This window comes from Homalodisca vitripennis, chromosome 7 (assembly GCF_021130785.1).
Source record: "Homalodisca vitripennis isolate AUS2020 chromosome 7, UT_GWSS_2.1, whole genome shotgun sequence".
Taxonomy (NCBI): domain Eukaryota; kingdom Metazoa; phylum Arthropoda; class Insecta; order Hemiptera; family Cicadellidae; genus Homalodisca; species Homalodisca vitripennis.
In genome coordinates, this window is record NC_060213.1 from 46,601,670 (window position 1) to 46,717,500 (window position 115,831).

At 34.5% G+C, this 115,831-nt stretch overlaps 2 protein-coding genes across 2 annotated transcripts; both read left to right on the top strand.

The window, feature by feature from the left end:
• The first annotated feature begins 8,987 nt into the window (after positions 1–8,987).
• LOC124365810 (tyrosine decarboxylase) lies at positions 8,988–65,172 on the top strand. The gene is made up of 11 exons (XM_046821843.1): positions 8,988–9,200; positions 16,409–16,574; positions 17,498–17,568; positions 22,311–22,547; positions 28,225–28,423; positions 30,978–31,318; positions 49,575–49,740; positions 50,457–50,527; positions 51,824–52,044; positions 52,963–53,037; positions 64,008–65,172. Exons 1-11 carry the CDS (start codon positions 9,000–9,002, stop codon positions 64,168–64,170), a joined length of 1,911 nt encoding a protein of 636 aa, XP_046677799.1. The 5' UTR covers positions 8,988–8,999; the 3' UTR covers positions 64,171–65,172.
• A 26,557-nt stretch (positions 65,173–91,729) lies between these two features.
• Positions 91,730–112,338, top strand: LOC124365811 (aromatic-L-amino-acid decarboxylase-like). The gene is made up of 9 exons (XM_046821844.1): positions 91,730–91,849; positions 92,766–92,974; positions 101,109–101,274; positions 102,049–102,110; positions 102,261–102,497; positions 103,212–103,520; positions 108,716–108,943; positions 109,054–109,222; positions 111,894–112,338. Exons 2-9 carry the CDS (start codon positions 92,774–92,776, stop codon positions 112,169–112,171), a joined length of 1,650 nt encoding a protein of 549 aa, XP_046677800.1. The 5' UTR covers positions 91,730–91,849; positions 92,766–92,773; the 3' UTR covers positions 112,172–112,338.
• Positions 112,339–115,831: the final 3,493 nt, after the last annotated feature.

Sequence of the window (115,831 nt, forward strand, 5' to 3'; positions counted from 1 at the left end):
CACGATATCCGTTGAAAGTCATAAAATCTATGGTTTATCTACTGTATTCTGAATGACTTTCCTTTTGTAGACCACAAAGTCTTTGTTCTAAACAAAAATTATCTCAGTTCCAGACAATGAAATTTATTGAAAACCCTAAAATCGATGGATAATAATTGTCTTACCTAAGGATCAACGAAACATTAAGGAAAGTTCCATTCATATCATCTTCGTTTATTTTGCTTTAAAATGAAATGTTCAACATCTCTGGCTTCTATTGACAAAGAAACCAAAATAAAACGAAATGTTTATAATGTTTGTATGTTACTATTTACAGTTTTATACTGTATAAGGTAGAAGTACGCCACACCACGTGTTGCTTAACAGGCTTTGTTGAGGTTCAATGTAAAATGTAAATCTATAGGTGATTTCATCATTGATAGATGAAGCAACAGACGCAAAATATGATTAAAACCGCTTGAAAACAAAAAAGAAATTTCGTCAGCCTACTGAGACAGGCTTCGACGCCAATTCAAATTGCATGTTTAAAACATGTCTACAAATAAGAAAAAAAATTATTCTCAAGATTACTTATCTTTTATATTATTATATTTTATTTTTATTTTATTTTATATATATGCAATCTTACCACATGATACCTTCACATTTTTGTTCATCAAATTGGGTTTCGTATCAATGTTTGAATAATAAAACTCACAAGTCACCACACAATGATGTTGTTTGTGTTGGGATGGTTAGTTAATATGTGATATGTTAAAATCTGTTATTTGTGTACTGAGTTTGCTTTCAAGTGTATTTATTCTGCCATTTTCACCTTGTCTTGGGTACACATTAGAACAATGTAAAAATATAAACTAACGCTCAGCCAAATCCCACGGAGTAACATGAACCATCATCTAACTCAGTGTTCATCATATAGAAATGAAGATGTGTCTATTGGTCTGTTCGTTTTCGAGATATCGTGCTGGCAGACAGGCAGACAGAAACGAAATGTCTCCAACCCCTCGAATGATAGGCTTTGTTAACGCTCAGTCATAAAAAGGCTTATTTATTTCCGTAAAATCTTCACACTCATTCCCTTTGGTTGTGATTAGCAGAGCAATTGGAACAATGGACATTAGGAATAGGTTATAATACTCCTAGCACGTAAATACTAATCCTAAACATAATACAAATATTTAGAAATTTGTGGTTCTGATTGACGAAAGAAACGTGAAATAAACCGATGAAATCTTATCAATACACAGTCCATCCTGCTGTGTTGTAATATAAGGTAACCCAAACGCACACAAACAAACACCTTCACCACGCTTCACCGATTAGGTTATTTTTAAATTCCATAAAGAAGAAGCAATTAACTTAGACATTGTCCTATCTTGGACTGTGTTTGCCTTTTGCTCTATGAAACTTTTACTACAAAATCACCAGTGGTGTAATACATAGACTGCAGTGACACACATTACTACTATTCCGGCTGTCCTAAATTCGGTACATGGCTCGTGCCACAGTGAATGTGTTAACAAGGTCCTCTGTAGGCAGAGAAGTATCTTAGTTTTACAGCATATAATGTAACTACAGAGGTATAGCTAAGGACATATAATATATTCGCAGAGCTATCATGATAGTTCAACCACATATAACATAGATGCAGAGGTATCATAGTTTAACAAAATATATTATAGATACTGACATTCTTAAAATGCACACACACACACATGCGCGCGCGCGCGCGTGTGTGTGTATCATTCACAGATTGATTTTGATTCTTCAATATTATACTATTACTGACTAGTCGTAAGGATCTAATAAGAGTTTTCATTCAAAGTTTTGTGGTAAATAAACTTTGAAAAATATATTTTTGTTTGTATTGACAACATAAAAGCATGTTAAATAGTTTGATCATTAAAGTTTCATTTTGATGTAATTTTCTCACCCAACTTTTGGGGCGTACTCTTATTACATAGATGGTCTTAACGTTACAAGAGCAAGCTAAAATTTGTACACCAAATAGAAACCTACATGTGTTATCAAAATACCACCAGGTATAACAGAGCTGTGCTTCACACATAAGAGGTCATTTATAGATGCTTGGCCTGCCCGTTGGACAGGAACGGCTATAAACTATAAAATTTTAACATTAACAAGAAACTCACATAAAGTCATCATCATATCACCAGGTTATGTCCCTGCATCGACCTTAACTGTCCCATAAAATGCTACGATTTTATAATGTATATTTTATGGCATTACGTGATTTTTATCATATTAAAGTTGTTACCTCACGCAACTGCAAACAACACAAATGTAAACCGGTGTGAATTTAAAGGTCTAAGCAAACTTAGTCACTTAGTTTAAACCAAACATGTTATTAAGTCATAAAAATAATTATAAATTGCAATATGTGGATGGCAATAAACCAAAAAATATATTAATAGTTTTAAAACTGTTATTGTGTATCAATCTAACTAATATAAAGGATAACGCAACATAGAAGAAAAAGAAGAACTAATTCAAAACCTATATATACAAATAGTAAAAGCAATCTTATTAAACAGTTGAATGTGATTTTTTCAAACTGAACAAATGGATTACATTATATACTCTGCAACTTGTCTTAATACAATGGAAAGATATTTGATCATATTAATACAATATACTAGATTCACACTATTCTTATTGCACAAAGTTAGGCTTTCAAAATATTTTAAATGTCATAACTTCCTTCTTATTCATGTAGAGCTTTAAACATAATTGTATGGCAATACCAATGTTTCATTAAGTCTTCTGCTAGTTGAGCCACAAAAATGGGAAATGCCTGAAGAGTACAGTATTGTATGTTTAAGGATTTCTTTCCTCTACATGTTAACTAGGAGTATTATAGTGAAACGCTCTTTCAGGGCTTTTGCGTTAGAAAATGTGCCTAACCGACCATGTTTCAGTCGCTCGTCGTTTCGATTGGTTGTCTTTTCAGTCGGTCATCGTTTCAATCGGCTGTCGTTTCAATTCTTCGTCGTTTTAATCGGTTGTCGTTCCAATCTGTCGTAGTTTCAATCGGTTATTGGATCGGTCAACATTTCAGTCAGTCGTCCATGCAATCTGTTGTCTTTTTAATCGCTTGGCGTTTCAATCGGTCGTGGTTTCAGTCGGCCGCATTATAAACTTTGTACTCTTTTTGAAAGGATCATTTTCTTTGTCCAAGCTGGTTTTTTTATTACAGATTTGCTTTAACCTACTGAGTTTGGCACAATATGGACGACGGTAATCGTTCACCTGTTCTTGATAACTCACAAGAAGCGTGTATATTTTAGTTTTACTCACTTGTAGAAATTTGTATTTTTAAGCTGAAACATGCAAACCTGAAAGTTAAGAGTTGAAATAACCAGATACTCATCCACCATAACTTACGTACTATGATATGGCCTTCAATAATTTTTACCTTTATAACCACAAACTTCTGCTGATAAAGAGTACGGTTACAGACGTCCACCAATCCGCCTTCCTACAACTCCTTAGGAAGAAAACGGCCTTCATAAAAAAATTATAACTTACTTACTCAGCAATTGTAATAGTTTAAAAAATAGCGATTCGCAAAACTGTGTCGCTAATTTTTGAATGCTTATAGTATGTATTACCCCAGAATTTAAACGTAACAAATACGAAAGAAATACACATGAGTTAATACATAAATTAATGTTAAATTTATATTTGGTGCGAACAACCTGGCAAGTAGAGAATGTGTATTGAAGGGCACTTTGATTACATATCAATTTCAAGATGAATCCATCTATTTTAGTTTTAGTCCACAGCACCTTAAAATAAATTTCTAAAAGACAGATAAATATAAGAGGGTTTTCTTTGGTATCCAAAAAGTTATAGATGTTTAAAATAATATTCTTATTAGCTTTAATGTTGTAAAATTCTACTTAAGAAGTTTACACGCATTAATATAAACATTTTCATTCCTTTAAGTCCTGTTTTATATACGTACATGCCTACCCTTATGTTTAGCCGATTTCCCGTGGATATAATTTTAAGATCTACAGTACCTCGTAAAGTGATCACATTTTTTGTATTTTGTTCTCTTTACTGGAAACATTTTAAAGGACTATGCCTAAGAAATGAAAAAATTCTAACCGTAAGTAATCATAAAACCTATCAAAGTGAATGTCTGTAACTACTTTACAATTTTCGGAAAAAGTTATGATTTTATTATGAAATTAAAGCAGCTTTAGTGATCTTGTGAATTCATATATGTTGACTTTTATATTTGATATGTATTTGAAATAGTTAATACTTTACAATACAGTAATTTGACTCAATTGTGAATTTGCCAGGTATGAATTATATTGAGTGTACTTTACCCTTTTCAATATTAAAGTTAGATTTAATTTCTACATTTCGGTAACATGTTCGGTCTGCAAGCCCCATAACGTTGACTCATCATAGATTAAGTAAACGAAAAGATCGGCCTAATAATAACACAAATAAATAAGACAAATATTATTGTACTATAACATTTTTGTTCATGAATATAACACATCAAAATCAGCTATGTTTGTAGGAATAAAACCTTTTCAGTAATACTACTTTTATGTATAATTTTATTTTTGGTTTTCTGGTGTTTATACAGTTTTTTTTTTTAGTTTTTACCAGCTAAAAATAAGGAAGACAAGTAGAAAGTCCTAATAACAAACAGCTTTAACAAAATACATACCTCAAAAATACTGTGTCCTAATTTATTTTCAACTTCACAAAACCTTTACGAAGCAATGCGTTGCTGGCAGTGGCGCGGGGTGGCGAGGGAATTGTATTCTGATTGAGAGAAGCGGGACTTTTGACACCGCCAAAAGTCGATAATTACATGTCAGTCGACAATAATGAAAGCATTCCTAGCTGAATAGTTATTTAATTGGTTCTTATTCTTCTCCACTCTCGATCGAACTTCGAGAGCCATTCAAGTAAATTGGTCTCTGGTACCCTCGCCATGAATTTTCTGGTACTTCCCTCAGAAACTTAAGCGCTTGGGCTGGAACGTTTCCTGATACAGCACTTGTAGTACTTATTGAAAAATTCTATTTCACTTTTAACTTTTTTAAGCAAATATCGGAAGTAAATGTAGATTTTAATTACCTTCCTGTGAATTTAATTTAATGACATAATGCAAATTTACTTTTCATAATTAATGTGTTTAAATATTAAACAATAGATTTTATTTAAATTTTAATTTAGATTCCATTTCATTCCACCGTTACGGAAGTAAATTATTATTTGCTTTAAAAACAAGTATTTAGATACTTTAAATTAAATTTTCATAACGTAATCTATAACTTGTGTCATAACAAGCCTTTTTTTATTTAATCAGGTTTATTCAAAACAAATTTTTAGAAATTATATTGTAAAGATTTAAGAAAAAATATGACATTTTTATATTAGGTACATTTTTAAAGTTTATTTGAAATATTTCATAATGTTGCATGTATTGTATATTCAGAATATCATGTTAATATAAGTGGAAAAAGCTGCCTTCTGTGGAGCTAATGTTTGTTTTCATGTTATTAACGAAGCTTATTTCCAAACTCGACAATTTCTATTATTAAGAAAAAATGTTATGTATACTGATATAGTATAATATAAGAATTTCATAATATTGTACAGCTTTTTACTACAGTTATTAAATATTTATACATCCACACTTCTATAGAGGACTAATACTTTCATTATTGGCTTGGGATATTGACCACGCACTTAAAATTTCAGTTTAAATTTAAAATAAAATTTCCTCTTCCAATTTCTCTTTTCGTTAAAAAATTCTACGTATTGTATTTTTATATCATCCTATGTGGGCTGTAAATGAATAGAATCGTTCTAGAATTTCGATGGCTTTCCTTAGCAAAAATGTGTACAAATAAATGTCGATACCGTTACGGTTCTAAAGTATTTAAATTCAAAATAATTGTTTTTACTTCGGAAAAAAACTATTAACTTCAGATTAGTTAAAAAAAAAATACTGCAAAAGTTTAGTAATTATTAATTGCATTTTTTTAAATAATCCTCTAATAGTTGAGGTTTTTACATGTATTTATGCATTAAAACTGCACTAAAAATATGGTGCTGTAATTTTTTTAACTATACGCTAAATTTTAGAGAATCAGACGTTATAATGGCGAATAGCAAATCTCTTTGTAGCTTGTTTTGAATGTTTTACCAAAACTGTTACGATTCTGGAAAGATAAAATTCGGAGAAATCGGTTTATGTAATAATCGTCGAAAATACAGTAAAAGACAAAATCTTAATCATTTTGATCACCTTTTTACTTGTTAATAAAACATTGATTTGGGTAAACACGCCTTTATAAAAAAATTAAAATGGTATATAGGTAAGACTAAAATACCGTGCCAAATATTATATTTCCTCATAATATTTAATAGGAGGGTATAAAAGAGAAAAATATTATTTTAGCACCATCAAATGTGATTTAGTCCTCCAATTTCATGAAGGCAATTTAAATTGACAATTTGTAGAGTTAGCGACAACCATGCAATTGGCGATATCGCGTGTAGGTGGTTCTGAGGCGAAGGCAGTTCAATTATGTAGGATCAATTGAATTGGGCTGATTTGACATGATGACAGGTAAGACGCCTTCAATTAGAGAATGACGTCATATATAAGATCTGCTCGCGCATACATGCTCTGCAAAATATGATATTTCCAAGTTATTTTTACGCTCACATACATTTACAAAATAACAACTATTTGACTTATCTCAACCAGTATACCGAGTGAAGTAGTTTGGTGTAAATGACGTTTAAAACGCTTTGACGGCTAAGCTGCTTTCTTTGGTTGCAAAAAACGACTGTACAGTAATTATTTGTTTTGTTAAACTGGTTGTTTTTATTTAAGCTATAGGTTTTAACTTTTATGTATATTTATCTGTTATGTCAATAGTGTATTATGACACGAGTTGTCCTGGAAAGCACTTTTACTGAGAAACGCTTGCGATATTCAGTATAGCCCCATTTCACCTTTCGCTTAGTGCCTTCCGTCTGATATCTGGCGCTGTTACAGACTTGACTCTTGCAAACAAAACCACCAGAGCCCATTTAAAAGGATTCATCAGGACCAAAACGGTAGTATACCTTAACAATACATCTTAGTATTTGTTATTTTCAGTACTCAAAACGTCCTCTTGACTACACGATCAGTTCTTAGTTGTTATCGTCATTAGAAACACTTAGGCTAAAAAAACTTCGAACTGAAATCCATTGTAGATGAATAAGTATTCTCATTGTTTCTTCAGGCACACACAATTGAGTGCACTATGATGTTTTAGACACGATCCCAAATCATGGTGGAATAACCGAGTCTTCTATGAGTAACTCACCTATGGTGGAAAGGATTCATTCAATGTGGATGTTGAGTTTAGTTCCATTTCTGGTGTCAGTTTTAACAAATTCCAGGTCTCAGAGGCTGCAATAAGTGGAATGTGAAATGGATAACTAAGTTGTCATTGGATTTACATTAAAATATAATTATTAATTTATAAACAAAGAACAATAATGCATTTCAGGAAGGTTTAGATATAAGACAATAACAATTGTTTTCTTTTGTGTGAAAAATAAAATATTCACATATTTGTTTTGTTGTTTGTGCCATCATCGGATCTTTTAAACCTGTGGAGACAAAGCAAACGAAATAAGGGACTTTACCTACTTTTCTTCGTAACAGGATTCGCTAAGGTTGCATGCAGATTTACAACTCATTTAAATCTTGAAATGATCTGTGGACAGACAGAAAATCATTCATAGAGAAATTCTTCATAGATTTTGCAGATAAAAGAAAAAATTGTGCCCCTCTATTGAGTTATAGGCCTCAATAAAGGACAACCAATCTTACTTTTTGGACATGCGGCAATATAAAATTTATTCTTTTCTATGTAGAAGTAAACGTTTGCGCAACATTTAAAGATTAATCATTTATATATTAGACTATACTTTCATATGATAGCCAAATGATACTTTCATAATTTTGTAATGTTTTGCTATAATATTATATGATTGAACTTAACCTTGTTAACAAATTTATTTATTCCCCAATTTTCTTGTTTCCATCTTGGTTATCCATAATACCAATGTAAAAATGTTTCAAATGCTCAGCCAAATTCCGTGGAACAAAATGCATAATTATGGAACTTAGTGGTACCAGTACTGACATGAACGTTTATGAAATATTTCATGTCTATAGGTAAGTTCGTTCTCGAGATATCGTGTGGACAGATATAGATAGACAGTCATAAATATTTTTTCAGAACCTCGAATCATAGGCTTCGCTAACGCTCAGCCATAAAGTATGTATTTAAAAATTTTCAAGATAGGCATACTTTTTCATTGTGGCCTTCAGTTTAATATCATATTATCTGTTTGTACTATGAACAGAACTGATGTACGAGGCGTAAGTATGATTAATAACTGGAACTTCTTGTTTTCCATTTCTGGAATTATCTGTGACGTCAGAACCACACATATTTCTTTTTTGATTGAATTAATAAAATGAAAAATTATTTATAAAGGCAAAGTTAGGGCCGCATGGCCCTTCCTTATACTTAACCTACAACAATGTCAAAAATGAATTAAATATTACACTATGATTAAAAGTTAAAGAAATAATCACATTGAAACAATGTGGACAAATTAATAAAATATTTTAAAACGTGACAATGAAAATTTAATAAAACTTCTGTAACTCTTAAAAAAAATAAAATTATACTTTTAATATACAAATAAAACTAAAGAAAATATTACAACTAGTTATTGCTAATAAGTCCTAACTTTTATTACACACAATCTAACATTTATCCCTCTGCCAGTGTCATGCCCCAGCATCTCAGACCGAAACCGAAATTGACCGAATTGGTATGCTGCTCAAATGTGTCCAATGCTGAAGTCCATCTATTTATCGGATGATAAACGTATGTCTGATATAATCTTTTCCATATTCCAGGATGGACACTCAGGGGTTCCGGGTGCACGGGAAGGCGATGGTGGAGTACATGTGTGAGTACATGGAGAGCTTGTCGAGCCGGAGGGTGACGCCGAGTGTGGAGCCAGGGTACCTCAGGAAACTGCTGCCCAAGGAAGCCCCTGACCAGCCGGAGCCCTGGGAGAGAATCATGGAGGATGTCAACTCACAGATCATGCCGGGGGTGAGTTTTGAGGGAGCCGTGGGAAACAATGGAGGAGTGAGACCATTAGTACGCCACATGAAGATCTATGCTTGCAGGGAGACTCCAGATTTAAATTCCAAGCAAAATGCATGCCTGCTTTTAATTGTTTCCCGTTGGTTGGCCTGTCTATTTTTCAGCTTGGATTTTGGATTACGTTCCGATTTGGAAGTAGACTCAATAATTTTCCTTTCCAGTAATTAAAAGATCATAAAATTAAAGTCGTATTAAAATTACTATAGACATAAATATCCTCAGAAACTAGAGATTATCCTTTGAAAGATTTTCACGAAATTCACCTCCTCAAGCACCTTCATGTTTTCAAGCACCTGGATACTGTAATAAAGTACCTTTCTGATAGCTTTAAGCTTTGAATTTTAAGAGAATGGAGGCACATTCACATGGGGATTATGTAGCAGATATGTTGTTCGGCAAAGTTACTTCATTTACTTACTAGTTGCTTTTAAAAATCGACACTACATTAGACTATAGCAATGCTTTATATGTCTATACCGGGTGCCTTAAAAGTCCCCTCGCCCCCATTAACTTTCTTATGAATAGAAATGAAGTGATTTACTTTGGGGGGTGTTAAATAACCAACCGAGGAGTTTTCTATATATTCATATTTTTAACCCTCCTCCAAAATGGGTTATTTTTAGGGTAAGTCAACATTTTTAAACAGGAAACCATGCAAATCAGCGGTATCGCGGTGGGACTTTTAAGACACTCGGTATAAACATAATATATTATATGTTCTAAGTGTTTCCACTTCTATTATTTTAAGAGTATTGTCAAGTTGAATAAACTAAATAGGTTAGAGTAGAAAAATACATACAAAGAAACTTAAAAACGCAAAAATTCTAACAGTTCGGTAATGATCTCTTAACCTATCAAGTTTAGCAAAACGAGTTACGCGATTTTATTTGCAGATTATTTAATAAGGGAAATAAATCTTGAAAGACAATATTTAAACAGTGAATATTAACAAAGGTATGGACTAAAAACCAAAAACCTGAGAACGCGAACTATATGGGTGGGTACAGAGGAGCAAAGGGTAGGGGTGGGAACCTTTATATCCATACACTTGTCTACATGGAAGTAGACGATAGGAGAATGTAGCTTTATAATGATGATTTCCTTCATCACCTGTTTTGAGGAACATATTGACGTTTAAATATTCATCAAGAAAGAAACATTTTGGCTAAAACTCTAACATATTTCATATTTGTACTTTATATTACCTCAACTTCGATTAAATTCTCACTGGACTATTCAAACATCATCCTGTAGCCATATCTAATTTTTCATATTGTCTGAAATTTTTCAAAAACCTTTGTATTTGCATATTTACATCATATGGTATTTTAATTGTAATAAAAATTAAGTAAATTTTATTTGTGGAGTCGCCTGATGATGAAACCTTTGGTTTCGAAGGGCCTCGTCCGAAAAATAAATAAATTGGAAATTTATTGTATTCCTTACATTTAGTATTTATAAGTTTTTTCCAATTGCTCCAATAGTCTTCAAAGACTCCGTAGTTTTTTATGTCAGTTGTCACAGATCTAGAGTATCTGGAAGATACCGAATATGAATGACGAAATGCTATTCAGATTTTGGGCTTTGTTTTACGATAGCAATCAGATACACAAAGTGTTCCCTCTAAATCTTCTTGGACATCAGTAACACCCTAAGGCACCTACAATTGCGAACTTATCCTATGACCTTGGCCCGGTTTGACGTGGACATTGTCACATCCGCAGTCCTGCCATGCCCGCCTTACCCATATTCTCGGTCAACAAGGTTTGGCCGCGATCGTAGTTCAATGTCGACCGCGGGCCTAACTCGCTTTCAAAACAGCCTGCAATTAATTAAGAGTAATTATTAACCAATTATCCTTCAGGCGTCGACACTGCGCCACAGTAGATAAACTGTGCAATTTAAATTTATGTGCACGGTATGTTTATTCGCCACGTACACCTATAATTTTGTGTTGCATAACTCTCTGAATACAACTGAATTTGCATGTCGAGCGAGTATGGAAAAAGAAACCGCCATTATTTACCGTATTTAAATGGAAATTTCATATTGGAAAATAAAAAATTCAACAATTTGTCTATTATTTGTTAAATGGATATTGATAGTAATTGCTTTAACAGTCAGTGTATACGAAACATTCAAAACGTGCATGGAAACAATTTTAATGAAGTAATACTATGAAATACTCAACTTCACATGATTATCCATATGCACGATGCATATAAGTCTATCAACGAGCACTGGAAGTGAGAAATTGTGATTTATTATTTTACAAAATGCGTACTTCACTATAATCTGCAAATTAGACACAATGTTGTATAATGTGATACGGTAAAAATATAATTAATTTCAAAATGACAATATACGGTTTAATAGAAGAAATATCGAGAGAAATCCATTCTAAGATTATTTAAATACACCGTAAGCCTTGGTCAGGTTTTTAAGCAAGCTTTAATCGCAAGGAAGAATATTTGAAAATTCTATATGAATTTATAATTTACAGTTTTTTTTTTTTTTTATATTTTTTAGTAAGTTGGGTTTTAGATCAGTATACAAAAGTGAAATATTTAGACTGTTATTTAGGTGATTTTTACATAACTTACAGCCATACGTCTAATTTATAGCGTATCACTTGTTTATGTGATTCCTTTATAACTTAAATTTTAATTTTTGAATTACAGTATGGAACGTAACATTATTGTTACCCCTAAAACAACAACAGTAGTATATATTTATTGGGAGTCACTCTTTACATAATGTCTGAATATTTAGTTACTTAGTTAAATTACTTAGTCTTATTTGTTAGTGTTTTTCTTTGATAGGAAGTACCTCACTACGTGTCCCATAGCAGGCTTCGCTGAGGTGGAATCCAAAATTTCAAGTATGTAGTTACATGCGTTACTATGTCACGTGTTAAAATTCCATATTATTTTCCTCGCTTTGTTAAAAAATTTATTTACTGTACTATTTTTCCGATTAAATCATAGTTACCCATAAGGCCAATGTAAAAGTAGTCGCTTACGCTCTGCCAAATATCATGAATACAAATTGACTACAAGTTATTATGACATAAATTAAGATATTAGTACTTTTGAGATCATTGAATACTTCTAAATAAATGAAAAAATTATCACTCGTTGATATGGCGACATTATTATGAATAACAAATAAAGAAATAATTTTAACTGTGATTTTACGGTAATTAATGCTGGAATAGCTAATTTTCCCATCATTTCATATATTATTTTACTAGACATTAAGTTTTATGTACTTTTAACGTTTTTATATCAACTTTAATGTTTTCCGCTATAAAACTTATGTTACGTCCTTTAATATACATATGGACGAGTAAAGGCTTTATTTTTCTGTTAGGTTTTATAAGCTTTTCTAATTTATAACTGGCGAGTAAAAATGTACATAAAATTAAAATCAATTCAATTTTTCCTTCTTTAAGTTTCAGAATGATTTTGATATTATTCTAGATAATTAGAAACTGTGCACGTGGAATTGTTTTGTATTGTGTACATGATTGCTTATTGACTTAAAATTGTAATAAATACGACGATGATTTCGATTATAATTTGTTTTAACTTAATGCATGCTAAAAAGCCATGTTTTGAAAATATTACTTTTATTTGTGTATATGTGTTTTTGTTTTGTTTTTAATTTACTTATAATTCATGAATAGGTCTTATACTGTTTGTTTTTAAGTGTTTATAGGGCTATAATTTATCTATCGTCTAAAATATATCACTTATCTAAAACCTTTAAAAAATATATTAATTTTTATCAAACGTTGGTTGCTTAAAAATTACATATTAAGACAATATCACGGAGAAATATTAAAAAAATTAATATCACAGACATAAATTACTGTTAACTAATTTGTTTGAATTCTGTGCCAAACAAAGATTTTAATACTCATTAGACAATATATTATAAATTATTTAGATATTATTAAATTATGAAAATAAATTATTCTGTTGTTTTGATAAAAGTAAAAGTAAAAATATTTTGTAATTTTTATAAAAATAATTAATAACTTAATAACCATGCCAAATTTAATTCAATCTAAACAATCTCTGAACCTTTTCAAAGTGTTTTGACGTGTTCTTATATCGTAATTCATATTTTGAATAGTACGTCTCAAATTATCAATGGGAGTTCAAAAGCATTCTGTAAATATAAAGTAGTACTACGCAATAAAACCGAGAGTTCCTACTTGCCCTCTGACGTAGGAGCAATAACAAAATAGGAAGTGAGAGTCCAACCTTGAGTTGTATACATTTGAATATATTCAGCTGCAAATAGTGACAACATTAAAACTGCATCCGCCCAGTATAAGAGAACATGACCTAGGGTTGGTGTAAGTAAGGCAAGCACTATTGTAGGTTTTAAAGTCTGTGGATCTATGATGCAAAATTTCAATATGTAGGTCTTTGAATTTACGTACCATATAAGGTGTATGGAATGGGCGGTAAAGTACAGTATTTTTTTGAGCGAATATCTACATCTACCTTTCTCCAAAGATAATCTCAAAGACGCAAAGACTTTCCACGTCCATTCTTATATTAGAAATGGTAGGTATTGTTTTTTTTTTATATATAAATTGTGTGGTAGGAGCTCGCCACACCATGTGTCGCCTAGTGGTTTGGCAAATTTCAAGCCTAGAGCTCATATAATTCTTGAAATGTTCAGTGCTCAGACAGATAACCAATCATACAGAAAATAAACTTTAGAACCCCTGACAGAGAAAACTGAAATTGTGTCAGCCTACTGGGTGATAGGTTTCAATGACAATGAAATGAATCCCATGGATGGATAAGCACTATCATAGAAATCAAATTTTCTTATGTACGAGGATGCAAAATAGAAATAAAAATCTGCTATGAAACCTTTCTCAATATATCTTGTAACTTGATACATTTACATTTTGTATCACTAACTTTGGCTTTATAACAGTTTTTAAATAATAAAAGTCCACATACCAAGTTACCATGTGATGATGTTGAAGTTTTGGGATAGTTAAGCTACATCACTTAAGATTTCACATATTAAAATGTCGTATGGTTGTACTCAGTTTATAAATTTACTCTGCGATTTTCTCGTTGTGACCATGGTTTCCACTAAGATCATTGAATGACATGCACCATCGCCGATTTGGTATTGCGTATGCAGAAATGAACGTTCATGGAAATGTTGAAGTGTATATGTCAAGACATCGCACGGAAAGACAGAAATTATATTTCTTTCAACACCAATAAGACATTTGAGACACAGCATCCTACTATTTTTTCTCTGATAAATCCTGTATGTCTTCTAACATTTCAGGTGGCAACGAAACAACAGTCTTGATTCCAAAAATAGGTGGTGGGCTAGAATCAGGGACTTCCTCTAGATGAACCAGTTAGATGCTTTCGCATCTATTCCATGTTCACACTGGTTTTGGCTCTATCCGCAGTCATTTCTAGGTTACTTTTAAACATTAGCATGTGATCAGGTGTGACTCATAGGTGATTAGGATATTCTCTGTGATTAAGTTTAACATCTCCAAAATGGACATTGATTTTGGAATTTGCCGACTTGTTGTCAATATGAAAGCCGGATACTTCAGTGATTGAGCGATAGGATTTAGTTTTATTTTCTTAGGATATTATTAGATGATGGTGAGATTTTGAGGTACAGTAGCGTCAGTTTTATCGAAGTCATTGTGCTGCTAAACCTTTATCATCTGCTTAGAAGAATTGTCTGGTCTGTTCTATGGAAGAGGAGATCAGCAGTGTATACATTAAAAAGCAGCAGAGCAAGAACTAACCCATTAGGCAGACCATCCTTGAGTGTTCTCAAAGGGCTGTCACTTTCAAAAAGGAAGATCCTAACTTTTTTCCGCTCGACATAGAATTTAGGAGCCGCAAAAGAGCAAGGCACGGGACAAGATTACAAAATTGATAAAGAAGGCCGTTCCTACAGACAGTTTTACAAGCCACTTGAACATCCAAAAAAGATGACAGATGTCTTGGATTTCCTCTCATATTCTCCTCAATAAAAGCTGTTTGGGCAAGAACCTAGTCTCTGCAATTACGACAGGTGGAACCCAGATTTTTGAACAGAGACAATGAGATTGAGAATAGTAGATAGTCGAGTGTACAGCAGTTTTTCAAGCAAATTATAACACAAACTTAGAAATGCTGTTAGGTGGTAATTTTCAGAATGCTCTGGCTCAACGCTTGGCTTCAACACAATTATCTTAGATACTTTAAAAGATTTTATTAGCCTACCGCTTGCTAAGGTTATGTTGCAGATAGTCAATAGCCAACTTCCTACCTATACACCAGTGTTCTTCAAACATTCTGGAAAGGCACTATCCATTACGCCTTCCCTCCTAATAGCTTTACCTCCTAAAAGTGTGATTCCTTTCGTTTTGAGATCGTATTTTATTGAATTATCATCATGTTCTAAGGCAAGACACGCATCTTACTGCATGCCTACTTTTAAAGGATAAGACGTTTTCCAGTGCCTTTATGTCATTCTGCCTGGTGATGTTGCCAGACCTTATATTTACAGACAGTCTTCTTAGTTTCTCTAAAATATTTAGCCGAATTCCAGAGCGTGGGTTTGGCACAAAAAGGAAGCCTCGTTTTAAGAACATATCGGTACTTTCTCATTAAACAGAGGCCACCTAATCAAAGCACGCTGCGGCTGATGTGGTTACGTGTTGTAGGTTTAGGTTTACTAACATCCAACCTAACCTAGTCTTAGATAACCTCTAACCTAATCCATAACATAACCCCTACACTAACCTAACCCCTAACCTACCACCTAACCCCCTACCTAGCCTAACACCTAACTTACATAACACCGAATCCAACACAGCATCTAATCTAACACTTATCCTAGGCTAGCCTAAACTAACCCCAAACCCAACCCAATCCAACCGTTACATTGTGTAACTGCCCACTCAAAATTGATAAATCCCGTTTATTATCAGTGGCCTCTGTTTAATCAGAAAGTACCAACATATCTACAAGAAAAGGTACACCGTAAAGTTAACGGTAAACTGAATAATTATTTTAGATTTTTATCACAAATATTTTGCATTTTTCTTGATATCCTCCATTCCCAAATTCTCAGGACACTTTCTGACTCTTTTACAGGTGACCCACTGGCAGCATCCACGGTTCCACGCGTACTTCCCTTCTGGAAACTCCTATCCGGCCATCCTCGGTGATATGCTTTCGGACATAATAGGCTGCATCGGATTCTCCTGGGCGGCGAGTCCCGCCCTCACGGAGTTGGAGACCATCGTCCTGGACTGGCTTGGTAAGTATTAGAGAGTTAAAATTTGGATCAACTCGTTGCTTTTCATACAATCATGAGGTACATTGAGATCGTGTTTCAACTTCCAGTTTGAATTATATCACTTTTTTAGCCAAATGATCGTCTAGTATATATCTGAGTAAACTCTCTTTTTGTAACGAAAAAAGGCTAAATTTACAAAAGAAGTGTGTTACTGACACACCGAGGGTGCGCCAGGTAACTCCGTCTCTGCCTAGAGGCTGCAACACAGTCACATCACTATGTTAGTTCCACTAAAAGGCTTTTGAGTATGAAATCAAAGTCACTGAAAAATGTAACTTTGCAGTGCATGATATCATTGTATAAATACTAAAAGACTTCCATGAAGATATGATATTAGAGTGAAGAATTCAAAAATGTTTCTGATAATACTGTTACTTTCTGATATGTTACTTCCACTAAAAAGCTTTTGAGTATGAATTCAAAGTCACTGAAAAATGGAACTTTACAATGCAGGATATAATCGTACAAATACTAAAAGGCTGCGATGAAGAGTTGTTATTAGAGCGAGAAGCAATTCCAACGTGTCTCTGATAATGACATGTTTTCGAGTTGGATGAAAGGGAAGAAAACTACCATGATTATTTTCAATAGCAATAGCAGCAAGAGATGCCACCTTATCTAACGCAGTCTTACACGATTACGTGAAAGGCAAAGTGGTATTTTAATGTAAAAGCGTGACGAGTTCAACAAAAATTTAAATTTATAATCGAGCACCGCGTTCGTACGTAATGATGTATCACATTGTGAGCTCCAAACAAATATCCTCTTGGCTATTATTAATGACTACGTACGTATGCAATAAAATATATTCTTGCATAGGCAATAGTATTTCTTATTTACCACTTTCTTCACGTCTTTGACATTTCATTTACTTTCGTTTTCAGGTAAGGCCATCGGACTACCAAATGAGTTTTTGGCTTTCGCCGAGGGCAGTACAGGCGGAGGTGTGATTCAGGTGGGTAAAATGAAAAATGTCTTCATTTAACAAGTGGAGCTAGGGCTGTAAAGTCTGTACCTAACTGTATGTAACTTTTCTGTACTTTGATCTTTTGACTCCAAAACCAATAGAGTACTTCCTTGGCCCAACTCTGTACCAAGTTTCATTTCTCTAGAACCTTTCTACCAAGAGTACCTCACAAAGGGACCGCCAAACAGATAAAAACACGATTTTATCAAGGGTCTGTCAGATTCTTAATAAATAATAGTGACTGTTAACTTTGCATATATATTTTTAACCCAAAGTTCTCACAAATTCAGTTCAAAAAGTGTTTATAAAAGAAATTACCCTATTTGTCTTACTGATAGAGTTCTGATTTGACGGTTTTTGCGTAAATAATTTTGAGCAGGAAAAACAACTGCAATGTTTATTATAACTTATTTATAAAACTGAATATTCCAATTTAAAGTGAACTTAAAGAACATTACATGTACCTACTATTAAGTTTCATTTGGTTTACTTATTGAACTCACTTTAACAATTTTTCATCATTTAAAAAATTTTTTGATGGCTTTAAAAACAACTGCTATATTCCTAAACTGGCGATTTATTACTTATTCCGATTTAAAACAGAAGACTCCGAGTTAAAGTAAAATTCAAGTTCTATCGAGTTCCTTATGGTTTACATAAAAAAACTCTTATAACACATGTTTTCACCATTTTTCTTCTTTTATGATGGCTTCTAAAAGCAGCTGTTACACGACAGGATTACAATTGAAAATCTTTACTTGCCCCTACCAACCTAAATTTTGAAGGATAACATATTAAATATACCAAATTACGTTTTTTGAGATACATAAACATTCACTGAAATAAATCTGTTCAATTTCGTTTGATACAAATATAAAAGGACGATGAGACTGTTGGTGGTGTTGAATTTTGTCACGTGAGATCAGCATCCATCGATTCGCTATCTTCACGATAGTATGAACTTCGGTAATAATAAGTTTGAATTTAGATAATAAAATTTTACTAAAAAGTCGTTTTCTTTCTCAAAATCCAAATCAAGCCGACTGACTTCAGCACACAAAATGTGCTGAAGGTCGCAATCCTTGTAATCTTATGTACTTGGTATGTTCATTCTCTTGATCACATATTCAGTAGGGATCCTTGAGCCAGAATTCAAGTGTGGGAACTCTATATTTTTCTTTCACTTCACAAATTATTTAAAAAAAACTTAAAAAAGGTGAATATAAATGCCAGGATCTTTAGTTTGGAACATTTTAATGTCAGCGCATTTGAATTTCAAATAACATTGTCTAAAAAACCTTTAAATACTGCGAGCATTTTACACTAGATTTTAAAAATCATTAAAGGTCCAAAATTCTTAAATTGTATGCCAAACCCGAACGCTGATCATTATACACAGGAAGAAGGCACTACAGACTTTACATCGTGCACAGGAATTACCTGAAACAACGCTGTAATTCCCCATCACAGTCAGAGGTACAATACAGTCCGGCCATCAACTTGCTAACTACGTTAAGTGTCGCAGTAAAACATTAAGTACGTGTTAAACATCATCGCAAACCTCGTAGTTTCCTCCCTATCTGAATCGTTCTTTTTCCTTATTTCCTTCCATAAACCCGAAATGCCAAGTCACAATGTCATTCAAATCAAATTTATGATTCGTGAAATTCAATATTAGTAAATATTTTCCTTGCTGTTAGTTTTACATTCAGTGTCTAATTTCGTGGGAAAATACTATTTACGTATTCTGAATCAGGTATGAATACTGACTGTTTATGTCTTTGAAGTGTTTTCTAAAATGCACACCTGTTCTTACGAGTGATTTATGATTTCGGGGAATTTTCAGCTGATCATTTCTAGTCTCGACAAGTGTCACTAAAGCCCTCGGCCTTTTATTTTCTCGTACTAATATAGTCCTTCATAGAATTACTTGTTGCTTTATTATTATTTCCTGATGAGACAGAAGTGATGAGCAAAATAAAGAATATTTTACATAAAATCATACGTTTTAGATTGATTATAGGCTGTAATAATATATGAAGGGTTAAAGTAAATGAGTAATTCATAAGTTCAACGTTGTCCATGTTGTTTCATGTTATATAAATATATATACAGGGTGTTTGAAAAGTATGGGTACGGCTTAATATTTTAAAAACCACAGGAGATAACATCTATAAACTTTGCACAGTGTCATATGGCTATGTAAAACTATTTTTCCTTGCTATTACCATGACATGCCAACCATGGGGGGACGGCCCACAGAGGAAAACATGGAAATCTTAAATTGAAGCATGGGTCGAGTGATACCTCATTTGAAAGAGCTCACTTAGTAGAGTTGAATGCCGCAAACCGCATCTCAAAAGGTTTATCCAATCAGAAATGGCGGGTTGTTTTAGGTACACATTGTGAAGTACATTATGCGCTGCCATTTCTGACTGGATCGTCGTATTCTGATGCGGTAGGCGGCGTTTCACTCTACTAACCAATGTGTTTTCACTAACTTTTTTCAATTAGCAAATTATGTCATAAATTTATAACACAATAAATAAAACACAATAAATACCGATGTTTTTTAGTTTTATTTATTGTGTTATAAATTTATGTACTTCACAATGTGTACCTAAAACAACCCGCCATTTCTGATTGGATAAACCTTTTGAGATGCGGTTTGCGGCATTCAACTCTACTAAGTGAGTTCTTTCAAATGAGGTATCACTCGACCCATGCTTCAATTTAAGATTTCCATGTTTTCCTCTGTGGGCCGTCCCCCCATGGTTGGCATGTCATGGTAATAGCAAGAAAAAATAATTTACAGTCATATGACACTGTGCAAAGTTTATAGATGTTATCTCCTATGGTTTTTAAAATATTAAGCCGTACCCATACTTTTCAAACACCCTGTATATATATTTATATAACATGAAACAACCTGGACAACGTTGAACTTATGAATTACTCATTTACTTTAACCCTTCATATATATAAATTTCACAGAATATTTGAATTCAGACCAGTTTTATTTTGGTTTAGACTGTATTACAAATTTAAATTAAATCCTTAATAACTTCTCGACGACGAGGCTGAAAGCACACAGTCTGAGCCACTTTATTGAGCATTTATTAAGCTACAAGTATAAAAATCTAATACACATGAACAGAACCAATAAAAACCCTTTTTTAAATAAAAATACTATTTTAAATGAATGGTAAAATAATTTTTAATTTAAATTAAAAGTATTATCAAGATTGTATTATCCACCTTTTTAGGCAGGCAACGCCGACGTACTCGTACGGACAGACGTAGACGTTCAAACATTGTACGCGACTAGTCTTTCTAACCCAGGGAAGCACAAAATTTATATTTTTACAAAACTACAAAGCCAAATTTTCACAATACTAGCGTAATATCTCTTGCCTTATGTGTCAAAATTAAATGTCAATTAAATGTGATGGTCTTTTTAGCGGGGTGTGAATCTGTTTATGATTAAGTGACATAACTAACACAACATAAACACAATACCATCATAAAGACTACATTTGTGGATTATCTATCAAATTTGGATAAATATTAGATCAGCTATGAAATACAAGGTCTAATTCTATTGTATAACCATATATTTCAGAAAGTATTCATTCATCAAATTATTACATCAAAATCCGTACTATGAAATACATTTTCTTTTATTTTCCTAACGATCCTGAAATGAGTCACTAAATTTCTTGTCTTTCAGTAACTTCAATGTCTTTATTATATTTCACTATTTATATTCCTCTTGGTGACATGTACGCAAAAATTGAAAACAAACCGCAGCCATTTCAAAGGCAAAGTTTTGTTAGTTCTAGCAAAGTAAACAATAACACCAAATAAAATTAATTTCAAATAATATAATTTTAATGGATATTTCAAGAATTATTCTAGATAATATCGTCATATAACCTAAGGAATGCTTGATATGCCATTCGATAAAGGTTTCCTTTGAAACCCCTGTCACACTGAGGATATATTAGTGTGAGGCAGGGGGTAGTTAGATTCTAATATAGTGCGCTATGCCTAACGTATTAGAGCTAGACTTGATGTTTTGATCTAAATATATTTCACTATACTAAACACTGACCACCCTACTCTTACTTTTGTCATCACAAGAGGAGTACATCAGACCAAGTGTTGTAAACAGGCTTCACTAAGTTACGAGGCTATGTGTTTTATTTCAACGAAGTGCTCTTTAGACATAGCTCATGCTAATGTCCAAAGAGCCGCTTGATCCAACTACCACCAAAACTCAATAAAATACTCGTATACCTGTAATTATGCTGTGAGGGTACTTATTTGGAGTTACAAATAGCATAGGAACAATCATGTATGTGACCATTACAGTTTTATCTGTACAGTAAACCTTGTACCGACTCTCCTGTTTATTCTGTTTGAAAAGATCCTCACACAGACCAGTGTAAGAGTAAGGCTGAAATAGGGAACGGAGTATCCTTAAAACTGCTGTAGGTTTTAAGAAGAATTTCATAATGAAACCTAAAGTCTACACCATTTTTAAATGATGATTAAAAATATATTTTTACATTACACAATGAATTACTAAGAGCTTGTACTATGTTATGAATTTCATTTCCAAAAGGTTCTTGAAGATTTACAAAAACACATAAAACATGAAAGTGTTAAAAATATGTATAAGTGATATTGTATGTATTCAATAACGTCCTGTATCTACCTTTGTCTAGACTTCAGCTAGCGAGTGTGTTCTGGTGACCATGTTGGCGGCGAGAGCTCAGGCGCTGAAACGCCTCAAGAAACAGCATCCATTCGTGGAGGAAGGAGTGCTGCTCAGCAAGCTGATGGCGTATTGCAGCAAGGAGGCACACTCGTGTGTCGAGAAGGCGGCAATGATCAGCTTTGTCAAGCTAAGGATTTTAGAGCCGGACGACAAGTGTAGTCTTCGTGGCGCCACTCTGAGACAGGTAAGCGGTAGAATTGGCCATTGTTACATAGAAATTCTACTGAAAACCTCTGATGCATACTGCAACAAAAATATTTACTGGTGCTTCTAGAAGACAGCTCTAACGAGATCTTCGAGTCCCAACTCGAATGGTAGCGCACTTACCCGGCAAGTGAGATATCCGGGTTCGAGTCTCGTACTTTTTCGAGCAATGGTGATTCAATAGTTATTGAAATTAAATTCGGCTATTGCCATTCATACAATTTTGATGGCTGTAAATAAAAGTCGTTGGAAGGTACTTGTCTTCCGATCATATGTTAGTTTGGTTATTTAAAAACGCGTATTCGTCAGAACCGGCCAAGTACAATATAATTGAACCGTAAAAAGTAAGGGCTCTGTGGTGTAATGGTAGCACATTCACCCGGCAAGTGAGAGATCCGGGTTCGAGTCCCGGCGGAGCAAGTACTTTTTGTTATTCAATGTTTATTGAAATTAAATTCGGCTATTGCCATTTATACATATTTTAGATATATATTATTTATATTAAAAACATATATTTATGCTTTTATAGTGCATTATCGGTAATATTCATTAGCACGAAGCGATTTACAGAGCGATATACTGAGTTACATACAACCTATGTCTTACTCTTGATGAATATTATATGCTTATTTAAACATTTAATATGTAAAAAGATGTGCAATTATCTTTCTCCCCATATGCATTATAGTAGTACATAATGTATCAATATATAAGTTTAGTAGTTATATTATAACTCTTTTATAATATGTCCATTGTCAAGTATCATTATTTAGATATTGAATATATCAATCCCTGGCGACCAATGAATGTTAACGAATAAAGTTTTAACAGAAAGAACAGTTTAGACTGTTTTGCCGTACAGTAATCCCTAATCACAACAAGGAACTTTTTAAATGGAGATTTCAACTAATAATACAATGTTCCAATAACTTTAGATATGGCCTAGTTTAATTAAGTCTAAGTTGAATCCCTACATTACAATAAAAATTTTAAAGATCTTAAGTCCAGTAAATAAAATGTTAAAAAGTTCAGACTGAAATTGTTAAAGATTTATCAAAACAACAGTTCTGTATAAAGTTATTATATATAAATATACTGTCTATGTAAATACATATATGAACAATATAATGTTAAATCATAATAGTATACGCGAAATAATTTATAATGCGGTTTTTACTGAAAATGTTAATTCCGTTCTCAAAGGTACTAAAACCAGATATAAGTACGGTATATTTTTTTCTTCACATATCAAATGAAATGTTTGATGCAACATCCACAGAGATTTCACTTTGAATAAATCATTGTTACAATACATTATGCCCTCAATTACAGAGGATCTCGTACAAATTTAGTCAAATAACAATTATGTGCAATGTAATATAAAGTACATGTTTAAGAGTGATCCTCCAGATAACATTCAATGTTTAAAACAAATGTAAAAGACTAGTCAAAAACAGAATGAAGTTGAAGTTATAGCTAAGAATGTACAAGAAATATAATGGTAGACTTGAACTTTGGAGTCCAATGAGAGAATTCTATGGACAGAAAGTAGACTGGCAAGAAGGCTCGCATTTTAAAGTGTAACACTTTTTAGGTGCAGGCTAGAAATAAATAAAACTATTGAAAAGTGGATTTAAAAAATATTTAGTTTGTTATTGAGGTTATTGCACATACTTCATGAACAGTAACTAATTTAATTTTAACCCTCCAGAAGAACATAATAATTTATATACATTATATTTCTTGAAAATAATAATCACTGGGTTTAGCAGTGAAGTTGTAAAAATCTAAAAACTAGTGATCATAGATCATACATTTTATATTTGATTAAGATTTCAATTATCCAATTCACTGTTAATTCTGCCTCAGCGTTGAGTCCAGGAAATGATGGCATTCGCCAATGCATCGTGATTAAAATTTCAAAACGAGCCAAGCCCATTCCATGAAGAACAAAACGTAATGGTGTTCTCCAGAAATCCCCGATGTACAAAGAGTGCGTTGATGTCTTCATTTACAACAATAAGCCATCCGTCAATAGTCAATCAATTACGGTTGACGTGCCTATCAGCGATGAATGTCGTCATGTGATTCATTAGTTCCCTTATTCCCTCTCTCTCTCTCCAACACTGTTGCCTTCCATTGCCTTGTAACATTACTATGTGTGTAGCCTTGGAATGTCGCAGTGTAAAATTTATAATAGTGAAATTCTTTATTCAAATTAAAACTCGTCATAAACTATACAATAGCCAGTCAAATATTCATTAATTAATTGAAAATTACTGTATACACTCTTTATTTAACATTTTCTGTCCAAATGAGTTCATATACTAGTACCTGCCCTGTATATATCTGCTGACTTAGCCGAATTAACCAACTCCTACCATTACGAACTAACATGTAATAAACTTCACTTCAGATCCAGAACAAACTGATCGATTTCGACCCAGTTGTCCATTTCATACTAAGAGCTAACTTTTTGTCTAAAAGGGCGGATTCCTCTACCAGAAGGACATTTTTGGAGTTTCATGTCATCAATGCACCCCAAACATTGCATGTGCATTAACGGTTATTGCATGCAGATAGTTTGATATTTTAATTGATAACGGTACCGACATGAAATAATTTTTAAAACATGACTAAACCCTGATTTTTATTAAAGTTATAACTTTTTAGAGTACGTAAACATGATTGTACTCAACATAGTAAAACAGTACAGTTAGATGTAGGACAATGTGCACTCAATTCCTCTCTTTTAAAATTAACATATATTTGAAATTTGTATTACACAAATTATAATTAATTGCTAGTTCCCATTCAGTCCCTTCGCCATTCTGACTTTGAAAGTATTTACATTGAGCATAAATTTAACAATAGTAGAAGAAAAAGGAATGCAAACATTGTGCTGGCACCCCAAATTAATTCACGTATTTTACTTATAAAAGTGTGCCCATTTTAAAATACACTTCCCTTATCGAGTTTCAATGACGCCCAGCCATTCCCCTGGACGGACGACAACTATTATACAATTCATTCTTGCCTATAGAGAAATGAAGTTTCGAGTTCACAGATAAAATATTTGTAGATAAAACTTGCGAACAGTTATGCTACATATCGTACTATATAACATTTTTAAAATTTATTCTGTATTTATTCTGCGAATTTCTTGTTACCGTCATGGTTACCCATTAGACCGAAGTAACAAATGTTTGCTTATTCTTAGCCAAATCCCATGGAGTGGATTTTAGTGAAATGCACTGTTATCGAACTATATACTGACAATATAGAAGTGAAGAGTCATTCAATATTTGAAGTCTATTGGCCAGTCCGTTCACGAGATATCGAGCGGACAGATATACAGAGAGAAATTACATTTTCATATCCCTGGAGTGATAGGCTTCGCTGACGCTCAGCCAATTATATTACTGAGGTTGAATATCATTTTATTACCTCTCCATTATTTCCTTAGCTATTATAAGTAACTGGTGCTTTATCTAATCAAAACTATCAGCTAGATAAACATACACGATTTTTGTACGGATATGGAATAAGAGGAAACAAATATGTAGCATACTAATGACTTAGTTCATTACTCTATGATCATTAAAAGCAGACAAGTTCCATCCTAGTATCTGTAATGAGCTAATGCGGATATAGTAGCTTTGTTTGCGTTTGGATGGCTGAGCTGATTAATCGGTTTACAAGCACTTCCTATATCCACAAACAGTCTATTTTCGGTTTGGCACACGTTACAGGTTCGGCTGGTCAATTCGGTTGGACCAACAATTGACGCTTATATCGACGTTCTGTAAATATTTGCGAGTGGAAATGGCTTCTGGTAATGATATCTTGGTAACAGAACGGCAATCAATCAACTGTTTCTTAGAAATTGCTATTAATAGTGCTCCAACAACCAATATGACATTCAAGGGAACCCACCAGTTTTTCATGATGCTTGCATCATGGGATTCCGGTCTTGGTTATTTTAGTAAGCGGCTAAAATTGAGTTTTCAGTGATAAATTTCATCTCTTTACTACCATAAAGTGGCCTTACAATATTCGTATCATCGAAGCGTATGACCTCATACGCCTTAGTACATTCAATTTCCTTTAATCCAAACCTTAAAATCCAGTTTTTAGGAAGCACTTGATTGTATCTCACTTACCTTTAAATATTCCTTTCACTTATTTAGAAGAAATTTAGAGCTCATCTGGAAATAACGAACTGAAGACGTATTATTAGGTCAGAAGTTTAATTGGTAAGCTACTAATTGTATGGCAGCTCTAAAGTTTAATTTGCTCAACACGTTTATGAAATCTACTCAAGTGTAATTATTTGGCATTAAAAAGACTCTTAAGATCAGTTGTTGTTGTTATGAGAAATCACGAAATACTCAAACACACTATACTTACTGTAACAAGACTGCCATTCCATAGTATGCAAAACAGTCTCGTTGAGCACCGTAGTATGTGGGCAATGTTAGTAGTCCTCAAGCATTTCTGCGGTCACGTAACCCTATCTCGACCTATCTCGTCTAAATCTTCTTCAATCCGTTCCACAGTCTATAATATTAAAAGGCTCGAAACCATGTGGGTGACCCTAAGCACAACTGACTAGAAATTTCCTATGTCTGTACTTTATCCTAGTTTGATAAAATATATCTAAAAGGTTAGACCTTCATCAGGGGCTTTACTGGGCATCATTATCTGCACGACAAGATATTTTCAAGAACCCTTGAGGTTATTTACGAACATTTGGAGCAATTTTTTTACTTGTTACACACGCCCTTTTGACGAATCAGTCATTTTTAATCTTCCAATGTGTCAACTTTCATTACAGTGCTAATGCAATTACCGCCGGTTTCAGTTTCAAGGGTGCTTTAAAACATATAGACCTATAAAGTATTGTACATGTCTATAGCGCCTCTTTAAACAGACCTAAATAGAAAACCCGACGTCATCAAGTGCAAATCTCTCTATTAATAAATACAGGTTAAAGTCCCAACGTCATTATCACGAAGTAGTATGAGTGAAGATATGACTTTTATCGTTCTCTTAGGAGAAGAAGATTAGGAATTGCACCTAGTCCTATAAGAACCTTTGTGCTGCTTACGGAGTGACAGGATATTCTGGATGGGGAAGGTTGGGGGCAGGGAGTTTAGGGGGAGATCCATGAGGAAGAAATTAGGGCAATGACCTCAAGTCATGTCCCATCGAAAGGAGGGGAGGCCAGCTTTGAACCAGTATCTCCAGTCAAAGCAGGCAGGAGGTGACAGATTCTTATGTTGAGGCTAGCAAAAACCTTTGACACTTAGGGAACAAACCCTACCAACTACAAAAGTCATCTCCCGCAATAGTCTATATTTATAGAATTACCCTTGCACCCCAGAATCTCGATATTTGCGGTTAGTGATGTGCCACTTCTGGACATCCTTAAGGTTGCCCAGATTGAAGTGACACATCGGTATTTGCCCAGTTCAGGTTCAACTGGAAAGTTTAAATCAGGCAGAAGTGATCTCTGCTGGCTTAAAATTTTGAATTTTCAGCACAATTTAAAAATAATGAAATTCAATTGGAATGAGTAACTATCTTGATACTACTCAGTCTTTTCAAGGCACTTTACTTCTTACTCCATTCTCATCACGGTTGGCATGCTCTAGGCAATGGAAGAAGACGAAGCGATGGGACTGATCCCCTTCTTCGTGTCCACTACTCTAGGCACCACTTCTTGCTGCTCATTTGACAACCTTCCGGAGATCGGCGCCGTCTGCGAGAGGTTCCCCTCAGTTTGGTTGCACGTGGACGGGGCCTATGCAGGCAACGCCTTCATCTGTCCTGAGCTGAAACCTCTTCTAGCAGGTATGTTCTTTGTTTTGGTTAAAGCTACTGCAATACTTCTTGGCGTGTATATTTACATCATTAAGATTCTTACAAGTAGGAGTATGAGAATCCTGATGGCCTTACTACAAAGGTTGTTCCAGTACACGTCAGATACTGACTCAAACAATTTAAAGCAAAAGGAACCACCACCTGTGAATTGAAGAGTCTGTAAGTTCTCCAGTCAGTACCGGATTTGACGAATTAAAGTTTCAGTCAACACATACGACTGAAAATAACCCTTGACAGGGAGGCTAGAGGACATAGTAACATATTATATAATGTATTACTCTATGGTTGAAGTATACCAACATTTTAATACATACAATATTTTGTCATGGTGAGAGCCGTGATAGTCATTACATCACCCTCTATGGTTAAGAACAAATATTTTAATAAATGGTAATTCCATTGTTCATTTTAAAGTCGTATTAGTCTAAAACATTATAACCAAACTTTTGCTGGTATTATTTATTTCAGTTATGTGGGCCTGATGATGTTTTCTTTCTATGAAAGGCCATATTTATTTGTTCAGTATCGTGACGATGAAAACTTTGATTTCGAAAGGCCTCGTCCAAAAAATAAATAGTATTAGAAAAGTTTTGTTTTACTAAATACTAACTTTAATCTTTATTATCTTCAACAGCTCGCCATTAAAGCGATAAGCAGACTTATCAGTGTCACAATTGAAACACTACAAATAACGCATTAGTACACTTATATATGTATGTATGTATTATTTTACGAAATTAGTTAAAAAATTATGATTGCTTAAAATAATCCAGATAAGAAAACCAGTAATGAGATTTACATAATTCAAGTTTCCCTAACAATGGCTTGAAAATTTCCTCCCAACTTTGAGAAGCATGTTTAGCCTTATTCTATTTATATTCATGAGCCACTGCCATACTTTAAGATCTTAATGAATGGAATAAGAGCGAGAGTCTGTACAATACAAGGTCAACAGTACTGATAACAGGTTTAAAGGTCACAGACGGAATTTGAACCTGCGTTATCACAAATTCAGATCAGAGTCTGACAGACCAGGTCACCAACTCTTGCAATGTAGAATAACTAAGATCGGTATGAACAGTAAGTCAAGTTTAACAAGCTTTACCATATCTAATTACATAATATATTGTTGCGTGTTTTTTTTTGTTTTTTTTTTTTCATTTTCTGGCCCCAACTGGCCGTAAAACCTTTATTATACTCCAATACTGATACCGTGGAAACACCAGTTGCACTGTTCAAACCTGGCTTTGAAACAACACAGATAACTAACCAAGGTCATACACATACGCAGGTTCTGTCACGCATGGTATTATGGCAAGTCAAGTCAAATCGTTTATTGCGAAAACTTGGCATATATAGCTAACGTCTAGGAATTTAAATTAAAATAATTTATTCTTTTATACCACAATACTCATTCAGACATGCAGTGGATGCATTCCTGCATTCATTCAGTGTCAAAAGTATGCCAATTCTACCCACTTCCAAGGTCCGGGTCACTCTTTTAAATGCTCAGTCTTCCAGTTATGTGCTATAAATTCTCCAATAAGTCAATAACGTGCTATGGCTATTTATAATAGCGTAAGTAGCAAATTCTGGCACGTGCCACACAAATACGCTCTGTTTGCGATAAACAACTTTAGAGGGTAGTTACTTCGAAAATGAATGAACTCAACATCAATCATGACCCGTTGTATCAAAACATCAGAAGTAGAATCAACTCAAATTGGGAATTTGGACTCTTCCTGAGTAAAAAAAAACTTTAAGACAACTATGTATTTTCATTGTTTAGCTTTTCAAAACTCTCAAGATTTAAGGATTATATTCTTCTATGCTATAAACGTGACACGCATACTCGCATTCCTGAAATCTTGTTTCATACATTTGATACTTTAATTCTATAAGGATGCTTTGCTATATATCATCACATTGTACCATATAAAGCAGCTATGGTGGGAAGGGTTGATTCAATGTGCGTGTTGAGTTTGCACCAGCTCACCTTCCTCTTAGTCCAGAGTCTGGAATCTGACGCTGTCACATACTATACTACTGGAATTTGGAGCCATGTTGGATTTCTATTCCAGGAGCCAAAAATGTTTTAGGTTTTTTACTTATTTACTGATAAGACATGTGAATACTTCTTCCTCACGTTTTGTACTGACTACCGACGAAGAAGGAGGTATTCTAATTGTCTCATCAGGTGCACAATTAAGTGTACTACGATATTTTAAACGCGTTCTCTAATACCGGAGGAGCAGGTGAGTTTTTCTACACGTAACGCAAAAAATATATTCTTGTGGGAAGAGTTGATTATTCAGTGTAATGTTGAGTTTAGCTGCATGTCACCTTCCAGTGTTTGGAATCTGACGCTGTCACATACTTGCCTTCTGGAATCTGGAGTCTTGTACGTCTGAATATCGCCTGAAGAGATCAGATTCTAGACGCTGCATTAATAGGAAGGTGAAATGTAGCTAAACTCAACGTTCTCATTATCCAGTTTTCTCACTATCATCTCTCTGTTGGGCAGGTATCGAGTATGCCGACTCCTTCAACACTAATCCCAACAAGTGGCTTCTGACCTGCTTCGACTGCTCCACTCTCTGGGTTCGGGACAGAATCAGGTTGACTTCCGCCCTCGTGGTGGATCCACTGTACCTCCAACATGGCTACTCCAACAGCACCATCGACTACCGCCACTGGGGCGTTCCACTTAGCCGTCGCTTCCGCAGTCTCAAACTATGGTTTGTCATGAGGAGCTACGGTATTTCCGGTCTTCAGGCGTACATCCGGCTGCACATCCGGCTCGCCAAGCAGTTCGAGCAGCTCGTTAGGCAGGATGGAAGGTTCGAGGTTTGCAACGAGGTCAAGGTCAGTGTCATCAATCTTAAAATACCGTATACGATACCATTTTACATGATTAACATACGGCGGGTGCCACTATAGATTTGAATTTGGCGCGTAATCTATCAGTAGCCGCGAACACGATAGCCAGCTGCGCCGACCTTTAGGTCATAGCTTTAACAATGGGAGCCTCCTACTATCTGGAATTCTGCTGGACAGGTTCTGGTAGGATCATTCCTGTCTAGGATAGCAAGCGGAGAGCAGAGGTTGTATCGCAGTCGTTGTGCGGCTATCGGGTAGAGTAGGCCGGATAGAAGTGTTTGTAGATCGTCTACGCTTAAGTGTTTTAGTTAGGGAACTTTCGGAACCATATCTAAATTATTAGTTTATTTTCCTCATCAAAGCTGGTTAGGTTTGGATGAAGGAAATCTAGTGGCGGATCCACGGTAAAGAATTAGTCCTCTGGAAAGGTGCCCTGTTCCGGTCGCGACGACACGAGGTCGCAAACGGTATTACTTCATTACTTTTGCTCGTAGAAGATTGGTAGCAGTGGAAAATAATTACTACCACAATATATTTAAATTTCAATTACTCATAAAAAATTAGTATTTTTTATTTCCCAACAACTGTTTTCAGACTAAAACTGAGATGTTTTAAAATAAAACAATACCAAAATTGAAATGACATCAGCTCTTCGTGTCAACATTTTCTTTTAAATCGATGTTAACAGTTTAAAAAGCGAGGTAAGTTTAGTTTTATTTTAATAGGTATTTACTAAACTATAACAATAAGGTGATGTCCTGACTTAGTGGTTCATCGACGCCCAGCAAAAAGCAGATTCGATAATGTTTAAATCGTTTTATAAATTCTATAATAAATTTATCTCGCATGTCCCAAAATCCCTTAAAGATCCTAAAGCCCTAACTGGTCATCGAAACTCTCAGTTCATGTTCTTCTATTCTATTAGCGGAACAAGTCATTCATCTTTAGCTAACTTATTATTGTTAAGTCTAAAACAAGAGCCATAAATTCTGGTGGCAAAACAGCCAGTGGGAAGAACATCGCGGCTGATTCACCCACAAGAATCTAGCGTAGTGTCCATTCAGCTTAACGACGAACGCTATTGCCGAAGATAAACAGTGGGGGAGTGGTGACCGCTGGTATTCTTGCAACGGCTTTCCATTCTGTGTGGGCTTTTGTTTCTGGTACCGCAAGTCCTGGGCGTAAACATATACGAGTTCCGGTCACAAATAGATCAGTAAGAGAAACAGTTATAAATATAATTTTACTGTCTGTTCAAGTTTTATTTCAATAACAAATCGCTTCGATAAATACAATCAGAATTCCACCACTCCTACTCTTGAACTGTCATGCACCAACGTATAACTGGTATTCTCTCGCAGTAAGAGTATTATTATTATCAATTCTATTTTTAGTAACATATTTCATTAAAATAATGTCTAAAAAGTAAACCTGAAGTTTTAGTTGTTGAATACAGCATCTAGCTACTACTTCTTAATGAATAGCTATCCAAAATATACTTCAATAGACTAAACAAATCTTTAATTGTATTGTTCACACTACAAAAAATTGAATAAAGATCTATCTACGATATATCTCATTAAATAGAAAGATGGCCTTCAGTTAACGGCAATCTTTGAAGCTCCTTACAGTTCGTTTAAGTTAAATGAGATCCTATTGTACATCCGATCTCAGATCTCAGATTACAAAATAGGATTAAAGTCTGCTATTAAGTTTTTCAGTCAATTGTCCAACCATCAATCTATTTATTTTAATAGGGTTTAGGTCCATCTACAAACTAAAATTCAAGATGGATTGATTAGATGTTGCCCCACTCAGATTTCAGGTTGTCAAGTAGGGCTCAAGTCTGTCGGCCAACTGGGCAGCGATGATGGTGTACATTAGACTAGTGGATAATATGCTCAACACTGTTGACATATCCACATTGTACAGATCCAGAACTGTCACCCTCGGTGGTCTTACCATCAACTGACTCGAAAACAGCTCTATCTGCTCTTTACACTCCAAAGAAAACTCAGACAGAGATATTAGGTTCAATCCGTCGAGTATATCTTCATTCTTCTCAGTCAACTGGGAGGCACAGAAGCATACTGAAGAGATGAGGACGACTTGTTGGGCCACCCCTTGGACCACCGATGGCAAGACACAGCCGTTGCCGAAGAAACAAGGGAAGCAGTAGAATGTAACCATGTGGATACCCATCATCAAAAAATGGACGCACAGCCTCAGACCGAAGCAATCGCAGAATATTTCACTCGAACGTAACAGAGCTGCGTGACCAATTCTGCACCCTTCCAGAAATCGAGGATTGTTCCAACTCGAAGAGTTTTCTTCCAGGATTGACTTCAATAACTGGAACCTTTTTCTCAATTCCCAACTGAGAGTGCAGAACAAGCACACCATGGAATGGAATGGCACGTGTAGGTAGATGAGTGAGAGTATGTTCTTGGGAAGGAAACAATTCTCGAATTTCCATTCGCAGGTCTGATCAAAGTATAAGTATACCTGATAAGTTAAAATAAAAATCAACCACCAATTTCTTTGCTTAAGCAGGAAATTGTATCTTGGATAAATACTTCTCATGAGAGTGTCAACCCGGTCTACTTGACGTAGCAGGTCCAGAAGACGTTTGTCTGAGTAAGTGCACACTGCAAAATAAAGAATGTTCAAGAAAGACTGAACTACAGGTAAACTTATTCTTTCTTTGTGTCTCATGGATTTCACTCCTCCTTCAATGAAAAGTTCACTAAGTAGAACGAACACTACGGCGTAGGCTACTTCAGGAGACAACATGTTCCATTTCATTGCGTGGGAGTAACTTTGTCTAACAACACCTGATACAGTACATATTCCGAAACACTTGCACAGAATTAAATTTGTTTTAACTGACACTAGGAATGGAGAATGGTTGTCGTTTATTTCCCGTTCAAACACCATTATGTAGGACGTCGAAGTATAAAACCACACTATTTCTATTTATAGTTTTACAAAATAGAGCGCAGCAATGCTAATGTCCTTCTGTCTGCGCTGAAGCAATCAAATTAAATTAGCCATTAAGATAACTAATTGATTGGATTTTCAATAATAAAACAGTTTTAGAAGATAAGAACACCCTTAGGTAAAACTGTAATAATATATTGATTACTTAGCCTAAGTGACCTGTAGACAACCGACACCCTTGTGAATATCATGATAATTAAAATACATAATTAACCCTGTATGCCTACTCAAGATTAATGAAAATAAATTACTAAATCATAGATTAGTGTAACAGATAAATTGTTTTGGTGAAATGCCAGTGAATATTTTAAACACGTTTAGATAACAGTATATCGCTTGAAACTCTTTATACTTATTCTTATTCTCTTATTCTTGGAAGAGGCATTGTTTATTTTCGTACCCAGGGGGTTTAAAGACACACAATACCACGTGGTCTACGAATGACTTATTATTGGTCTAAATTTATACTGATAAGTAATACATTCAACTTTTGAACTCAATGTCTGAAAGATATTTTTCTGGGAGCCGTTAAGATTATCACTGTGCGTTTATCACAATTCAAAATTATTCTATGCGTGACTTACCTGGACTACCCGGAATACACTCACAGTAGTTCTGGGATTCATTAACTAATTTTCTCTCATGTCTTTTCTCAAAAAAGTACTTACTGCTCTTATTTTGAAGACGCGGGTAGCTGTGTAGGTGTTTGCGAATTGTTTCCTGGGACATATAGCCATATTAACAGCTTGTTTAAGGAGAGTTATGTTTTCTCTTTTCCTGTTGTGCCTCTAATAGACGGGATTTTTGGCCTCGAGAGTCTGTACAAGGATCTTATCAGTCAGGATAAGATGGATTGTCAATACAGGAAATACTGATAAATACGAGTAATACTAATGTCACAGGCAGGTTTGAAATTATGTTATCTATAGCACAGCTCCAAAATCAGACCCCAAATCCGACACCTATGACCGTCTGCGATTATCACTTCAATTATCAGAATACAACTACATGTCTATCTTATGTAGTAGTCATAACATTAAAATTGATATGCGTTTCACAATATAATAGTTTGCACTAAAACAAAGATATCATGGGAAGGGTTGATTCAATGTCAATGTTGAGTTCACCTACATTTCACCTTAACCTTAATACAGCGTCTGGAACCTGACGCTGTCACTAACTTGACTCTTGAAATCTAGAGTCATTCCTCTGAACGGTTCAAAAAGAGTTGGCAACAAATAAGTTTAAAATGAACTATGTGCATCGTTTCGACATCAATGACATCTAGAGTACAAAATATAGAGTAATCTAGGTGAGGTAGTCTTTTCATCATGTGCACAATTTAGTTCACTACGATGTTTTAGACACGAACTCTAACCACGGTGGAGTAACCGAATTTTCTGGTTCGGGAAATGTAGGTCGTTCTCTCAGAAAACTATTAAGTTTAAGTTACGGAAAATTATTAAGCAGCCTTTTAAGTTGAATCGTCTTAAACCGACTAACACGTTAGTAAAAGATAAATTAACACGAAAGGGCGATTTTAGCATACCATACGCACAAGCCATCTCTCAAGTATGTTACATACACTCAGTCCTTCTCTCGTAAAAATATACAACGCTGTCATAACTGATGCTTGGGGACAATAAATGGTTGGCTTTAAATTTAAATTCCGAAATAGGTGGATTTTTCCAATTTATTAATAAGGTCACTATACCGTTGTGTATGTGTTGGGATAGATGTAGCCTATGTGTTAATATGTCACAAGTTAGAATCTCTTATATGTATACTGAGTTTGTTTCTTATCAGCGCTAAATAACAACATTCTAAAACACAAAGTCACTATAACGTTGTGTATGTGTTGGGATAGATGTAGCCTATGTGTTAATATGTCACAAGTTAGAATCTCTTATATGTATACTGAGAGTTTGTTTCTTATCAGCGCTAAATAACAACATTCTACATACAAAGTCACTATACCGTTGTGTATGTGTTGGGATAGATGTAGTCTATGTGTTAATATGTCACAAGTTAGAATCTCTTATATGTATACTGAGTTTTGTTTCTTATCAGCGCTAAATAACAACATTCTAAACACAAAGTCACTATAACGTTGTGTATGTGTTGGGGATAGATGTAGCCTATGTGTTTAATATGTCACATGTTAGAATCTCTTATATGTATACTGAGTTTGTTTCTTATCAGCGCTAAATAACAACATTCTAAACACAAAGTCACTATAAACGTTGTGTAGTGTTGGGATAGATGTAGCCTATGTGTTAATATGTCACATGTTAGAATCTCTTATATGTATACTGAGTTTGTTTCTTATCAGCGCTTAATAACAACATTCTAAACACAAAGTCACTATAACGTTGTGTATGTGTTGGGATAGATGTAGCCTATGTGTTAATATGTCACATGTTAGAATCTCTTATATGTATACTGAGTTTGTTTCTTATCAGCGCTAAATAACAACATTCTACATACAAAGTCACTATAACGTTGTGTATGTGTTGGGATAGATGTAGCCTATGTGTTAATATGTCACATGTTAGAATCTCTTATATGTATACTGAGTTTGTTTGTTATCAGCGCTAAATAACAACATTCTAAACACAAAGTCACTATAAACGTTGTGTATGTGTTGGGATAGATGTAGCCTATGTGTTAATATGTCACAAGTTAGAATCTTTTATATGTATACTGAGTTTGTTTGTTATCAGCGCTAAATAACAAACATTCTAAACACAAAGTCACTATAACGTTGTGTATGTGTTTGGGATAGATGTAGCCTATGTGTTAATATGTCACAAGTTAGAATCTCTTATATGTATACTGAGTTTGTTTGTTTGTTATCAGCGCTAAATAACAACATTCTAAACACAAAGTCACTATAACGTTGTGTATGTGTTGGGATAGATGTAGCCTATGTGTTTAATATGTCACAAGTTAGAATCTCTTATATGTATACTGAGTTTGTTTCTTATCAGCGCTAAATAACAACATTCTAACATACAAAGTCACTATTACGTTGTGTATGTGTTGGGATAGATGTAGCCTATGTGTTAATATGTCACATGTTAGAATCTCTTATATGTATACTGAGTTTGTTTGTTATCAGCGCTAAATAACAACATTCTAAACACAAAGTCACTATAACGTTGTGTATGTGTTGGGATAGATGTAGCCTATGTGTTAATATGTCCACAAGTTAGAATCTTTTATATGTATACTGAGTTTGTTTCTTATCAGCGCTAAATAACAAACATTCTAAACACAAAGTCACTATAACGTTGTGTATGTGTTAGGATAGATGTAGCCTATGTGTTAATATGTCACATGTTAGAATCTCTTATATGTATATTGAGTTTGTTTCTTATCAGCGCTTAATAACAACATTCTAAACACAAAGTCACTATAACGTTGTGTATGTGTTGGGATAGATGTAGCTATGTGTTTAATATGTCACATGTTAGAATCTCTTATATGTATACTGAGTTTGTTTCTTATCAGCGCTAAATAACAAAAGTCTACATACAAAGTCACTATAAAGTTGTGTATGTGTTGGGATAGATGTAGCCTATGTGTTAATATGTCACATGTTTAGAATCTCTTATGTATGTACTGAGTTTTGTTTACAAATTTATTTTTTATAGTATTGTCTCGTTGGCATGATGGTTACACATTAAAACGAATGTCAAAATATGTTCGCTAATGCATTTTGTAATACATTTTGTATTAAACTTCATTTCTACATATACAAAAATGATGGAATTTGTCTGAACTTCATTAGTCAGTAGGTTGGCTCAATATTTCCCTTTTATCTGTGGGAGGATGTACAAATTTCTTTTCTATATGATTGTCTGTCTGTCTGTTCGCCGGACTTTTGGAGATTGAAAGAGGAAGAGACTTTTCCATGCAACCCCAGCGAAGCCTGTTAAGCAACCCGTGGTGCTTCCTACATCTACCTTGTAGTAAATATAAGAACAAAAATAGCTTTTTCTTAAAGCCTGTATACTGTGGAGCGTATCCAGAGAATTGGAGTGTCCACCAAAAAAACAAATATTATTGTTAGTTTACGTTGTAGGTTAGCAATGTCCTCGGAAACGTAAAGCCTTTGAACATATTGCATATTTAATTCGACCTGGATGTTCACATGGGCTCAAACGTAGATGCGCCACCTAAAAAAATAAAGCTTCTTTTAAATCTACGTGTTAAACAAACAGAACTAGTTTGACCATTTTTAAATGTTTTTGATTACATAATTGAATTATAGGTCTTTATCGACAACGTTAGTTTTAGTGCGAACTTAAGTCCTTGCATTTTCAATGATCTAGGATCAAACTTAAATTTTTATTTATGGCAAAAATGAATTTAGAAACAATTTTTCAACCTTTATGGTGAAATTTATAAATGACTTAAACTACATTCTGTACGAAAGTTTATGACATAACTTTCAGTGAGGAACATAAAATGGCTTAAATTAAAATATTTGGCACGCACTAAATTGGCTGCAATGGGATGAAAATAATTTAAATACATCTTACTGATCAGCTAACAATTAAAAATATATTTTAATTTTCATTTAATGAATGCATTTGTAGTAAGAGACATGTCACTGCAAATAATGTCACTTGGCGTTATTATTTATTAATAATCTAAAGAGATTTTAACTAATAATGTTCGCACTAGTGTTGTCAGAAGAAATGAATATTCTACTCGTATACTCATGCAACTGTTAAACAAAATTTCTCTGACCTAATAGCATTAAACGATAAATTGATTGCCACAACCTACGATTGCAAAGATATGTCTCGTACTATAACGCTGGTTTCAAGCCGAGAGACTTCAAAAATACAAACGGTCACCATTAAAAGACTGTTAATTATTTTTATTACGATAGTTTATTAGATTATTTACTGGAGAGACAATGACTACAATTACAATATTTGTATTTTTATGATTTCAGGTAGAGTACCTAGTTATCCTAATTTTGTTTTAAAGATCTTTAAAATCCCGGCAGCTTGAAAATTTTTGAATGGAGGAGCACAGAATTATAATGGATATAATCGGTGAAGATATAAAAAATGTTTCACAGATATTTCCTGAGGATATTTGAAATAACCAGATTCCAATTAGATCGACCTAAAACGTTCATCATGGATTGTTTGTTCTGTATCAATTGAACCAGACCAGTCATAACCTTTTTTTTACACTTTGTATGACTACAACCAGACACTCCCAATGCTCTATCCATAGAATCAGAATCTAAATTGCCTTCTTAGATTAGTTATCGGCCCATTTATGATCCTAATCCTGACATGATATGATAAGTACGATGTAACGTCTATATCGAACTTTCATGAACTGATAGGAAATGTGGCTCGACACTTCTACGAATAGCGTTTTTCATTTACAACTTTTGGAGTACGGTTACAAAAATACTGGTGATTTTCAGCCACACCGAGAATTAAAAGGGTTCGAGTTCATGTACAGGCTTTTGTATGGTGTTCTAACAATACCTATTTTAGGGTACCTTGAATCATACATTGACATTCAATTACTAATGGACTGAACCACGATGAGCACCATCGTGTGAGTGTAACTATCCGTGCATATTTACATCTACTACTGTAAGCCCCACAAAAGTAGTCCAATGGCACAGTGGCGGTGTTGCCATGTCGCCGCTGTCACCAGCTATTCCCGCTATGACGTGGCTTAGTGGTTATCCTATAAACTGACCCCTTAAGTGACATGCTGTTCGAAAAACAGATTAATTTAATGAAAGTTACCTATATACATTTACAGCAAGAGCTATTGATGTTTGTTTATCCAACAGATGTTGAAATGGATGTTCAATTTTCCATAAACGAAAAACTACATGGACTATTTTCGTGCAGGCTCCTCTAGTAGTTTCATATTCATATTCCCACTGGGATCTCGATGGTATTTAGTATGGTTAGCGCATACCCAAAATGTATTAAAGTATTTTTAATTGCTGGCAGCATATTGAAATGTTAAAAGGAAGAGAACGGGAAGTACACATGTTATCGTAAAAGACTTCCCGCTAGGAGCTGCAGTTCAAAATATATGTTGAGATGGATGTCTAACTTTCCATAAACAAAACGTTCCTACGTGGACTATTTGTTGGACTATTTTCGTGCAGGGTGCTCTAGTAGTTTCACATTCATATTCCCACTGGGATGTCGATGTTATTTAGTATAGTTAGAACATACCTAAAACACATAAAAGTATTTTTAGTTGTTGGCGGTGTATTGAAATGTGAAAAGGAAGAGAACGGGAAGTACACCTGTTATCGTAAAAGACTTTCCGCTAGCAGCTAGTTCAACATCTGAAGTTACACACACGCTAAGTGCTTCACCCCACACACTCTCGTCTCATTAACATACAATACTCAGACACTTGCTAATAGTACTAGAGAAAAGATTAACTGTTAGTTGAAAAGTCTTGTAGCATTGTCTATCAACAAAACTGTATTGTAATAGCTGTCAGTAACTGTCAGGTTATGATGGAAGATTCGTGTTTGTCCGTGGCTCCGTTCCTCTCGAAACGTTAAGTTTAATTATGAAGAAATATACGCTATTTAGTGAAAAATAAACAAATATAAACATGATATGCCTGAGAAAACTATTCCAATTATATATTGCTGTAATTTAAATAAGTGTTGAACCTAATTCGAAACCTGCAATTTCTGGAAATTACAAGTGCTCTATGATATAAAACATTGAAAAGTAAGAGTACAGCACGTTTTAAAAGACTCTCTTCAGCAATCAGGTCTTTCCATTCTCCACACGATTTTCAGAGGACTCTCCTGAAGAACAAAGATCCTACTAATTAAACCTATGGATCCTATAATTGGTGCCGCTTAAACCCCAAAATACTATTCCAGCGATCAACCATGATTAATCTAATGACAGGATTTATTTAAAAGCAAAATTGGAACGGAATCTGCGAATAAAAATGTACTTGTTGAGTTCTCTATGGTAGTGCCATTTCAGATCTAATTCTCTCAGATATGCTGTAAACAGCTTACTATTTAGAATATTGCAACTAAGAGAGAAGACACGTATTTTTATATCTTGGAAGAGAATTTGAATTAAGAGATTATGATAGTAAAAAGAGCTTATTATCATGAAGCTATTTTATAAATATATTAGATTGATAAAGAGTTCATAAAAAGAATCATACTGTTGTTGGATGAACATGTCATTAATATCACCGAAAAAGTTAACTAATTAATATTATTTAGGTTTGAGTGGACAAGATTCTGATTAGGTATGCAGGAAAAAGATTAGGGGTACGAGGACGGATACTTTGAGTATGCCAGTAATGGCATAGTTCACAACAAATTTTGATTTGAATGCATTGAGGGGGAAGATGTAGATAGGAATGAAACCATGGAAAAATTCCCAATATTCCATCAATTTTGAAAAAGAGATTTTGTGAAGAAAAATGTGATGTATCGACTAACGATGAAGAAATATTTACTTTTATCTCAAAACAGCTAAAATAAGGTTACCCGAACCGAAGGAGGTTATATGGTTTAATACGAATTACACTGATAAAAATTTGGTTTTAACCGCACTGAAATATGAATAATACACTGTTAGATCCAAACAACTGAATGACTTTTAAGAGCAAAAATTCAGGAAGAGATATTACATCACTTGTACAAGTAGCGCCAACTAAGGTATCTCCCACTCTTCCACCTGTTTCCAAACTATTAATTAAGACGCGTAGTAAGTATGTGTCAAAATGCTCTTTGCCTGACAGATATCACTAAATCCAATCAACCGATTATGCGAATAATTACACGCTTCGATTGCCGCTTGGAACCGGCCGTGTAACTCATTCAGCTCGGAGATACAACGAGTTTATAATGACAGCAGTGGTGAAATCATCTTCCGGTTAACGGTAATGACCTTGAGATCGTGATTGTCATAATTGCTAATGACAGGTTGCGAGAATATTGTAACTTTTTTCCTCGAATTACCGTGTTCGCCTGTCTGAAAGACTAATGTCCCGTTGCAAATAGCACCACGAAAGGGTCAGAAGATTTGTTTCTTTTGTTCTTTGCCTTATTTGGGTGCCCACTGTAGACAATGGTTCTTATTGAAGTACTCAAGGAAATGCAAGATGATTACATAGGTTGATTATTTGCAGATTTGTAAAGTATTGCCCTATCCGTGCAATGGTTTACGAAAATGGGTTCTTGAAATGAATTGAACATAGTCCGAATTCCAGATCACTGTGGTGTTCCTAATAAACCTTTACAATTCGATTGAAAATTCATATTACCATAAATGACTCAACATCTAAGTTAACACCAGTGCAGTATATACTAGGGTTATTACCTTTGAATTAACTGCATGCACCACATTTAAATTTAAATTGGTCTCACATTTCAAGAGTAAATTCCAATTGTTTTCTTTTGTAGTTTTTTTTTCCTGCTAAACGCACCTTGATAAATGATGTAATAAAATTAAGTAATTTAAAATTTTTATCATTATTAGTATGTATGATACGGACAGGAAATGGCAATCCCCACCAGTAATAAAAAATGAAATGATTGTGTAATTCAATTCCTGCAACAATATTTACCTCTATATATTTGCCAATCTTTGTCAATTTTATAATAAATAAATTACACTCATATTAAAGAGTTTTTACACAAATCTGTAACAAACCACTCTGGAGTTCAGTTCTGTAATGAAACTAAGAAAACCTTTTTACAAACTAAGGCTTTAAAACCCTCCAAGTGATACTCATATTACTCTACAGTGATAGGCCTTTTTATGATGATGCGCAGTGTTTTTTGTTTTAATTCATAAAACATATCAAATATATCGAAATATAACATATTATATATTTAAATGTTCACTATAATATGTACTAAATGGTAATGATAAAGAAAAACTTATCAAAAAAATGTTTTATTGTATTATTTTACTAATAACCTTGAAAAAAAAAACTTTTTCCAACAAAAATTATATTTTTGAGGCTATTTTTCACAATTTCCATAGCCTAATATTTGAAATTTATTATATACAAAAGATTCACAATTTAAGTTTGAACACAAAGATGTATAACACTTGTAATTTATATTTACATGAAAATTGATTTTGAATATGTTTTTCACCAGCATAAACAAATAAAAAACTGCCAAAAAATGTACTTTTCATCATCATGTTCCATATAATGTTTATTTGTATCTGCTTGAAAATATACGACATAGAGTACCAAGTAAAGGAACTCTTTCTAAACCGTTTATTATAAAATATAGCTGAATTCCGATACTAGTTATTATTTTACGTCGTTTTTCACAAACGGCTCGGACTGAGCCGTTATCGATTCAGACGCGGTCCCTAACGGCTCGGTCCGAGCCGCTATCACTTGGAGGGTTCCAACAAAATTCAACTAGATAACCTTAAATATTCAATCAGAATGTATAAACAATTACTTAATATCTTCTTTAAAAATAACAGATGATCTAGTTATGTTTACATGGAGTAAATTATATAACAAGTTCACCTTAGTACAGCGTCTGAAATCTGAAACTGTCACAAAATCAAAATCAAATCAAAAATCGTTTATTCTCCAGAAAAAATTACAAATGATATAATTATATTAATATATTCATTGTCTAAAAATATACAATTACCATAAATATTTGGGTTTTAACGTATATTGTGTAAAAATAAATTTATATTTTTCTAATTTAATTATTTGAGAAATATTCTCACATGGGCTACTAAAGCCTGTGCGTGAGAACGAGTCACCACAAAGTACTTGATTGGTATTTCAAACCAAATGTTGTTATATCTTATTAAGTAAAAAAAGTTAAATAAAATAAAGTAAAAAATAATGTTTCATAGAATGAAAAATAAAACTAAAGTGAGAATGTATCTAGATGAAGTAAGTGAATGGAAATAATTATTAGATGGACAAACGACCAACTGTTGGAGATCAAGACCACGGACAGGCCACAGACTTGACCCTTGGATCCATCCATGTTTTTAACTTCAATGAGATGCCATTTTGTACTTTTAAGTGAGAAAATTTAATGGGTATTTACATTTAAATATTTTGAGCTGTTCCCCAAAATCCGAAATGAGAAAAGTTGTAACAGTGACTAAAATTTTCAATTTTATTTCCTAGAAAGGTGTCCCGAGTTCCATTCATCTATCTTTATCCATTAAAAACTAAACAGAATGAATTCATACTTTTAACTCACACTTTATATATATATATATATATATATATATATATATATATATATATATATATATATATAATGTATAACTATCCTTGTAATGAAATAAATGTATAACCGGATTCTGTATGATTTTTTTTATTATTGATTGACGTAGTCTCTTTTAATAACGGTCTATACGTCCCATTCACTATTCTAGAAATTTATAATTTTCACGCTCGTATTTGTATATTATGAACAGTACCTTTATTGAATTTGCAAGAAGTCAAAGAAAACTACCATAGTGATCGTGAAACAAAAGAGATTATTTCATTCCTGTAAGCTTCCCAAATTGGCGCGATGTCTACCACTACACAATAAGAAGCTGCTGGACCGCTGAGAGGGAACTCGCCAGACAAGTTGATCGGGGTGATAATTTATCCCACGGTCATTATCTGTCCGTCCGTGATGATGTGCTGGCCAGATCCTCGTAATGAAGCGCACACGGAGAGGATTCGACGTATGTGTGCGTGAATACGTGAGTTGTCCAAGGTCGTACATGTTGCTGAACATGTATTTGCATGCACATAATTATAGAAGATGGGACAGGATAACTTGACTAAACAGAGGGAATGATAGAAAACTCTGCAGATAAGAGTCTGACAACTCAATGATAAGTAGTATGCCGTGTTTAATGGTCTTCCTTTGTTGTGTAATCAAGGAATTCTCTTTGATAGAGATCATTTATTTTGTTTGTTTATTCATTGAAAATCCAAAGGGTCAAAAATGAGTTTTTTATATAAAAATAATTTATTGGACTCAGTTTCATATTGTGCAGCAAACACATATTCATTAAATATTTGGTAATTTAAATATACACATATTCACTCCTATAAATGTCCCATCCTTCAGATCCAGCGTCTTTCAAAATTTCCAGCGGCTCATTATGAACTCATCAACCGAATAAAACACTTTAATATCTCAAGGCATTTTATCCTGGAATTATCCAACGAGCAAAATTCATGTAGAAGTTACATCCTCATCCATGCCCTATAATTCTTATGTAACATAGACAATTTCGGTCATTATGAAGATCAATTAGTGTCGGGTATCTAACAATCCACAATGACGATCTACTTGTTCTTAAACTACGTTAGTTTTGGATTTAACATTATATCAAATGCTACTTAGCCTTCATATAAGAAAACCTTTTTACGGGAAATTGTATATAGCGGCTTTGGATAAACCTTTTTATTGGGATAGAGGATTTCAGGAACTTTGCCCAAACTATAGATTTTGAGCGAGATAACTTTATCACTATATTTTAGCATTCAATACTTCAATACCAATTAATATCTGAGTCAATAAGCAGCTCTTTGATTTTAAAACCATTATTTTGTCTTTTGTAAACAGTGTTTGATCTCAGCTAAATAATAGTATCTACGACAGCCATAATAATTTTTTTTTATTTATTCAAACCTGCCGCTATATTATTTTCCCGACTCCCAGTACCAAGTTTGAATGTATATATGTATATATTAACGCGAATACACACACGCGCAAGCATATATTCATTTTGTGTTCTCGTGACATTGAGCCAAACTTCAGGAGGTGCTTCCATACACCAAAATGAATAAACCCAACATTTTCTATAATTTTGGATTCTAAAGTGGTGTTCGTCTATATTTCTGTATATTAGAACTAGTTCATAAACGCTCTGACAGTATTATTGCTTGGTATGGTTATTTGTCTCATAATACAACCTCACTTAAAACTAAAAGTAAAGGATATAATTTATCTAGTTTCAAAATTCCAGGTTTTAAAAAACACTAACACTGAAACGACAAGAGAGTTTTGTATTGTAAAAAAGTAAGCAAAAAAACTATGAGTTTGGTACCTAATTTTCGTTAATGTCGAATAAAAGTTAACAAAGAAAATACTACAATATTATCGACCTCATGTTTTATACATAACAAAATATATTTGCACAATACTTATATTTAAGCAATAAACAATATTTTTTATAGTAGGACGATTTTACTACATAGATTAAATTTGTAGTGTATGAAGAAACATAAATTACTGGATGACATGGATGTTTTATTACAAATATCATTTGTTCAACTTATATTACGTGATTTACGAATTTAGAACACTCAATTCATTATTAAACCATTAAAAACTATTTGTTATGTTGGTTTGTTCAACTTATTCTGTAAAAGTAACTAATTGTATTAACTCCAAATATATCCACAACTAACCAAGTCTAGGAGAAAAAATTTAAGATAATTACAAACATTACTGGTTGCGTACTTGATCAACTGAGTTACAATAAACTTGCATTTGACTTAACGTCATATTAGTGTACACGCCTAAGGACATGAACGGGATACTGGGGGAATGCCACATTGAAATGACTCAGAGACAGAGTAATTCTCAGAGAAAGAGTAGACTCTACGAACAGTAATTCGGAGCAAAGATAACCAAAAGAAGTGCTCAGGAACTGTGTATATTGGCGAGCTTAAAATCTTATAAAACTTGGCATAAGCAATTTAAAATGTTGACGGACTTCCTTACAAGTCAAGTGCATCTGGAGAGGCTTGGTTTAAAATATTATGGAACTCGCCAGGGTTGCGAGAAACACGTATTAATCTTTTTCTAGAATGTGATCCATCAGTAAGGAGAAGTCATAGTGGCATCAAGTTGAAGTAGAAGAGTTATCCACTTGACCCCATTCAAGAGTCCAGACCCCTTGAAGAGGCAAGCTGGCAGAACTACTGAGCGGGAATCCCCAACAAATAAAGCGTAGGAAAGAACAATTGAGCTCTAAGGTCACGCTGCGCTCCTTTCTCCTAGTACATTTTTTAGTGATTTAATGTACTAAAAAAATGACTTTTATATGCCACTAGTGATGAAACAATTTGTTTCAAACGCTTAGAAATCAATCTCTTGAAAATGTAGGATTTATTGATTTCTTACCCAATACAAGAAACAAGATCACAAAAATCTTTTTCTAATAACTTGTTTCTTCATTCGCTTCGTAGCGTGTATACGTTTCATGTATAAAAATGAAATGTTACTTCTTTAATCTTATTTATTTAAATTCATACTTAAATGCTCACATACTACTGGCCACAGTGTTTACTCTTCGTTCCATTTTGACTCCTCTTATATCGTTCGTTGATAATGTTCTATTTTTATTTTACATTTGTATTCTTTCTCTTCGTATAGTAATCCTTCTTGTTTTTATCTCTGGTTCCACATCTATTAAATCATCAGGATCATTACCTACATCACATTATCACAACTTTTCTGATCCTCCTAACTTTTCTATTCTTTAGGTAGATTGTTTAAACAGTTAGTATATTGCAATTGTTTTTATAGTGGCAGTTGCTAGCAATTTCTGCATTAATCCACTAGTTATGACTCCCAGAGATTAAAACTACCTTCCGTTTCAAAATTTATATATAAATAATTATATATAAAACTACTTGTGAAAATGATAACGGTTCTAAAAAAGCCCAAAAAGGTGAAAATTGATTCAAAAATGTATCTTATAAATGTATGTGTTAAGTTCGTTGGCCTGTTTGTTACGTCATATCGTTTCAATATTACGGGCGAATAAACTTAAAAACAATTTAAACCTCTTTTATGTATGGGTCTAGAGAAAATTAAAACAGCTGCTTCAGAATGAACACAAAAGTGCCTAACTTTTTGTTAGAAATATATCAGGTAGTTACCACAAAAATCAACCTTTATGATGGAAATTTTGGAATAGTGTTTTTATTTTCTCCCGGTATTACTCTCAAAACTCCAAATCCATAACTATCAAACAATGAAAAACTACGCGAACTTGTGAACATGATAACTGCCGTAATTTTTAATAGATCTAGACTAAACCTAGTAGAGAGGCAGTATTTGTACATGGCTTGGGCGAGTTCGTTAGGCACTCTTAACCAATGAAACATTTGGAGGTTTGCTTTCAATCAAAAGTAATCTCCAACATAGAACCAAAATGACAAATTTTTCAACATATTAGGTAATTATCAATAAGTTTTATTCCTTAACATGTTATATCTCTTAAGGTTTCAAGACAGCAGCCACTTAACTTTTGGAAAAGTAATAGTTATTGTTCACTATAGTACAAAATAAGAGTGATTTATAAATTGCAGTTTCTTTATTCTTACGTGTCTATTATATCTCGTAAGATGTCCAGATAGCGGGCTAAACTTGGTTCAGAATCCGTACTTACACATAGTTTGACTGAGTTTGTTAGCCAGTCTTACCCAGTAAGACGTTTTAATATGACGACCATTCACATTTGTGTAAAATTTTAATCTCGAGTAGTAAGAACACAAATAAAAGTTCTCTAAAAGTTATCACGCAGTTTAAAGCTACATATATTCTTACTTATTTTCGATAACTTTTAAGGTTATAAGATGGTGGCCGGTTAGAATTATGTAAGTATACAACTAAACCGTAAATAATTTCTGATTATTTGTAACTAAACCAAATCTGCGTTGTTACAACTAATGTGTACGTGAATGTTGAGTTTAGCTCCAGTTCACCTTTCTCTTAGTGCAAATTCTGTGAATGTGTCGCAGTCTCAGACTTGATTCCTAGAATCTGGAGTCTTGTTCGACTAAAGAGATCCAACAAAATTGGCAAGGAAAAAGCTCAAAATGAACTCTTTATATCGTTTCGGCATCAGAGACACCAAGTCTACAAAATACTACTTCCATTCATTATTAATCAGGTGCAGTTTTCTACACATAACGTAGCTATAGTGGGAAGTGTTGATTCAATGTGGATGTTGCGTTTAGTTCCAGTTCACCTTTCCCTTAGTTCATCAGATTCCCGCGTGATGTGATATGTATAAGTGTATATTCTTACAGCAACTTTTGTCCTCAAAGGCTTAAAGATGTTTCTAAATTTTAAAGTGGATTATTAAATTTTACTTAGTTATAACTACTTCTTCCGGCTTATTCAAAAGGGTTACTTCTCTTTACTCATCACTTACATTTGCAGCTGGGGCTGGTCTGTTTCCGCCTCAGAGGCTCTGACAAACTCAACGAGAAGCTGCTCAGCAACATCAACGCCTCCGGAAAGATGCACATGGTCCCCGCCAACGTCAACGACAAGTATGTCATCCGGTTCTGCGCGGTCGCCCAGAATGCCACGGATGAAGACGTTGGTAAGATAAACCTGAAGAGGTCGTTTAACGTTTTTTAATAATAATGGATGCTGCAGATAATACTGGAACCCTCATTTAGCCCATCACCAACATACCTACGTAAAAAACTTAAAACTGCCTTGCAGAAAGAACTTTTATCGCATGCTATACAGTGAAAAGAGTTTGATTCTCGGTAATGAAAAAATTATAGGACTGTTTCTTGTCACTACAAAGTACAAAAACAATGTTTCTAAATAAAAGATCAACTCATATTTTTAAATGAAATATCTGACATGAAAGAGTGAAATAAATGTTTTATACACAACATAGCCATGGTGGGAAGGGTTTATTTAATATGATTGTTGAGTTTAGCTCCAGTTTACCTTCCTCTGAATCCAGCGTCTGGAACCTGATGGTGTTACAGACTTGAATCCTGGAATCTGGTCATGTTCGATCTCTTCAGGCGAATATAGCTCCAGATTCCAGGGTTGAAAATATTTTATTTTCTGGCTTATTTACTGTCATGACATGTGTATACACTCTTTACCACTGGATATGAAAGTCTTACTTTAATCACATTGAAAAACTTTATCAAAACTGTATAGGTTCTTAACATCCAAAATTAAAATCTTTAATCATTAGAAATCGTTGACTTGTTATATTGTAATTGTTTTTTTTTTTTTTTTTTTTTTTTTTTTTTTTTTTTTTTTTTTATTTACAACAGTTTCTTTTTCCAGTAAGGGCATGGCAGATCATCACAGAATTCGCATCCGAGCTAATGGAAACGATGAATGTGGAGAAGGAACAGGTATGCGCAGCAATATATTCCTGTATTGTAGTTATGCAAAGTGGTGATGAAGAACTTTAAATACTTTCCTGGAAGGACGAGGAAAGTGTTTTGTTGATTACCTTGATACAGCAGTTAAAGTTTCAACTAATTTTCAAATAATAAATACCGTTTCATATTGTTATTTTAATTCAGGCTCTGGTAATAATAACACATTGGCCTTCACAAACAGTTGAACAATAAATCATAAACGTAACTTAAGGGTTCTCGAAAACCAAGATCTTTCGTGAGTTCTTAGCAAAGTTTTGATTTGCGACATCATCCACAGTTTCAAGTAATTTTGGGCAATTGTGGTTCTATTCTTTGGATATATAAACAATTTAAAGGTGATTCAAAAGGTTTTCACACACTGCTTTGAAAATGTGACTATACATTTCAAACATTTAACAAGATCATCTCGTTTTCATCAGTCTGGTCAGTGACATCTATGGGAATGTTGCTTTCTCTTTGGTTGCCATTTTATGTAGCTTATCGTAAGTTTTATAACTATACAATTCATTATAACCAATCACAGCAAATGTTGGATTTTCTGGGGAAATATTTTATTAATGTTTCTATTTAAGATAATGCGAGATACATATGAAGTTAAGGCTCTAAACAGGACCTTGGGAAGATGATATTACAGCGATCAAATTATTAGGTGCACTAATACTGTAAGCAGAGTTATATTGAAGCAGTTGCTGAAATATAAGTATTGATTGTAAATGCGGTAATGAAAGTTTGTGATAATGTTTATATTCTGGTACTATTAATTAATTTACAGTTTTCTCGTATTTCCATATCGAGTTAAAATGGATATTAAAACTAAAATTTGCATAATAATTACTGAATTAATGTTTAAGTGTATTAGGTTATTCAACTTTTAGTTAAAACCCCTTAGGTATCTAAATCATTTGCAGAATAATTACTGACTTAACGTTTAAGTGCATTAGGTTATTCTACTTTTAGTTAAAACCCCTTAGGTATCTAAATCATTTGCAGAATAATTACTGACTTAACGTTTAAGTGTATTAGGTTATTGTATTTTTAGTCCAAAACCCCTTCGATATCTTAATCAGATATGGCCTGGCAAAGTTAACAATTCTAACAATTGTAACAGATTTTATAAAGCCCTAAAACCAGTTTTACATTATTGTCCATGGAGACATTCATACTAGATTGTACCCCTGCTGAATCTATGTGACCTTTGTAGTTATTTCTATGTATCGCAAAGAGTTTAAGAAAGTTTCGCCCAATCAAGTGTGTTTAATATTCTAGGAAACATCCGACGAGGTATTCGACTTGGTGGAGCGCAAGAAGAAGGAGAACTTGGCGTACAAGCGGTCATTCTTCGTGAGGATGGTGTCGGACCCGAAGCTCTACAACCCGAAGATTGCCAAAGCCCTGCCTGGAGCTCGCCGGCACGGCAGCCACGTCCAGGACGAGGAGGATGAGCTCGAGGCTTGCCCGGAGAATGGGGTGGAGATCAATACACCCTTGTGAGTATCTGGGGTTCTAAATTAGTCATTGGGCATTTAATTATTGGTGCTACATGTTGGGTAATAATAGGCCTCAGTTCGTTGATAAGTCCACAACCACAACAGCCCAATACTGATAACAAACTATATGGGGCGTTTGAAAGCTGTAGAAAGTCTTTGAGTAAAATTTTGTTGGAAATCTTTGATCTGACCAAAATATCTATTGACAAGTGCAGGCTACACCAAATTAGTCACATGGCATTGGAGGTGATATTGCCATATTGCAGCTGAACACCAGCTACTCCCTGATGTTGGTACTGGTCATAAATGCAACAACCATCAAAGGGCCATATTGGTCAGGGCTGCCTAATTTTTTAGATTTGAACTTGTATTTTTAAATATTTCAATAGGATATTATTTATTGACATAATTACACATCTATACAAATGTTGAAGTTATTTATTTACCAGATAATACAACAATTACAGAGGAATTTTCCCAACTATACTCATCTTCTCTTTCGCCAATGGTCTATGAAGTTTTAATGTTTTTTATATGGCCGAGCAGAAGCAGGGAGAAGAAGATGCACTTTTCTCTCAAAACTCATCTTATAAAGTTCGTGATAGTCTCAAGAACGTAGCCATGAAAAAATTTGGGGGGGTCCAGACAACTGATATTTTCCCGTAGTGGACAGAGATTAAGGCCCCATTTTGTTCCTTAAAAAGTTCTTAACTCGTTTCTTTGAACAATCTTTCAGCTGTACATGTTTTATTTATTTATTATTATTATTTAAATAATGAATTATTTAAATAATAAGAATCGGCTACTAACAAAGTAGTTAAAAAGAAGAAAGTTTGGGGGGTCAAGACCCCTTGAACCCCCTCGCTGGCTGCGTCCTTGGATCATCTTACAATTTGTTGACAACCTGCTATGTTTCAGAGCCTCGTGGATAAGTTGGCCGCTGGCGTTCTTGTTCAACAACTTGGAGGAAGGCAGTAGCAAAGTCCCAGTCAGGTGAGAACTAAAAAACTGGGTGGTTCTATGGGTTTTTAAATACGGCTAAAACCGCTCTAAGTAATCCCTGGAGGTTATGATAGTTGGCAACACTACAGGAAGTTTAGTCGGACCTATTCTCTCTCAATCCATCTCTTTCTATCACCTTTTATTAACTTCATTCGCTAAATCATGGGCGTAGCATTTGATCTGAAACGTTACAAGTCTTTTATTCAGCATTCATTAGAGGTGAAGTCCAGAGATAAATTCTAGTCCAAAACATATCCACTAACCTAATTTCTTAAAAAGATCATGTTCAATCTGCCTAAGAGATTTCAATGGCGTTAATGCACTCCATTCTGCTGAGTACTCGTCATTGGTTATTTGTGTACTAAATTTCGTTAAATCAGTTAGTATAAAAAGCAATAAAATATGCTAAGGCTCACAAGATGAACATTAGTGTATGTATTTGTATAGTCATTATCACAATCATTGTAATAGACAAAAGTACTTCATTTTAAAAGCCTATTATCTTTGACAGCATTAGTTACGCAGGAGATAACAAATAGATAATAAGGATAATAATACGACGAGGGGTGCTGAGGTCTAGAGGATTATTACGGTTAGTGCTAACGCTAGAGTTGCGTTTAATAACTTTAATTGTAACCATTCAAATATTAGTATACTACCTGAGTTACCTGATCCTTTCACTCCACAGAAGGCTATTGAGCGATTACTCTTTCTGTGTCACAATTTTTAGCATTAGATGTGTTATTCATTTATACAATTGAAGCTGTCGTATATTGTATGGAGAATTTCTTTCACATTTGAAATCACGTCCTTCCATACCTATGTCTACTTTTTTTACTCGTCACCGTTTGCAAATGCCAGTCTTTAGTATAACTTTAACTGTAAAATTCAGTGTAATTGGATGATGACCAAACTCTTTTCATCCTTTCAATTGTCCTCCCTTCTGACTTATAACACTCGTGTAACAAAAGAGACGGAACTGGTCGGGATTTACCCTGGATAATTCAATCTTTAAAACTTTCCATGTGCAGCAAAGCTCTTACATCTGTTCGCGGAACACTGCAAGCATCGTGAGTTGATTCACGGTGACCGGAGAACTCGAGAGGACAATGGCCCGTCGATATTCAGCCGGATGTGGCCTTCGGGCTCCAGAAGAGGCTGGACTACGTCATCCTGTAGATAAGCCTCGGTTTATTTCGAGAGTTCTGGGAATCCCGCGTCAGTCTACCTCACTTGGCCGGCGCGGTTGCCCTACTTATGACGTAGAGGTCACGTACTGATAGGGCGATAATTTGCCATACGTCTTGCAACGCCTCTAGTAATCGCTTGTTTCTCTCAACCAGAGGCTGGCTACTTCTAGGAAGTGATTGCTGGAGCGGTGGTACGACGACTTTCCATTGACGCTAATCCAATCGTGAAATTCGCTTTACTGGTAACTAAGTTTAGTTTGATAGATTCAAGAAAACGTAAAGTGACCTAATGGTTACACAAGTTATAACTATTTCAACAACTGCCCGTATCAGTATGGTCATAGGCGTATCCGGGGGGGGGGAGGTTTAGGTAGTTTTAATCCTTCCTCCACCTCTCATTGATACAAATATTCATTATAATTTTAATTTGCGTTTAACTGCAAATTTAATCGTAGTCGAACAATGTACGAGTAGGGTAAACCAGACAATTATTGGCACTGCTACAGTAGTTGTCACCCCGTGGGAATTTTCAGTTTAATAACATTTAGGTTGGCCAAACTGGGTTCCTCTGCTAGGTTACTGTAATACCAGTAGAGTTTGCCATGTGGTTTTAGTGGTCTCAGCTTCAAGATTATAAGGTTAAGTGAGCTGATCTACAATATTAAAAGGTATGTAAAAATCTGCTTAATAAATTGTTAAGAATGTTGCTACACAAACTCTGTCTTAGCTAGCACACCACACAATTGTTGTTAATTATTTAAGTTACCCTTCTATGTTGAGGTAATGTAGATCTAATCAGGGTGTTTTCAATGTACATAACCTCAAATTAAAAGAACTATGGGGGTGCCAACTAATGTAAAATGTGCTTTTTTAGTTGTTGGCACTGGGTGCCAACTACTGCAATTTTAACAGATTTAAAACTTAATGCATTTTTTATGTTAGTGTTACCAAAGATATTATGTGAATGTTAAATAACCAATCAAATTCTAATTAATATAACATTTTACAGTAGTTGGCATGGTGTTTTTTGTTATGACCTGGCATGCCAATAACTGTAACAACACAGTACTTGGCACTGGGTCAAGATATAGTTATTGGCATGCCAATTACTGAGCCCTCAGAAGAATCACATTAATTAATTATGTATTTCCATGTAATTTTTCCAGGTTTTTTTAATTTTTAATTCAAGTATACATCTCCAAGCAATATAGCCTCTTCCTTTACAATATGCCTAATATCTCGATGTTTTTTCCAGATTTTAAATCTGCCAAGGATGCCAAAAGAGCGGTATAAGCCTGAGGCTCTTCAACCAGCATTGAATGATGTAAAAAATGGATTGCTATCGAAAAAAAGCGGCTTCAAAGAAATATGGAATTCCTCGTGCGACAATCCAGTTCCGATTAAGCTCAAAGTTTAGTAGGGCTGAGCGAGGCCCCCCGCCAATATTAAGCAAAGAAGAGGAAGATCTGCTTGAAAAATGGATAATCGATTGCAGTAAAAAAAGGATTTCCGAGAAGAAAAGAAGATATTCAGCTGAGTGTGCAGGAATTTTTGACTCAGAACAATAGACCAAACCCGTTTAAAGAAAGCCTACCTGGTATTGGTTGGTATCAGGCCTTCCTTCATCGCCACCCTAAAATTACACAACGCACCGCAGAAGCAGTCACGGCAGCTAGTTCTTGTGTAAGTGAAATGGACATTAAGAATTGGTTCAGCAATATTGAGAGTGTTCTCAGCGAAGAAAATGTTTTGGACATTTTAAAAAAAACCCGGACAGAATATTCAATGGAGACGAAACAAATTTTCAAATGTGCTCGAAAAATTCAAAGGTTTTAGCTCCACTTGGTTCCAAAAATGTATATGAAATAGACAAAGGAAAGGCGAAGTCTGCGGTTACTGCTATGTTTACATTTTCAGCGTCTGGTAAAGTTGTTCCACCTATGCTTATCTATCCCTACCAACGTTGCCATTTGCTATTTGTTAATTCTGTCCCAGACGATTGGGGCATCGGCCACAGTGATAATGGCTGGATGAAAGCTGAGCTTTTTTATGAGTATATAGGCAATGTCTTCAACACTTATTTGATAGAAAATAAGGTTACTTTGCCTGTAAATCTTATTCGTGGATGGGCATAAGAGTCATTTATCATATCAATTGAGTACCCTGTGCAGTGAGCTACAGATAATTTTAGTAGCTTTGTATCCAAATGCAACACGTATTTTGCAACCTGCAGACGTTGCTGCATTTCGACCAATAAAAGCTGGCTGGAAGCAAGCTTTGATGAAATATAGAAAAAATCATCCTACGGAGGCAGTCACCAGGGAATGCGTTGCACCCCTTTTTAAAGGAAGTCGTAGAAGCGATAAAACCCGAAACCCTAAAGAATGGATTTAAGGCTTGTGGCTTTTATCCATGGAAATCGGATGCCATAGACTTTTCAAAGTGTCTTGGAAAAGAACGTAAAATAGTTGACAAGAGCAGCACACCCAACCAAACCATCACCCTTGAAACAGTTTGAAGGAATTGTAGCGATGAAATCCTTGACAAATTTGTTAACATCGATTCTGAGGTCAACAAAAATACAGAACACCCCCCCTCTTTTATACACTCTATAGGGTGTGGGATGAATTCAAGAGGAGTGAAAGTGAAAATTGTGATCAGACTAATGTAATTATTGATATACCAACAGAAAATAACGCAAATGCACTTCCATCCACAAGCCATGAAGTCCTAAAAAATGAAAATCCTTTTGGAATGGACCACAGCTATGCAACACCTACTAAGTCAATGGAAAACCAAAAGTGCTACTCAACAACTACACAACCTAACAAAACCCCTCTTGAAAATCCACAGTCATCGCAATCCACAATAGCAGAAATACTATTGTGGCCGGAAACGCCAAAAAGGAAAGGAAAAAGGGAGACGGAGAGAGTTCCCTTTGTCATTACATCAAAAAAATGGAAATCCATCTTTGAGGAAAAAATGGAAAAGAAGGCTGAAGAGGAGAGAAAGAAGTCAGAAAGGAAAAAAAACCCGCGAAGATAATAAAATTAAAAAAGAAAACCAGAAAAGGCAGACACAAAACATGACAAAGATGAAGAAATGTGGAACTTCAAAAAACATAGCAAAGCCACCTAAGAAGGAATATAAAACAGTTTGCTAATAATGTTGTAAAAGAAGAAAAATGGACAGAAATTGGACTTTGCAAAAGAGTGTCAACAAACCAAATGTTTTAATGAAAAACTTAGGGAATGAAGTAAAGCTGGGTGGGTTATGCTACACGTGCGGTTCGAACATTAAAAGACAACATATTTTGAATGTGATCTGTGTGATAAGATTTATCATAAAGAATGTTGCCAATTGATTCTGAATTTGATGAGTTGGACCCTGTGTTTGTCTGTGCAACTTGTGTTGAATTTAATAACGATATTATTAATAGTGATCTTAACCTATTATAAAATGCCCTAAGCAAATACATTAAGGCCCTACCAGTAAACAATTGGGTAGTACAAAATTATTAAGGCCTAAATTATTGTGTTTTTATTTAAATTCAGTAAAAACATTCAAATATGTTGATATGATGAGTTTATTGATGAACTATGAAGTATAATACAAAGTCTACAATTTAACTTTTTAGTCCTTGGCATAGGGTGCCAATAACTATGCTTGGCTATGACAAGTACTATAAAATGGGTGCCAATAACTGTAAAATTGTTTTTACTTTTTATAAAATTCATTAAAATTAAATCTTTTTTAAATTTTGAAAGTTGTTGTTATTTTGATGATCACAATAGTCTATTGTAATGATTTAATTGGTACCACAGTTAAAAGAAAATGTGATAAACCGATAAAATTTAAACGAATAAAAATTAATCATATTAGCAGCTAAAGGTGCCAACAACTGTATAGTTTTACCCTATCATTGCTCAGTTTTGATATTTAAACTGTAAAAGCTGACATATAGTAAAATACAAGATTCTTGCTTTGGAATTTTTTCGGAATGACGATTCAACTTTCAACCCGTTGGGGTTTTAAAATACTATACACACCCTGTCGCTTCCACACTTCCCCCTCTTCGGACGAGAGACAGCGAGAAATCGCTATGAATGAATGCCTATCGGTTATCTCTGTGAAAGGATAATTTGTAATAGTCTTAACATAGTTCTCATGGCTCTCGTTGTTGGCGCTAATCGTTTATTAGTGACTTGTGTTGTTAATGAAGGCTGATAGTGGCAGTAGTAACAAAAATAAAATAAAAGTATAAAAAGTCTAGGCTGCTAATTCTACAATTTTAAAATATTTTGTTTCATAACAGTGATTACATTTTACTCGTTGTTACTGCGACAATTTTCCGATATTGCTTCAACTATCATTGTGAATATAATAATGAACTTTCAACCCTTTGGTGGTGAACTTCTGATATATCAAAAGACATGTAATAACCATTTACATTTATTTTATAACATATTTTTAATCAGATGTTCACAAAGTCAACCACGATAGTAAAGAAATATCGTGGTTATTTAAATAATATCTAACTTGATGTTATTTTTTTATGTTTTATGTTTCAATACCAGGAATGAATGTCTCTACTAAATTAACTCAGTGAGCGTCAACCGCTCAGCGGCAGAAAAAACACACAATTACTAATTTATGTATGACTCAAAATTTGTGTGGTTGTATGCACAGTAAATCTATGCTGTATAAAAACACATATCGATTTATATCCCAATACTTTTTATCAGAAATGGCATAGTTTAAAATTAAAGAACATTTAATTGTAAAATACATGTTATTTAAGTAATACAAATACTCGATTATATTTTCAAGTAAATTATATACATCCTGGAAGCCCATTTTATAACGCATAAATTCTATGTAAAAGTTAGAGAATGTAAACCCATTACATACAAATATTACACAAATTATTAACAAAAGCTGATTAGAATAATAAATAGTAAAGCAGTTGACCAAAGTGATGATTATAGTACCAGAATAACTTGAAGTAATAGCATAGCAATAATAATAATTTTAATGTAAATGAGATAATAATAATAACATATCAACAACGTTATGGAAATAAATAATATCTCGTAACAACAATATATTAATAAATAATATAATAACAACGATATAAACTATATAATTGGATAGCAATAAATAATTTGAAACTTTATAACATAATAATAAATATTTGATAGCAATAACATAAAAACAGTTACAAAATGAAACAATAACATAACAATATCCAAACAAACAAAAATTTAACTATAATAATACACTATTTTTGAAAAATAAATTAATAAATAACAGCATGCTATGTTGCGAAAATGAGATTAAGGAGAGTAACGCTGTTCTAGGAAGTTCTTTTAAAGGAGGCGATGCCATCATGGAAGAAGTCAAGTAGTTCTTAAGATATAGCAATTTTTCTAGACATCCGTCATTTTCTTGAAATTTTTATGTGTTATTCGACGATCTTCAAAAGGTTAAATTTTCACTTACTTTATAGCAGTAATAATAATTCCAATAATGCTCTCAGAAGGCTGTCAAATTTACAACTTTGAATATTATTAGTATTTGTCATATACCGGGAGGGGAGGGTGCTTCCTTACCCCAGCATGACTGGGAGATATGGAGACTTTTCAGTAGTAACCCCTCCCCCCATTAGGTCATCCTACATACGCCTGTGAGTATGGTTCCATCCAAATTAACCTTTGTGACTTAGCCTGTTTCGTAGAACATTTTCAACGCCACAATACGATGATCACACTGTTGAGAGATCCTCTTCTTGCATCATCATGAATTGCACATAGCCATTTCATTCATTTATGGTATCTCTGTTTTTGGCAGACTGATGTGCTTAGAATTCTGAATCACCTCTGACTGGAGCTGTTACCAAGGTAAGAGGGGGCAGGAAGTGGAAGTGGAGGGGGCATGGTAATAGCTCCCCTCGCATTGTTAGTCTTTTGAGCGTTTCCTTTACAAAACGGGCGGCAAACTTGAACTGTTTTGAATGTTGTCACTGAAGGATAACAAAATAAGTTAAGATTTTAACACTACAACAGTGGTAATCTTGTAACTAATAAATGTTTTAATATTTATAATACGGTTTTCAGAACATTAATTTGATTTTTTTATTCACTAGTTATAAGTGAGTAAGTTATTGATACACCTCTGTGAAATATCAATTAGAGGTTCCTCTGTTGAAGTCTAAATATTTCCTTATACTTTGATATAAAGTATTAAACAGTTTGTTGAAAACAATCAACCCCAAATATTAAGTGTCAGAAATGCTGTGTAGTAATTAATAATAATAAATAACTAACGCTACTAATAAAATAAGACTATACGCGCCAGGGTGATACGGTTATAAAATACGTCCCAGGAGAAAAAACTGCTCCTCTAGGGTAACAGAATCTTTGACATGATAAACAAGAAATGCAAACCCCATCCTGATTCACATAGTTTTTCTATTATGATTTTACTCACATAACATAGTATACATTTTACTAGCTTATTCCAGTTACACGCAAAACATCTGGAGATTATTGTAAACAAGGTAGAGTACGTTAGGCCACATGTCGCGTGTAATAGGTTTCACATAATCTGCATGCAACATTTCAAATTAATATATCATTTCATTCTTGAGATATCACCTTCAGTTATAGACTTTTCTGTACACCACTAACTGACGCTGAGCAAAATCCCACGGAAAACAAATAAACCAGAGCAACAAAGGGACGAATACAACGCAACTAAAATTGTACCGACCATTTGAACAAAGTAACTTCATTGCATGTACTTCTATGCCATATGTTAAAATGTCAAATGACCGTACTCAAATTTATGTATTCTGCAATTTTGTCGTTGCTATCACGGTTACTCATTAGAGCAGAGTGAAAACGTTTGCTAAGGTTCAGCCAAATCCCATAGAGTGAAATATACTATCATCGAACTCGATGTTGCCTATATAGAAATGAAGCTTCATGCAATACTTCAAGTCTATAGGTAAGTTCTTTCTAGAGATACCGGCTGATAGCCCGATATGAAGTTGGGAGATATGAAGTTTTTCCGGCCCCTCGAGTGATAGGCTTCGCTAACGCTTAGCCAAATCCCATAGAGTGACATACTATATCATCGAACTCGATGTTGCCTATATAGAAATGAAGCTTCATGCAATACTTCAAGTCTATAGGTAAGTTCTTTCTAGAGATACCGGCTGATAGCCCGATATGAAGTTGGGAGATATGAAGTTTTTTCGACCCCTCGAGTTATTGTATCTCGAACATTACTTCGCTAACGCTCAGCGAAATCCCATAGAGTGACATAAACTATCATCGAACTCGATGTTGCCTATATAGAAATGAAGCTTCATGCAATACTTCAAGTCTATAGGTCAGTTCGTTCTAGAGATACCAGCTGATAGCCCGATATAAAGTTGGGAGATATGAAGTTTTTCCCCTCAAGTTATAGGCTTCGCTAACGCTCAGCCATTAAACTGTTTACTGAACGTCTGGAAACGCATTGATCCTGGACTCTTCTTTCCTCTAAGGTATCCAGGTTCCATCCCCCAAAACTTCCCAGAACTTCACGATTAGCAAGCTGCGTTACTAATCCAGATTGAAATTTGAGGTAAGCAACTGAGATAACTAATGACTGTACCTTAGTGCAACAGACCAAAGTTCTGTTCCGAGCGGTGAAGGTCGGGTGTGATGATAGCCTCCATAAACGAAATCTCTCGACTTCACGTAATATCATATTGCGTAACTCGTTCAACTCGGGTGTGACGCAGAAGCTGCGGTTCTGCTCACAACAGTGCGGTTATTGCACACACGTGCGCGGGGACGTCAATAAACAGCCGAACCCACTGATATCAGTTGAGCCAGCTGATTGCAACAAGCTGATTATCGCTTCCTGTGCACGGCACGTTTCCGCTCCAACCACCGGATTACAACTCGGAGGTTCATTATCCGCCTCCCAAACGAACTGATTGTAAAAATGATTGCTTAATTTGGAGCAATCGATTTTTGATTGTAATAATGTATAAATATGTAAGCAAAGTTTTGGTTCCACATCTTTGAAATCCGTCTGTAGCGATACAATCTTAAGTGAAACTCCTCAAGAACAACCTAAAACCTTATGCACTTTCACTTATTTTGAAGATCTTCCAGTACGCTCCAAAATCTTTTTAGTTTTTTTCGCGAAGTTTAGTTATTCTTTTTAGTATTTAAATTATGAGGTAAAAAAACTTTGTGATTTTTTTTTTCTGAATATCCAGTAAAAATATCAAATATTAAAAAGAGCAATTGGATACGTGTTTATTAAATCTTTAAAATTTAGCCATCTCCTATATTTCTACGACTAAACATAAGGTTGTAAAAGTGCATGAGTTTTGACATTGTTCTTGTGGTAATGCAATCAATATGGGCGCCACTACAACCAATTTTCTTTTAACACAAGGTTTTTATTATTCCACTTTTGGGAATGGAGTGGTAGCCATTTGAAACAGAATTTTGGGGATCTTATAGTTCGGACTAGTTCGGCAACAGTTGAAGGAAGATAAGGATATGAATCTTACTTACAGTATGTAGAGAAAGTTACCCGTTGTAAGTAACCTGCATTAAATATAAAAATATTTTTCCCTAAAAATCTTAATTAAAAAACTTGCAATGTTATTAAATTATATTTTATGGACAACAATCTCCTTGACGCCCTTAATCATTAAAACGCATGCCATGATTAATGCATAAAATCACAGTTTTTACTTCAGTTTTCATTTAGATCTGGTTACAGATTGACACAATGCCCTACTTTAAATGCTTATAATTCTTTGCGGTTTGATCAAAACAAGTTTTTACTTTTTCTGTATTCAGGGAAGTGATCTTAAGAGGTTATGACTATAAACTATAAAAATACCTCATTATAACATCTATTAACATTAACATTAAGCCAATGACTTGTTTGTCAACGATATGTTATACATAAACTGACAGTGATACATTAGATTTTGAATTTTGTCTGCAGCTTCATTTTTATATAGACAATATCAAATCCGTATATGTCACTCCATGCTATTTGGTTAAGCCTAAGCGAACACTTTTACATTGGTCTTATACTTAACCATGAGGCAAAAAGTAAATTGTAAAATAAGGACATTTTGGCAACAAACTGAGTGCAGTCATTTGAAATTTTAACATGTGACATATTTACATATACGTAACTATCCGATTTACCTAAGATATACTGAGAAAGATTCTGTAGGCTTCAAATTTTTCAAAAAACCGTTCTAAACTGATCAAAATTATTTCGATGACGATTTATAACCATCCGTGGGATTTGGCTGAGCGTTATTTAAGTCTACCTCTTCTGTCTGCCTGGGGGATGTAATGTTACATTCCGAAAGACGTTGATAACTTGTGGGGTTGAACGTGACTATTACGACCCCACTATTCTCCAGATGGGGTTCTGATACTTCTAGAGTGTGGTGTATGTTCCCTGGAGATCGTTGAGGTCTTCTGACCCAAGGTTGTGCTTATCTGTCATCACGGTTGGGTGGAGCTCAGAAAAGATCTCTTACTCACGAATCTAGGAATGGAAGTGGTGACAACCGCTCTAACAGACCAGTTTAAAGTCTATAATCAGCGGAGAGGCAGATAAAAAAATTCTTGCAAGTAATTTGTCACGCATTATCATGGGAACATATACAAATTGTTCTTTATGTGACTCCTTCTTTGTAAATTCTCGATGATTAAAATTCAAATTCTATTCTAGGTTCCGCCACTTGGACACCATGGTGCGACTCAACACCCGGCGAGAGAGTCACGGAGCCACTTCCCCCTCCCCAAGCTCTCTGTCCCCGGAAAATCACGAGTCCCCCAGGCGCTCTCCCATTCTGTGCAGGAAGAGGGATTCTTCTCCAAGCAAGCAGGACTAGACCTGCATCCTGATACTTTCTTGAGTTCCTTAAAAGTTTAACAACCAAATTTTATCAAAAGGAAACCGAATTCATTTTTCTATCTTCAAGCACAAACATAAATGATTCGAGGAGCTCTAGTACGACCATAGTGGTCATATTTTCTGTTCAAATAATTTCACGATTTATCACACACAAAATATGGAAGAGTTGACAAATATGTTGTACCCAAGCACTGTATTTAATCAGGGCACAGAACATCAATTAAAAATCTAACATTAATAAAAGAAGTAACAAAACCAATGAACTTAAATGCTTGGGAAACACTTCACATAAACAGAAATAAAGAAAAACTCATGAACAGTGAAGAGAATCCTATTGAAAATTCCAATTTTCTTTCATCTCAATTTACTCAAAAATTAAAGTGTATTCGAATCTAATTTTTCATACTGGGTGAAATATTTCCAAAATTCTTATATTTGCATATTTACACCATACGTTATTTTAATATTAATTGTAACAAGCAATATGTAAATATTTATTTTTGGAGTTGCCTGAATATGAAACCTTTGGTTTCGAAATGCCTCGTCCAAAAAAAATAAACAATTTGAAAAAGTAGTGTTTTTAATAATATTTAGAAATGTTTACAATATATGTGTGTAAAAACTTCCAATTCTTATAAAGTCTCATATTCTGATTGAAGGTGGATCACTTCGTTTAAACAGTCCAATCATATATTAGTAATATTTAATAATGTCATCGTGATGTGTTGGATTTCATAATCCCATGGCTCAGACCCCAATATATTATTGGTCACCATTTGATGTATTTGGCAAACTATTGTAAACATGTTTTATCTCTTTGATTGTCCAAAATACTAAACTTTAGTCAAACGTTTATTTTATTATTTTAACATAAACATTCAGACTGAGCTCACTTTACTAAATTAAAAATGGCGGAATAAAACTATTTTGGTAAGTGTTACACAAAATCCAGTGATACTGTGTTTTTTTTTTTTTTTTTTGTTTTTTGTTTTATTGGACCAAATAAGAAAGTTGTAAAACCTTATATCAAGGACGCACACGATTTGGGGTTATAGGCCAATAACACAAAAAAAAACACACAAAAATAATAATAAATGAAAATAACACAAGGTATATACCTGAATTAATCACAATACTTTATATAAAACATTTTTACTAAACACTAGAAACCCACGAGCAACTGAAGAGTTAGGTCCAGTAAACGTCAAAATAAGTTGCAAATAGAAAACCTTTTTTAAAATATTTTAATTTTGTTGTAGTTAGTTAACTAAACAGCTGTTTTAATGATAAAATCAAGCAAATTTAGCATTGTACATACACTTACTCTGTTATCGATTATTTCGTGGCAACTACTAAAAAGAATACAACGTATATTCGAAATAATTCCTTTCTAAAAACATTGTGCCCGTTTATATTTTTTTACTTTGGTTGTATATACTGAGAAATAATATACATAATAGGACTTTCTAATTGTTTAATTTATTATGACTGATAGAAAAGCTCCAAGATATAATTTGAGTTTTCTACTCTGTTGAAGTTTTTGAAGAGGTTTTATCGTCCTGGTAATTGAATCTTGAGAGTTAACTTCCCAAAATAAAAGTTTCTACGATACTTTAAGTTCAGTTGTTTTATTTTTTCCGATTTTTGCTACTAATATAAACAGTAAGCAAAAAGAATATACGTTATATAGTGGAACAAAAAACCTTATTTATAGTTAAGGTTTTATAAACCTTATCCAGCCTTAATGGTGAAACAGTGTTTTTATTTTCACAGTTTTCTTCAAAAAATATTCGAGTTATTGCTGATAAACCTTAAAAAGCCTTGATGAAACGGTTTTTTTTTATTTTCACATTTAAAAAAAAGATAAAATAATCGTTTGACTGAATATGTATTGGTAATAATAACAAATAAACCTAGAAAAACTCGTTTTACACGTTGTTTAATATAGTCAGTTTAGTTTTCATTCCATTCTGAGGTAAAACAGGTTGTCAACAAGTTCATTTAAAATACCTGGATATAAATTAGCTATTGATAAAACTACACTTTCCTTTTTAAGATGAAACCTTATTTTTGTTAAAAAATGTATCACGATGTTTTTTTTTATTATTCTAGCTCTTTTTATTTAGTACAATACAAAATATAAAATCTGAACGTTTTATTGTTAAGTATTTTACTATCACAACTTTAAAATTAATGGTTATTACATCTGATTTCCTATTTGTGGTGTATGGTTTATCTAATACACCAATTTATAATTTACAAATGAATAATATTTATTTTATGTTAAACTTTGAATATTAAACTTACTGCATCCACACGTGACTGAAATTATATTTCAAAAATAAACATCACATTGTATGAATTCCCGTTTTAAAGATAGAGTAAACACAGAAACTAGCTTTAAAAAAATGTAACAATCATTCATTACAGAAAATTACCGGTGTTGTAATAGATCCAGTTTGGACAATCGATGTAACTACCGTAAATAATTACCTGAAATTTTAACTGCTACAAACTTGGACAAGGTTTTTCTAGAAACACTTACTAACACAGTAAAAGTTTCATTAATATTCGCTTTCCTGACATAATCCAGCTTAATCATGACCAGCTAAACATAATCATTTCTCTCGAAAATATGAGGTATTCTTTTAAGAAACAACAAATAAGGAACTCAGGATCGATCAGATAATAGCGTAACGGTTCGGCAATTACGAGCAGTTTCTACATATATCATGACGTCATCAATAAACTGTTTACTGTTTATGAACCACCTCGAGGCAGGCAGCAAGGTTGTATTGCTTGTATGGGTTCCAAGACAATAATACTACTCATTGATGTACATATTATTATACAGTTTACTTCTTTTACTATCGTCTTTCGAGATTTTGTTAATTATTTATAAACCATTTCATTCGCTCATCTAGAAGCTTAACGCTTTCTTAGGTAACACACTTACGTTGATTAAAACATTACAAACTGTTGAGTTAATTATGTAAAGGATTTACCAAAAACCAATTTATTTTAATGAAGCAGTTACACAGCTACCATTTTCTATTACAGATTTATGTTGTATTTATGTTTATTTTTGTCATTATGTGTCTAGTTTATGTTACGTTGTTATAACATTATTTTATTAATGTAGACGTCTATTATAATAAATGAATACAGCAACCAAATCCGTGCTTTATTACACCTTTGTATGTTTTACGTTATTGTACGTGATCTGTATCGGTAAATTATTTGGAATTGAACAATCTTTTGATGAACCACTCATCCACATTTAACGGTTTTTTCACATCATGATAATCTATATTCTATATTATATTCATATCTATATTTGTAATCTGTACTTATATTTAAATTTTTTCACAGTCCCTTTAAAGACTCCTCACCCTCCAGGGTACTCCAAATCCTTATGACATCGTCACATATATAAATGCCAGGACGTACAGTACCTGGAAGCACCACGTCTCTACGCGAGTTGCTGATACTGTAGTAAGGAGAGATACTAATAGCTATATGAAAGATGACTGCTGATGTTTTTCCAAACCACAAAAGGCTTGCCAGAAGCTGTCTTAATTTCTGAAAAAATGGCCAATTCCTTGATTACTAAGTTATACCGTTTATGATTTCCGGTGGAGATATCGTCGTATAATTGCTAAGTCAATTACAGTTCTCAGATATCTTTGCCTCGAAGGAGACAGTCACCAAATTATTAAAACTGACAAAACCATTATGCTCATCAGCAGATGAATGTAAGGGAAAGAGCTTTATCACAATTGGCTGAATCTTAACCATTAATCGAACAGTCTTCAACCATCAATCAATATCCCATTCAATATCAGAGATTGCCAGGTTTTTTATAGTATATTGTCTTCTTCAACAAAGAAACAAATTTACATGAAACGTAGGTGACATCATCAGATAATCGAAAATCTGGCAACCTGTAATAAAGAAGTCATTTGATCACTGATTGCTCAAATTGATCGGTGGTTGGTTAAGCTTCAGCCAATCACGAAAAAGCTCCGCCCTTTTTATTTATTTATTTATTTATTTACAAACAACCCATTTTAACAAAATATAGTACAAAGTTACAATGGCTAATATAGATAAGCTGCAACACAAAACAGTAATATTAACAAAGTACTGTAGTATGATAATAGATACAAAACAACCTAAGATGAATTAATACATGTAAGATGCAAAAGACCAAATGAATTAGCAAACAATAGAGGTAACAATAATAAACTATGAAAAATAACATGATGACTAACAGACAACAAGGCAATAAAATATGAAAGAGCTAACAATGATCAACTATGAAGAAATAAAACAAAACCTAGAATATCAACAAACGAAAGAGAAAAAAAAACAACTTTTAAACATTATAATAAATAACAATGATAAATAATTTATGAACAATGAAACATAAATAAATAACAAATGAACAATTTGGTACTAATGAGCAGTGCAAGCAAGCAGAAATAGATATGAATCAATAAATTTTAAAACCGCGATTAAGGACAAATTAGTTAATATACTGTATTAAAAAAGATAGAAATCACCCAACAATAGGTGTTTGTTACTGGCTCTGTACCAGTTTTGATTAAAAAGTTTGTCGACTGAAGATGTCTCTCAATAGTGAACCAAAAATATTTCAATATTTTAGTGCTAGCAATTTTTCAATGTAGTAAAACGGGGACCGTAGTCCATACTCATGTCAATGGTTGTACTAAGAAATAACATTTTAAAATACAGTTTACAAAATCCAAATTTTAAAGTGAGGACATTCTTGGACTCCCAATGTTAGCACGGTGTTGTGTTTCATCTATTCTCAATTCCACGATTTATATTGAAATTTAGATCAATCGTTGTTTATCTTCTAAAATAATTAATAAGCTGTATTCTGAGTAAGTACTTTCCCAGAAATCTCTGTGATACAATACCTATGTAGAACAATGATTTACGGTTGCACAATTAACAAATAGTACAAGTCACCGTTACAGCATCACATAACTGTCATATTAGTGTTATTTGCTACGTGGCAGATTCAATAATTTAACTGGGATGTACGGTGTATATAAAGGCTTACTTGAACTACAGGCTGAACTGGTTCTAACGCTGACTTTTTCGATGTTTTGTATATATATGATACTTATTTTATATGCAAATCATTCTCTTTGATTTTTAAGAGGTATACGACACGGAAATGGTCATTGATCTAATGAATTCAGGCATGAAAGAAGTTGTCAGATAGTCAACTATCAATGGAGTGAACTAAAATGTTCCACTGTTCCTCCCACTGTACCACGCCCCTAATTAGAGGCCTTCAAATGAGAGAGCCTTGCTGAGTGGCGAGTCTCCCGGTAGGCCTATGTTAGTAAGAGGTCAAAACTCTTGGCCTTGTCTGGCCTGTGTAGCTACCTCACATTCTCCGCCCATGTCACTTACATTCCATCCAACCTTGAGCAGGTTCATGTATTTATTGCCAGAGACGCAATACTGCAGCTCTGGCAGTCGCTAGTCCTATCAGTGTTCCTCTATTGTAGCTACCTCACTTTCTCCAACCATTTCTCTCACATTCCATCCAACCTTGAGCAGGTTTAAACATTCATTCCAAGAGAAACAATATTGCGGCTCTGGCATTCTCTATTCCTATCAATGTTCCTTTATTGTAGCTACCTCAAATTCTCCAACCATGCCACTCACAATCCACCCAACCTTGACGAGTTTCGTGGATTTATTTCCAGAGACGGAATATTGTAGCTCTGACAGTCGCTAGTCCTATCAGTGTTCCTCTATTGTAACTACCTCACTTTCTCCAACCATGTCTCTCACATTCCATCCAACCTTGAAGAGGTTCAAGCATTTATTGCCCGAGACGCAATATTGCAGCTCTGGAAGTCGTTAGTCCTATCAGTGTTCCTTTATTGTAGCTACCTCACATTCCCCGACCATGTCACTCACAATCCATCCAACCTTGACGAGGTTCATGGATTTATTTCCAGAGACGCAATATTGCAGCTCTGACAGTCGCTAGTCCTATCAGTGTTCCTCTATTGTAGCTACCTCACTTTCTACAACCATGTCTCTCACATTCCATCCAACCTTGAGGAGGTTCAAGCATTTATTGCCCGAGACGCAATATTGCGGCTCTGGCAGTCTCTAGTCCTATCAGTGTTCCTTTATTGTAGCTACCTCACATTCCCCGACCATGTCACTCACAATCCATCCAACCTTGAGGAGGTTCAAGCATTTATTGCCCGAGACGCAATATTGCGGCTCTGGCAGTCTCTAGTCCTATCAGTGTTCCTTTATTGTAGCTACCTCACATTCTCCGACCATGTCACTCACAATCCACCCAACCTTGACGAGTTTCGTGGATTTATTTCCAGAGACGCAATATTGCAGCTCTGACAGTCGCTAGTCCTATCAGTGTTCCTCTATTGTAACTACCTCACTTTCTCCAACCATGTCTCTCACATTCCATCCAACCTTGAGGAGGTTCAAGCATTTATTGCCCGAGACGCAATATTGCGGCTCTGGCAGTCTCTAGTCCTATCAGTGTTCCTTTATTGTAGCTACCTCACATTCTCCGACCATGTTACTCACAATCCATCCAACCTTAAGCAGGTTCAAGAATTTATAGCCAGAGACGCAATATTGCAGATCTGGCAGTCGCTAGGCCAATCGGTGTTCTTTTACCTATATCCCTGCATATGGCAACAGCATCCCAAAAGATGACTCTGAGTGCCTATAAAACCTTCAGAACTACGGCAAATATTTTTTTTTTTTTGGATGATTAGAATTTTAGGAACTTCAATCTATTGGGATATCAGTAGAAACCGTATGTAGAATGCTTACAACCTTCACGATCTTTACCTCAAGTACTCTCTCACTAGGCTCATATTCCAGAAATGGGCTAAATAATGTTCCCACCATTTTAGAAGCTTTCCTTTCCTTCCAGGGTGGAGAGGAAAATCACGGAAGAAGGTTTCTAATAGTTTTGAAATACCCGTACCGTTTAAGTGCATGAGACATTGGAGGGCATCAAAATGATCAATAATATCAAATGACAATGTGTCCCCCCCCCCCAGATTATACATATATAAAAACCTTATTGTGTTTGACATCTTTTTGTGTGATTATTTCAATAAGGGCATTTTAATTATTTTTATAGTAAAAAACAGGAATGTACCAAGTTACAATGAAGCACTATTAGCCTACTGTATATATATATATATATATATATATATATATATATATATACATATATATATATAATTTCAATAAACATTGAATCACAAAAAGTACTTGCTCCGCCGGGAGTCGAACCCGGATCTCTCACTTGCCGGGTGAATGTGCTACCATTACACCACAGAGCGCTTACTTTTTCCGATTCAATTATTTTGTATTTGGCCGTATCTGTCACATATGCGTTTAAATAAGCAAACTAACATATGATCGGAAGACCAAACACCTGTCAAACGACTTTTATTTACGTTAAATTGTATAAATGGCAATAGCCTTATTTAATTTTAATAAACTATATATATATAAAACTTCTTCAGTTAATCAAATTCCAATCACAGTATATTTTGTAACATTCAACACAACCTAGTTTAATTTGCATATAGTAATAATAAAAGAAAAAATTAATAAAATATCGTCAATAAAAAACAAGCTAACAAACAGACATATACTGACTAAAACTAGTTAACGATAGAATAGGCTTAAAAACGTAACAACAGCAAATATCTCCTACAACAAGAATAAAATACTGCACAAATGTACATGTACAAAGGTACTCGTATATACGCATAGATTCGCACATACATACTATTCAAGAAGAGCATTTTATAAACTTCTACGGAAGAAAACAGAGGACATATTGAAATTGTCAATTTCTAATGGTAATGAACAATCGTGACATTGTGTTGACCGGGGTATTAACATTGTTAGTTCACAGAATTCCGAGAGTAGCGTAGGCAGAGCAGTAAGATACGACGGGAGTTGTGACGTGGCACATTCAGTTGAAGTTTTGGTAACACCAAGCCTTACTCAAAGAATGCAATCCAAATATGGATTAGAGGTCCGAATAAGGAAGAGCAGTTGTATAGAAGCTATGGTGGGAAGGATTGATCCAATGCCAATGTTGGGTACAGCTCCATTTTACCTTCCGCTTAGTGTAGCGTCTGAAATCTGACACTGTCACAAATTTTACTTCTGGAATCTGAACTCAACGTCTGTCTGAAGCTGCTGACGAAGAAGCTCAAAATGAGCTTTATGAGCAACCAGTTTTTTTATGGGCAACCGGGTTGTATACATAAAATGTAGCTATGGTTGGAATGGTTGATTTAACACCAATATAGAGTTCAGATGCACTTCACAATGGGTTGTCTGAAATATCGTAGTGCACTCAATTGTGAATATATTAAGACAATGAGAACACATCTTCATCTAGATTAAATATTTTTAGTCTAGGTGTCTCTGATGTCGATAAGATGCAAATAGTTCGTTTTTTAAATCTTCGTCGCCGACTTTTATGGACCTCTTCAGACGAACGCTGACTCCTGAATCCAGGAGGTACGTCTGTGACAGCGTCATATTTCAAACTACGAACTAAGTAGAAGGTGACATGGAGATGAACTCAACATTGGTATTGGTATAGTGTCCAAATTATTATAACACTATACATTTGCTTCGTATGTTTTCTATTGTATTAAACAGATAAGACTGCTGCAGATTCCTTACTACCAATCCAAACTATAATGTTGGTCCTGCAAATGTTTTATGACATCACTGCTTCTTAAAATACTGGTTCTTGGAATGAAACCAATAATTGATATAGCGGACTTACAAGGTGAAACAACATGTTGGGTGAGAGAGAATTTTGGTACAAAAATAATACCTGCGATCGACTTTAAAGGAAGATATTTTTCCTTTTGTTTAATAACTGTACACAATTTTATTCATTTCAAATTTTTCTGCTCCTAGCAGGAGAAAATTTTCATCAATGTTGAACTTGTAATCACTCCAGAGCAAAATATAATTTATATTTTCTTGTATTTTCTCACAATAAGATACACTTTTTTCATACCAAAATAACATAAAACCGTCAGTATAGATAAGTTGAATAAAAGAGGGGCGAGATTCGATCCTTTTGGTGCACCGGAAAGCACCTGAAAATCATAAGATGTGCATCTTTCATATGAAACGAACTTAAACCAGTCAGTAAGACACGTAGACCAAAAGTTAATATTTTGCTTGAGAGAAGTACATAATTTAACTTGGAAAGCAATATCAAGCAGTGAACTTTATCAAAGGCTTTTTCAAAGTCTGTAAATCACATCCACGTGTCCTCCTTCATCCCACACATGTAGGCAGAACTCCAAAATTATTTGGATAAAATTGGTGACTTTCCATCTCTTCGTATATTTCTTTGACGGTGATAGAACTATTACTTATGTATTTGACGGTCTGGTCTGTTAAAGTGTGTCAAGATAAAAATTATGATTAAGGAAAAAAATTGCTTAGCATTTTGTACCCTTTTTATACCCTCCTATTTTAGCCTCCATTAAACCAAGCGTGTGATTGATGATTAATTTCTTTCTGAAGGAAAATTAATCTAGTGATTTCAAGAAAACACAACTTGTGTGCTTATAAAATGAAAATTTACTCTCTTCCCATGGCTTTTAGGATTAGAAAATGATTTGGTGAACCTTACTTATGCTGGATTTAATAGTTGTTTTGTTCGGTTATTGGGATTTCGTTTGCACAATAAACTACTAGGCGTTACATGTTTTAAAACAAGTCAACCAATGTAGGAACAACACTCTTTCAGGTTCTTTTAAATTCCTGTGGTGGAATCAAAACTTTCTGGATTGTGAAAAACAGACCTTCATTTCAGAATTCCTTTTTTTGCTGAGGCCACAATGCAAAAAGATGTTACAAGTGATCTCTTTCCTCGTAGTGGTAAAGTAACACAATACTTTCTCTTGACAAGACTTGTAATCTTAGCTCGCGTGTGTGAACTGACGTCACGCTAACACCCAGAGTCAACAATCGCCTTGTTGAACAGTAGACGTCATTGTTGAAGTACAAGGCCAGTACAACTGCGACTCTCACATTGAGAAGGTACAAGAAGAGCGATAGTAAACACGGTATCGATAGCAAACATTACACAACATGCACATCCTCGCGTGTTTCTCTCGTCAAACAAATGACAATGGTACTGGTAATATACTATCATCTTTTGAAAAAAAATGTGTTTCTCTCCATTTCTCATTGTGTATTTTTGTTGCGTCCCGAAATTTTAGAATCAAGGAACGTGATTTCAAATAGTTTGCTTTAACACAAAAATGTACTTAACTGACTAGGCTCAGCGTAAGCGAAGCTTATCACACAAGGGGCAGCCAATTTTTATATATTATTTTCTGTATATCTCTCTATCAGTACAAAATTTGGAAATCTGTGTGACTTGTAGACTTGAAATCTTGCATGAGGCTTCATTTATATACAAGGAATATCGAGTTCTATGTTGGTGCATATCCATGGGATTTTGCTGAGCGTTCGCTAACATCTTATGGGTAAACCAAATGGGAACGAGAAAATCATAGAATAAACAAGTTCGTAAACAGACTGACCTCATACTTGGGTATTTTATGGACTAGTTAGTAAGACTATTCTATCATTGTTTCATTCCATCGAGTCCATTGATATCCCATTATATCAGTTTATTTTATTTGGCAAGATAGAGTTTGTTGATGATGCATGTCACACCATGGGATCTGGCTGAGCGTTATCAAAGCCTACAACTCAGGATTGTATCTCGAGAATGAATTGAGCTAGAAACTATAAGTGTTGCATCACTTAACAAGCTACTACTAACTATTTTGGCAAAATTTATGTATTTATGTTTTCTCCTGGATATTTCAAGACTTAATTGGACATGAACTTTTGCACGTAACGTCATTTCTGCTAAGGCAACGTCGTGACTGATGATGGCCTTTACGTATCCTAACTATCCGCAGGTAATTTCTAAAATATTTCAATTACAGATTTTAAATTTTGCATTAGACTTTATTTCTAAGTGAAAATAATTAGTTCAATGAAGGTGCATGTCTATCCATGGGATTTCACTGGCCACCAACATCTCTTTTATCTGTCCAAGGGCTGTAAACATTTCTTTTCTGTCTGCCCTCAAGACACCTCAAGAATGAAACGAGCTACAGAGTTGATTGAAGCCTGCTACGTGACACTCGGTGCTACGTAAGCTACCTTGTTTAAGCTACTAACAAACTTAAGAAATTTTAAGAGTTATCACCAAGCTCACCTTCCTTGTGGAAAATGAGTAAGCAATCCAATTTCTTCACTGAATGGGTACGTGGATGGGTTACGTGGGAACCCACTCTCTAAACATTTGCTGAAGTGCCAGTTCAGGATTTACAGTCATTTCGAGTTTGACCCCATGCATTAATTAGTGCTGGCGTTAGAGTGACAGGCAGGTTATTTACAGTTTAGAGGAAAATTTGGTTATTACCCACCCACCTCAGCACCTAAACGGTTTATTAACGGGGTCGTGTATTGTATGTTTTAACCAAATTAAATGTAGGACATATTTTGTCTGAGCGTTAGCGAAGCATATGACTTCTCTCTCCCCGCAAGATATCTCAGGAAATAACTGCCCTATACACATTAAATTTCCCATTTCACCACCACTTTATGATATTGCTTATATAAGAAACTTTAAGCTTAAAGTTTTTTATATAAGCAATATCAAGTTCGGTGGTGAATGTTATTCCATGGATTTGGCTGAGCGTTAGCGGACATTTTTTCATTGGTCTTCTGAGCCTATGATCATAAATTATATATCATGTGATTAACAACACGTGTAGCCTAAATATATATTAATAATGTAACTTCAGCACTAACCATAAAGCGACGCGTTGTATGGCTTATCTTCCTTGTATTACATAACAAGAGACACTATGTAAAGTCAGAGCGGTAGTCTTTATGACTCTATGCGAAATCTGTTATATTGGTATTTGATCTGTCATCATTCACATTAAAACAGGAAGTTGTGATTTTTCAAAATTCAAAATTAAATTTTATTTCACACGCATATTTTTACATACATTACATAGTATTTTAAAAAATAAACTTGCTTTATTAATATCTAAGAACTAATAAAAATATCATGTTTTAAATAGTAAATATACATAAAAACATTATTTAGAAAGAAAACAAAATAATTAGGAATATCCCATAAGCACAAAGGCCCCTTTGGAATAAACCTTTATATGTAAAAAAATGAAAAGCCAAACGGCTACTCAGAACTAAAATAATGAAAAAGGGTGCTCCATAAAATTATTGTGACAATATTTAATAATACAAATACATTTAAACTTATTGCTATACACTGATGTTATATACACTAAAACTATATTCAAATAAATAAAAGGTTTCTTATTTTGAACACAGATATTTATCAACATTGAATTAATAGAAATATACCCGTTATGTACCTGAAAATAACTTTTTAGTTGATAGAAAACTAAACTTTTGCTGTGAGTGATTTGCAAAAAACAAACAAATAATAATAATCAGAAGAAAAAAGTGGGCTTTTGCTACTAAATGTACCCTATAAAATAAATAACAATACCTTACGAAACAATGCTAAGTAGAAACAAAAACTATTCAATTTTATAAAACTCTTAACGTTACTTAAAGTAAATAAAAAAGTTTTAATCTATTTTTGAAAACTCAAAAATGTACCTTGTTTTTTATTTTAAGAAAAATTAACTTCAAACACCGTCGTGCATTAAATTTAAAAAAATGTTTAAAAAATGTAAATTTTTGGGAAATTGTACAAATAAGTTTCTAAAAAAGTACTTTCTATTTCCTCCATGTACATTTGTTGTACTTCTTAATTTCTTTAATACTTTGTAAATGTACAAATTCCTTAACGGAAGAATATTAAGGTTAACACAAAAAGGCCACGCATGCTCTTTTAATCTATGTATTTAAGACAGGTTCTAGTGGTAAAACTTTACTGCATTTAATGTGACGTTGTTAAACCTTCCAGCATACGGTTATATTGTTGGATGAGCGTTCAGTCACCATAGCTACCGCTAAACGGATGTTTCTTGTATGAAGCTACTAACTCTCTATATCACACTGAAACTCTACTAGGGCCCAGGAGAGATGTATCTAAGAGTCTTTTAAAAACAGAACAAACTGGTTTTACGTCGAAGCTCTATTGTGGTACTTCTACCTTAATACCAATTTAAGAGGAATTTAGGATAAACCCCAAATGAAATTTGCCAATTGATGGACAGAAGGTGTGCGATACTTCTGGTCTAAAATCTTGATCTAATGTATTGTTTAATAATACCTCCCATAGCAGTGTATTCTTTCGTCAGGCTGATGAATGGTTCGGAAAGGCAAGTTTCTGTGCTATCTCTGAGCGACATCAGTGTAATGTGGGTGGCCCACTCTGAGTGTGCGAGCAGGCTTACCTCTGAGAGACAGAGGACTCTCAAGAGTGAGATGTGCTGTCTGCATCTCAAGGGCCCAGGAGGTTAGGACGCACCGCCCACATCCTTCCCCCTCCTCTACCACCAGGCAAATCCTTGAGCCTATTTATATAAGCACTCTCTTAACCAATTGAAAAAAGGAATATCCCAAAGTATATTTATTTATTTATCCATTACAAACTGTCAAATTATACTCAACCGTAGATTCTAAAATAAGAATAAACTTTGATGGTTATTGGTCGGTAGTCAATATAAATATGATTTTGGACTTTAAGCGCTCAGTTCATATTAAAAATTATTTGTCATAACTGCTTAAGTATTTTTACCAAATTCAGTTTAACAAATTATTCGAATTTCAGTCTAATAAGTAGTTAATTTCCATATAAATCTCAACTATGGGAAACAAATTACACAAGCTCTAGCGAGAATAAAACCAGTTTCGACAATTGTACTTAAGTTTTAAATTTATTTTGCAGTGTTCAAAGAGTTCACTTTATTATAGGCAACGTAGATACTAAAATAAGAAGAAACTTTGATTGTTATTGGTCGGTATTCAATATAAATATGATTTTGAACTTTATGTGCTCAGTTCATATTCAAAATGATTTTTCATAGTTGCTCAGGTATTTTTTAACCAAATTCAGTTTAACAAATTGATCAAATTTCAATCTAATAATTAATTAATTTTGATATAAACCTCTACAGCGTGGTTCAGGCGAATAAAACCAGTTTCGACCACAACTGTACCTTACGTTTCAAATTTGTTATTTCTTTTGCAGCGTTCAAAGAGTTACCTTTATTTTTATATATAATAGTTATAAACGTTATCAAGACAGATTGTTTCATTGTTATTGACTATATCTCTAAATTGATCACGGACATTGCTTACTTTTCGTTACAAAACTTTTTGGAATGTATGTTTCGGTGAGTTTATTATATTTTTTATCTCCCTCAAACACTCTTCATCTCTAGATTTTTCCGTGATGGGTCGTTTCTCGCTCGCTCGCTGGTGGAATTAGTGCCAACAGCCTATTTAGGAAATAGAAATTCTTTCTTGTTTTTATTTATTTTTTTTAAACATAAATACTGTTTTCTATTTTCGGACTTTAATGTAAGTACTTCAAATATGATGTTTTTTTTTATTTACGGGTACAGATAATGTATTGTATCCAAACATACTCAACAAAAACTTGTTTTAATGATATTGGGTCAAAACCATTGTCCAAAATTCTACAGAATTAAAGATTTAGAAAGTGAATGAACTAGATATATTGCCAAACCAACAAGTGCAGAGCATGTACGCCTACCAGGGCGTTCATATATTACTTTTATGTTCCAAATGACTAGTGTTATGGCCTTGAATGCATTGTGAATATCGCAAACCACAACTGACAAAACCGGTTTAGGAACAATCGGTAGTATGACCTCTGGGGCTCAGGACTCGCTCTTGACAAATTACATCGGAGACAATTGATATTCACCGCCAAATATTTTTTAATGGCCCGACACCGCCGGGCAGGCATATCGGCTTCCACGAACAGAAGGGAGTGAACTGTGTTGTTTATAGCTCTAATTGTTTATTGTATAGTCACTCTCGAAACTACTTGCGAAATCGTTTTCCCTGCTGTAGTGTTTCCTACAAATAACTAAAAACTAACACAAATTTGACGTGAAAAATACCACGTTACTCTCTGAGTATTTTTATACACAAATAAACTCACAAAACTAACGCACGCCTTCCGGCAGAATAGTAAATTTCGCGTGGATCCATCAACTTGTCGAGTATTAGATGAAGATACCATAACATTGTTTAATCTTAACTAATACTAATTAACTGATATTGTCATTCGCTGCGGCAAAAAGCATAATGAAATGAAATGAAATGAAAATTCTCTTTATTTTTTCAGGCGAAGTTAGGACTACATAGTCCTTTCTTACACTTAACCTGATTATTAGTATATGTAAGTACAAGCCATTTGTAATCTTCAAAATAAAAACAAATCTTTTAACAAAAACAAAATTGCACTCTTAAATTTATACTGTGTATAAAATTAATATTTGATTACAAAAATAATATTGATGATACTTTTAAACAAAAATTTAGTCAAAATATACAACATTACAATATTAAAACATTATATTTTTATTAAAATTATTTACTTACACTCACACATTCATTCATTCTGTCTGCAACAAATCATGACCAGCAATCCTCGGGCACCACGGCCGCGGACATCCGCTGCAAAAAATACAACTTAACAGCCGAAGCAAACCGATCCCGGCTCTCCAAGGATTTTAAAGGATCTGGAAGAGAATTCCACAAACGGCAAGCAGACACTACAAATGATTTATTAAAGACAGTCGTTCTGTGGTGGGGGATTCGCAACGTCGACGAGCCAGTGCGGGTGTTCCTTACGCCTTCTTCAATAGCAATGAACTTAAAATCGTTTGTAAAGTATTTTGGAAACCCGGTTTTAAGGATAGAAAAAAGTAAAATTAGGATTCGGAAAGCTCTTAGATCTTGCAATTTTAACGTTGACATTAGTACATAATAAGGTGAGATATGCTCATCTCGCTTTAAATTAAACAAAAATCTTAAACAATAATTTTGGATTTTCTGCAATCTATTATTCAAAACCACAGTCATGTCATTAACCACGGCACAACAGTAGAGAAAGTGGGGAAATACGAGTGATTTAATTAGTAAAAGCTTTATGTGGTGCGGTAGAAATCGTTTCATTCTTTTCAGCGTATGCACTGCTGCAAATACCTTTTTACAGGTATCTACAACGTAGTCGGTCCAGTCCAGCGTTTTCGTAATTGTCAATCCCAAACTTCTGACACTACTACAGTATGCTACAGCCTCTCCGTTTACCAATATTTCACGTACATTGTTAAAGTCAATTGTATTCAAAAGTCTAAAATGCCCAATTATTATGGGTTTAGTTTTGTCCGAGTTGAGTTTCAGTCCGTGCTTTTCAGTCCAAAGTACAATCTGTTGAATGTCCAAGTTAATGTTTTCAATAGTTTGGTTAATGTTACTAACACTGCAGTGAGCATATATCTGTAAGTCATCAGCATAAGAGTGAAACTTCGTATGTGTCAGTACCTTGCTTATATCGTTAACATATAGTGAAAAAAGTAAAGGGCCAAGAATGGATCCTTCTGGAACACCACACGTAACAGGCTTCCAGTCAGATCTAATCTCATCAACCATAACACACTGCTGTCTTCCACCTAGATAAGATCCCATCCATGTAAGAACCTCGGTGGAAAATCCTATATGTCTCAATTTTTCTACTAATAAAGTGTGATTAACAGTATCGAAAGCTTTAGAATAGTCAAACTGTACTAATACAGTGCACTGCCTTTGATCCATGGCAAACCGGATGTCATCTGTAATTCTCAATAACGCAGTTTCAGTACTGTAATACTGTCGAAATCCAGACTGATAAATGTTAAGAATATTTTGCGATTGTAGAAATTGAGTAATTTGACAATGCATTATTCGTTCAAGACCTTTAGATAAAGCAGGCAAGATGCTGATTGCTATGGATTGCATAATGAGGATTAATGGTGCGGAAAAATTTAAATCGTCTTGTGTTATAACTGGGGCCGGCCGGAACCGCCCACGAGTCCGCCGACCCCGACTGGAGTCACCTGCATGGAATGTGCACCTGCCATGTTCAAGACACAAGTATTCTTGCGTTCTTCCCCATAAGAACAATGTTAAACCTCAAGAAGTATTATGCCCATATTTTTGACCTTAGCGCTATGGAAAATATCACATTTTAAACATATAATACACTTCCATACGTTTTTTTAGGGTTTTATGTAAAGTATATTCTTTTTTATATTTAAATTATGGAGTGGAAAATTTTCAGATTTTTTCAGAATAATCCATAACAATATCCTAAAAAGCGTTTGGTTGCGTATTAATTACATCTTTAAAAAGACATATTCCATAATTCTACGACTAACAATAGAGGTATAACAGTACATGAGGTTTACCATTCTTCTTGTGTAGAAAACTTCAAGGTTTTTCTAAAATTCAATTTTACTATAGCTGGCCCTTAATATACATATAAAAACTTTGGAAGCCCTAAATATAGAATAGCATAGTGTACTCTATGTGTAGAAACATTAACTCCAGCCTACTATATACTAAGTTACACGTTACCCATTACTCATTGCCTAAACCTAAAATTCTTATAAGATATTATAATAAATACATTTAAAGTAAATGCTACAATCACTATGGAAATGTTTCATATAAATTTAGAGGATTTGAAACAGTGTTGTTTTCATGTAGATATTTATACATTCTGAATAAATGTACACGTACGTAATTTTAAATTTATATTAAATACTGTAAAATTGTAAAAAGCACTAACTAATATAACTAACTATGAAATAACTAATACCAGTGGCTATGGATGTCTATTTTTACACCAGAAAAGCACTATATAAGTCTACCTTACTTCTCCAAATAATTACCCTCGCCACCAGAAGATGCTAGGCAATCGTAAACAATGCTGTACTATTAAAAAAGAATTATTTAAAATTGAAAAATATGAAGTTAAGTAAATAGAAATAACCAACATACCACAAAGACCGTCATCATTTTTTTAAATATTAATATGAATTGGGGTTCATTTATTATAACTTCATATAAAATAATCAGGGTACCACAGTCAGTTCTTTTGTGTTTATAAATATACCACAGCCACTAGTGATGATCTAATCCAGAATCCACTAATCACATTTCTCCCATTAAGTCTGTTTATCAGTTTACCACAACCACACTAGCTTTGCCTACTACTACGTCATAGCCATATTTGGTATGTTTATCAGTCTACTACAGCCACACTAGCTTTTTATACCACTCTATAAGTCCCAGATTTTGTGTGTTTATCAGTATACCACAGCCACACGAACTTTGTCTACCACTCTATAAGAGTCTAATATGGTATGTTTATCCGTCTACTTCAACCACAATAGCTTTGTCTACCACTCTATAATAGCCAGATTTAGTGTGTTTATCAGTCTACCACAGCCACACTAGCTTTGTCTACCACTCTATAATAGCCAGATTTAGTGTGTTTATCAGTCTACCACAGCCACACTAGCTTTGTCTACCACTCTATAATAGCCAGATTTAGTGTGTTATCAATCCACCACAGCCACACTAGCTATGTCTGTCACTCAACAACATTAAGATTTGGCATGTTAACCAATCTACCATAGCCACACTATCAAATGTCAAGCACTGTACCACATCCATATTTGGTATTTATCAGTCTACAACAGTCACACTAGCTATGACTACCAACCACGCCCAGGCTTGTTGTGTCTACCCACTTGGCTTATTGAAGAAGAGGTTGGTTGCCTAATGACCTGCTTCCTCCAATCACGTGGTTTGTAATCTCTGCACAGCATTCATCTGCTGTGAAGTGGAAACATCTACAAATAACCCATCCATCCTAACCACACAGTTGCTAATACAACATATAGGAGCATGACAGTTCAAAGTTGCTTTCCATTTATCTCGGTATCTAATTAGTAAAATGTTTATATCAACAAACGTATCATGGTAAATGTTCCGCAACGTAATAATTATGTCCCTGGCGTACAGTAACATCAAATACAAATTTTCCAAGCGCAAAGTAAATGCAAATAATATATATTTCCCCAGAATTTGAATTACTAACAAACAGATGAAGATATGATTGTAAAATTCCATTTACAAAGCATGTCATTACGAGTAATGACGACATATAGATTAATGTTTCCCAGTATTGAAGAGCTTACTATTATTATACCTCGTATAAGAGTCCTGTTCTAGAAAAACTAAACAGTTACGCGATTTAATACATAGTTGTGGTTGGAAAATATCAAGATTTGCAATAAACAATTGATATAACGAACATTTATTGCATTATACACCAAACAATAAATAGCATTATACATATTGTGTTAATGTACAGAAACGTGTGTACATATATTTAAGCTACTTTGTGGGCTAATAATATCAATGAATAAATTTCCCTTGTAGCAAATTAAAAGTTTTCATAATCCGAGATTTAAGCAAATTACGGATTATTTTACGCTTGTTATGGACACAGTGTTCCACTATGCATTAAATGGTTGTGCAAATGTTTGCAAACATTTTGTGACATTAAATTTTTCACCATTGATATCGAATTTTACTATTAAATTGAAAAACTGTTGGTACCCTATATTTTACATTCGGGAATGTTAGATTATGTCCGTGGATTGCACCACTAACATTTAGTGATGCCTAGTAGTAGACATGTTATTTTGTCGAACTTATATTTTGTTTGTTAATTTAACCAATTACATGATATTCGTATACAGCTCTCCGCCATGCTAACAAACAAACAATGAACGCCAACAAGAATAACAAAACAAAAAACCACAAGGATTGAGAGAAATGTGTGGAGCAGATCGTTACATTTTTTAATCGATTTATACTGCGGTAGCTTGAAGATTTGTTACAATTTTTAATGCTTGTATTCAAGGAGGAATCTGCCAATATAAACGTACCACCACAGTGCTATGTCCCGACGATAATCTAATACGAAAAGCTATTTCATATCCTTGTTAAATTTGATTTGCATTGCGTGATCAATAATTCATCTAATACAATAGATTATTCTAGGCCTATTTTTTTTATAAGCTGTTTAGAACTAATTGACCTCTCTAACCGTTTATGTTTCATTGTAACTAGTATTTGTTTTCATATGATTTTGTAAAACGTAATCTAATCTGGTTAATCTTTTGACGTGACAACGTCTTAAATTAGGTTGCGGCTCGGAGTCACTCATGAAAAAGTGTAACGCCCGGTAACGTTACGATGCCCGTCCAGTGTCCGCCGCACGGGATCCGCACGGGATAAAGCAGATACCCCTACTACATAAAGCAGATAACTAGTGATCGTAAAAATGGAGTGCTTAGATTCACTTACAACAATCGTACAACAATAAATTAAATAATTGTACAAATTCATTATCGTAAACTATGAGACCATTGATTTTGTTAGATTCAACAGCATAAATCAATTGAGTAGGTTATCTGTAAATAGATTGACAATGTTGATAGTGTTTAAGTAATTATTAGTTTAAATCACTCTGCAATCAATCGTAATTCAGTCGATGAGAAGAAACAGCGCCATATTGACCGCAGTCAAACTTTTTAGCTAACCTCTTATTGTTACAGTGCGACCAAACAAACGAACTAAACCGACCAATACCAATTAGAATTTAACTGTGTTGGAGGGAAATAATAATCTTATAAATAAAGATTATTCTAGGCCTATTTTTTTATAAGAAATTTTTAGAACTTTGATTGACCTCTCTAACCGTTTATGTTTCATTGTAACTAGTATTTGTTTTCATATGATTTTGTAAACATAATTAATTTTAATCTTTTTTCTTTGTTTATTAACAGGAAGGAAGGTGAATTACAAAATTTGGAACTCCGTTTGGAATTGTAAAGAGGCCTGAGCCATGTATTAATTATTGTTGTTATTATTTATGTTTACGCATGCTCCTGATTATTTATCTTTTCTTGCATGTTGCTGATTATATATTGTTATTTTTGCATGTGGTTATTTGTCAAATTTTTTATCACTTTGTTGTTATTCATTTCTTATCATACACCAGAGATTTATTACTGTTGCTCGTTTTTATGTTTAACTATATATTATTGTCTTTGTATTTTTGTTGATTATTTGTCAACTAACTTATATTTCTTACTTATTAGTTGTTTTGTTGATTATTTATTTTTAACACTGTTTGTTATTTAATTATATAAGTAAATATTATTAGTGCTATTAATCGTTTATACACTTTTTAACTTATTTATGTGTACTACTGGCTTAATTCCGTTGGAAGAATAAATAAGTAAAAAAGGAAAGGGACATCTTAGAAGAGCTGGATAAAGATCTACTATTATCTGAATATTCTTCTTCAATTTGTATTCCAGTTTATTTCTGTCCTCTGAGGAAAAAGCAGGTTTCTGATTTTATATAACTTTGTCTTTAAGTTTAGTTGATGTTGAGGAAGTTGATTTTAAGATGCTTACATTTTGCTATGATGTGGGGCGTCTGTACTTCATGGTTAGAGCTACTGGAAGGTGGCCAAACATTTTTTTCCGGTTCTAGAAATGAGAAGATTGGCCAATGGGTTGGTAGAAATCTGCATTGTTATGCTCCGTAATATATCCTACAAGGCTATACATGACATGCATTGAACAGGCTGGACAATGTCCCTGTCCAGCATGCAGATGCATTTATGAACAGCGGCTTCTCATTCTGCAACTTCGAAGGACAATCCATCCCAAAAGAAACGATCAAAATGGCAAAAAGGAATTAAGACAAAATGCTCAATTCGCTTCCAACAAATTGGAAAAAGCCCAACTCATGCGGGAGGATATGACAACTGATCTCCTCGTTGTAACTGAAAACGGTTTCAACAAAGAGAACATCGCACAGTGCAAAATTACAAATTGGCTTGCACATATTGTTGACTGCACTCTAAAAGGAAGTAGTTGTTGCCAGTTTTCTGAAACAAATTTTCATGTTTTGTGCTCTTTCCGATCCAAGAAACAATCGAAAAATATTTTGAAGTAGTCGGAATCAAACTTTAAGAATAAAATGGAAATTGACATTGATCGGAATTTACAGGTTCTCCCAGTGGCAATGAAATATTTTATTCCCAGAATTTAAAAAATTACTTACATACCTGAATAATCAACGTCAGGAATATTTTGTATAGGGATTTAAACATAGATGCGTTGAACAACACTCACAGTTTCACCATTCGATTAGATAATTTCCTAAGTTCATTCGACCTGGAGTCGTAGTAAAAACTCGGACGAGATTAGTGGCTACAGCACAATCGGCTACCCACAACATAACCACCAATCACCCAAGTGTCGCAGTGTCTGTGGAAAACACAGCTATCTCTAACCAATATGGCCATGAGGCCGTCGATAATGGAGTAAATGGAGCCCAACATCACTAAAAAAATAAGAGACACGAGGCGAGAAAACATAGCTCATCTCAACACTTCCCTTTCCAAGAAAGGTGGGATTTTCTAAATTCATCTCAACCCGTAGAGTAGCAGTTGAAAACGTTTAACATTATTAAATATAAAACTAAAATTTTAGTTTTTTTTTTTCGAGAAATTTACCGGAAAGTGATCCAAACTGCGAAAGACCATGATGTCTCCAAATCAACTCTTGCTTCCAAAAACATTTAAAAATAAATTAGAACATCATTAACAATAAAGCAAAAGTTCACAAATAAATCAAAAATAAAATTAAGGATAAACTTATTGAGGACGGAACTGAGGTTGCTAATCAGTTTAACAGGTCCTTCGCAACCGTTGCTGGTGGGCACGGTCCTCGTCCATCTGAGCCTCAAGTACGTCCCTCGTCCAGCAGTGTCTATGGTGTTGCGACTGTTGCTGAGGAGGAACCTACACCGAATTATTCATCAACTACCAACCAAAAAAGCTGTTTAAATCTTATGTATACTCTTAAAAAGTTACTGCAAACAGTTATTAAGACCATTATCTCAATTTGTAAACTATTCTTTAAACCAGCGGTTCCCAAACTGGGGGGCGCGCCCCCCTGGGGGGGGCGTGGAGAAAGTCCAGGGGGGGCGTGTGACACCCAAATGAAATAAATAAAAAAAATTACAAAAAAAATTTTCCTCATAATAATACTCCCCTCCCGCCATCCATGACCCCCACCACCCGTTACCTCCATTTGGCCTTGGCCGTGAGTGCGAGTGTCCCTCCACCCCTACCACGCCCGCCCTACCACTACCCCCACACGCATCTTCAATCCAATGTCAATAAACCTTGCACTTTGTTCAGTGCTTGCGTTTGTAACTAGTCCGTTCGCCAGTCCGTTGTGCCAACAGTGCTTTTCCGTGAATTATCGTCAGCGTGTTTGCTGTATTGTGGGTGTTCTGTAATTGCTGCGACGTTTGAAAATTGGAGTAATTGTTTTTGTGTTGTGTGAGTTCTGTGTGAAGCTGAATCAGAGAAGATGAACACGGCAAAGAAACGCAAGTATATTGACGATTATATTCAATATGGGTTTGTTTCCTTGCTTAAAGATAATGTTGATCACCCTCAGTGCGTTATTTGCTATGAGGTATTAAGCAATGACGCGATGAGGCCCTAATCGTCCTTCTGAGACATTTGTCAACCAAACATGCCTCTTTAAAGGACAAACCTAAAGAGTTTTTCGCTGCAAATCTAAGAATTTAAAGCGCATGAAGTTAGATAGCACTGGATCTGCTGCTCAGTCATCTCTAAAAGTGCTTGAAGCTTCATATGAATTATCTCTTATTATTGCTAAGGAAAAGAAAAGTCACACTATTGGTGAAACGCTTGTTAAACCGTGCATTTTAAAAGCAGACGATGTTGTCCTTGGAACTGATAGTAGGCAAAAGCTATCACAAATACCACTTTCAGACAACACCGTAAAACGCCGCATTGATGATATGGCCAAGGACATTAAAAACCAGGTGGTTGATGCAATAAAAAAAATCACCGTTTTTTGCTATCCAGCTTGACGAGAGTACAGACATAGCACAATGCTCTCATTTGCTTGTATATGTTCGTTACATTGAAAATGAAAGAATGAAGGATGAACTGATGTTTTCTACTGAGCTGTTGACCACTACTAAAGCTGTAGATGTGATGGAAGCAGTATCAGACTTTTTTAAGAAACACGAACTTTCTTGGCAAAAAACTTATTGGTGTATGCACAGTTGGTGCTCCTTCAATGCTGGGTTCTCGTTCAGGCTTTGTGCAGTTGGGCAAAAGAGAAGAATGCTGATGTGGTTGGGATTCATTTTTTTATTCACCGCCAAGCCTTGGCAGCAAAAACTCTTCCTAACGAACTCAATGCTGTTTTAAAGCTTTGTATTAAAGTAGTCAACTACGTTAAGAACAGTGCATTTAAATACTCGACTGTTTAAAACTCTGTGTGAAGATTTAGGAAGTGATCACAAAAAACGCTGCTATTTCATACAGAAGTACGATGGCTATCAAAAGGCAATATGTTGGGAAGGACTATTTTGAACTCCGTGATGAAGTGATAACACGTTTTTGGCACAGCAGAGAAACAAAACGAGCTTAGTGCAGAGTTCAAAAAACCCTGGAACCAAGTGATTTTGGCCTATTTATCAGACTTTTTTGACACGTTAAATAACCTAAACTTGAGACTGCAAGGTGCAGACTCAAATATAGTAACACATCGGGATGCCATCAAGATGTACGTTGAGAAACCACAACTTTGGATACGTAAAGTGTCAATGAACCCCAGCAAACTATTCAAGTTTCAGCAAGTAGTGTCAGTCTCAGAAGAAGTATGTTTTGAGGACGTTTTTGAAGGACCGCTTTTGATAAAACTTGATAATTGACCATTTGAAGAACCTCAAGGAGGAGTTCAGCAGGTACTTTCCTAACTTGTCAGAGGAGTTGTACAAACTATCAACTGACCCGTTCAACGTGGACATACAGTTGCTGCCAGAAGAGTTGCAAGAGGAGGGAATAGAAATAAAAAATGACTCTGCTGCAAGATTACGATTTTGACAAAATGGACAAGCCCCTCATTTTGGTTAAAGTACTTAAAAGTTTACCCCAGTGTTTCAGGGAATGCTGTTCGGATGTACTTGCCTTTTTCAACAACATACATGTGCGAAAAAAGCGTTTTCAACTCTTGTGGCGATCAAAAACCAAGGTACCGCAACAAACTTGGATGTCGAAAAGTGACCTACGCTGTGCTTTTTCTGAAACTCAACCCAGGATCTGTCAGCTTATCCAGAACATGCAAGCGCACCCATCTCACTAAATTACATTTTATGTTTTGTTTTTGTAAGTAGGTAGGCCTATTGTTTCACCTTCCTTAAATTGAAAATGTATCTGTGTTACAATGTTAAATTTTGTATCAGTTATTATATTCGTTTTTCATGTAATACTTGTTTAAATTTTTCACCATACGTACAATTATTGATATGTGTAGGGGGGCGTGGGGGGTCTCCAAATAACCAGAGGGGGGCGTGGTACAAAAGAGTTTGGGAACCCCTGCTTTAAACAGAAGTTTTCCCCTCACTCCAGAAAGTAAAAAATTATTCCAATTTTCAAGAAAGAAGGTTTATTTTCAATCAACAACTGCAGGTCCTTCTCAATATTGCCAGTATTTATCAACCAACACCTTTCAAAAGCTTTTTCTCATTAGAATGTTTTACTACTTGGACAAATACAGTCAGCTCTCAAATGAACAATTTGGGTTCAGAAAGGTCAAATCGGCTTTTATAATTGAGTTATAGTGTTCCTCCATTCTCAGCCCTGTGCTTTTCCTGCTTTATATCAATGACTTAGGCTCATCACTTCTTCACGGAATACTAGTGTAGCATGGTCTGTATGACTCTCTGTTTCAGTGGAAAATAAGTTTTTTGAAAAACAAACTTTTGTTAACATTAAAAACTGTGCCCATTACTTCAACAGCCTCAAACCTCACAGCAAAATCAACAAAGTCTAACGTGAATTGTGCTTTGTGTGCTGCAACCAGTATAACCAGCTCTCTTGTTGGCTAACTTCATACTGGAAGAAGTCTGCTCTTCAAAATTCCTTGGACACCTTGATCTAGTGTTAACTTGGAACGAGCACGTTTTTCTGAGGTCTGTAGCAATATAGTGCCCGATTCAGGTACAGATAACTGCATGTTATGGCTTAACTTGTCCCCATCTGTCCTACTAAGTGGTACTTTGGGGACCTTGCGCAAACACTCAATTTCGGAGAGCATTTAGACTAAAAAAATCCAATTTAAACCATCGCAAAATTTAATTTTAGAGAGTCGTACAGGTCAGCATTCAAAGACAGTGCAGCTGTTGAGTCAGCCGTCTGTCTAAATTTTCGAAACAATTGTGTTTTACATGTACGAGTACAAAGGCGGCTTAACCACAGGCCCAGATATACACATGCATAAGACGAAGTAGAGAGAACGATCGAACTGGTAGCCACAGAACGGTGGTTTATAAACACTTGCCTTCGCAGGCATGTGTTAATTTTCTGAACAGACTGCCCAACTCAATTAAAAATTTCCCAACGCCCACGGCGTTAAAAACTCGCCTTAAACGCATTTAAGGCGAGCAAAAATTATTTTATAATACAGGTGAGATTTTGGCATTCAACTGGGGAACCACTCCGTTGAAATGAATTAATCTGTTGTTTAAAATTTGGAGGTATTGGCAATGAATGAAAGGAACGAGATTGTTGAATGAAACATGTCTGAATGAGAATATGTATGAATATAAAAATTTTAGGTTTACACAAAGACGTCTGCTATGTAAAAATAATCGCCTGCCTTCGATAAAAATTATTTGGTGTGATTTGATTTGAAGGAAAAGAAATAATATGAGAAAATACAATTGAAAAAGTATTTGAAGTTGATGAGAGTAGCCAAGGTTGAAATAATAGAAATAACAGTAGAATCTCATTTCGAAAGAATGTAAAAACAAGATCCATAGAATAGAAAATATCACAAGTAAGTCGAAGTAATGACATACTCAATTTGGGTAACCCCATGGTCGCCACTCACGTGTCCATAAAGATAGCGAGCCCCTGGGGTATATAACGGTAGAGCTTCGTAATTAATAGTCATTATTGTTCCAATCCATTCAAAACATTGTTTTGACTTACAGAGAGCAGCATCATCGTCTTTTTTATCATCTCAGCCTTTTAAGAGGACAGACTGGGAAGTCTGCCAAAGATACAAGAAGTAATCAATTATCTATGGGACTCAAATTACTAAATTACTCCCACAACACAAAACTAACGATTCTTACGCCCACGTAATAAGATAACATTTATGACGCAATATTTTTCCCCTAATCAAATAAATTGCACTCACCTTTTGTAATGATTGAAAGCGTACGTGAATAATTTTATTGCCGTATCGTCTACTTTGTCTTTGCACAATACGCCAACTGTATTTTATTCAAACATAACTTAATAACTAGAAATCACCAGTTCAGTGCAGTTACCGATCTTCTGGTGTGCTTTGACTCTTCAGGTAAATCTTTCTTTATTAATATACTATTTAAATAATAAATAATAAATATCCTGCCCTGCTACATATGTCATTGCATTTATTTATACTATAAATAAAGTAATTTTTACTATTTAATAAATTGTTATTTTCAAATATCAGAAATTTACATATTTATGGCGGTTTAGTAATTTTTATTTCACTTAAATACTGAGTTTGATAACTCTTAAATATGATATAAAATTATGTGAATGGTGGTGATTGAACAATGCCGTAAACAGTTTTTATCATATCACAGGAACTCTTATCTATTCGCGATGAAATCGCCGTTTTGAAGACAACGTAAAAATAAAAGCCGTTATTAAGTCTTTAGTACGTTTGATTGAATAACATAATTACTACTATTTGGGGTTATTTCAGTCTCTACGTAGTATATCAGATATAACTTACATGAATGATGTCGTAGACGTGGTAGTTGTTATTACGTTTTGGACATACTTTTCGAAAAACAGTATTTTTACATTATCATGGCAAGAACAAGTTATATAATACTTTTTAGCTCCGTGGATTCTCGATAAACATGCATATATACAGGGTGTCAATTAAGTCTGGAACCTCTTTTTTAATTCTTGAACCATAATAGAAAGAAATACCAAAGTTCACACGTGCTTACATGTGATAGTAACGCACACATCTGCCCAATTACCGACCGGATAATCCCTTTAGGGGACGGTCCACAAGGAGTCAGACAAAATTCTTAAATAGCAGCATAGGTCAAGTTTGGTATTAAATTAAAGATCTTACTTAGCAGAGTACAATGCCGCAAACCGGACTTCAAAAGGTGGATTCATTCAGTAGTTATAGCTATTTGAATTTTAATTTTTTACACTTCCATTGACATTGTTGAACCTTAGTGAACTACCATTCATGCACGTTCCAGGCTCAACCATGGACACAGAAGAGTTTAGAAAGCGAGGGAAGGAGATGGTGGATTACTTGTGCGAATACATGGAGACATTGTCATGTCGCCCAGTTACCTCCACCGTACACCCCAACTACCTGCGAGATCTCCTTCCACAAGAGGCGCCCGTCAACCCAGAGCCCTGGGACGATATCATTGCCGACCTGGAACATAAGATAATGCCTGGGGTAAGCTATTGTTCTAAATCCTTTTCAGAGTGCGTTCCAATGAGTAATTCATAACATAAAAATTTGGGTACATCTGCGGTACCTTGTGGAATACCTTTAATAATTGTTTAATTTTTCATCTTACTCATACGTTTGCAAGAACTGATGTAGACTTTTTTAATATACCTGAACTGCAACATACACCTCTCTCCTGGTATTCTTATATAATTATGTATCTTCATTGCCTGACCTATGTACATAAAGGAGTAACTCATTTAGCAACTAACTCTATCCTATACACTGTGTATCGTGTGTCTCTTTCTACACACAATCTAAGAAGTTAAAACCATTGTTCCATGTTTGCTTTGCAATTTTATAGCTGATACAACTATTTCAGAACAGTGACCGAAGCTTTGCTGATAGTAAAGATAATTTATAAGAACTTATTCATTTGTAGTTATAAATACTGAATATACAAACGAAATTGTATAAAATGTTATTCTTTGAATATTCGATTAACACTGAAAATGGCTTAGTGCCGAAACATGTGTATATTAATTATAATATTTGAAAATGGGTTGTAGGTTCTTATTTTTTACACTAATTAGTTATAGTGATTCGAGAGGCTGTAAAATATTTCTTTTATTTGAAAAATTTACTGTTTTAAATTAAATGTCAAAAATAATGTTCAAAATAGCGATTCTTATAGGATTTTTCTAATGTTAGAGGACTATATTTATCTCAAAAATCTTAAAAATATTATTAATACTAAAATACTATCCGGTCTGCCACAAGGTATACATTGTTTAGTTATATTTCTGACCCCCATCACTTATGTATAATACCTAGACATTGCGTTAACAAATGTCTACATAATGTCATTGTAAGTAACTATGATGGCAACGATAAAATATCTAAATAAATACATTTTTAAACAAGCTGTGAATAATCATATGAGAGTTTAACATGTAAACGTATTAAAAAAAATTGTTTATTTAATGACGTAAAAATAAGTAATAGAGTGGAAAGTGTGTGAATGATAAGGGTTGGTGATAAAATTTGATTTCACCGCAGTCTTGCGTTGTACTACCCTCCCTACCCTTCATCGCTACTTTTATTACTTAAACACTGCTTAGGAAACCTAACTTAATAAACAAAATAAGATCGTATGTATCACGTAGAAAGATATGTCGAGAAAGATTTCGTCTGTATATTTTAAAATTCGCTTTTAGAATTTATTTGATCCTCATTGAAGCCAATGTGTCACTCAGCAGGCTAACACAATTTCTCTTTTGCCTGCCGGAAAAGGTTGGATTCTTTTCTGTATGATTCTGTCCGTCTAGGTATCTGCCTGGAGGACATCTCGATTATGAAAGAGGCTATTCGCTTAAAATCTGTCATGCAACACCAGCTAAGCCTATTACGCGAAACTATGTTCTTTTGCTGTTTTTGTTGAGCAAGGAAAGGGAGGAAATATTATTGCTTCAGACCTTTGAGCTCTCCGAAGAAAAATACATTTTTAAAGACATTTTGGGATTGCTATCCGAATTATAGTTTGGTCCTAAGTGTTTACCATTATTCATAATTATTTTTATTTTTTGAATTTTCTATCAATTAAATGTGGAATTCTTTGTTTAAAATTTATTTTTGACGATGGAGGGATTGTGAAGGAAACAGGATTTTCCGGACATTTTCCATCTTTCAGTGAAACAAAAAAGAGTTTTACCTGAAGACATTTACCTGAAGAAGAGATCAGATTGCAGATCTCGAAACGTAGTGTTACTGATTTTTTGTTTCACTGAACGATGGCAAATGTCCGGTAAATGTGGAAATTGTATTTATTACCGCATGAGGCACTAAAAACAATTTAAACATACGCAAAACATTTACCGTCCATATAGCTTTATTCCGTAGGAAGACATGTTTTTCAAGTTAATGTCGTCCAAATATCAATTGCTTGCTTTGTTTTTCTAGTTTCACATAAATTAAGATTATTTTCTTAATATGCGAACGTTGTTGACTGTTCATTGATTAGAATAAATGTTCTGTTATATTTTGAAATGGAAACTTGTCATCAGATTTATTATTATTTTTTCTGTTTCTAATCAAGGACAAGAGAGAGCCTTCTTAAAACCTTGCCGTTATCCATTCGTCTGTCCATTTGTGCGATAATTCCTGATAGAAAGTTTCTAGAGGCACGAAACTTGGTGTATAGGTTTCTCTTGGTCCAAGAAAATCCTTATTGATTTTGAGCTTACTGTCCGACTGTATATCCGTCTTTTCGATGACTCTTGTATATTTATCGTTCAACAATGTATATTTTGAGGAAGTGAGATTAGCACCCAAAAGAGAAAAAGGAAATCAATTATAGAGCATCTTGACTAGAGGAACTTTATAATGGAGATAAAAGACCTTTATAGGCTCTTACTAAGAAGGTATCTCTTAGGGAAAAAACATGTGAGACTCCTTCACAAATATGAATGTGTCTCTCAAACCGGAACAAATCTTAAATTGGAACAATCAGGAAATAGCGAGAACAAAACCAACTAAATCATGCAATTATACTACGAATGCTGGTGTTTGTTAAATAATTAGAAGCAAAATTAACCATGTATTTGAAATATTGTAACATCACAAATAAAATACACCCAGGGTGTTAAAAACTAAGGAATGATATAAACTTAATTCAGCTAAAGTAATACACATATAGTTATTACATTAAATTACATATACAAATTAAAAGTAAAGGTTTCGAATAACTAGCCCACTTTGGAAGAAAATATAAATTCGAATGTTTCCTTCAATTAAGAAACTAAGATGTAGAGAGGGGAAAATAAAAAAAAACTTTCCCCTGCCCTCTAGCATTAAGTCCTGCAACTTCATCTCCCCTATAATAGTAATAAAAACTGTAAACCCCTCCCTACCTCCCTCCCACCAACACCAAACACCACAATGAAACATCAATATCAGCGATCCCAATCTTCTCCGAGTGGTCAATCTCTCTTTGTCCTTAAATTTCCATCTAATGTACCTGGCAGCTTAAGATATTTCACCATTCAAAGTTTAAAGTTAAGAAGTACACATATAATATGGTGTATATTTATATCCGTTATCAGTCGAGTTTTACATTGCTATGCAAGACGAAATCTTTCAAGTTATGTAAATCGTGAAGGTATTTCATCTTCATTTAATCGATTACGGAAATTAATCCTGGATCGGGAAGAAATCTTGTAAACAGCTTTCTGAATTTTTATTTTGGAAATCACTGAAAGTTGCCTTATTTGTTCATATAAATACTAACATTTTTTATTTGAAAATATTATTGCCACATACTAAAAAATTAAGTAGAAGTTTTAATTATAAATTATGAAGAATACACCATGTTCTTAATTCTAATTTAGTTGTTGACACACAATTGTCGTATAGTAAATGTAGCATTTATAGCGTTCAAGGATGCAATAAAAAATTAATTTTGAAAATGAACAATAAGGTTTACGATCAAGTGTGTGTCATTATTAAATCTGATTTAAACCGATGTAAGAGTCCCTATACTTTGATATTGCGAATTTGGGGGTAAGTTCATTTCACTATCTTAAAAATCGCGAGCACTAGTCTAAAATTTCTGACCACATACGTATGGATAAAATACCACAAAGTAGCAAATAAAGACAGCGTTTAAGGAATTACGTATCTTCTAGGAATAAATTGACGATAAAAACTATGGTGTCGCTCTCTGTACGTGAGAGCACTGCCTCGTTCAGATAAAAATATTTGGAACCATAACGACCACTCATTCATAGCAAAGCACTGTCGTAAGTTCACATCCATACTTTGATATTTCCTTTTGATGCTTCCTGAATATTTGGAATTGAAATTTTTTTAATTCTGATTCTATTGGGGCTTCCATTCATGGGTGGGGGCATTCTCTTATTACATAGAGCAAAATACGTTCAAAGATATGCCCCACTTAGCTAAACGTATTTACTTATAATAGTCCGGTCAATTTTAGACATTGACCCTTGCAAAAATTCCCAGAAAGCTGAAAATTTGCCATAGATGTTAGGGACACCATTTTTATGAAATTGTGAAAAGTCCCCATCGATCCCCATGTCTGCAAAATGTTTTATTCAAGGTCAAATTTCACAAAAATAGGTTTTTTGAATTTTTCAGCAAAACGGTTAGTTTTATGAAAACATATGTCAAACAAAAACTTGTAGATCATGCAATTATCTACAAAAAAAAGCTCCTTATGCTTTTTTTCATAAACACTAACCATTTTTGAGGTAAAATCAATTTACAAAATTTACTTACGCTGTATTGACTATAATATGAACACATTTCCACGCCACCCATGAGGTAGTGTACTTAGCACGATTTTTTTAAATGTTATTTCCCTGGTAGGCCTATTCCACAGTATATTCCAGTTAAAATTTTATGAATGTTTGGTTATTCTTCTTCTTTTCAGTCGTTACACTCTTGTCAGAGTGATCGTTGTCGATCAGGTACAGCTCGAGTGACAAGTCCCGTTATATTTTTGATTGTAAAACATATGTTATTCATCATCATCGTCATTAGTTATTTCCTTCCTATTCTTCCGCTCCATCTTTTTCTCACTCTCTATTTTCTTCTTCTTCCTCATCTTCTTGAGTAGACGTAAAATTGTACTAACAGCGATTACATCAGTTGTTTCGTCGTTCATGTAAAAACCTTCTTCTGTTGGAGATTCAACATTTGAACACGATTGGCCTTGGCAAGTGGTGCACGCCAGTGAACAAAATAAGCCTACTTTTTGCGGCCGCATCTTAAGTTACATCTTTTTTTGCAGTTCCAAAAAACAGAATTAAGGAGGTTTTCCTGGTTCAGGTGGAAGAAGCGTGTGTGGAATACGCTTTCCAACCCCATTGTTCTGGGTCTAGTTGATTACCAAGCCACACACCTGAACGTAGTAATATACATGATAAAACTGTTGGTGAGTGGAAGCCGCGGTTTAGAGGAAGGCTGGCTAATTGCACACGTTTTTTATTACGAGTTTGTTTTGCAAAAGATAAGTAACGTAATTTGTCTATGGAAGTAAATTTTGGAGCTCCATATACAGACAGAAGAAAGCAAGTTTCTGGTGAAGAGTTGATATCTTTCAAAGCTTGTGCACAAGTAATAAAGTTTTCTTTTTAAAACAATTAAAAAATTTATTGTTGTTTTAAAAACCCTTCGAAACATTGCTGATGATGTTGTATCCATAGCCAGTCATAGCATGTAAAAAACTGTATATGATTGAACCCATTAATTATCTTTCCTGAATAATTGCTGCCGCAGTTGATAGGACCTTCAGTTGCTCTTCTTTGCTTTTAGGTTTTTTTTCACTCAAAGCTTTATTGATAATATCATGATAATTAACAAGAAATGATACAATGTTAATTGTCCTAATTTCGGGGTAATAATGACTCTATTACCATAATTTAACTTCAATCGTAATTTAATTTTTCTGTTATCAGCTCTTAAGTTTTTACATACATTTTCTAATTCTTCTAACTTAAACTGGCAGTAATCACTACTTTCAATATATGAAAATATTTCCCCCATGGTGAGATACAATGCTTGATCTTGAGGACGGCCGACTTAGCCTCCAGTGGTCGGCTTTAAAAATGATACAAAGCAATCATTATGGTACTTAGCTTCAGCAGCAACTAAATTGTGTACAAACCCGATGCGAGCAACAATAGTTTTTGCGGTGTCATCAGACCGAGACTGAGCTGCTTTGATAATTGAGTCTTTAAACGAATGAGTTATAACACTACAAATTTTAAGATGAGATTTCTGTGCTTGTTTCTTTTTGTATTCCTCACTCAACTTGTCGCCGCCGCAAAATAAATAACAATTTTTAAAAGAAAAATATGACTCACTTACATGTGCTCTAGTACGAGGAGGACTTTTTGCGAGGTACTAGCTTATTCCCTCTTCATGTTGCCGTTTTGCTGCTGCAATTGTACTCTTTTTTATTGTATTGTTTGTGACACTGCACATGATTTGCCGCTGAATTTACATTCTTCAAGTAATCAGTAAATTGATTCCTCCCTTGAATAATCGCGTTAAGTAACGTCTTCATGTGCGATCAACAATAACACATTCACTCGAAGATAAAATTTTAGTGCAAATAAAACACTATTGCAACATATTTTCAACAAAAAGTGAATACAGCACAAACTTTAGCAGAGAATATTTGAAATAACTACGTGTTTTTCACCACAAAGGAATTTTAAAGACCGTGATTTAAGTGTGACCTCAGAAAAGCAGGTAGACGGAACGGGCACTCTAACAATGGAATGACAATCAGATGTTCATAGGGGCACATGGTCCCTTATAAAATTAGGTACTCTGTTTTTTTTTTAATTTCATATTCTCAGAATTATCGGTCAATGTGAATGTATTAGTCACGCAGACTTATAGTTTTACTTATAATACACGTCCAATGGTAATCATAGGCAGCTTAGTCGTGCTTATTATGGACAATACAGCGTAAGAAAGTTTGTAATTGTTTTTTTTCTCAAACATTTTTAGTGTAATGAAAAAAGCATAAGAAAGCTTTTTTGTAGATAATTGCATGATCTACAATTTTTGTTTGACATATTTTTTCATAAAACTAACCGTTTTCGCTAAAAAGTTCAAAAAACCTATTTTTGTGAAATTTGACCTTGAATAAAAAAATTTTGCAGACATGGGATCGATGGGGGACTTTTCACAATTTCATAACAATGGTGTCCCTAACATGTATACACATTTTCAGCTTTCTGGGAATTAATGCAAAGTTTACCCCTATTTTTTTGGCTAAATTGACCGGACTATAACTTCTCCATGGGGCAACGTTCAATACTTAATTAATATAGCGAAGTATGAAGGACACGACTGAACACATGCACTCACACAGACGGACAGACAGACGGTCGTACTCTCATTTTACCCCGAAATCAATAGATTTTAATTTTTTTTTTTCAAGAGGAAATTATATTATACTAATTTGAGTACGACTCAAGATTCAAGATTCAAGGTTCAAGATTCAAGTTCTTTATTCGTAAATGGAAAATACATATTTACATTACACGTAAAATACTAAGAACTATATCTAGCCTAACAAAATATGTTATACAGTAACAACATTTATCAAGAAATTGTGTCTTTAGGTTTTGTTTAAATAAACGTAAATTGTGCTCATTTTTAATATCCAATGGTAATTTGTTGTATGCTTTTGCACCCAAGTGGTATGGACCCCTCTCAAATGCGCTGGTACTATGTGCAGCCACAGATAACATCTCTCTTGATCTGGTTGGATACTGATGGTAGTATCCATTGCTTATAAAAAGCTTTGGATTACCCTTAATAAAAGAGCATAGCTCGTACCCCACGAGACCCGCTAGAGTAAGGATTTTTAATTCACCGAAAAGAAGGTTTACAAGTCTCGAACCTCCTACGTCCTGAGATGATTCGCAGTCACCATTTCTGGAGGACAAATACTCTATTGAAATTTACCACGCTGGTTGTTGGACCCCAGAACATCAACCCGTACCTCAAAATCGATTGAACGTGAGAAAAATATACTGTTCGTAGAACATCTTGGCTACAGACCTTGGCGAGACGGTTGAGAGCAAATCCCATGGTTCGAAGCCTTTTGCAGACATGTTCCACGTGGCCGCTCCATGTGAGCCTTTTACATAAATGAGAAATAATACAGGACCAAGAATAGAGCCTTGAGGAACACCACAATTAATGGTTCTATATGATGAGGAAACTTTATTTTGGCCATCGTGGATTTGGACGGTTTGATTCCTACGTGAGAAAAATATACTGTCCGTAGAATATCTTGGCTACAGACCTTTTCCCATGTCAATATATAAGGAGGCAATATTAAAGTACATCTTGGAGCAACAAGACAGAGTGCAGAGAATTTGATGTTTTTTAATTGTCTTAAATTACTTTAGAAATGTAATGAGGAGATTCCCAGGTTAAATTATCGTTCCAGATGACTTATCGTCTAGAGTTATCGACATACTGGCGGGCAACAGGACTTTAGAAAGGCCGCGTTAAATCTTTAATAACATGAGCAGCGCTCACATGTTAATTAAGTTTTCATAATTTTTAGTGAAATACTTGTCCGCTATTCCAGATCACTCACTGGCAGCACCCGCGGTTCCACGCGTACTTCAGCTCCGCCGCCTCCTACCCGGCCATCCTCGGCGACATGATCTCGGGCATCATCGGCTGCATGGGCTTCTCCTGGGTGGCCAGCCCCGCCATCACCGAGTTGGAGACCATCGTTCTGGACTGGTTCGGTAACTCGTAGTTTCAAGATCAATTACGACTTTGGAGTTGGATTAATCGCCATATAATTCCATAATGCTATAGTTTACACAAATAGTACACTACCCTTGATAAGGTACAATACTGTATCGGTATATCAGATGGTTGCAGGTTTTTTTACTTCACTGATTGTATAATTCGTTGTTATTTAATACTTTAGTGTTATTTTTTAAATTGTGTTATCGATTTAACTGATAATGGATACATTCTCCTTAAGGGTTGCTTGGTGCTTTGGTATTGTTTTTTAAAAACAATACCAACATACTATTCTTTTAACGGTTTTTCTTACAGAGGACCTAAAAACTGCATTATTAGAAAAACGGGTTTTATGTGACCCACGGTGACTGTTACGTGTCATTATGACGATCCGTTCATGTTTTTTGCCTCACGAAAGGAAGCGATGTCAGCGAGAAGAAGGAAACTTTGTCCCTAACTACCATGTGTTATTAGGCTTGGCATAAGAACGTATTATAAATACAAAAAGTTAAAGTAAAGATTTAAGAGCACTTATAAGATCTGAGAGACATTTCAGATTGTTACTTTCCCGACCTAGGAGCTATTACCAAGTTCTGGATTCTGTAAAAATAACTGAGACATCAACTCATAGTGAGTCAGATGTAGAATTACATACATTCCATAAATACTCACAGATTTTACATTGATACACATATTGTACACACAATAAAATGAGTCACGTGCAATAATTTTAAACTTACAATATGAATTTTAATAACAATATTTTACAGGGAAAGCCATCGGACTGCCTCAATCATTTTTGTCTGACAGTAATGGTGGCGGAGTTCTTCAGGCAAGTTTTGAATTATTGTTTTAAATTCTCTCTTATAAAAAAATTGATGGAGTGTATTTCAAATATTTAAAATCCATTTTGCACTAGAGAGTGGGGACTTAAGCACTCCCTTTTTCGAACGCAGGAATGTGCAATTTTAAATTTGTACAGGGATCAGCCAGTGAATGTGTACTGGTTGCCATGCTGGCCGCTCGTGATCAAGCCCTCAACAGACTGTACGAAGAAAATCCCTCAGAGCATAAAGCGAGTCACTTGCCCAAGCTCGTGGCCTATTGCAGCAAGGAGGCTCACTCTTGTGTAGAGAAGGCCGCCATTATCTCGCTTGTCACTCTGAGGAAGCTGGAACCAGACAGCAACAGCAGTTTGCGCGGGGAGATCCTCAGCAAGGTGGGTGAAACTGGGTAATTGCTGAAAATTACTTTTTTTCCCTTAGGACAAGAAGCTTATAAATTGCACTTAGTCCTGTAAGAACCTTTGCGCTGCTTCCGGAGTGATAGAATATTCAGGATGGGTAAGGTTCGGGAGTAGGGACCGCCTCATATCGAAATCCATGAGGAAGAATTAGGGCACTACATCTCAAAGTCATCCCGGAAGAAGGGGAGGCCAGCTCTGAACCAGCCTCTCCAGTCAAAGTAGGCAGGGGATGGCACACCCTAGTTTAGGTTAACAAGAGCCTCTGAGGTAAGGGAACATACCCCACCGACTCCAACAGTCATCTTCCACAGTAGACTAGACCTATCGAATTGCCCATGAACCCCAGAATCTCAACATTTGCGGTTAGTGATGTGCCGCTACTGGACATCCTTCGCTCTGGGTTGCCCAGATTGAAGTGGCACATCGCTTTTTGCTGTGCCCAGTGGTGGGTTCAACTGGTAGGTCCAGCCAGAAGTGATCCCTGCTGGGTCTGAAAATTACTTGCTGATAGGAGTAAATGATCTCACATTCTCTTTTTTCCAAAAAAAGCACCACTGATAGTATCTTAGAATTAGAACTAATGCTTATTACAAGATGATTCATCAACAACGTTTTACATTAGAAAACAAGCTGAATTTTAACATTTTAAAGCTGAAATAATGTTGGAATTCCGCCACTTTGCCTTAGGCGATAGAAGAAGATGAGGCGAAAGGGTTAGTTCCGTTCATGGTGTCAGGCATTCTGGGGTCAACAGGGTCGTGTTCCTTCGACAACCTGGAAGAGATCGGACGCGTGGCCAAGAAGCACGGCTGTTGGCTTCACGTGGACGCGGCGTACGCAGGCTCCGCCTTCATCTGTCCAGAGTTCCAACACCTTCTCAATGGTATTGAATTAGTCGACAGCTTCAACACAAACCCCACCAAGTGGCTGCTGATGAACTTCGACTGCTCGTGTCTGTGGGTCAAGGACAGAAAGAAGATTATAAAAAGTTTCAGTGTGAGTATGGATTCATTTTGAGTTAAATTAGAAACTTTTGTTAGTTCCTACAGAGTTTTGAGATGAAAAAAAGAATTATCTACAAAAAATATTTTAAGGTATATGAATTTTTTATGGTTCTGAACTTTTCTGGTAATTTTGACGTGTATAGAACTCGATTAATATACTAATTTGGCGGTTATTGAAAATGGTATAATTATTGTATTTTTCACAAAGGTTCTGCCAGATTTGTAATTACTCTTCTTCCCTTTCTAAAAGGCAAAAACTAAAAAAAACTTCAGGCATAATGTAAACCAGTTAGGTCTGAATCTCGGCGTACGCAGAGAAATGAAGTAAAAATAGTACGGTACACTTTGAATGAAATTTTCACAAATCAACACAAAAAAAGAAATTGGGTTATGATGTAGTTTATAAGTATGGGCGGCCAGAGACAGGAACTAACTTGTACAAGAATGTACAAGTTATGGCACACAAGTCGTGTCATAAACCATCACACTATATTTTATTTTTGTAAATATCGGTGACGGACCCGGATCCCGGAGACCTTTCTCTCACGCTAAACATCTCTCTTCAAACGTCTACATACATACATATTAAAACATACATCTACATTACGTCTGAAACTATTTTTTACTATCCAAATCTGTATTATCAACCAGAACATCGAGTATCGTACAGTATTTTCAAAATCTCAAAATAATAACTAATTTCGAAAGGGTTTAGAAAAAAATAATTACGCCTTTAACTATTAACTTAAAACTCAATGTTTAGTATTTCGTTCTTTAAGAGACTTGTAATAAAAGGTGAATAAGAATTGTGTCTACTGTCACTATTTTTTTAATAAAGAGGAGCTTAAAGTTTAAACAGAAAACTGTATTTTTCTCCATACTTTTGGTTCTCACAGTTTACGAAAACACAAAAAAATTTCTTTCACTCCAATATGTGGTTAAATACTGGCCGAATAGTAAAATATTGTTTCCGATGTAATATAGGTAAATATTGTAATGTGGTTGACGTTTAAAATTAGATGTTTAGCGCGCGCGCGCGTAGAGAGAGAGAGTGAGAGAGAGAGAGAGAGAGAGAGAGAGAGAGAGAGAGAGAGAGAGAGAGAGAGAGAGAGAGAGAGAGAGAGAGAGAAAGAGAGAGTTTTCTATCAAATAAAATAATTGAGTAGAATTTTAATTTGCCATTTAGAATATAACTTGGTGAATTTCTTTTGCTTTGTAAATGTCGTAGTTATTAAGAATATTTATAATAGGCCCTTTATTATATTTTTGTAGTACTCTTAATTCGTCAGTACAACTGTTGACTCTTCGGTTCTCATCAATCAGATGTTCTATAATAAATTTATATAAAAAATACCAAAAATCCTTAAAAAAACCTTCCGAATAATAAGCAACACATATTAGATAAAATTAAATCCAATATCTGTAGCTTATTAAACGCAAACCTCTATTACTTATTTTTTACTCCAAAAATTCCCAAAAAGCAACGCCATTAGACGCTTAGAAAATTTTACCTCGGCGCTAACCTACAAAATACCCAAAGTTCTGGATAAAATACTGCGAACAATAAATTAAACAGCAACCATAGCCTAAGAAACAGTTTAGAATTAATCACGTTCACTAATATCGTTAAAATATAAATAGAATAATAACATACTATGGCTTCATTTCTTCTAGTTAATCTTTATACCAACGATCCAATTCTTAAGACTTTGGAAATCAGCAGAGACAATTTGTTTGTTAAGTTTGAATAAAGCACTGTTGCTATTAATGAGCTCATCAACCTACTACTCCAAATCGCGTTGGAACTAAATTATTTTACCTTCCATGGAAAACGGTATCTACAGGAAGAGATTGGTATACGCTCATCCGTATCCAGAAATATGCATGACAAGCAGCGAAAACTATTGTTTTTCTCCGATTAAATAAATTGTCCAACAAAATAGTATTTTATAAAAGATACATGGACGAAACATTTACAACTTTCAATTAAAATTTAAGACAATAAACCTGTTAAACAAATATCTTAATTCTATAACAACTATCTTAATCTATAAAAAATATCTTAATTCAATAGCAAATATCTTAATTCTATAACAAATAACCTGCACTTAATTATTGGAAACCGGACATAACGAGTTTATAATCTTTTAGATCGAAGTCACCAAAACCAATAATGGACTAAGTTATAATATTTATCGTTAACCATCGACTACATACCACACAATCCAAGCTACGTCTAACTATCCTCAAGCTCATAAGATGGCTGCTTACAACGGATTTTGACAATAATCTTCGAAAAGTTACAATGACTTATTATAATAATGAATGCACAATTTAAAAATACCTAGCAGTTGGTAACTGGTGTCAACTGAATAAATAATCAAAAATTTTAAATAATCAAAGACCATAACTATACCATTAAAAACTAACTAAAAAGGTATAATATTACTTTGGAATGCAACACTTGAAATAAATTAGAATGTTAATTTAAAGTTAATACAAGTGTGAGAGACGACGACATACATCTTCAATGATACAGGTGTCTACTACAAAATCTGAGATTTAATAATACCGGCCAATCTCTTCCCGGTGACGTCATGTTGAACAACTCGCCCCTGTCTCTCAGTGAAACTGTTAAGATTCTGGGTGTTAAAATAGACTCACAACTAGAGTTTACAAGTCATGTAAAATATATATATATCAGAAGGTCATTTGCAGATTGAGGATTGTTTGCAGGCTGAGGTCGTTCCTGCCGGTGTCAGCTAAGCTCCAGATTGTCAAGTCATTGATATTACCTTTAATATATTATGCTCTCCCCGCATTTGGAAATAGTTTGACCAAAGAAAAATTATTAATTTTAACAAAGTTAGAAAACAGAGCCATAATATTTGTGTATGGTTTGAGGAAATATGACCATATCAGTTCTTATCGTAAATTGGCTCAAATTCCATCAATACAGGACACTTGCAAAATTCAAACTGTGTCTCTTATCCACAAGGTATTGACAACCAGTAGGCCAACATATTTAAAAAATAAATTAGTTGCCCGGTCAATAATCAGGGAGCGTAAGAGACAGGATGCCCTGCTGGCGGTGCCGCGCGTGCGCCTTGAAAGAGGGAAAAAGGGCTTTTCTCACTTCGGTCCCCAGCGGTACAACGGCCTGCCGCCTGAAATGAAATATTTAACTATGAGGGCGTTTAAAGACGAATTACAAAAATGTTAGGTTAAGGAATATTGTTAAGTTATTTTTATTGTTTGGTTGTATATTGTATGTTTAGTTTATACATGACCTGAGTTATTTTGTAAAACAACATCAATGTTGAAAATCGCTCATGAATAAAGGCCTTTTTATTTATTTATTTTAAATTTTCATATAATGACTGTCCCAAATGTTACGTCGCACAATCTGGTCATTCATTCCGCTTTATGTTATTTTATAGACTGGAACTCCTCGGCCATGTTGGCAGGCCAGATAACAATAAGCTGATTACGTCTATTCAAGTTCAAGGTCAGCCTTGTCACTCAGGTGTTGGTTAGTGTGATGATGGTCTACTACGCGGCTTGTGTGCCACAGACCTTCTTGTACAAGTTGTTAGTTCCTATCTATGACCGGCCATGTTTATAAACTATTATAACACAATTACTTAGTTGTGTTCAGTGTTTCCGTTGGTGTGTTGTTTTTATTTATTAATTTGTGCTCTTTTAATTTTATTTATTAGAGACGTATTCGATTTTAAACTACTTCTCAACATGATTTAATAATGTGCAGCATTATCGTAACACTCATTATTTGACAAAACAAGTTGGACCGACAACAGAAAAGTACAACGTTATTTAACTTAGTAGCAGGAGGCAATTAATGTAGGAATATTTATAAGTACAATACTTATAATGCTTATTTTTTACTTGGGGTTTGCAAACTTTGACAACAACGAGCTCATTATTTAGTCCCGCTTGCCACACTAGTCGGTCTAACGATGTTTTGCAACTTTACTTTTTTGGGTAAACCTAAATTTTTCTTCTAAGTGTGATTAACCCATTTTCAATACAAATAAATCTATGCAAATCATTTTATAAAATGACCTCTCACGGGCATTGTCATCAGACCCTCTAAAATTATATTCTGCTACGAGAAACAATAGCGTTAAATAACATTATTTCGAGCGGGGTAACACACTGAGTGGTCTCAGAAGTATAAAATACTCTCCAAAAATAGGGCTTCGGGAATCTTCCGCCGGAAAATTGTTATTTTAAGACCCCAAAAATGTCTTCTACTGGGTGCAACTTTCGTATTTGTCTTTTACAATTTCTGGGGAGGATAGAGCTTCTTGAGCCCCTCCCTCTTAAACGCTTTTGACGAACAGGCACTACCTCGAAGGGTACTTTTCGTTCTACCCTGCATTGATGATGCCCTACATTAAATTAAAAGCTATAAATACTCTCTAATCCTGTTCAAACACTACAAGAACAAGAAAAAACTAAGGTGTTGTTGTAGTATAACACCTGTTTGTCCTTGATTTTCATTACTATTTTGATAGGTAAAGTATCACAGAAAATAGTTTAACACTAGAAGCAGCTAATGGAACTTGACCCAATCCTAAGTTTAAATTCTGTTTCAATCTTCAAATCCTTTAGTTAGTACCTCTCGGCCTGTCAGGTGTCTTGGTGCTTTATAAAACACCATTTCATCAAAAGGGTTAATATGCGAAATTATCGGTAAGATTGTCCCTTAGAACGTCATAACTGACGTTAGGTGTGTTCAGTCTTATCCCAAGAGAGATATTTGCGGTTGAGTTTGTTCGTGCCCAGTTTTCACTTCTTCCTCATTTCTCCCCCACGAAGAACAGATTTCTCCAAATAACGAGGATAAGAGTGTGAGAATCTACTAAATTCACTAACTTTATCAATAACTCAAATGTTTCCAACAAACTTTACCGGTATATTTTTGTATTTTTCAAAGAGAGCACAACGAGCAGTCGGGGAATTTTCCACACGTGAGGGAATTATTCTTTCACATAAGAGCCTAGGATATGGCTCAAGGAGGATCACATCTGTCGGAAGTTACTTCACTCCTATACACCCTAACCTCAAAATACTCCTAAACCATCCTCGGTGTATCTGGGTTCACAAATCCACATCAATAATCTCAGCAACCGAAGTGAAATTCTTGTTTTATACTTGTCTCAGGTCAACGCTTTATACCTGGAGAGCGAGTATGAAGGCATGGTGCACGACTACCGCCACTGGGGCATTCCTCTGAGTCGGAGATTCCGGTCGCTCAAGATGTGGTTCGTCTTCCGCTGCTACGGAATCTCAGGATTACAACAGTACATCCGCAATCATGTCAGGCTGGCTCAGCTCTTCGAGAGCCACGTGCGGAAGGACGAACGTTTCGAGGTCCTCAATGACGTTCGGGTGAGTTCTGGAAAATGTTTACAGAACGTAAAATACTTGGATTTTTAGAATTGTAAAGATAACCTGGACGAACACGATTTATACTGTAATTATTGTAAAAATCTGCTCAGATGGGATTGGTGTGCTTCCGTCTCAAGGGGAAAGGCGACAAGGTCACAGCTCACCTCTTGGCGAACATAAACCACTCCGGTAAACTTCACATGATCCCCGCCAGAATCAAGGGGAAGTTCATCATCCGGTTCGCCATGAATGCACAGCCCGGTACTGAAGGCGACATTGGTAAATACTCGTAAAACTGAAACCATAACAAAATTACGGTGTTGAGCGAGTTTGATCTTTAGTTAACTACTTATAAGCTGCTTTTTGTAAGTGACAATACATCGTTTTGGGCTGTGAGATCTATATTAAAAACTAAACTAATTGCGTTTCAAAGTAATGGCAATACAACTGCAGTGATAGGAATTTGTCTATTATGTGATTAAGACTGCTGTGTACGATTCCACAAATTGAGAAGGAATAGGAGGAAATTTTTGTGATAAATTAAAATCATTTGGTTGTCAAACTAATTTAATGCTCTGCACCTAGGTCAGCGTCTACACAGTGCACAGTCCTTTAACCAGTAAGTTATACTCCTATAAGTAAATAACCATAATTTACGTTTTCCGGTTAGTGACCCTTTATATTATTTTAACTATTCCCCAAATAATAAAAAGAGACAGAAGGGAAGTTTTTGTTATAGAATCAATTGGTTGCTAATTCACTTTTTCTTCAGTAAGGGTGGCTCTTTCGGCCCTACCCCATACATCTCCCAGAAAACAAAAAAAAACTTTCTTTACCAGTGCCGAGGTGTTAAACAAGAGCCATCATATCGTTGCCTGTTCCTCAATTTATCTCTCCGATTTCAGTCCAGTTTACTAAATTGTTCAAATTACATTGAATAACCTTTTGTTTAAAGTATGTTATTGACGGTGAAAGTTTGACAGCTTAACAGGCTTTCAGACATTTTCCATCGTTATGATTGCAAAAGTATAACAAAACGTAGTATCCCGCTTTCATCCGTGCCGGTGTGATGTGTAATTAATTGTGTTTGTCGTACTCGTGAGTTATGCTTAGTACTTGCATTCTCTCTAGTGAACTAGACTCCAAGTAGCTTTTGGGTATGTTTGAACACTTATCTTTCCCTTCTTTTCTTCTTTATGTTCTCTATTTTTAAGTACTAATGGCTCCTCCACCTGACGAAGAGGATAGATTCTAATCCTCGAAACGTTGAGTAGTACGTGTGTAACCATAACGATGGCAAATATCCTAAATCCTCTTATCCTGAAATTGAATAGTTAAAAATCACATAATAGTAGATGTATATAAAATATTGTATAACTTAGTGTTTTATTTTGTTTTATTGTCTTATAACTATTAATATCATTTGAAGTATAATTAAATGTGCTCATGTAAAACATTTTTTTTTAATTACTTATTTCACACCGGTTAATACACAGCTTGATAGTAGAAAAGTGCCCCGGGTATTACTGTGCTACATTTGATATTTTTGAAGTATTGTTATTAAGTTATCTCGTCTTTCTGACTCGCATTCGTTTCAGATTTAATTAGAACCGCGGACGAAATTCCTTAATTATATCAAGAGCTCGCCTTGGCTGTCATCTGCATGACGTAATGACGGAATCTAATTAAATGGTTCGCTGCATAGATAGCGCAGCAGCTTAAAGGTCATGGTACATTATCGAGCTATCGGTCTAAATATAAACCTTCCATAAGGAATCTCCTGTATAAATATAATACTTTTGAGCATGCTCTTGATTACTTGTTATTTAGAATTACAACGCCAGAAACCGAGGCTTCACTGTATATACTAATATGCCCAAATACAAATATATTAAACAATAACATGTCTGAAAAATAAAGCACTATACAAATTAAAAAAGTGGAGTGCAGTTAATTTCACAAGACTGCAAGAAATAAAAATAAAAATGGTGGAAATAGATACTCTCTTTGAAAATGTCCAGTAATTTACACGACAAAAATGAATGTTATACTTGAATTAAATTGTTACTCTATAAATATTTCAAAAAGTAACAAGGCCTTCAACTAAAAACTATATCACATTTTTCAAGTAAGTTTGCTTAACAGAAGTAGAATATTTTGATTCTTTAGTGTTATATTATGGATTCTAATGTCCAGAGTCTGCAGGGTTCATTTTAAATAAGCTATACTGGAATTTAAAAATTGTAATTAATAATTCAGCAATAAAACATTTTTATACAGTAATGTGCTTGCTAAACCACATACTTCACTTGGATGTCCAACTTCAATGAGTGAAACATTTCTTTTCTAATGAATGGGTTTGCAATTGAATGTTAAACTATTTTAAACCCACATGTTTTTAAACGTAGTTGGAATTTCTAGTATAGGCTGAAAGATTCCATGTCGTCCTCGGCCCAGCATTTAGAATAAGTATACTTAACAGAAGTAGAATATTTTGAATCTTTATTATTTTATTACGTTTCAAAAAGAGTTGCAATGTCTGCAGGATTCATTTTACTCAGTGTAGTATACTATATGCTAACCATATACTTTACTTGGATGTCCAACTTCAATGAGTGAAACATTTCTGAATGGGTTTTCAATTGAGTTTTAAACTTTTTTAAACTCACAAGGTTTTAAACGTAGTTGGAATTTCTAGTACAGGCTGAAAGATTCAATGTGGTCCTCGGCCCGACGATGTAGCCAGTCTCTGAGCCGGCTCCCCACCACCACCACCCCCACCCGCTGCTTCAATACCTTGCCATCTCACGCATCAAGAAAATCACGTAGAATCTCTCAGCAGTAGTATCTTATGCTGTGGATATATTTATCCCACACCTGAATCAATTTTCAAGTGTCTAATCTAAAAATGTTAGATATATTATTTAGCAGTGTTTATGTGTCTCGCCAGATTATGCTTGGTCGGTGATCTCGAGGTATGCGACGTTGCTGCTGTTACACCCGAAGATCTCGCCACGCATCCTCTGCCACATTCCTCCGACACCACAGGGTCACAACCTGCGAGAGCGCTTCTCCTTTACGCGTTCCGTGTCGCGCGACGTGTTCAAGCGCCTGGGCAACGAGCTTCACGACGGAGCGAACCCCGTCATCATCCTCGACGAGGACGAAGACATCAACGATCCCTGCGAGGACTCTGAGAACGCTGTCAGGGAAGAAGAACACATCTGATTCTAGACTATTTTTACCCCTCCATTTATGATCAGTTAGGTACACTTCATCGGGTGATATGTCCTTTTTGAGAAACACGGTCTTCAATGGAGGTGTTTCTGTATCTGCCTGTTGTACACTGCTCTGTTGTAATCTAATACCTGGGAATATATTGTTTTTGATCAGAACTGTTTTAATTGGACCTGTATAACACAAAACTGAGATTGGAGTGGGAATATCCAGATATGGATCCCAGTGGTCAAAATGGAGTAATCAAGGGCGAAATCTAAACATGGAAGGTAGTTATAAACAAATTCATTTTGGCACACCCTTCGAGTGACCAAAGACAATCCAGGGTGTCCCAAATTAGGAACATGTACGCTCCAATTGTGGACCATAAAACCATCGGCTAATGAATTTTCCCGGTCGACCATTACATCTGGCTTGTGTTGGACAAGTGGTTTTTGGGTATTCACATCAATGGATTATTATGCTGCACGTTTTGCGCCATGCCGGGAGAGTTCATCTTGTGCTACGGCCATTGGAAATGGCTGAAACTATAGTTTAAAATTTACAGATTTTCGCCAAATCTACAACATGGGATTTTTATACCTCATGCATGCGATCGCTTGGGGAAATTAACTTGTGTCCGAAGTACCAAGGTTGCATAAAGGGACTGTTGTAATGTTTTCAGCCAAATTTGAGTAATGCAAAAGGAAACACTGAAAATATTAGCTTTGTACTGTTAGCTAAAATTACGCTTCCGATTGCCTTTGTTAAAGTCAAAAAGTACGTAATGTTATACCTAAAAATGGATCGCCAAATGTGTTGGTAAGCGCTATCTCAAGAACAGCTCGACCAATTCGGATAATTTTTTAATAATATTTTTTGGAGTCCGATGAAAGTTTATATGATTAGAAAGATTTAAAAAAAACATTCTCGAAATATTTTTATAGTTTGTAAATATAATTATAATATTTATATTTAATAATACAAATATGACATTGAACAGCTGTTGGCACTCCCAGTTCGTCAATGATACTCAAATATATCATCTTTACATCAACATTTTAGAAAACATTAAGTATACAGTGCTTGATCAGTAGTGTAAATCAAATAGCAGAGACCACAGTTACTATCTAGTTTGTAGCTATTCCATATTGCGCCAGTGAAGAATTAGAACATCTAATGAATTAAATACTATATAAACACTGTAATAAAAGCCACCGGCTAAACATACAGGAAAATGTTAAAACACATATCACATTCTAATTTGGGAACCTGTGTGAACAAATTTATTTTCAGTTTTTTTTTTTATTAACTTTTAACCGATTTTAATTATGAAAACTGATTTATATACTATATAGTTATACATATAGATAACATACTAGATAATTTTATATAGCTAGTTTGATGTATAGAAGCAGAAAAAATCATTGACATAGTAAAAATACACAAAAATGTATAACACTATACAGTACATATGTCCCTGTAGAGTGCAGTATACTGTATAGTATAGTATGTCCCTAGTATATATTCGAACTTTATTATACAAAATATATATAACGGATTAATATATGCGATATATATATATATATATATATATATATACGGATATATATTAAACGGAAAATGCAAATTTAGAGGACAATAAATTGTAATGAATTATTATTACCAAAATTATTGTTATATTACCTATATTATTATTTTTATTTTTTGAATCGATTAATAATTCGATCAGAGTCCTATTTTTCTTTATTTCGTATATTTATGCGTTTAATCTATCCTTCAGACTCGCACACCCCCCCCCCCACCCGTGCAATAACACAGCCACGCCAGATACGATATCTAGACAACTTCATCTTCCCATAATTATTATTTCAATTTCAGTTGATATGTATAATCACGTAAACTACATAACAATGTAAGGTAATGTGTATTGTATATGGATGGAAAAAATACTCTGATTTTACAACAAATAGATGTATTAATTGATTTTTTGTTTTAACTTTTTTGTTGTTTTAATTGGTTGGGGTGCGTTAGTAAAAATTGGAATAATGATATGGCTGGCTAGCTATTTAATCACCAGATTCTAGGATCGACCAGTTCTGGTACAATGTTATAATTTTAAACTTTTCTTTCGTTTCTTTAACTGACAAAAACCGATCATCTCTTTCAATATTTTCTACAAGCAGGTCTCTTTTCATCCCCGCTGTGAAATAACAATTTCTTTTATTGTCAATATGGAGCTAACACGCTAATATTATTATAAAATCGTATTTATATTTTTTATATCATATTCTAGTACCAGTTATTAAACAAATCGTGTACGTCAGAAGAATCTTTATAAAGTAAGAAGTAGAATAAATAAAAAATAAGTTTATAATCAAATATTCATTATATAATGTAATTAACTTTTTAATAATAAGCCGCTGATATGGATGAAGAAAAACTGAGATTATAGTAAATTTTATGCTGATAAAGACATCAGACACAAATTAAACATCCGCAAGACAATTCCTTGCATATTCTATGAATAAATAAGAATGCTATTGACAATGTTCTGTCAGAATAATACAGTCAATTCGTATACCAATCCTGAAGTAAAACTTATCAGAACATATTAAAATAGACATCGCGGTAGCTCTTCGATTGTAATTTTATTGGGACTTTCGAGTTAACAGGACAAAGAAGACTATCTTCTGGTCACTCATTTTCAACATATTCCCCCTCTCAGCGATTATAGCTTGTAAATTATTACGGAAATATTGGAATTTACAATTATCCAAACGAACCACGCCTATGGGATAGAACTTGTACCGAAATGATGACAGTTCTATGCATGTGTCATAAAATGTAGAAAAATTCTGATGGTTTTATAATATTTAAACTATTGATTTATACAATTTTGATATGTTAGTGTATTATTAATTGTAGGTGACAATTATTAATTTAATAACCTATTGTTTTGTTTAATTCACATGTATAATTCATATATAACTAGCGGGCCCGGCGCGCTTTGCTGCGCATTTCAATAATTTTTTGCAAAAGTTGCCCGCGGCTTCGCACGCAATTTCCCGTTGAAAACAGTACACTATATTCACTTATTCTTTTTCTATCACATTCTAAACATTGCTGAGATAATTGATAGTCGTTCCATCGTGAGCCTCTTGGGCGTATTATGAAGGTATGTACCATATTCCTGCCTCTATCTAGCTGTTACCCACGGCTTCGCACGCAAATCTTAAGAACCGAAGTCCTTATATTACTTAGTAAATTTTTTTTTTTACTATAATAAATTTTAGATTAAATTAGTTATATCTCCGATGCCACGATTGAGCTTGCTTTGTTGTCTCGATCGAGAGAATATGTACACACGGAGTTTTGAGAACCATACTTCTGTCAAAAAAAAACAACTAAGGTTGATTTTATAACATTCTTTATATTTGTAGCCAACGTAAGATAGTAATTATGATATCTGCATTACTCTTCTGATCAAGCATGAGCATGGTTTATATTAAATAAATATTGCAGTTAAAGGTGAATTTTTACGTCAAATTTGAATTGTATTATCTGGATAGTAAAGTCTATGTTTAACAGTGATTGCAAAAACAGTTTAAACAAAATTTGTCGTTTCTCTTAAGCTTACTCTATGCTTTAAAACTATAAGTGTAATATATG

Bases quoted from the DNA above. Each gene is read 5' to 3' on its own strand.
- LOC124365810 (XM_046821843.1), top strand. From the start codon at position 9,000: ATGGACACTCAGGGGTTCCGGGTGCACGGGAAGGCGATGGTGGAGTAC. The intron at 16,575-17,497 runs GTAAGTATTAGA...TTTCGTTTTCAG, and splicing joins CATCGTCCTGGACTGGCTTG to GTAAGGCCATCGGACTACCA. The intron at 49,741-50,456 runs GTAAGATAAACC...TTCTTTTTCCAG, and splicing joins TGCCACGGATGAAGACGTTG to TAAGGGCATGGCAGATCATC.
- LOC124365811 (XM_046821844.1), top strand. From the start codon at position 92,774: ATGGACACAGAAGAGTTTAGAAAGCGAGGGAAGGAGATGGTGGATTAC. The intron at 102,498-103,211 runs GTGGGTGAAACT...ACTTTGCCTTAG, and splicing joins GCGGGGAGATCCTCAGCAAG to GCGATAGAAGAAGATGAGGC. The intron at 108,944-109,053 runs GTGAGTTCTGGA...AAATCTGCTCAG, and splicing joins AGGTCCTCAATGACGTTCGG to ATGGGATTGGTGTGCTTCCG.